The sequence below is a fragment of the Arachis stenosperma genome, chromosome 7 (genome assembly GCF_014773155.1).
Source record: "Arachis stenosperma cultivar V10309 chromosome 7, arast.V10309.gnm1.PFL2, whole genome shotgun sequence".
Taxonomy (NCBI): domain Eukaryota; kingdom Viridiplantae; phylum Streptophyta; class Magnoliopsida; order Fabales; family Fabaceae; genus Arachis; species Arachis stenosperma.
In genome coordinates, this window is record NC_080383.1 from 3,027,817 (window position 1) to 3,171,170 (window position 143,354).

General features: G+C 33.1%; 14 protein-coding genes and 2 pseudogenes across 18 annotated transcripts in view; 11 read left to right on the forward strand and 5 right to left on the reverse strand.

The window, feature by feature from the left end:
* The first annotated feature begins 2,506 nt into the window (after positions 1-2,506).
* LOC130939204 (NEP1-interacting protein-like 1) lies at positions 2,507-5,767 on the forward strand. The gene is made up of 5 exons (XM_057867326.1): positions 2,507-2,725; positions 2,828-2,979; positions 3,718-3,798; positions 4,109-4,273; positions 5,587-5,767. Exons 1-5 carry the CDS (start codon positions 2,629-2,631, stop codon positions 5,731-5,733), a joined length of 642 nt encoding a protein of 213 aa, XP_057723309.1. The 5' UTR covers positions 2,507-2,628; the 3' UTR covers positions 5,734-5,767.
* Positions 5,768-8,472: 2,705 nt separating this feature from the next.
* LOC130941358 (reactive Intermediate Deaminase A, chloroplastic) lies at positions 8,473-11,230 on the forward strand. The gene is made up of 6 exons (XM_057869835.1): positions 8,473-8,728; positions 8,891-9,006; positions 9,352-9,396; positions 9,824-9,897; positions 10,145-10,194; positions 10,821-11,230. The coding sequence occupies exons 1-6, from the start codon at positions 8,539-8,541 to the stop codon at positions 10,913-10,915; spliced, it is 570 nt and encodes a 189-aa protein (XP_057725818.1). The 5' UTR covers positions 8,473-8,538; the 3' UTR covers positions 10,916-11,230.
* Positions 11,231-13,241: 2,011 nt separating this feature from the next.
* LOC130940412 (OVARIAN TUMOR DOMAIN-containing deubiquitinating enzyme 2-like) lies at positions 13,242-17,494 on the forward strand. 3 transcript variants are annotated; one of them, XM_057868542.1, is made up of 9 exons: positions 13,242-13,347; positions 13,916-14,007; positions 14,123-14,168; positions 15,616-15,724; positions 16,018-16,109; positions 16,217-16,279; positions 16,683-16,801; positions 16,912-16,987; positions 17,243-17,494. In XM_057868542.1, exons 2-9 carry the CDS (start codon positions 13,943-13,945, stop codon positions 17,297-17,299), a joined length of 627 nt encoding a protein of 208 aa, XP_057724525.1. In that variant the 5' UTR covers positions 13,242-13,347; positions 13,916-13,942; the 3' UTR covers positions 17,300-17,494. The 3 variants fall into 3 exon arrangements, with proteins under 3 accessions (XP_057724525.1, XP_057724524.1, XP_057724527.1); XM_057868541.1 differs by having other exon boundaries at positions 13,308-13,477; XM_057868544.1 differs by having other exon boundaries at positions 13,332-13,347; positions 13,942-14,007.
* Positions 17,495-28,629: 11,135 nt separating this feature from the next.
* LOC130941591 (uncharacterized) lies at positions 28,630-29,347 on the reverse strand. Its single transcript, XM_057870151.1, has one exon. The coding sequence runs from the start codon at positions 29,286-29,288 to the stop codon at positions 28,983-28,985; it is 306 nt and encodes a 101-aa protein (XP_057726134.1). The 5' UTR covers positions 29,289-29,347; the 3' UTR covers positions 28,630-28,982.
* A 16,143-nt stretch (positions 29,348-45,490) lies between these two features.
* LOC130941458 (peptide methionine sulfoxide reductase-like) lies at positions 45,491-48,369 on the forward strand. 2 transcript variants are annotated; one of them, XM_057869966.1, is made up of 4 exons: positions 45,491-45,643; positions 45,865-45,892; positions 47,080-47,603; positions 47,901-48,369. In XM_057869966.1, the coding sequence occupies exons 2-4, from the start codon at positions 45,874-45,876 to the stop codon at positions 48,150-48,152; spliced, it is 795 nt and encodes a 264-aa protein (XP_057725949.1). In that variant the 5' UTR covers positions 45,491-45,643; positions 45,865-45,873; the 3' UTR covers positions 48,153-48,369. The 2 variants fall into 2 exon arrangements, with proteins under 2 accessions (XP_057725949.1, XP_057725950.1); XM_057869967.1 differs by lacking the exon at positions 45,865-45,892 and having other exon boundaries at positions 45,528-45,643.
* A 9,865-nt stretch (positions 48,370-58,234) lies between these two features.
* Positions 58,235-62,138, forward strand: LOC130941957 (uncharacterized). Its single transcript, XM_057870613.1, has 3 exons — positions 58,235-58,927; positions 59,456-59,584; positions 60,095-62,138. The coding sequence occupies exons 1-3, from the start codon at positions 58,535-58,537 to the stop codon at positions 61,655-61,657; spliced, it is 2,085 nt and encodes a 694-aa protein (XP_057726596.1). The 5' UTR covers positions 58,235-58,534; the 3' UTR covers positions 61,658-62,138.
* A 658-nt stretch (positions 62,139-62,796) lies between these two features.
* Positions 62,797-65,547, forward strand: LOC130941572 (uncharacterized). The gene is made up of 6 exons (XM_057870127.1): positions 62,797-63,399; positions 63,525-64,033; positions 64,147-64,406; positions 64,489-64,858; positions 64,927-64,989; positions 65,075-65,547. Exons 1-6 carry the CDS (start codon positions 63,036-63,038, stop codon positions 65,156-65,158), a joined length of 1,650 nt encoding a protein of 549 aa, XP_057726110.1. The 5' UTR covers positions 62,797-63,035; the 3' UTR covers positions 65,159-65,547.
* Positions 65,548-65,765: 218 nt separating this feature from the next.
* LOC130941216 (heat shock 70 kDa protein 16-like) lies at positions 65,766-73,239 on the reverse strand (annotated as a pseudogene).
* Positions 71,873-74,710, forward strand: LOC130940247 (MADS-box MEF2 type transcription factor MIG1-like). The gene is made up of 4 exons (XM_057868342.1): positions 71,873-72,090; positions 72,688-73,369; positions 73,473-73,554; positions 73,630-74,710. Exons 2-4 carry the CDS (start codon positions 73,260-73,262, stop codon positions 74,416-74,418), a joined length of 981 nt encoding a protein of 326 aa, XP_057724325.1. The 5' UTR covers positions 71,873-72,090; positions 72,688-73,259; the 3' UTR covers positions 74,419-74,710.
* A 934-nt stretch (positions 74,711-75,644) lies between these two features.
* Positions 75,645-80,765, reverse strand: LOC130941217 (uncharacterized). The gene is made up of 3 exons (XM_057869635.1): positions 80,430-80,765; positions 78,265-78,955; positions 75,645-75,841 (listed from the first exon to the last, which is right to left on the reverse strand). Exons 1-2 carry the CDS (start codon positions 80,763-80,765, stop codon positions 78,266-78,268), a joined length of 1,026 nt encoding a protein of 341 aa, XP_057725618.1. The 3' UTR covers positions 75,645-75,841; position 78,265.
* A 4,252-nt stretch (positions 80,766-85,017) lies between these two features.
* On the forward strand, positions 85,018-87,434 carry LOC130941218 (replication protein A 70 kDa DNA-binding subunit A-like). The gene is made up of 10 exons (XM_057869636.1): positions 85,018-85,167; positions 85,248-85,515; positions 85,570-85,654; positions 85,757-85,966; positions 86,090-86,225; positions 86,324-86,487; positions 86,561-86,675; positions 86,754-86,951; positions 87,054-87,134; positions 87,249-87,434. Exons 1-10 carry the CDS (start codon positions 85,018-85,020, stop codon positions 87,432-87,434), a joined length of 1,593 nt encoding a protein of 530 aa, XP_057725619.1.
* A 5,789-nt stretch (positions 87,435-93,223) lies between these two features.
* Positions 93,224-95,838, forward strand: LOC130941219 (uncharacterized). The gene is made up of 9 exons (XM_057869637.1): positions 93,224-93,404; positions 93,636-93,782; positions 93,910-94,050; positions 94,251-94,331; positions 94,413-94,559; positions 94,673-94,756; positions 94,982-95,426; positions 95,548-95,623; positions 95,794-95,838. The coding sequence occupies exons 1-9, from the start codon at positions 93,224-93,226 to the stop codon at positions 95,836-95,838; spliced, it is 1,347 nt and encodes a 448-aa protein (XP_057725620.1).
* Positions 95,839-95,968: 130 nt separating this feature from the next.
* On the forward strand, positions 95,969-100,244 carry LOC130940171 (uncharacterized; annotated as a pseudogene).
* A 22,058-nt stretch (positions 100,245-122,302) lies between these two features.
* Positions 122,303-125,752, reverse strand: LOC130941620 (1-acyl-sn-glycerol-3-phosphate acyltransferase-like). 2 transcript variants are annotated; one of them, XM_057870180.1, is made up of 6 exons: positions 125,457-125,752; positions 124,561-124,870; positions 124,108-124,257; positions 123,787-123,885; positions 123,619-123,711; positions 122,303-122,992 (listed from the first exon to the last, which is right to left on the reverse strand). In XM_057870180.1, exons 2-6 carry the CDS (start codon positions 124,735-124,737, stop codon positions 122,756-122,758), a joined length of 756 nt encoding a protein of 251 aa, XP_057726163.1. In that variant the 5' UTR covers positions 124,738-124,870; positions 125,457-125,752; the 3' UTR covers positions 122,303-122,755. The 2 variants fall into 2 exon arrangements, with proteins under 2 accessions (XP_057726163.1, XP_057726162.1); XM_057870179.1 differs by having other exon boundaries at positions 124,561-124,929.
* Positions 125,753-129,055: 3,303 nt separating this feature from the next.
* LOC130941402 (DEAD-box ATP-dependent RNA helicase 32) lies at positions 129,056-133,398 on the forward strand. The gene is made up of 8 exons (XM_057869886.1): positions 129,056-129,562; positions 130,052-130,327; positions 130,682-131,005; positions 131,294-131,485; positions 131,592-131,747; positions 131,946-132,364; positions 132,522-132,679; positions 132,821-133,398. Exons 1-8 carry the CDS (start codon positions 129,194-129,196, stop codon positions 133,171-133,173), a joined length of 2,247 nt encoding a protein of 748 aa, XP_057725869.1. The 5' UTR covers positions 129,056-129,193; the 3' UTR covers positions 133,174-133,398.
* Positions 133,399-133,733: 335 nt separating this feature from the next.
* Positions 133,734-143,354, reverse strand: part of LOC130941401 (uncharacterized protein At3g06530) — a 14,384-nt gene continuing 4,763 nt past the window's right edge. Inside the window, exons 14-39 of the mRNA XM_057869885.1 lie at positions 143,027-143,166; positions 142,791-142,880; positions 142,247-142,427; positions 141,929-142,023; positions 141,672-141,824; positions 141,394-141,550; positions 141,019-141,152; positions 140,736-140,817; positions 140,487-140,649; positions 140,166-140,241; positions 139,815-139,988; positions 139,658-139,723; positions 139,464-139,568; positions 139,199-139,288; positions 138,805-139,019; positions 138,531-138,684; positions 138,242-138,424; positions 137,816-137,911; positions 137,650-137,717; positions 137,217-137,562; positions 136,467-136,682; positions 135,522-136,184; positions 135,024-135,427; positions 134,522-134,777; positions 134,255-134,425; positions 133,734-134,114 (exon numbers count right to left, since the gene is read on the reverse strand). Of these exons, the coding sequence (XP_057725868.1) occupies positions 133,878-134,114; positions 134,255-134,425; positions 134,522-134,777; positions 135,024-135,427; positions 135,522-136,184; positions 136,467-136,682; positions 137,217-137,562; positions 137,650-137,717; positions 137,816-137,911; positions 138,242-138,424; positions 138,531-138,684; positions 138,805-139,019; positions 139,199-139,288; positions 139,464-139,568; positions 139,658-139,723; positions 139,815-139,988; positions 140,166-140,241; positions 140,487-140,649; positions 140,736-140,817; positions 141,019-141,152; positions 141,394-141,550; positions 141,672-141,824; positions 141,929-142,023; positions 142,247-142,427; positions 142,791-142,880; positions 143,027-143,166 (4,715 nt within the window). The 3' untranslated portion in view covers positions 133,734-133,877. The remainder of the gene's footprint in view (positions 134,115-134,254; positions 134,426-134,521; positions 134,778-135,023; positions 135,428-135,521; positions 136,185-136,466; positions 136,683-137,216; positions 137,563-137,649; positions 137,718-137,815; positions 137,912-138,241; positions 138,425-138,530; positions 138,685-138,804; positions 139,020-139,198; positions 139,289-139,463; positions 139,569-139,657; positions 139,724-139,814; positions 139,989-140,165; positions 140,242-140,486; positions 140,650-140,735; positions 140,818-141,018; positions 141,153-141,393; positions 141,551-141,671; positions 141,825-141,928; positions 142,024-142,246; positions 142,428-142,790; positions 142,881-143,026; positions 143,167-143,354) is intronic.

The following is a 143,354-nucleotide window of genomic DNA, read 5'->3' on the forward strand; positions in this document are numbered from 1 at the left end:
TGATCAAAATGTTCATTGAGATATATGTCCATAATTAAGTTGGTACACAAATTAACCTAATTAGCTTTTACTATCTGTGGATATATATATAATATTGTTTTATTTTAACTATAATAGCCACTAAATTAAATCTCACATTTTATCTATCAATAAAAAAAAAAGTTATATACATTATTGTATGCTTACAAATAATAACTTGATATATATATATATATATACTTCAAAGTAAAATATGATTTTCATCATTTTTTTAAATGGTCATACAATTAACTCTTATAAAAAATTAATTATATATCAAGATAATCTAATGATATTTTAGAAATATTACAAAGTTGGAAGTTTATACACCAAACTTTGTGTCACAATTCACTTACTTATGTGATTTGAATAGTGAAAGAATGAAATGTCCTTTAATTTATGGTTTAACTTGTAGTATTCAAATTTTTGTCTGATCTTTCCTTTCTAGTGCTAATTAACAAGCAAAGAATCTTGTTTCATTTCTTCATCATATCTTCTTACCAAAATCTTGTTGTCTAAAATAATTAATACATATTTTACAAGACATCATATTTAAAATGAATTCATTATTATACAATAATATATAATTGTTATTGCAAAATAAATTATATGGTCAAGAGATAAAATAACAAAGACTTTTCTCTCCTTTTTTTAATTGATATTAAGGATAAAATTTTGTGTTAAACAATTTAATATAAACATTGATTTATCAATAAGTAAAAACTAAAAAAAGCTAATGTAATCATTAAATTTATTAAAAATAAAACATTAGTTTTTTTTTCAATAAGTTATTTGAATATTTGTTATATATTAAAGGATAAAAAAATTTTCAAATATACTAAATACACCGATATTCTAATAATTTTAACGGTTGATTTTAATTATAAAAAATCTATAATATATATTAATTAATTAAAATTAATTATTAAAATTATTAATATTTTAGATACATTTAAAAACTTTGCTAAAGGATAAAAGGTGAAGATGGCGTGCTAAATATGAAAGGCATATCTACCATGAGTTAATGCAATTAATAAGACACCATAAATAAAAAATATATTATATTTATGAACCCACTAAACCCAATAAAATCTCAGCCCACAGAAGAAAATATATAACCAGGAACCACTTTTCCAGCACCTTGTTTTAGTTAGTTTCCTGTTTCTTCTCCCTTTGTGGCTGTTCAAAACTGCCTTTCATGTCACTCAAAAATTACTATCTAAATAAAAAGTTTATTTTTTCCTTTTTTGTGACCAAGAACAAGAAATATCAACTACAAAACAGTTGAATGGCCAATTCAACCACCATCACCACCATTATTACAGTTAATTTTATTTTCTTAAGTATTTGATAATTTTCTCAATATAAAATATGAAAATATATCAAAACAAATTTTGATAAAATTATTCTAATTTAAGATAAAATTCCCATATTTTTTATTTTTTTTGTTTTGAGATATTTACGGATAGCTGACAAAAATAGAAGAATTCCAAAATGAATTAATTCGTTGGTTTCATTATGAGATTCCATTATTTTGACCAATGAGAACAAGAAGAATCTCAGACAACAATAGTGAAGCATGATCACTTTGGTTTAACTTGTAGTGTAGTTTTTATCAATTAATAATTATTATGAAGTGATGTTACATTCTTTTTATAAAAAAATTAATTTATTTAAAATTAAAGTAACGAGAGTAAGTGTAATTTATTTAGATATAATTAAAAAATAATTCAATACTATATATGTATAGTAAAAAATTCATATTATTGAAAGATAAAATTAAATTAAAATTTATTTTTATATATCGTTTTTGTCCTAACGTTTTCGTCATATTTAAGTTACTAATGTTTCAAAATCGTCTCAATTTTGTCTCGCCGTCAATTCTGTTAACGAATCTCTAACAGCAGAACAATATTGAGTCAATTTTGAAACGTTAGGAACTTAAATAGGACGATTGAAACGTTAGAGCAACTTTGGGGCTTATCCCAAACATTGGGGACAAAAACGATACTTTACTCTTTTATTTTTTAATTATAATAAATCATAATAATGTTATATCTACATTTTGAGTTAACCACACTAAAATGGAAACAATTATATATATAACATTTTAGGTGACCAACAAAAAAAAAATTGGTGGCATAATTTAACCAAACCATGTGGCTTAGCTTCTTCTGGTTTTTTTTTTTTTTTTTTTTTTACTTTTAATTTTAACCATTCTAATAATTAAATAATCAATTAATTGTGAAAACCACAAAACAGTCTTCTTTTAATATATCTTATTTTGAAATAATAATTAAGTCATGTGATGTTTCAATTAATTCTATCTATCAACTTGACAAGAAGAGGTATTCACTTATTAATTAATGACCAAATTCAGCACTATATCTGACACTTCTAATTCCATTGATGTATATGAAGATATATACATTTATGATATGATACCATCTTTTAAGATATTTATTTAATCAACATGTATTGGTTTAATTTAATTTGTTTCCTCTTACCCTATATAATTCAAAAACTGTTACTTATTAAGACTATATATTTTCTTCTCTGATCTTCTCTCAATAACACTTGTTACTTCGTCTTCTTCTTCTTCTCTCAATAATGGTGGCAACAAGGTGCAAGGAGGTTTTCTTTGGAATATTCATGGAAGCCATGGAAACAATTCTTTATGCTGCATTCACTCTTATTCTAGCACTAGGTATGTATAAATTACTTGCATTATTATTGTATAATAATAAATGGAAATATATTATATATATAATAATGTTTGAGATTGATTATATATATATATATATATTAGGAGGATCAATAGTAGGAACAATAGCAGGAGGAATCAAAGGGCAAACAACAGAAGCTGGTTTTCTTGATGGAGCTGGAAAAGGAGCAGTTACAGGAGCCATTGCTGCCATTGAATTGTTGAACTTTAGAGCCATCGATGACCCTTTAACCAAGGTATGTATTTACTATTTACTGCTAATTAATAATAATAACAAACCAATATCATAATGCAAATCAAATTTAATTTCATCTTTTAAATATTTTTTTTCATTTGGCCATAGTATAGTGTGGCTAATTTTTTTGGATATGGAAAAAAAATTTAGGTTTAATTATTCTATTGGTTTTTATAGTTTTGTAAAATTTTTAATTAGGTTTCTGTACTTTTTTTTTAATTGAGTTTCTGCACTAAATTTTTTTAATTAGGTCCCTTTTAGTAGTAATTGACTTAATTGTATAGGAACTTAACTAAAAAAAAATTACTGTAGGAACTCAATTAAAAAAAATTTTGTGCAAAGATTTAATTAAAAAAATATATAGAAACTTAATTAAAAAATTTATAAAATTATAAAGACTAACAAAATAATTAAACCCAAAATTTATTTGGCATAATATTCAATTATTAGATTTTATGATATTTTTTAATAATTCTGCGCACAAATTTTTAAAAATACTGTAAAATTCAATAATTGAATGTTAGCACTAAAATTTTACTAATATTTAAAAGAAATAAACGGTATAATGTTTCCATCTCTTTCTAAGTTTAAAACAGTTATAGAATTTAATTTTTAAAAGATTTTTAGCTAGATAATTAATCAGATATTGTCACATGAGTAAAAATAAATAATTTTTAAATGTATTATTTAAATATTTGAATTGAATTGTATAACCCTATAATTGGAGTGGGAATTGTAGGCATTGATGAGCAGTTTATTAAATGGGAAAATCTTTATGGAATGGATATGTCCAGCTGTTGCTCAAGCCTATCACTTGCATGTAAGCATTAATATTTATACGGAAATGCTAAAAAAATAAAAAAAAATCAAATTTTATTTTATTTAATATTAAATAATATAATTTTTAACTGTTTTTGGTTAATTATTTTTTATTATTAAATGCTTTTTATATTTATATATTTACTATTTTCAAAATATCTGTTATTTTAAAATTTTGTCTTATTTAATATTTATTAATTATTATTAAAATTAATAAATTTTAAATAAGATATATTTTTTATTTTTCTAATATTACCGTACATTAATATTGTAAAATATCAAATAAAATTTTGGTCATGAATTTGTTTCAGATGAACACAGCAGAAACAAGTTCACAGAGAGAAGTATCATCAAATATTTATGAAAACAAAGGGATTACAGGGATGGCACAGAGTGTAATTCTGAAGCTTCCATTTCAGAAATTTAAATCCAATAAGAAACTAATGTACATGTCAAGCTGCTCAATTTGCTTCCAGGTGAGAGAAAATCTCTTTCAACAATTAATGCACTTGTTTCCCAAAATAGAATAGGACAACAAAAGTAGAGAAATTTTTTGCATTTCACAAATAAGAACTCAAAATTTCTATAACTAAAAATTATTCATTTATTTTTCTTGTTACTACACTTTGCACTTTAATGTGGAGTTTAATTGTTATGGTATTAAGCTTTGATTACCATAACAAAACTTATACAATAGGTTCATGCATGAGACATAAAAAATAAAGTTTTATTTTAATACTACGTCAAAAATTTTACATAATCATTCAATTAAATATTTTTTTAATCAAATTTATACGTTTAGATATTTTGTAAGTAATAAATTTAAAAATAATTATTTTTTATGTAACAATATGACGTAGCAATATACGTTGGTTATTCGTGTAAAATTCTTTTAAATTATAAACGTGTATAAAAGTTAAATTAAAAAATAATAATAATAGAGGAATCTAAGGTATATTATACCTATCCAAATAATAATTCTAAGAAATTATTCAAATAAAAATGTCAAAAATATTTTTTTAAGATATTTTATAATAATTAAAATTCAACACATATAATTGATTAAATTATGTTATTTTTATTAAAATTAGACTGGACAAATCAATTTAACTGAAAAACTAATAAATTATATTTTGAATTGGTCTAAATTAATATTTTTTTAAAAAAATAACTGCAATATCCCTATTATAAAAAATATAATAACTAAAATACCCTTATTACACACACATATATAATATTTTGAAAACTCTAAATACTAATCATATGACGACAGATAAGTAAAGGGTTGGAATTTATAATTCTCAAAATTAATATATATAACATGAATATTTTAATCATTTTCTATAATAAGAGTATTTTAGTTATTTTTTATAAAAAGTTATATTAATTTAGATCAGTTTAAAATTTGATTCACTATTTTTCAGTCAAATTAATTTATTTAGCCTAATTTTAATAAAAATAATATAATTTAATCGATTATATATGTTAAATTTTAATTACTAAAAAATATTTAAAAAAAAAGACGTTTTAGAGACTCTACACATGCCTTCTAATTATAGAGATAAAACATGATATATTAATATATCATTATGTATGTCTACCTCGTTGTATACGAGGAGAATGAACAAATGATTATAATATTTTAGAATTAAATTTCATTGTTGGATGATGATGAAACTTATGCATCATACATTCCATTATATATTTAATAATAATTACTAATTAATAAATATATCTGATCACCAAACTAAATTAGCTAATGCCTTTTCTTTTACATTTGGATTTGCAGGATTTTGAGGATGAAGAATTGATTAGGATACTTCCAAAATGTGGCCACATTTTTCATTTACAATGTATAGACAAATGGTTAATCCAACAAGGATCATGCCCTATCTGTAGAACTCATGTTTCTTCTTATCACATTCATGACTTGTAGTGGCTCATCCATTTTTCATACTCAAAAAGTTCGTGAATAATTTATTAATTACTACTTAATTAGTAGTGATGACAAATTAGTGCTTCTTCTTGACTTTACTCAAATTTTATCTCCTATACAAATTTTAACATTAATTTTCAAAATTGAGAGACTGAATGTTGAATTATTTATTTTTATTTATTTTAAATAATTAAGAAGTTGTATCTAGTTTATCTTTCTAATAAATCTTGAAGGCTTAAGATTTAGGTTATTCCAACTAACATTTTTAATTTTGTTTCATCCATAATTTTTTTTTAGGTAAGTAATAATGATATATCAACAACCTCAATTAACAGCTAATGAAAAAGAAAAGAGCAATATAGAGCAAATTATATGTATACAGATTGAGATGCATCAATCTCTTTTTTCCTTAGTTGTCAATTATAGTTATTGATATATATATATATATATATATATATATATATATATATATATATATATATATATATATATATATATATATATATATATATATATATATATAGTATTGTTAAGTGAATGGTCCAAAGTTATTATTATATGAGGATTATTGAAAAGTATAACCAAATTACTCAAAGGTTTTTTTTTTTTTTTTTTAGGATTTAAATGCAAACAAAGAAAATATCAAATTCCCTTTTATCTTCTTTCCTTAAATATCTTTATCTCTATAATACTAAGGTCATCATTATTAGTAGAGTGTTACTATTGATAAATATTTGTTAAGGTGTTAACTGTTAAAGGTTAAAATATACTAATTAGTAAGTATAGATTTTTTCAATTTCATTGAAAGAATTAGAATTTGTTACTTTTTTCTGGTAATAATTAGTAATTTATTTAATAATAATAATAATAATAATAATAATAATAATAATAATAATAATAATAATAATAATAATAATAATAATAATAATTTATTGCATATTATTTGTTATTCTTATTAATAAAAAATTGAGGTATTTTTTATTGATCTCTTACTTAAGTTTTATTCTTCTTTAATTATTATTTCACATATTAACAATAATTTAAATAAAATTAATACATTTAATCCATTGATAATCATTATTATTATGCAAAACTATCCGTATAAAGATATTTTTATATAAAATAATAATTTAAATATTAATGTATATTATATTAAATAATTTACTTAAATTATAATAATTTTTTGTCCATGTTATTTTCCAACCCGATAAATTAAAGACTAATCTGTCGCGGATCTGAGCTTTATTTAAGGGTTTGTTGCTGGCTAATAGGTTGCTGCATATAAAAGTCAGAAGTTGAACTAACAATACTTGTTTAAGCGGACGAGTGAGCTGACTACTCAATCAACTTCTATTGGTTATAAAGTATGATTAATTTCGCTAAAAATCCAAAACATATTCTTATAGCATCTCCAACGGGCAAAAGTTTGGAGCTCTCCTACTGTGTTGTCAGAGAGAAAAGAGAGATGGGCGGTTGAAGAGAAACTCACTTGAGTTTCTTCACGCAATTCAAAACGAAGGAGTCCCTCTAAATAGGGATTCCCATTAACCAATACACAATTGCCAAATGGCAAGTAAAATAAAAAATTATATAAAATATTAGTTAATTAAATAATTATATTATATAATTTAATAATAATTATAATGACTAATTATATTAAATATTTATATTTTTATTTAATTAATAATCTATATTAATTAATTAACTAATAATTAATTAAGTAATTAAATTATAATTAATTTATTAATAATTATAATAATTAAATAAATTAAATAATTAAATTTTTATTTAATTAATAATTTATATTAATTATTTATATCATAATTAATATTAAATATTATTTATATTTATATTATTATATTAATTTAGCCGTTGCAAAACTAGTCGTTCTAAAAATAGCCGTTAGATGTGGAACGAGCATTCAGAGTGTTGCAAGCACGCTTTGCAATTATAAGTGGTCCAACTCGTTTTTGGAAAAAGAAGAAGGTTGCCAACATAATGAGAGCTTGTATTATATTGCATAATATGATTGTTGAGGATGAAAGAGACACTTATGCAGGAAATTTTGCTCAAGGCTTAGAGTATGATAATGTTGAAAATGGCTTATCACAACCTCAGCTGGGAGAGGAAGATTTTGTACTATACCATCAATTTCTCTAAAGAAATGGCCAACTTCAAAATAGGCAGCAGCATAGACAATTGAAGGAGGACTTGATTGAACATATATGGCAATTTCACAATGCTTGTCGTCAATTGTAGAGTTTAATTATGTTTTTTTTTGTATTAAGTAATTTTACAAATTAGTGTAACCCCAAATTATCTATTGTGTATTATTGTTATATATGAATTTATTTAATATTAATATATTTTTAAATTTAAATATTTAAATTACATTATTAAAAAAATTAATTATATTAATTTTAAGTATTTTAATTAATTAATTAAGTGAAATTACAACAGGGACTAAAGTTAGTTCCTTTTAATGGAGAAGAGAGAGATGGTTTAAGTTTCTATTTACTGTTTATGACGCAAAAATTGATGTGGAGTTACTTTTTATCACAAGTGGGCCATAAACAAAAACTGGAATAAATTTCTATTAGAGATGGTATTAAGGCCTAAAAGGGCATCTAGTCAATTCAACCGGGCCGGCCCAGGAAACTTTCTCAAAAGAACCCAAATTGGTAAATTCATAGATCATATGGGGGCATTTCGGGAAACCAGAAAAACACCACCAACAAAATCACAGTCCACTGAAACTATTGTCTTGTTTGGAGCACTTTTCAGCTCAGAGACAGACACAAAGATATGGCTTCGTGGTGTGCTTCGAGGTGCTTTCAGATTCCGGCGATGGACGTCGCCGCACTCCGCAACCGCGCCTCCATCGCCGCCGCCGCCGGCGTAGGGTGCGCTTCCATTGCCGGCACCTCATTCCTCCGCTCAACAAAATCAAAGCGCGCTTTGCCATTCACCTGCTTAAGCATCTCAACTGATGCCAGTTAGTTACAACAAAACCCCTTAAAATTTTTCTCATCAAAATTCAAACTTTTCGTTAAAATTATACTCTTTTTCACATTTTGATGTGTTTCCAAATCCTGGGTCATCTTAACTTGCCCCCATTTTTTTTCTTTAATTTATTTTGACTGTGGTTTTTGTGTAGGTTTAAAGGAAGCTGTTAAAACTGAGAAGGCTCCAGCTGCATTGGGACCGTATTCTCAAGCAATCAAATCCAACAACCTTCTCTTTGTTTCAGGTGTTCTTGGCCTTGTTCCTGAGGTTAGTCAATTTTTCTTAGCAATGATGCGTTTGTTTCAGCTTACTATTTTGTTAGAAAAACCTTTTTTTTCTAACTTAAAAAAATGTTCAATTTTACCTGTGGTTGAATAAATATTAGAAATAATAAGGATAGTGTCAATTAGGCTTAATGTCTCCCAAAAGTTGTGAATATGTGCATTTATGATGAGCCTAATAGTAGCTTCTGAGATAAATTAGTTCTCATCTTCTTTGTCTTTTAGATGATTTTAGTTGTAGAATCACCTAGGCTTAGTGTTTCCCAACATTTGTATATATGTCCATTTGTGCTGTGTAATTGAGAATTTTTTGTGTTGGTCTTGAATGCAGACAGGGAAATTTGTCTCTGATAATGTTGAAGAGCAGACAGAGCAGGTACCAGAACTTTTGCACTTGCAACATTTCAATGTTATTATCATATAGGCATAATTTGTTTAGTACTTTTGTTGGTGATTTGTTACTTTTCTAATGGTTCGGTGTGTATGAACTTTAATTCTTCATTTGTATGTGTTCTCCCCCTTCCCTAAAAGGGCATACGTTTCTTGATTTCATGCGATTGTTGTGTTAAATGTGAATATAAACCCTGGATAGTGATTTAGCTTCAAATGAATGAAATGGTTTGTATTAGGACACAATGGTATTTGATTCATGTAGGTGGCTTTTATCGTATGAGAAAAGACTTTGATGATGTTGTTGTTGTTGCATTCTTGCAAACATTTACATTTTAGTTCAACACAAGTAATATTCTCAAGTGCATTGAACTGATTCACATACTTACCATTTAAATAATTTTGCATTGCAGATCCTTAAAAATATGGGGGAAATCCTTAAAGCCGGTGGTGCCAATTACTCATCGGTTGTTAAGACAACAATCATGTAAGAATCCCTTGCTCCACTATAGTTTGATTTTATGTTATGAGTCTCACGGGACTAATTCCTGAAAAAGAATCACACATCGGGGAAAAAGAGCCTTATAAATCCCATGGCTCTCCCACAATAATAGCTAGCTTTTGTGGTAATGAACTAATGATTCTCCCATGGTCTTGTAGCTCATTACAGATTGGATTGGTGATCGTGTGAGTCTTTGGCAAGATGACTAGTTTTAATGATTTATTTATTGCAGGTTGGCTGACTTGAAGGACTTTAAGAAAGTCAACGAGATCTATGCTAAATGTGAGTTCTTTTGTAGTGATTTTCAATGTTTGCTTGACGCAGTTTATGTTTGAGCGAATTCTAAGCTTGCAACAGCATGTCTAGGTGAAAAGACGAGTAGCTCCGTCCTAAGACTTTCCGTTTGGTTCACTAGTCTCTGTTGATGAAAATAACTAGCATTTCACTTTGCATTGCATGTTATGAAAATAAGTAGCTTTGAGGTTTAATGGCACTTAACTCTCCTAAACTTTGAAAATGTGCAAATTGACCCCCTAAACTTTCCTAATTATGCAACTTTATTACCTTAAATTTGTTGAAAGTGTGTGTGTTTTTTTTTTGTTTTCTCCGAAAAGCATCAACATGGTCAATCTCTACATAGTTGGGAAAGCTCAATTCACACATTTTAAAATTTCAAGAACTAAAGTACAAATTTTTGTGGTTTCTGTAATTTAAATTTGAAGATTCATCTATTATCTTGCCATAGTGAATGAATAGTACATCATCATATATGCTAAGAGTGGAAACTGGAAATTAAACTAAACTGATTTTGAAATAGTAAGGTTTTTTCAGTCTCCAACTCTCCATATTAATTTCAGATATTCAATAAATCTTCATTCATTGACTTTTGTGTTTTCAAATGGTTTCAGATTTTCCATCAACTCCCCCAGCTCGTTCAACATATCAGGTAGCTGCATTGCCATTGGATGCAAAGATTGAAATTGAGTGCATAGCAGCTCTATAAGCAAAATTGAAGCACCAGTTTCATAATAATAAACCTTGGCCCTTAAGCAAAGTTCAGTTAATTAATAATTCAAAAGGGTGCATATATATCCTAGTGTTGGAGTTTTATTTTGGATTTTTTTGCCACCTCTTTTGAGTTATCATGCTCTTGTCATTACAATTTGTTCTAGTTACTTGATTATGCGGCCATTAAAAGTGAAAGAAACTAAGCAAACATGTTGTTTGTTATGCAGCTTCTTGTAGAATTTTATCACATAAGAACGAACATGCAATGATGTATCACTTCTTAATAATAGTCTTAAACATTTTGTCTTAATGTTAAGTGAAGGAAAAAAAATGCAAGAGACAATCAATTTATTGGAATCTTAAAATTGTGCGCTTCAGCTAAGTAGCTAATATCTGGTTATTAAGAAAAATATGTTGCATGTATGAACAAAAATAAATAAATAAATAAAATAAAGTTTAATTACTCTATTAGTCTATATAGTTTCACTGAATTTTCAATTAGGTTTTTTTTTTCTTTTTCGATTGAGTTCTTATATCATATCACATTTTATAATTAAGTTTATGTCGTAACAAAAATGCTGGAATTAACAGAATATTTCGTTAAACAAAATAAATGTCTAAAATTAAATATTTTGTATAGTTTAACAGAATATTTTGTTAATTTTAATATTTTTGTCACGGTGGGAATTTAGTTACAAAATTTTATATGGTATAGAGACTTAATTGAAAAAAAATATAAAGATCTAATTAAAAATTTGGTAAAATTATAGAGACCGATAAAATAATTAAACTATAAAATAAACATCTATTCAACCAATGCAAATTGGCATAGACGAATATCCTGCACACCAAAAAATAAACATCTGTTCATCCTTATTTTATTGATTATGATGTTATCTACTTATCTCGAGTTAAAGTAATAAAATTATGGTACATGCTATGGTGTCTATATATACTTGTCTAATTTATTAAAAAGAGATAAAAATTAATATTTAAATTAAAAAATATAAAAATAAATAATTTTTTAATATTTAAAACTTACTATAAAAGGCAAGTTCGGTAATTCGACACCAAAATTATAGGTACCACCAATTTGCCTAAAATTATTGCAAAACCACATTTACCACGTTTTGTAACACATGATCATCATATCATACCTTATGTTAAGCAATTAATGAATTTCATGTAGTAAACATTGCAAGAGTAATGTCGGATGTTATATTCACACTAAATTTAATCTAAAATGAAAAAAGAGAATTAGGGTTGCAAATATATTTTTTGCTTAACTCCTGGCTCTTGAAGGAATAAAAGTAAAAGTTTGTTTGGGTGAGTTTATAAGGAAATATTTTTTTTGAGTTAATTTTTTAAAAAATTTTATGAAAATTTAAAAGTAATTTTATGTTTTGATATCTAACGTAAAAATTTTTTTTATTTATTAATTATGTTTAAGTATAATAATATAAAAATATTTATTTATTTATTTATTACATAAAAAATATTTTTTTTAAAGAAAAAAGATGTAAATTGTAACTTCTTAAAAAAGATATTTTTTAATTTTTTTAGTATTTTTACTTTTATTACTAAAAACTTGTCAAATACACTAAAAAATAAAAAAATATTTTTCATTAAAAAAATCTTTTTTTTATCAAAATAATAACATTCAAACAAACACTACACTTACTCTTTTAAAAAATTTTGCTAATGAATTATAAGTCATTATAAAAAAAAAAGTATAAAGTAATTCTTTAAAAAATTACAACTTTGATTATGTCACACTCAAACATAAAGATTCGTGATGATCTAATAAATTATAAGATATGATGCTATTGCTACTAGTAATTAGATAATTGTCACCTAAAAAATATGTTCAACTTATTGGCAGTCACCTCTTAAATTATTGAACCATAAGAAACAAAATAAGAAGCAATCAAAGAAATAGTAATAAAAAAAGAAGAAGATAAAACTCGTGGGATAAATTCTTAATAACAAAATATAATATCATGGTTAAGATTTGAATTCAAAACTATTAATTAAGATATCAAAATAATTATATTTTGACTAATATCACCTTTCTTAGAGCTTAATTAAAGTTCTAAATCCTAATCTAAAATTTAAATTCTCCAAAAAAATAAGGATTAAAAAAATAATTTTACAATAAAAATTGAGCTAATTAAAAGTGTATTCCTTTTACTTATTATTCTTATAATCTTATTATTTAAATTAAATAATAAAAAACAAGGGTCAATTAATAGATATATTTACTTGCTATTAAAAAATAAGATAATGAAAAAAAAAAAGAAGATAAAACACAGTTAGAAACACACGTTTCCTAGATTTTGAACTCATGTTTTTATTTTACAATGTTGATAAAGGCTTCTCTGTTTCAAATCAGATACCACTTGAGAAAGACGGTGGCATCCCCAAAAGGTAACCTTCAATAATCTAAATTCATTTATTCATTCATTCTTTTTTGAAATTTACATATATAAAAGCCATTCCTTTTTCCCCCACACTCCCAAATCCAATCCACAATTTGCAGCATCAGCAAAAAAGCAGAGTAAGATTTTTGTTGTTACTGCCCCAATTCTATATTCCATGTTCCTTGCGTAAAAAAGCTATCTTTGCTTTTAATTCTTGCCTTTGAAGCAATTCCCAGTTCCCATAGATCTGCAAATTCAATTGGGTGTTTGTTTTTCTATTATTCTTTGACAAGTTGTTTCATTGTCTTGTTTTGTTGCTGATTTGAGCTTCTCTAGCTTCTTACAATTCGTAAAGCTTTCATCTTTATGTGCTGTTCTATTTGGGTTCCTTTTTGTTCTTTGTATTGAATTTCAAAGTTTTGCTACAGCTAGCTGAAATTTTCATAATTTTCCATTGTTTTGTTAAGTTTGGTTCTGTGGCCATGTAATAAATTCTAGGATTTGTTCTTCTCTTAGGTTATTATTATGTAGTAGCACTTATAGAATTTGATCAAGGATTTGCTTTTTCTGTTTAGGGTTGATATTTATTTACAATCTACAGCATGGAAGGTATTGTTGTGAGAAGGGTCATTCCCTCGGATAACAGTTGCCTCTTTAATGCAGTTGGGTAAGCAATGAACATCAGTCTCTATTTTCATGTGATCTTGAAAGTATGGTTGCAATGATTCAACTTGTCATGTTATTTACCGATTTGTTGATTTGATTGTGTTTGCTTATTTCAGATATGTGATGGATCGTGATCAAACGAAAGCAGCTGAGCTGAGACAGGTGATTTGCTTATAGTTATACATTTATATTTATATATATGTTTTGGTTTTTTGGAGCCCCTAGGGGGGCTAAAGGGGAAGAATGGCGGGAATGTTCGATTGAAGGATTGAACTCGTGTCCGAAAGCCACGTCACCCTCGGACACCAAAGGAGACGCCATTTGAGCTATATGCGCTATTGGTTGCTTGCATTATATTTATTGATTTTAAATATGCGATACGATGTGTATACAATAATCCAATTAACCTTACCCAAACAAGGCCACAAGTGGAGTGGCTACTTCTAGGATTTGAATTTGTTACATTCAGATCACGAATAAGCAACCTTATAGTTACGCCGAGGCTCACCCTTATAAGCTGGGAAAAGTATCTTGAAAAGGAGGTTTGGAAATGCTTATAGATGTACTCTTAATTGAATTAACCTTTTCCTTCACATTACTTTGCTTGTATCGATTTGAATTTGTGGAACAACAAAAAATACTTCTGATATTTTCCATTCCCATTTTCGGCACAATTATTCCTTTCCAATACATAGTTCTATACAAATTTGTGAAACCTGAGAGGGCTTGTTTATTGCAAGATGAGAGAAAGCTCACATGGATTTTGGAGAGAAATCAACGGATGAGATTAAAACAACTAATTAAGTGTGTGGTTGAGTGACCTTTCCACATCCACTTTCATCCTTTTTGCAGACTCTCCCTGTTTCTTAGTTTCAAGGACCTCACTTTCTTACATCCATCTTTGCTCCTTGTCTTCCGCGCTGACTCTCATCTTCTTATTGAAACCTTACTCCAAGTGGACTCCAAGAATTACATTCCTTAGATTCCTTGTCTGTTTTCTGAACTTTCTTTTGTTTCTGTAGTTGTTTGCCGATCTTTTTCGTTTTCTTTTTGAAATTCAATGACTTGAATTATTTGAATCAAGGAGTTTAGGGTATCATGGATTTGTATATCATGTTTTGATAACCATAAAAAAAAATAATATCAAGTTTGAATGGGTGAGAAACAATCAAGTTCAATTAGAGTTGTACCATAATTGTTTAACTAGCTAATATTATGCAAGAAGCAATCAATTTCGCTATCGCAAACCTAAATTTCTCAGGCCATTATTTTGCGACAAGCAATCAATATTTAAAAACACGATATTTTGTAAACCAGAATGAACAGCCTAACTGAATTGAATGAAAGCCACTCACTAATATTCTCTTTGTTAAACCAAAAGCATGAAACCTATAAGGCGGCAAGCTGTCGGCACGATGCACAAAAGAGTGTAGGCACATGATAATTTGCATAACTTGCAATTAGTTGTTTTACTTTTCATTCCAAGATGGTAGTTTTCTACCAGTGTGTCCTGTATTATTGTCTAACATCTTATCACTTTCACCGTGTTATTGACATCTTTGATTTATTTATTTTATCTGAGTATTTTGTGGTGTTTGGTTTGCTACAGGTTATAGCTGCAACAGTAGCAAGTGATCCGCAGAAATATTCTGAAGCATTTCTTGGGAAGCCGAATGCAGAGTACTGTAACTGGATTCTTGACACAGAGAAATGGGGAGGTCAGTTGTGCTATGTGGTTCTAACCTTTGTTTTGTTACTTTGTTTCTGCAAAATACTAAGCGTACCTGAGCAAAAGGCGAGTTACCCTGAAAATTTTTAGTGGTAATAACTGCTAAAGATTAAATTAACGTGACAAATGCCACAACAGTTAGTAATTCTTTATATGGTTTTCTGGTCAAGATTTTTCCGGTCGGTTAGTTGATGAGTTCACCACTAGTTTCAAAGGGTATTTCCACCTATCTTGCATACTTAGGGGTAATGGTTATTAATTGACCTATGATCGTTTGTGAAGGTGCGATTGAACTTTCAATATTGGCGGATTATTATGGACGCGAGATTGCTGCATATGATATCCAAACATCAAGATGTGACTTGTATGGTCAGGTAAAGAGAATCTTTTATTTTTGCATTCTCACAAGGTCTTAAGTTTTCTTTTCAACCTCTTATAGCTTAACTTTTTCGCTCTCTTCATTTGTGGATAATGTCGACAGGAAAAGGGTTATTCGGAAAGGGTGATGCTTATTTATGATGGTCTCCACTATGATGCTTTAGCTGTATGTCATTTCTTAGGCCAGAAATTACTTTTCCTCTGCCACTATGATTGCATTGTATCTTCTCATGAACTCATCAAAATTTAAGGTTGCACTTGGTTTGCGTTTTCATTTTCAATATTTTCTGTTTTTAGAATTTTGTGAAGAAAAAAGAGAAAACAAGAGGCGAAAACGGAAAACAGGGTTTTATTATTTTCACTGTTTCCTCTTTTTCCTTCACAGAATCCTAGAAACATAAAATAAAAACGCAAACAAAACGCACTCTACTTTATTGTGATTGTGAAACTAATGGTATGTGGTAATTCCATTATTATCCAACAATCACATAGCTCTACAGAATTAAGGTTCATATGCATTTTCCATTCCATTTCCATGTAGCCTGGTGTTTACACCTTGTATGGTTCAGGTGTCGCCCTTTGAGGGTGCTCCCGAGGACTTCGATCAGACGATATTTGCCGTACAGAAAGACAGAAGCATTGGACCTGTTGAGGGGCTTGCTCTTAATTTTGTTAAGGACCAACAGAGGTAATCTTCAATATTTTGAAAACTTGAATGTTGAAAGTGTTTTAAAAAAAAAGAAAAGGAAACCAGATCAAAGTTGATGCAACATTTTATTTATGGCTGCACTTTAACAGGAAGAGGAGATTCACCGACACCGCCAACTTCACCTTGCGCTGTGGTGTATGTCAAATCGGAGTTGTTGGTCAGAAGGTCAGTCCTCATCTCCTTACGCTTCGCGATAAATATTTGCATCCTCGTATAACATATTTAATGCGCGCTCCAGAAACATGCAGAACAACTCATTCCTGATTTAGATATAACTTCTAACCATTGTAAATGAAAATAAGTGACTGTGATTAATATCACGAAGCACACAAATACCAACATTATGGATCAATCTCTTGTTATATAGTTCTTATGATTTTGAGTAATTTTGGTGTAATTTTTCTTTATGAACAAATTCAGGAAGCTGTGGAGCATGCACAAGCAACCGGTCATGTTAACTTCCAAGAGTATAGATGATGATCTAAGAAGCAGAAACTCACGTGAATTTTGTATCAAGAACAATGTTTAATTGGTGCAAACTTCTTCTTTTTCATTTTTATTATGAAGTGATTAAAGTAAAAACTAAATTGTTTATGCCTTGAAAATATTGTAGCAAGTTGTGTTGTAACTTGTACAATAATTATTTATAGCGACAGTTTCAATCCATTGTTATTTTATTGTAACAAAAATAATATTAGTTAGTATTTCTTCAGCAGCATAATAGAAAAAAAATCTGTTTTAGCCATAATCCCTTTTTTTTTCATTCTATTTTTCCCCTCTTTCAGGAAATGTTTGATAATGCCAAAAATGATATTACCACTTTTATTTTTGATAATTTCACTCTATACATGATTATATATAAAATATATTATTAAAATAGGAATACCATTCACAGAATAATTTAGCTAAAATATTTCATCATACCCATGAATCCCTTTATCAAGGAAATGTTTCATATATTAGTATCTAAAAGATTAATATATTAAAAATATTTTTTCCCCTCAAGAAAGAAAGATCATTATGTTAATCGTTTTGGGCGGTTAAATATGTAATTCTTATTTAAAAAAAAGAGAGGATATTTAACATATTTGGCAAAAAGTAATGAAATTATATAAATTTGAGTTTTTTTTTTCATATATATATATTGTCCTTGTTTTCATGTTGAAACAAAATTGGTTGGCATTATGAGACCATAATACAAAAAACAAGTCAAGAAAATCTGCTCTCATCTTTATTTTAAGCTGACTCATTAAAGATTGAGACTTGTTAACTTACATTATATATTATCTCTTTTCATTAATATTGTTATCAATTTCTTAAAAATTCATTACCATATATATAAAATAAAACTAATTAATACACGAATGACATTATTTTATCAGCTAAAAAATTTCTATATAGAATATAGATTAAATGAGAGTGAAATCCCCAAAAATAGAGATTATATGTGTTTTTTCAAAATATAGGCGAATGAATTCGAAAATAACAAAATGTTAAAGGCAAATTGATTTTTTTTTTATTTTCAAAAATTGAATTTGCCAAAAAAAATGTTTTTTTTTTTTAATTTTCAAAAAGTATTTTGCTGAAGGCAATTTGTGCTTTTTTTTATTTATTGAAATAAATTATCATAATATGGTAGAAAAAAAAATCGTCCCGATGAATTCTGAGATATATTATAACTTAATAAATCATGAATTGAAACAACAAAATTGCACCATTTTTTCAAAATTCGCCAAATACACAAATGATATGCAAATTAAATTTTGGGTTTTATCTTCACTTATTATATAAAATAAAAAGTAAGAAAGAAAAGATTAAATCTATAAATATATATAATGAAAGAACCTGTCAAAGGCATATATTAAAAAATTAACAAGAAACATATACAAATAAACACAATGTTACACCACCACCACAACAGTTTCTACATCATAATGTTATTTCTTTTTTTTTTCAGAATTTCTAATTAGGTTATATATAGAAGATTTGTTAATAGGTGTTAGTAATTTTCCTATATTAGCCTATTACTAATCGTTGGTAATTAATTATGGTAGAGGATACAATATATAAGACAAATGCATACAACATCAAATGAATTAATTAAGATGATGAACATTATTATTACACGTTTGAATCATCTTTATGTGAAAAAAAAAACCCTGCTTTTCAATCACAAAATGACTAATCTATATTAAGCCTACGTCATTATTCAAGTACGGTCACGTAAGTAATCATTTTATATTTTTAATACTAATTAAAGAGATATTATATTTAAAAGTAATTCAATTATATATATAAAATAATTAAAGTATTAGAAATAATTGTACACACACTACATCAATAAAAAATTGAGTAATCAACGCTTGAATTTTTCCTTTTTATTTATTTATTTATTATTATTATTATTATTATTATTATTATTATTATTATTATTATTATTATTATTATTATTATTATTATTAGTTGAAAATAAGGCCGGTAGATTGGAAGACACACATATATGTGGTTGGAGCAGCATTCTATTCTATGCATATAAGTCATTGAATAAATTAAATAACAAAATGTTCATAGGTTTCTTGTTTCTATTTTCTATGAAATATTAATTCATGATTGATCAACTACCAAATTTCGATAGTGACGATAGAGAGATTTAGTTGCCACATATTTTGCCCTATATGATTTTATTTTTTTAATTTAATTTCAGTATTTATATTATTATTAGTGGCACAAATTAAAGCTAAGAGAATAGTGAAAATTTACGTAATGTTTACTAGCTATAAAAAAAAAATGGTAGTTTGTACATCTTTGCATTCATACGGTACACTACGAGGGGAGGAGCGTTGAAGGCAATAACAGAGATGAATCGTATGAGATTGAGAGGTAAGGTCGTGTTTGTTGGAGAAGCAAAATACAGAAGACTGTCGGCTGCTAATGGCACAAAGAAGATACAGACAGCAGGTTTCACTCGAAAAGAAAGTGTCCGCCAGCCGCAAAGAGAACATGAGGATATCCCCGTCGTCCCAACTAGTAGTTCTAAGGAGGTGATAAAAGATAAGAAGACCCTACACCCAAATGGGGAAGGATCAACAAAAAAACTAGAAGTAGCTGTGTGTAAAGGAAACTTGAACTGGTTGCAGAAAAGCCTAATTGGTGGAACAACTAAGGCCATTGACTTTAGGTCATTGAAGGATATGGTTGCGAAGAACTTTCCGCAGGTCACTCAGGTACGAGAATTGGGAGCTTATAAGGCTCTGCTGACGTTCGACAGTGTTTTGAATGCTGAAGAAACATACACATTTAAAATGAATAGCCTGCTACAATTTTTTCATAGTGTATGGAGGTGGGATGAATCGGAAAAAAGTGAATCTCGAAGAGTTTGGCTAGAGTGTTTCGGGGTCCCATTACATATATGGACAGTGGATGCCTTCAAGAAGATCGGTGAACAATGGGGAGAGGTGGTTGGGTGTGATACAGGGACGGAATCGTGCGCCTCGTTTAGTGTCGGTCGTGTACTTATTGATACCTGTGTTATGGGTGTGATCAATGAATGGGTCCATATCAATGTTGGAACCAGTGGATTTGAAGTCTTGGTAAAAGAGGTGGGACAAGAAGTCTACAGTTCGCAATGTATTATGGAAAAACGGGCGGATAAAGAGGTAGCTTGCGTTTTCTTAAATAAAGCACCAATTACATCCCCTGGTGCTGAGGGTACAACGTCGGCTAATTCTACAAAATTGGTTGGCCACGAAGATCAGGCAGCGATGGTATGTACGGAAAGGTTAGGACAGGAGGTTGAAGATGAGGATAGAATAGTAATTCCAGAATCCATTTTAAACGAATGGAATTATGACAATTTAAATTTTAATCAACTAATTCCGGTAACGAATCAGCACATTTATGGACATATTGATGGCGGGGCAGATTTTGTGGGATTGGGAAACAATAATGAAGCAGAATCAGAGGTCACAATCTCGTGGAGCTATCCAGGCCAACATAATGGGCTGCCAAGAGCTACACCCATTAACGCATGTGTGGGTCCTTCAGAATGGAACAGCTGTGCTAACAAGGAAATAAGGAAGTTATTGGGCCAAGGAGGCCCGAATTCAATAACAGATGGGTTGGGGGAGACTGGAACACGCGCTTGCAGGCATGGGCTGGACCTGGTTGCTTCGGGTCGGGTCGGACTGGTGCAAGGGGTGAGAAGGGTTGCTGGTGATCCCTCTGCGCCGTCGGGGAATCCTGGAGTGTTGAAGCTCCATGCAAGGAACCACGGGAAGGGAGAAGATGAAGAGTGCCGAGCCTTGCATGATGAAAGGGATGAAGCCCAGCGTCAAGGGTGCAGATGGGAGGAAGTTGACTCAGAGCTGAGGAAGAATGCGGGCCGAGACGTGGAAGAAGGCAGCGCCGAATCCACCGGGGGCAAAAGCCTGCGATGGAGAAGGACCGAGGGCGCTGGAACCATGGCGCTCGCTGGCTATGCGAGGGGCATGGGGGAGACGGCCGGTGACAGGAAGGCGGCAAGGGAAGCTAGTGCGGTGATGACAGGGGCTGGTAGGTTCGAAAACTGGGCTGAAAGGGTGGAGGGGGCTGCTACACCGTTGGAGGAGATTCATGGGGCCAAGGACGTTGACGGAGACACACATGATGCATATCATCAAGCAATTGGTGATGGTCATGCGGTTTCAATGAAGGAAGATCTGGGGATTGCCTCGGATAATGCCAGAAACTCTCCGGTCCAGAGCGTGGATGAAGGAAACAGTGACAAAGTCAAAAATAAAAAGGAACAAGGACTTGCCAACGAGGACGACGAAGACAGCAGTAATGAGAATGGAAACCTGGATGAACAATTGCTGGAAAACCGGAAGACATGGGAGTTAGCGAAAGAATCCGGGGCAATGCTTCTCGATGAAGAAGATGACATCATGAGTATTCTCCAAGAACAGAATGAAGAGATTGCTCGGAAAAAGAGATTGGCTAAACAGAAAGCTAAAGCAAGACGAAGCAGACCCAAAAATTCCAAAAAGGTGTGTAATAATCTTTTAAAATGATTATTAGTTCATGGAATATTAGGGGGCTAGGTGGTGATGGAAAGCTGAGAATGGTGAAAGAACTTAAGAGGAAACATAGGTTGGATATGCTAGGTTTGGTTGAGACTAAAAGGCAGTCATTAACAAGGTTTGACGTTGTGAATTTATGGGGGAACGGTTGTGTGGGGTGGGAGTATGTGGAGTCTGTTGGTGCATCTGGTGGGTTGTTACTAATGTGGGATGATGGTTTTTTTAAACAAAGAAATTGCTATAAAGGTGAGCGATGGCTATGTGTTGAAGGGGAACTGTTACAGAATACTATTAACTGCGCATTTTTCTTGGTTTATGGTGCTCACACTAGAGATGAGAAACTTGTTGTGTGGGAGGAACTGAGTTACATGGCTGGTTTATGCCCAGACGCCTGTTGTTTTATTGGAGACTTTAACGAGATTGGACAAGTGGAAGAAAGGCGAGGATTAGAAACCTTACCTTTGTCGGCACAAGATTATCAGAATTGGGTACATGACATGGGTTTGGTGGATCTACCGATCTCTGATCGTAAGTTTACATGGTTCAGAGGACAGTCGTGCAGTCGAATTGACAGAGCTTTGGTTAGCTTGGAATGGCTTGAGGCATTTCCGGAGACTTTCCTGAGAGGTGCTCCACGGGGCTTGTCAGATCATTGCCCTATCATAGTGGTAGAGAAGAGGCTGCGAAACGAACCGAGGCCGTTCCGAAGTCTGGATTCATGGTTCACTCATGAAGGATTTTTAAGGATGGTCAAGGAGGAATGGAGAAGGTTGGGTGAGATACCATTCACTGATAAACTGAGGGCGTTGACGGTTCCTTTGGGGAGATGGCATAGAGACAACTTTGGTGATATGGACAAGAAAATTCTGAAGTTTGAGGAAGAGATCCAGAAGATTGATGACATGGTCAGTAATGGGAGCTATGATGGGACAGTGGAGGCAAGACGGAAGGCGCTAGTGGCTTGTTGCGAGAAATGGTATGTGAGGAAAGAATTACATTGGAAGCAGATGTCCAGGTCAAGGCATGCGAAGGACATGGATAAAAATACGAGGTATTTCCACAACCTAGCTTCTACCCGATGGAGAAATAATAGGATTGATACTTTAATCATTAATGGTAGATTGATAAGGAATCAAGCTAGGATTAAGATTGCCATAAGAGAGTTCTATAAAGACTTGTATCATCAAGAGAGGTCTCCTGAGATGGGGTTCAGAGATGGTCTAGTGGAAAGGATTAGCGAGGAGGATTCTAGTGCTCTAGAGATGCTACCGTCACCAGAGGAGGTTAAAGAGGCAGTGTGGGATTGTGAATCATCCAAGGCTCCAGGATGTGATGGTTACAACATGAACTTCATAAAGAAGTGCTGGGCTGATATAGGCTCGGATTTCACGGCAGCGGTACTTGGCTTCTTCCAATCTTCAAGGTTGCCGCATGATGCTAACATCACGTGGGTGGCGTTGGCCCCCAAGTTTACTGGTGCTAAGGAAATCAAAGATCTGCGTCCGATTAGCATGGTGGGGTGTGTATACAAGGTAATTTCGAAGATGCTGGTTAGGAGAATGAGAGGTGTCATGCCAGGGTTAGTAGGTGAAACACAGAGTGCTTTTGTTAAGGGTCGTAAGATTCATGACGGAGCTCTTATCGCTTGCGAAACAGTTCAGTGGATCAAACAGAGGAAGAAGAAAGCGGCGGTAATAAAGCTTGACTTTCAGAAAGCATATGACAGGGTCAAGTGGAGTTTTGTAGACCTTGTCTTACAGAAGATGGGATTTGGTCAAAGATGGAGGGGATGGGTTATGGAGTGTGTGAGCACGTCCTCTATGTCAGTGCTGATAAATGGCTCGCCGTCCAAACCGTTCAAGATGGAAAGGGGTTTGCGACAAGGGGATCCTCTATCTCCCTTTCTATTCGTCCTTGTTGTTGATGTTCTACATAGGATGATTGGAGAGGCTGTGAGGAACGGTCGCATATCGCCGTTGCTGGTTGGGAGAGATCATATTGAGCTATCACACCTACAGTTTGCAGATGATACTGTCTTATTCTGTCCTCCTGAGGAAGAGACAATCAGGAACTATAGGAGGCTGCTTCGTTGCTTTCAGTTGATGTCAGGTCTAAGTATAAACTTTGATAAATCTAGCTTAATCCCTGTTAACTGTGAGGAGCAGTGGGTACAACGCATGTGCAGTGTGTTGGGATGTAAGCAGGCCAATCTACCAGTTAGATATCTGGGCATATCGCTAGGAGCAAACCCAAGGATGGTCAAGACATGGAAGTCAGTAATAGATAAAGTGGAGGAGAAGCTTAGCCTCTGGAAGGCCAAGATCCTAAATAAGGCCGGTAAGTTGGTGCTTATCAAAGCTGTGTTAAATAGCTTGCCGGTTTATTATCTGAGCCTGTATAAGATGCCTAAGGCTGTTGCAGAGAAACTAATTTCCTTGCAGAGGAGATTTCTTTGGAGTAAAGAGGATGGTAAGAGCGGTATGGCTTTGGTAAAGTGGGAAGTGGTTCAGACTCCTAAAAAGCTAGGTGGATTGGGGGTTGGAGATGCCATGATACGAAATTCAGCTCTGCTGTTTAAATGGTGGTGGAGGTTCTCTAAAGAGGAGTGTCCATTGTGGAAGAAGGTTGTCTGTTCCTGTAACAACCTGAATCCAAACGAGCTCCTATCATCCCAAGAACTACCTATTCGAGGAGGACCGTGGAAGGATATTTGTCAGTTACAGTTTAAGAATCAAGAACTCAGGCAGAAGATGATTACTGGGCTGTCCATGGAGGTGGGTGATGGGAGAAGAACTCGTTTTTGGGAGGATGTCTGGATTCAGGGAGGTTCCTTGAAAGACCGGTTTCCGAGGCTCTTCTCAGTTTCAAACCAAACAGGGTCAATGATAGGGGATTGTGGGTTTTGGGATGGGTTCGCCTGGATATGGAATTTTCAGTGGAGGAGAGAATTATTCCAATGGGAGTTGGATTTAGTGAACCAGCTTCACAACACTCTGAGGCTGGTTAAACTGGATCTTGGGAGAGAGGATAGAGTTGTTTGGAAATATGATAAACAAGGAATTTTCTCTACTAACTCATTTGTGCAGGTGGTGCAGGTGGACATGGTTCCGGCGGATATATCAAGCTACAGTTTCACAAGGACTATTTGGAAAGGCCTGGTTCCCCCCAGAGTAGAGTTGTTTGTCTGGTTTGCCCTGATTGGAAGAGTCAATACAAAGGAAAGACTGAGTCGGCTTGGGGTCATTCACCAAGAAGATAATTTATGTGTGTTATGTAATAATGGTGTTGAATATGGTCACCATATCTTTCTTGGTTGTAGCTTTTCTTGGAAGGTTTGGTGTGCCTGGTTGTCATTTGTTAGAATGCAATGGGCTTGTCCAGGTACAGTGAAGGAACACTACCAAAGTTGGACTGAGAACTCAAAAACAAAGCAAGAGTGCAAGAGATGGATGGTGTGCTTCTGTGCAATCATTTGGAACATATGGTTGGAACGGAATCGGAGGATATTTCAGAACAAAGGGAAAGGGGTTGAGGAGATTATCAACTTGTCTTTTCTGAACTACAAGGAGTGGTTAGGTGCAGACCCCTTCTGTTGTTGATGGCAATGCCGGAGATGACAAAGGGATATCTACTTTCTACTTTTATTCTTTTTTGTTCTTAGCTTGTTCGTATTTTGCTACTGTCTTGCTCCACTTGTTGTGTTGAGCTCTTCGTTCAAAAAAAAAAATGTTTACTAGCTATCATTGCTTACCTACTCCAAACATTTGTATTAAAGTTGGAACAATGATTCAATAGAAATTAAAATGTTAGGCAGTAACACTATTTGATGTGTGATACTACTTTAATTTAATTTTCGCCCTACTTTATTTGATTTGGAAAATTAGCTTAAATTATATATAAAGATAAACTTATTTCAAGATTGGCAATGCACACTATTATTTTCAAGTATTCTCTATTCAAACTTCAAAGAACCGTTCATCCATTGTTAGAACTTGTCTTCAAGTTAATAATTAAAAGATAAACGTAACTATAAATATATGTGGATTATATTAAAGTGAAAAAGTATAGAGATTTAACTTTTTTTAATAGCTAAGTTTAATTTTTGTAAATATTTTTAATTTTGGATATTTTATTTTATTTTTGGATGCTTATTTTAATTAGTGGAATTTCGAATGTTCATCATTTGAATGTTAAACTCGATATGAGTGATAGATATTTTTTTTTAACATGAAAAAAGCGTGTCTCTTTAATTTGTAAAATCTTTAATAATAGAGTATATATCCATTTTAGTCCTCAAAAAATTTTGGATCAGACACTTTAGTTCCTAATTAAAACTAATTACTTGATTGGTTCTTAACAATTAATTCTGTCAGTCACTTAGGTCTTTTACTCCGTCAACTCTAATAAAAGATAAAATAGTCCTTAACAACTCTAACAGAGAACAAAATGGTCCCTGACAACCTATGTGCAGAAATAATACTATTCTCTCCCAATTTCCATCATATCTCGCATAACCTTAACAGTCTAACATTGCAACTTCAAGCTACATGTGCTAACAGTCTAATATTGCAACTTCAAGCTACATGTGCATACTCTGCAACTTCAATGTTAAAAATTCTCAACTTATTTTCAACCAATTCATACCGAGGAAACTAATGACTATATCTCTCCAGTACTTATCGTCTTCAATTAATTTCATGAATCTAGATAGCAAGTCCAATTTGTTAATACCCGTTGTTGTCGTCACCATCTTCCTCCTCCCCTGCCCTATTATTTTCATGGCCACATTGTCCACCACTCCAATCGCTTCCTTCATTTTTTTTTTCGAGTTAATGTTCAGTAATCGCTTCAGTTTCCATATGAGTGGTGACGATGACATTGCTTACTATACTGATAGCTTGGATGCAAGGTTGAAACTGTCTACTAGCTTAGACCCAGAGAGAGAAGGAATGAAGCACTTGGGGTCCATTCTAAATGAGAATTTGCATATGATGTCGAAAGAGAATCTTCTCGTGATGTCCTAGTGTCCAACAATCTATATTGCTTGGCAGATAGTGGAGAAAGACGTGCTCTTAACGTAGTTGTAGAACTTGATCTTGAGGATGTGGTGGACGTTATCGAGGTTGGAAGTGATGATGTTATCGAGGATGTTGAGGTGTATGTTTTTGGTGGGCGAAGTAAGGAGAAGGCGGGTATACTAGTCACAAATATTTAGAAAGTGTGGTTCATGATATGTTGAGGTAAGTGTGACACGCGTGGCAGTTACACCATGGCTTGATCTTGGAGTTGAAGAAGAAGAAGGAGAAGATGGTGAAGAAGGAGACTATGAATGTTAAAGTTATACGAGATATGATAGAAATTGGGAAAAAACAATGTCGTTTCCGAATAGAGGAGGTCAGAGATCATTTTGATCTCTGTATGTTAGAGTTGTCAGGGACTATTTTATCCTCTGTTAGAGTTGATGGAACGAAAGACTTAAGTGTCTGACGAAATTAATTGTTAGAGACCAATCGAATAATTAATTTTAATTAAAAATTAAAGTATCTAGTCTAAAATTCTTTAAAAAACAAAATGGGTATATACTCTTAATAATATCAAACATAAAATTGTATTTGTAGTTTCGACCAAAATATATATTAATAATTATAAATTCTTCGTTCATTTGAAGTAGCACCAATATACACTGATGATTGGTGTTAATAATAATAATAATAATAATAATAATAATAATAATAATAATAATAATAATAAAGGTTATGGGGCTAGCTTTAGTGTGGAGTGATTCGGAAACATGATAAAGCTAGGTCAATTATGATAGGGGAAAAATTTCTTTCATCATGTCATTTTCAAATTTTTCCAAGATCGATAACGAAATCTGATGATGCAGCAGTTCAAAAAAAAGTTCTGAAAATAATAAATATAGTAACTAAATTGAAATTGCTTTTATATTACAATAAGATGTGTCAACATGGCATCAATGTGTCGGTAGCCTCAACATGTCAACTTTAAAGAAATTATATACTTATAAAAATTACAAATTTGTATATATATATATATATATATATATATATATATATATATATATATATATATATATATATATATATATCGATAGAAATAATTTCACCTATATCTATATCTATGTTTTCAAAATACCATTATATATTTTGTGAATTTAATCACATTACATTGTGTCACATTAATAATAATATTTAATTATTTATCATTGTCTTATTAATTATAAGAGCCTTACAAAAAAAAAAAACGTTTTGTTTTGAGTTTTTTTTTTTTTTTTACTTATTTGTATTTTAGTTTGTTATATATATTCTTGCTCTTTATTGTTCTTCCACATTTTAGGTATAGTAAAACTTATGTACTTTAAAAAAATAAAAAATAAAAAATAACAAAATTTGCTGCATTAGGTGAATCTACTCTATGAATCGAACAATATTATTAAGTCATAATAATATTATGAATTATATAAAAATTTAATTCATACCATTAAACTTAACTTATTTTTATATTAAAATAGATTATAATAAATTAAATATTATTTAAATTACACTATTTAAAATTATTTTTAAAAAAATAATAATATTTAACTATTTATCATTATTTTATTAATTATAAGAGCCTTACAAAAAAAAAAACATCTCGTTTTGAGCCTTACTTTCTCCCAATAAAGCGATGAAAATGACAAAAACAAATTAAGATTCAAGTGGATAGAGAGAAAAAGAGAGATAAGCAACTCCATTCATAATAATTAGCATAAAATTAAGGGTAATTCATTAATTAACTTTTCTATTTTTTGTTTTCTTTTGAGCTTGGCTATATACAAGAAAACTAAAGCAAAAGCTTTAAGCACCCCCATATTCTATCTAAATTAAATTTTTCTACAACAAAATTTAAAAGTTTCAATTCATAACTCTTAACCCAAAATTCATACGAGATCATCAATTCGAAAATCTAACAACCATATTATAACCTATGTCAAAATAAATCTATCAATTAAGGATAGAATAACGACATGATTGACCTAATAACACAGGACCAATACGACGTCGTTATTTCGATCCTTAATTGATATAGACTAGTAGTGAGTATTATTCAGGAATGCTTTGAAGAGCAGGCCTCCAAGGAGAATAATAATGGTGAGTATGATGATGAGTACTATGATCCATCAAATGAGACAAAACTTGTTCAACTCTTAACTCCTTCACATCCATTTTACCAAGCAACTCAGCTAACTGCTTCTTTGTTATCTTTATCTTCACCTCTTTATGATGATGATTACTTTCCTTAACATTCTTGCTCTTTGATGGAGATGAAACAACATCCTCGTCCCATTCATCATCATCGGAGAACATGGTAGTGGAAGAGGAAGATTCATGTGCTATACAATTCCCCATTATGTCTTAGATTGTGTTTTGAAGAGAGAAAGAGAGAGAGGGAGGGGTTTGGGAGAAGGAAGAGAAGTGGGTGATATATAGGAGAGGAAAAATAAAAGTTGAATCAATTTAATTTAATTTAATTTAATAATGATAGGATTAGAATGAATAAATGAAATGACTATGTAATGGTCAAACCTAAAAATTTTCTGCCAGGTGGGATACCATACATTGTGGAGTGCGGTGGGTCCCACAATGTTGCATGCAATTGGACCATAGTCACTAACCCATCATGGAGTCAAAATAAGTGCAAATTATATAATTTTTAAAAAATTAATAATAATAAATTTAAAGAAAATTATTATATATTATAAAGTACTAACACTTTTCTGAGTTGTCATGTGTGTGTTGAACACATTTTGGACATAATATTCATGGATATTTGTTCAATACGCGTGTTTGCTGTATCCAATCGTATCTTAATAAAAAATTAAATTTTTTTTTTCAAAGACACGTTTGGATACACCTAAAAATACATCACGTGTCAACGTATTTAATCTTATTTTTAACATATATTTTTGAAATAAATTTAGATATAGTATATATTATTATTTATTAAAATAAAAAATATTTTAAATATTTAATATAATTGAAATAAAACATTAAAAATAATTTAAAAAATTTATTTATATTTTAATATTAATAAAATATTAAAATATTATTACGATTTATCTAAAAAATACTTTATATTTTATATGTATGTATGTATGTCCCTATATTTTATAAAATTTTAAAATTTTTATATCAGTTTATCCCATATCGTATCATGTCTCATATCGGTACATCGTATATCAACCTCAAGTAGGTCTAAGTTGTCCCATGCATGTCACCATTAGGTTGATCAAAGCAGGGCAAGAGTTTTATTTAGGAGTTGAAAAATAAAATATTATCAATTATTAAATGAGTTTAATTTCATAATAACAATAGTAAATAATGTCTTTATTTCTTAACAGATAGTAGATCCATATGTGACGATAGATTATTTGAGTTAGATGATTAATTATTTAGATAAAAAATCGGAAAATTTTTATTTTTTCATACTTATCAATTATATACGTGCTTTGAACCATTTTTGCATAATTGATGCGTCAACTATATATATAGTAGTTGGTAGTGATGATTACATTATCTTAAATTATTTAAGTTAATTAATTAATTAATTAATTAATTTGTATAAAAAGATTAATAAGGAGAATGATGATGATGATGTAAGTGTAACAACAACCGTAATATGAGGAAGCTAAGCACTTGGATAAGGAGTGCAACTACTACTTTAATTTGTATTACACACCAAAATTCAATTTTGATGAATAGTGTTATTAGAATATTAGTTTATTGTTTAGGTGTGAACGCGGATTAGTGGGAATCTACCATCAACTTTAGTAGTTCACAAGTAAATTATAGTAAGTGAATTTTATCATAATTATATGATCATGTTGATCATAAAAAAATTAGTTAAAAATTAAAGTCATATTTTTTATTGTTTGGCAATATTTAAATTAAAAAAATATTATCAAATAATAAAAATATGTAATTTTAATTTTAGCTATATTTTTTAAGTGTTCCAAAATTTATGTATTTTATAATAATTGCACCTATATATGATGAAATATAATGTTTTTTGTACTGAGTTTAACACATGATTATTCATTATATGTTTCTATAAAGTGGTAATAATAATAATAATAATAATAATAATAATAATAATATCTCATTTGCCTAGATGGTAAAATATATTTAATAGTTTAAATTTATTGAAAATTATATAACTTTCAGATCTCTCGTGGACAGTAAAAAGCTATAAAAGTTGCAAGTGCAATGAACTTAGATTAGTTTTATCATTCACTTACTAATTAACTTTGTGGTGCAAATTTAATTAACTTTTATCATGTATGACACATTATGTAGTGCTTCCATTTATTGCATAATTCCTAATATAATAGGATAATGTTAAGGAGAAAAAAAGGGGCAGAATTTGCTATGCTAGCTAAAATTTTGATTTAATTCTTAAATTTTTTTGATATTATAATTTTAAATAAGTATATCAAATTTATGAAATTTATATTAAACCTGACAATTTTACGATTTAAATTTTATTAAAATTTTACGTTTTATATTCTTAATTTATTTTTTTGATTTTACATAAAATCTTGATTTTTTCATCTTAAAATTTGTCTTATTAATAATTAATAAATATTAAATAAAATAAATTTTAACTTATTTCAGCTAAATTTTGTCTGTTACCAAATATTTCTGTTAATACAAGTGATGAAGATATAATTGATGAGAAATGATTTTTCAATCACCAAAAAAATATTTTTTGACATCACAACGGTAAAATAATCTATATAAACGTTATTCAAATTAGTCAATTTAAAAAATATGTCCTAATATAATTTTAATAGAATCATTTAATTTGTCCCAAACATATAATAAAAAAATTGTCAATAATAAAAAAAAAACTCAAGTGGGGTCATGAAAATTGGAAATTAGTAGTTGGGGTTTAGGTGTGAAAAGGGTAACCCCGGAATCTTAGGGCATCTTTCAAATTAAAGTAGCTAAGTGTGAACACAAATTTTTGAAAAGAATCTCATCAATACAATTGAGTGAGTAGTGAAGGTGCTGTATGGTTTATCATTTTATTTATTTTATTTTAATTTTTCACGTGCACTTAACTTGTTGATTCCACTGACCCAAACGCACTTTCTTCTCCACCATAATCATACTCCTAATTATATATCAAGCTTTTACATACTCTTATCTTTATCTATTTACCCATTTCTATCTCTCTTTTCCCTTCTTTGGAAAAATTATATGTTGGAAATCCTTGTCCTCACTTTTTCTATGCAACATAGAAAAAAAAAACAATGAAAAAAGGTTAACACGAGATTGGAATAATATCTATCGCTTTTCAAAAGATAAATTATTTTTCTAATAATATATACATACACTTTTAATTTTTTGTTTACAGTATCTTTTTAATCCTACAAATAAAAAAATAATTTAGAATTGTATTTAAAAGTTAACTGTTGACTAATAGATTATTACATATATAAGATAAGATTCGAACTTCTAACACTTATTTAATTAAACGAATGAATTTATCACTCGACTAATCTAAGTTGGTTAATATATATATATATATATATATATATATATATACCTTTATTAATTTAACTATAGTAATTAAATTATTTTTTTTTTAAATAACATATGGTTAATTATTTAAGGGTAAAATTATCTATTTATTACACGTTTGAGAATGTTAAAAAATTTAGATATAAAAAGGGAGATAAGTGATATATCTTAACATGATAATTTTTTGTGTTTTTTAAAATTGTGAGAAATACACAAATTAGATCCTCCGATTTGTATTTAAAAAATCAAACGGTCCGATTTTAGCTTCTAATACCACAATTGCTTAAACTACGTCTTACACCATTTTTTCTTTTGTATCTAAATTAAAAAGTGTCTGAGAACTGCTAAATTTTTTTTATATATATTTTCAACACTTAAAAAAAAAATTAAAGTAGTGTGCGTATATATATGTCACTAGCTACTAGACAACTTGAGATATTTTTTGTTCTTTTAAAAACCTTTTTACATTAGCTTTCAAACAATCCATGATGCAAAAACTGAAAAACGTTGATTCGTGTCATGTTAGCATTATTCATTTTTCCAATAACTTAAATGGTTTGTGGAATGTGAAATGGCAGTGAAAAGAATCTTTTAACACAAAAATCTTCTAAGTGCACGTTAATTTTTAGAATGAAGTAAGATCGTCACTTTTAGATAATAATAATATTAAGTATGCCATGCCACCATAATAATGTGTCAAAATATATGCTTTGAATTCTAGAGTAATAATAACATATACTGCTTAATAAAGTAATTTAGGGTTTAATTGCTTTTTTCAGAATTAGTTTTAAGTTTTTCATTTTTAATAACAAAAAGTGATGAATTTAATTAAGTTAGTTAATTAACTAAAAAATTATTAGAAAACTATTAAAAATTTTAATTTTACCGACATATATGCATGGAATTTGGGACCATCTAGATTATTCAAAAGTTGCATCGCTCATCAGTTGCCAATTTTTAACTGATTTCAAATAAGTACTATATATTTAAAAACTAGGTAAATTAAATGAAGAGGAGAGATAAATATAAAATATTTAAGTAGAAAGAGAGACATATATATAAGAAAAAAAACCAAAAAAATAAGAGAATAATTTTGTTCAGTGCAAGAATTTAATTTTATAACATATAAATGTTAGCGGGTTAATACTTTTTATTTATTTTATATTTGAGTTAATATTAATTAATTTTTTTTACTAACAATATTAAGTTATTAACTCCTAGTATTCTCCATATATATCAAAATATTTAGAATTCAAGAGCGTACTTGGATTTTATTGCTTGAATATAATTACTTTTCTAAATCCTTAATTAGTGTATAAATTTTCTCTTATTTTGTAAATTTTCTAAATCCTGCTAGCTACACATGTTAATCAAATTCATTTTTTAAACTATATAATATATGAGAAAAACTTAAAATAGCCCCTAACAATTACTTCAAAAGACAACGAGACTCTTAACAAAAAAAAAGTCAACTTTCAATTATCTCGAAAAGACAATGAGATCAGGCTCCTATGCCAAAAAAAATTAGTATTGTTTTTTTTGGCACAGAGGCTAATCGGTCTAAAAAAAATTTCAGGGGCCAGGTTGGATTTTTTTAGGAACCTCGTTATCATTTCGAGATAATTATCAAGGGCCAGATATATATATATAGCTAGAGATTGGATTATTAACATGCGTAGTGTAGTTGTTAACAAGTTATAATTCAAAATAATATAATCTTCTCATACTCTTTTAGAAATTATGGGTTCAAATCTCACTTCTAACTTTTAAAAAAATGTGGCATTTACAAAAAAAGGTAAGCTAGTTAGGACTTGTTTGGGTATCATTTTCGAAAAAAATATTTTTTTAAATGATATTTTTTTAAAAGATCTTTTATAAAAGTAAAAATAATTTTATATTTGAATATCTAATATAAAAATATATTTTTATCTATCAATTATGTTTGGATAAAATAAGATAAAAATATTTTTTGTTTATTTATTATGTGAAAAAATATAATTTTTTAAAAAATATTTTAAAAAATATAAATTATAATTTTTTTAAAAAATATTTTTTTAATATTTTTATTTTTATTATTAGAAATTAGTCAAACAAATTTAAAAAATATTTTTTTTTAAATATTTTTTTATTAATTTAATAACGCTCAAACAAGCATTTAGTACAATACACACGTACATATATTAACTATAAGAATGAGAAAATTTAATTAAAATGGTTGATACAACAACTCATTTTCCACTGTATGTTATGTTTAACAATGAAAGGCAGATATTACTTAATTGCACGCATGCTCACTTGCTCAGGAGTTAAAAGTTGTTCTTCCAAATTAATTATAATTAGTGAACATAAGTAGCACTTTTGCAAACTCCGAAAACTAAAGCTACACATCACACTTTTTCTGAAAAATGGTTGGTGAGTCTAACTAAGTTGGCTCCTTCACCCGACTATACTCTCACATTCTCAAATAATAGTAATCTATCCTTTTTGTTCTCACGTAATTAATTCGTATAAATATAACGAAAATATATTTTAATTAGTGATGATTAACATTAGTTAATTTTTTATTATAAATTTTCTTTTATAATCCTTACCTTTTGAAAAAATTAAGATTTAAAATTTAGAATCTATATTTTAAAATTTTAAAATTTAATAAGATAAAAAGATAATTTTAAAAAATTACAAATTAATATTAATTAAAAAATAGTTAATTCTTTAATTAAATCCATAATTTTTTATAATATGTCATTTGTGTTGAAATAAATTAATTTCAGTAACTCAGATCATCCATATTGAATCACCAAAATATTGTAATGCGGAAACGTACCTGAATTCATAAGAGTTAGAAATTGATGAAAGAATTTGGATATTGTGGTTCTTTCGATCTTCCTCAACCAAAGCCTTCTGTATTCCTAGGCGGCTGAACTATAACTCTTTTGATGGGAAAAGAGCAACAAATGCGGCTTTGGTATATTGGGGACCGAAACCCTGAATGTCTATTTATATTTGAGCATGACACCCATTAAACCCTAAAGCCCAAATAAAATAGTATCTAAAGCTCAAAAGATAATATATCTAAAAATCTAAAAGATAATTACCTAAGGAACAAAAGATAATATCCGGTTTTATTCTCATTTAATTCCAAATCAAAAGTAACAATGACTTATTCAATTAGCATTTATAACAATATTATATAGGTCATTTAATTTGAAAGAGCATCATTTGTGATTATAATTGATACATGTATTGCCTACAAATAAGTTAGGAAATTAAATAATTTCCTAACAATCTCCCACTTGGGCTATACATATATTCTTTCTTGACATAATCACATTTTATAAACTTTATGCGCGCATCTGAATGCTATTTCTTTCATTACTTTAACAATCTGGTCCGTCTCATACATTAGATATGGAACTATCGCAACTTTTATCACATTAAATGCCGTGACTAAACCACGCCAATCACCATCCTAATATACTTAACGACATAGATCAAATTTGGATGAGTAATATGGAAATTACATGCCAAGTGATCTCATGCATGTCTATTTTCAGCTGGTCCAACTTTATTGAGATCAAACATAATACAAATATTGCAAAATGAACATTTCACATAACATGAAATAAACTATCAACTTAATTCTGCAGAAAATAACTCAATATCTGTCATAGGACATATAGCATAAAATAAACTCCCACTAAACCAAGGCATCACTAATATTGACACCCATCCGAGCAGTGTACTCATGAAAGACTTTAAAGATCAATTCCTTGGTTATTGAGTTTGCTAGCATATACTTTGTTCCTATATGTCCTATGGAAATCAGTTTTCTTAAACTTTCTTCTTGACAACTAAGAACTTGATGTCTCTATGCTTCGATTTTGTCAAGCTCTTATTGTTATTGGAGTATAGTACTTGCTGACTTATTGTTGCAAAATATCTTTAATGACCGTTAAATGTCATTTACTATACGAAGCTCAGTGACAAAGTTTCGCAATCATATGCCATGAAATTGGAATCAGAGTACCTAATGATCTCCAAAATTTTCTGATCTCCGATAAATAAGCATGTAATCCTTTGTTCTTTTTAGATAACGCATTATGCGTTTAACAACTATCCAATGATCCATGATTGGATTGCTTAAGTATTTACCCAACACTCCCACTATAAATAATATATCGGGACGTGTGCAGACTTGAGCATACATTAATCTTCCTAGTCCTGATGCATAAGGTTTATCATGTATTGCTGTCCTCTCAAGATCATTTTTAGGGCATTGTTTGAGACTGAACTTGTCTCCTTTAGTTACGGGTGTGTCCATTGGTCTACAAATTTTCATGCCATATCTACTTAAAATCTTTTTGATATAGTTCTTTTGTGATAATCCAAGAATACCTTGAGAGCGATCTCTTAGTATCTCGATTCTTTAATACAAAAGAGGCATCACCAAGATCTTTCATTTCGAATTTATTCGATAGAAATTTCTTAATTTCATTCAACAAGCCTATATCGTTATTGGCAAGCAAAACGTCATCAAATTATAAGACCAAAAAAAGTATTTACTCCCACTGAACTTGCGGTATACACACTCATCTATGATATTTACCTCAAAATCATATGAGATAATGACTTGATTAAACTTGTGATACCATTAACAGGAAACTTGTTTGAGACCATAGATGGATTTTCTTCTTTCTCTATTGGATCTCCTTAATGACACTTCTTAAGGTTATTGAGCTTGTTGTATGGATTGGGATTGATGAGGATTCTCATTATTTTCCTGTACTGTAGTAGCATCTTGAGCAACAACGATATTCTCATTGTTTTTTTGTACTGTAACTGGATTTATAGTAGGATTTTTATTGTGCTCTTGTACTATAACTGTATCTTGAACAATAATAGATACAAAGACTTAATCATTGTCAGTTACAGAATCCTCATCAAAAGCAACATTTCTAATATCTCCTTCCCCCCCAAACTCAACATCCTCAAGAAATCTCGCATTTTTCGTTTCAAAAATAGACCTTGATGCAGGATTGTAAAACTTGTACCCCCGTGAACACTCAGCGTAACCAACAAAGTAGCAACTAATTGTCCTTGAGTCCAATTTTCTTTCATGCGGCCTATAAGGTCGCGCCTCAACTGGACATTCCCAAATATGCAAATGCTTTATACTGGGCCTTTTCTCAGTCTAAATTTCATATGGGGTTTTGTTAACTGCTTTGCTTGGCACCCTATTAAGGATGTACACTGCGGTCTTTAAGGCTTCTCCCCAGAGTGATTCAGGTAAGGAAGAATGACTAATCATACTTCTCACCATGTCCTTAAGAGTTCGGTTCCTTCGCTCTGCAACAGCATTCATGCTAGGTTTGCCTGGCATGGTGTATTGCGGAACAATACCACACTCCTTCAGGAAAATAACAAAAAGGCCCGGGACGTTGCTCACCTGAGCCGTCATATCTTCCGTAGTATTCACCACCACGATCAGATTTGACAGCTTTAATTTTCTTTCCAAGTTGAAGTTCAACTTCAGCTTTGAAAGACTTAAAAACATCTAAGGCTTGGGACTTTTCATGAATTAAATATAGGTACCCGTAACGAGAGTAATTATCTATGAACGTAATAAAGTACCGTTGTCCATTCCAAGAGACAGTAGGGAATGGGCCACATATATCGGTATGTATCAGTTCTAAGACATCTTTAGCTCTCTCAGCACCTAATTTCCTTTCGTTTGTCCTTTTTCCCTTTATGCACTCAATGTAAACTTCAAAGTCTGCCAAATTTAGGGGTCCAAAAATTCCATCCGACACGAGCCTCTGAATTCTCTGTTTAGAGATGTGGCCTAGGCGTTTGTGCCATAATGATGCCGAATTCTCATTCAGTTTTTGTTTTGTACCCGTTTGCAGTGTTTCATTATTATAGGAATTTAAGTTAAGCCTATATAGATTATCCACCAAATGACTAGAGCAAATATTATTCGAATTATAAAAGAGACTGGCTTTATTGTCTACGAATGAACAAAAATAACCTGATTTGTCCAAACGAGAAACAGAAACCAAATTTCGTCTAAATGACAGTACATAAAATGTCTCTAATAAATCCAAGTAAAATCCACTCGTGGAACATAATCTAAAGGTTCCTATAACTTCGACTGTAACTATATTGCCGTCTTCCACGTAGATGTATCTTTCAGCATCACTTGGCGGTTGGCTCCACAGTCAATCCTGCATAGTGACACTTACATGAGTAGTAGCAACAGAATCTACCCACCAAGTATCAACAGGTGCATAACTTAAACTAGCATCAGAACAAACGAAAGTGAGAATTATACCCTTCTTCACACGCCAAGTGGCATATTTGGTACAATCCTTCTTCATGTGTCCCACCTTCTTACAGAATAAATAGGTTGAAACTTGATCCTGTTTCTTAGCCTTTTTCTGCTGAGAAGGCACATCCGCAGTAGTATCACGCTTTCTTTTATACTGAAAAGATAAAGCCATGTGAGTACTGAATTTCTTAGTAAAGAATTTCTCAACATCCTTTAGGAACTGTTTGGCATTTTTATCCTCAGTAATTGAGCCCCGAAACGCCTCAGGAATTAAGCATTTCATGATCATAATGCTCATTCGATTGGATCTTTCACACTTCTCTATTTTAACCTCATTAAGGTTTTCTGGAGTGGAAGTGGGTTTCTCCTTTCGAAGAGCTATATATAGATCCATACAACCGAGGACAATCTCCATGGTATCCTTCCAAACTTTAAAGTTTGAACCATTCAGCATAGGAATACTACTAATTTGTGCAGAAACATTAGTAGCTGAAGCCATAGTTTCTAGATTAGAACAAAAAGAACATGCAGTAAATATTAGTTAAATAATGGGAAAAAATCCATATTGAGATATCTAGAACAACATTAATTTTCAATCTTTGGATAGAAAAATTAACTGTAAGTGATACTCTCATTGCAGTAATCAAATATTGTCAAAATTCATGTCACACATTAAGCCTTTCTTTGGACCGACTTAATGCACACATGAAGACTTAAATTTCGCAACCTATTTATTACCGCATATATTTTCTATTAATTGGCCAAACAATAACCTTCCTTTGGGCCGATTATTGACTGCATAATTAATAGAAAATAAACAAAAATGTGCAATACTTATTATTTGGCCAAACAACAAACTTTTAGGCTGATTGTTGTCCGCATAAATAATAAGCATTACTTTATTCTTAATTTGTTATCCAAACATGTATTTACTATCAATATGTGTATGTAATTCGGCTAAATATAGACCTTTTTTTGGGCCGACCAATATTCGCATGAATTAAATAACACCATATTCCTTATGTTTCGAATAAATTAATTTTCACAAAAAAACTATTTTGACAGCATAATGTTCAATCAATTTATTCCAAAATCAAATCTTTATAAAATTGGTGGGTACAATAATTTTTGTATCCTAAGAGGATAATCAATTTTTTTTACCAAATTAATGGCACACACAATTAAAATTAAAAAAATTATAATTCAATAATGCTCGGTTGATTTAACAATAGATGAAAACCGTATATAAATCATTAATTTACGAACATCATTCTATAAAAAAAAATTAACCAAAACATGCTTCGCTTACATTATAAGCACGCAACAGTATGTATACATATATGTATCCAAACCATCAATAATATATGTATGTATATGAGAGCACTATAACCCATACAAAATCCACAACTATACATATTATATATGTGCAACAATAATTAAACGGTACCGTAGAAGAATAGTGTTCCTCCATGATATATATAATTTTGCGTGTGATAATGCTAATGCAAGCCACGCAATATTTAACGTATACCGAAAAAAATAATAATAATAAAATTAAATATTTTTGATGTCCAAATTATGGATGGCTCTGATACCACTTGTTAAAATAAATTAATTTCAATAACCTAAATCATCTATATTGAATCACCAAAATATTATAATGTGAAAACATACCTGAATTCATAAGAGTCAGAAATTAATGGAAAAATTTGGATATTGTGGTTCTTTCGATCTTCCTCAACCAAAGCCTTCTGTATTCCTAGGTGACTGAACCGTAACTCTTTTGATGGGGAAAGAGCAACAAAGGCGGCTTTGGTATATTGGGGACCGAAACCTTGAAGGTTTATTTATATTTGAGCATGACACCCATTAAACCCTAAAACCCAAATAAAATAGTATCTAAAACCCAAAAGATAATATATCTAAAAATCCAAAAGATAATTTTCTAAGGAACAAAAAGTAATATCCGGTTTTATTCTCATTTAATTCCAAATCAAAAGTAACAATGACTTATTCAATTAGCATTTATAATAATAAATGAGATCATCATTATATAAGTCATTTAATTTGAAATAGCATCATTTGTGATTATAATTGATATATATATTACCCACAAATAAATTAAAAAATTAAATAATTTCCTAACAATTTGAACTATTGAAAATTTAAAAATAAGTGCCAATTTAAAACACTCAATGAATAAACACTACAAGAAATTATATTTTTTAGCAACTTTTTGCAACAAGAATATTTTGTTAGTAAAAAATAAGAAGAAGAAATAAAAATATATATGAAAATTTACACGTTGGACACGATTATATTTTAATCATTTAATGAGTCACGTGTACACACCATTTATACATTTCAATAAATAGAGTATTTTTTGTGTTTATTTTTTTAAGAAAAAAGAAACAAAAATACACTTAAAAATTTATATACTAGACACAATTACACTTCAATTATTTAAAGACATCACACGCCGATAGCCGAAAAGATAAATGCATTCGCGAGAGTATATAAATAGTGTACATGCATAACTCCATTAAATGATTGAAATATAATTGTGTCCAAAATTTTTAGACACTTTTATCCATTTTTCCGTAAAAACTATATCTCTTTATATATAGTAACGATTTTCTATGATCGATGTGTTATTTGAAGAGTAAATTACTAAAAAATAATTAAATTTAATAAAAATGATCATCCATCATTAAATCCTGTTTATGTGGATGAAAAGACTGACGCGACAAATTAAACATTTGTGATAAAACAACAAACATAATTATGACACGACATTAAATCTTATATAATTATAAAAGTTATTTCATATTTTTTTATTTTTATAATTTGAAAAGAACCTAACAATTAGAAAAGTACATCATCAGTTTAATATATTCAATCTTAAGCCCTTTTATCAACAATCAACTAGAAGAACAATCAAATTTTGTTGTTCGTGTTTTTCAATGTTAATTTTTGCCGACGATAAAATATTTCACATACTATTTTAGTAGTTTATTTATTTTTTAATTAGATTTATATTTATGTCTATAACAATATATATTTATGGTATAATTGAAATCTATTGCAATATTATTTTTAGCAACGAAATTACAAAACTAATGAATATATAATATAGAGTAGTTGTGGTAATACCCAATTAATGAGAGTTAAATAGAGATTAATTAAGTTTTGGGCGAGTTTTAATTTTTCTATAAAATTGTGTGTTCAAATCTTAGAAAACATTTAAACAAAAGTTGTGGTTGCATTATGCTTTGGTGTTGAACAAATCTCTCCCACTTTGTTGACCAGTTTAGCCACGTGGCACTAAGCTATTGGTTCATTAACTGTCAAGTCTGAAAATTATATCAAATGTTTACTTAAGACCGCCATGACATACGTGCAGCAATTTATGCATGCAAGTGTTGGGCGCCACGTCAGATTTTCTTTCTCTTTTGGTCCTAAAGCAAATTGTAAAAATCAAATCTAAGAAAATGTCTTTTCTTTTATGGCTCCTTTTGTTTTATTTTATTTTATAACTTTTAAATTTCATCACATGTATAGATTTGTTCAATGTTGACTACTATATCTTACAGTTGACTATTATAATCATGGGTCTTAATTTGAGCATTATATTGTGTTATATTATTACAGCTATATACATGGCAGCACTTCTTTACCTAAAACAATAACTTATATGATAACTTATATATGCTAATTAAAGTGTCATAAAATTATGTTTTTAAAAATTTAAACTAAAGCTATTGTGATAATGTTTCGTGATAAATAAAAGACACGTTCATTTATTTTTATTATGATTTAGTGTTTGTAGTCAAAATTTTGTAACTAAACTCCGTTTTTGTGGTAATGAAGAGAAAAATAAAATTTTTAGTTATACCATAACTATTTTACATTATTATATTATACTCCTATTTATAATATAATTTTTTAATTAAACTAGCCAAATACTAATCCTATCAATACACATGAGTATATTTTTAATATATTCTCATGCATATGCAAAATCTTTTTTTCTGGAGTTTATTTAAATTTTTTATATATATATTTAATTTTTTTTAATTTATTTTATGACAAATTCTCTTTTTTGGTATAAAAAAATTAAAATTTAGATTTTTAGATTATAAATTTTTTAATATTATATTATGAAATCAACTTAAAAAAATACATAAATAATTATATCTTTAACACCATTAGAATAAATTAGGTTCAGCCTTAATTTAGTCTTAATTGAATGTATGCCATCTTTTTTTTGTGTGTTTAATTTTTGGCTGAAAAATGAATACAATCAAAAGAAAATAACTAGAATAGGGGATCTTCTTTTTTTTCCAATTTTTTCCAATTAGATTTCTAATTATTACTTCATTAGTTATATCATGTCCAAATAGAATTTTATGCATGGTCTTACATATAAGAAGGCTCTACTTTATTTCAACTTTCCATTGTCAATAGGGTTAAGTTTATCAGTTGTAACTAACTTGAATTATATCAAAGTAATAAACGTACGGCTGATTATATTTTATGCATCGCTTGTTGATAATGTGAAATAAAAGCGTACAATAATAATAATATTTTTAATTTAATATCAACATTAATACTATATTATTAGACTATATTATATTATTATTTAGTGTGGTATATACTATGTTGGACTGCCAAAATAAATCATGTTTTTTTGAAGAAGCTCTAAATAATTCAACAATATGCAAGAACATTTTTTTTTTCGCATAAGGCGGCATATCCTAATAAGTTGTAGCAATACTATGAATTTGAAAAGTATATATTTTGTTACTTAGAAATTTGGTCATGTTTGTACTAGTCCATAATAAATTGTGTTCAAAATAAAACTGCTTTTAGTACCGCTCTTGACGAAAAAGATTTGAATCCTAATAAGATGTTCATCATATGTCACAATATGACGATGACAATACAGAAATTCAGAAGTATTATTCAAATATGGAGCTAGTAGCTAGCATATGTTATGGTTTAATTTTTTTTATAAATAATGTGAGAATAAAGTATTATTTTAACCCTATTCTAGAAGGGTGTCAATATATTATTTAGTATTATTTTGCCTTCTTTAATTTTAACTTCAGTATTGACACCCTTCTTTTTTTCTTTTTTTTTTCTTTTTTTTTTTCAATTGTTTGCGTACCCTCCAAAACTTAAAGAGTAATTTAGCCTCTATTAATATTATTGCATAATAAATTTAATTGTGTACGACATTTAACAGTATAAACAGTAATAAATACTTAAGCAATTTTATAGAGTATCTTCTAAAAACTTATTTTTGTCCAAACTTTAACTTTAGATTATTGGATTGATTAAAAACATAATCAGTTTATGTGTTAAATATACAAAAAATAACCTTATTATAAAATAATACATAATGGGTGGTTTTTCTTTTCTCTATGGAATCTCCCGTCTAATTTACTAATTACTAATTTGTCACGAATCTAAGCTTCGTTTAGGAGTTTGTCACTAGCCAATAGGTCACTGTATGCGCAAGACAGATTCGAACTCTCGACATTTATTTAAACGAACTAATAAATTAATTATTAGACCAACTCAAGTTAATTATAATAGAGTATTATTTATGCTCTAAGTTATTTTTTTTTAGATGTATTTATTTATTTATTTTTTGTTTATCCAAACGGTATCCCCCAACCCGACAGGTTAAGGACTAATCCGTCGCGGATCTGAGCTTCATTTAAGGGTCTGCTGTTGGTCAATGAATTACTGCATGCACAAGGTAGGATTTGAACTCCCAACACTTATTTAAGCGGACGAGTGAGCTGAACACTCGACCAACCCAAGTTGGTTGGATGTTTTTATTTTAGGCATGCTTTTTTGGGTGAAATTATATGGTGGACAAAGAAGATAGTAGTTTCTAAAGTTCATAGTTGTTTTTTATAACAAAAGCCCATAGATGGACAAAAATACCAATAGGTCATAGCTTAATATTAGTATGTGGGGGTGGGCTTTGTTTCTTAACATAATGGGCTTTAACAAAAAAGAAAGTGTCACTATATAGTTCATGTATTTATGAAGGCCCACAAAATTAATGTTATGCTAGGACATGGCAATGGATGGTTGTAATTTTCAGGTCAAATTCAATTCCTTAATCCAACAATAATATCCTTCAACAAATAATACTAGTGTCTCTTTCACCATTTATAGTGACTCATATAAAATTGTTGTTGTTATAAAGATATTTAGATTAGATTTCGACAAATTGTTATGTTATGACTGATGAGACTTAGTCTCATTAAAAGAATAATTTAATTCATCACATTTGAACATGTTATCAAATTTGTGTTCTTTGGACGATATTTGTGCCAAATAATAATTTCAATTTGATTATTTATGTTAGATTAATGCAACTTTTGATGATAATAAGATTATAGATTAGATTAGATTAGATAAACGTAATTACGTAAATGGTTAGGTTGAATCTTGAAAGAGTGGATAAATATCCATGATGACGTGTTTATCTTACATGCACTATTTTTGTAATGTTCTACACACTCCTATTACGTGCCAAATTTAATTTAATATTAATTATATGTGTTATTTTCAATCTGAATTTACCTTATTATCCTTCAGCTTTAAACAAATTCTTACTTCTGATACCTATTATTTTGGGGGCATTTTAGTCTTTTTGAACTTGTTGTCCAAAGCACAAAGAGCAAAACGTCATCGTTCTGCTACCAACGCAAAACTCAAACTTTATGTTGCAGTGAGAGAGAATTAGGATCCTCATCTTCTTCTCTTTCTTTCTCAGTCATTCATTCATCAAATTCAAGCATTTTCCTCATTCTTCACTCTCACTCAGGTATCTCTTTTCTTTATTCTGTTCGTTTTTCTCCATTATTCAGTTTCAATTTTGCCCCTTGTTAATTTGCTATCATTTTTTCAATTCAATTTAACATCTTTCCGATTACAATTTACCATTTAAGAGAAAGGGAATTGCGGGTTTTGTTCAAATTTTCATCTTTTTTTTTGTATGATTTTTGTTATTATTGTATGGTGATTGATTCAAATAATTTGTTGAAGGGTTGGAAGATGAAAATTTGTGGAGCAGGTATTGATATTTAATTTCTTTCCCTCTTTCATTTCATTTGGTTGAAACTTTCTTTTAACAATTCTCTGTCATGTGAGTTTCTATCAATTTCTTTTTGTATTCTTTTCTTATTTATTTATATGTATTTTGTTGATCCTAAATACTTTAAATGAGATTGTTAAATGTTAGTTGAGTGATTGAGTATCATCTAGCTGAATTTATAAACAATGCATTTTATTGATTTAAAAGTGATATACTTCTCATTTTGCCACTTCTAGAAGAGTTATGTTATATGAGTTGGCTCAATGTAAGAGAAAGAGTGAATTGAAAAAAAGAAACAAGAAAAAACAAAATTTTCCTTCTAGAAAAAAGGTTTAGTGCACATGCGTCTTCCACTCCCCAACATCTATAATAATCTATTTATAAAATCAATGAGGTATAGACCATGGAGATTGGATTAGTCCAGCTGCCTGAGTGACCAAATTTAACAAATAAATAAACTTTATTAGTACACAAATTTTGAGCAATTGATATGGATTTGTTATTACAGCTGGCCAGATGGGAAAATCTATGAACATAGAAGCTTATAATATATATGTCTTAGGTTTTTGTCTTTCACTGAGTGAATACTAATAGTCAAACCATAAGGCACTTTTTATATACATCATAATAACAAGGTTCTTTTGTCCATTTGTCTGATTATAAGCATAGAAGGGAAAACATTGGTTATACCTACATGTATTTTTAAAGAGAGGGTGGTTACATGAACAAAGGTATTGTAGCATCATCGAGTTTCAAATTAAGGTTGTGAATTGTGATAGTTAATCATTGTTGTATGTGATGATTTTGCAGCTTTTAGTCTATAGCTTTGGTACCTGCAAAGTGTTAACACACACATAGTGAAGATATCCAGTACAAGAGTGAATGCAATTTGTGTGTATGCATATATGTATGTACGTACGTATGAATGTGATTCTTCATTCATAATCATGTTAGACTATAAATGCTGTCCACTTAATTTTGCAAAAGTTCCATTTCTTTATAGCAATATATATAGTTCATTGGTAGTATAGAACTCTTCTTTACTGATAATTGGTGAATTTGAAATGTTTTTTTTTTTAAGCTGTGATGTTGTTATTTTCTTGGAAATTTTAGATTGTTAATTTCTTCGATAGGAGGACTCACATTTTACTTAAAATTCTGAGCAGCAAGCTGCAGCAGCATTGCTACAACATCCAATTCCATTTTAGTGTATATCTCTTCGTCTATTTCCAGCCCTTCCAAAACCAAGTTCCTTCCATCACTCTCTAGATTTTCTGTTGGACGCTCGTGCTTCTTCCCCCAAACTCGTTCACATATTACCGTCAAACCCTCCATGAACCTGTTGAACAGACTTGGATTTGGTAGCACAAGGGCACCAGAGAACATGGATTCGACAATTCCTCAGGGACCGGATGATGACCTCCCGGCACCAGGGCAGCAGTTTGCCCAGTTTGGCGCTGGCTGCTTCTGGGGTATCGAATTGGCCTTCCAAAGAGTGCCTGGGGTATCCAAGACTGAGGTTGGTTACACACAAGGGTTTTTGCATAACCCGACCTATGAGGATGTGTGTTCAGGGACCACAAACCACTCAGAGGTTGTAAGGGTCCAATATGATCCGAAAGAATGTAACTTCGACACACTGCTTGATGTGTTCTGGGATAAACATGATCCTACTACACCGAATCGACAGGTATATACGATTTTTTAAGCTAAGATGATATGTTAATTAGAAGTTAGAACTTTTATTCCCATCTAATAGGAGATAAGATCCAAGAAGGGAGACACATCAGTGTAGCTTCTTCTTTGATTGTTAGAGTTGAAGGATTTAATTCATATTACATCTATATAAGCGTCTTGTAATATGCTTCCTTTTGTTACATTTTTCTCCCTTTGCTCCTTGGTTTCTTGTCTTTAAATCTCTGGTTTCATTTGTTTCTTGAATTCCATCTTTTATTATTAATGACAGTTTGATCTTCCTTTGTGATAGGGAAATGATGTTGGAACACAGTACAGATCTGGAATATACTTCTACACTCCCGAACAAGAGAAGGCGGCCAAGGAATCTTTGGAGCAACGGCAGAAGCAGTTGAACAGGAAGATTGTTACCGAGATCCTTCCTGCCAAGAAGTTCTACCGCGCAGAAGAGTACCATCAGCAGTACCTTTCAAAAGGGGGTCGATTTGGTTTCAAGCAATCAGCTGCCAAAGGATGCAACGACCCGATTCGATGCTATGGTTAAAGTGTTGAGTGAATAACAGTCACAGTTTAATAGATGTTAAAAGCTCATAGTTTGTTTGGTTAAGTATTTTGTTAATATTATGTCAACATAGCTTGTTCACACTGTTTTTGTAAGTTGAAGATTGAGATAGCTATAATTTGAGCTTTAGAGTTGTATATCTTGATTTTATATTTATGATTTTGCTATGAAGTGGGAAGTATTACAGTGATAATTATAAGCATTGTATTTTTTTTTTTTTTGTATTAATATGGGGCTATAAGCCCAAAAAGAGAACCAGAGACCCTAAATACAAATAGAACAGGATAAGGTAGCCCCTCTTTCATCCTCCACAAGCTTTGTATCTATTCCAATGCATTCTATGCTGCTTGGCTTTTTTTGCTTTTTGATTAGTCTCAAACATGGAAAAGGTGAGGGCCAGCATGTATGGAAATTGACCTTACAAGCCAATAAAGTAAAAGTAGAGAATGTTATTTTTGAAATCATAGTATGTTTTGAATTGATTGATGAGCTAAATTTTCTCAGTTTGGATTCATGAAAAGTGATAAAATAATACAATTGTGAAAATTATCTCTATAAGGAAAAAAGGGTGCCTTAGGGAGCACCTTGTTTTGGGTTATTGAAGTCCAAATTTTCACTTTTGAAAAGTCCAAACCTCCGTAACCAACTCTAAAATATAAGCCTATATTAAGACCTCGGTCGATTTCAACCAATTCGGTGATTACTTATATGAAGATGTCTTTGTGTGAAAATAATAGTTAAGATGTTAACATCTATTATATTAAGTAATTTATAATACAATGTCAAATTGTTTGACCATTCTCAATTTTTATACGAAGATATCTTTATGTGAATAGTTATCTTAGTTAAATCAACATGCAACTATTATTATTGCTTTTAAGGAGTTGAATATGAAATTATGAATATGGTGAAGATGGTGCCTAACCTAACTTTGCATATAGTCAATTATTTAATGGATGGTGATTGTAGACATGAAAACCCCACACAACGTGGGCTCTTGTCATTTTCGAGCATGTAAACAGACAACATATGCTCTCGTCTATGATCCTTTGCCAACTAATTAGTAGTTACTATCTTATATCACATTTAATTTCTTAGTATAATTTATCATGAGCCTACTTAATTTTTAAACTCATGTCTAAATCTCAATATTGTACATGCAATAATTCATTGGCTGGCGATAAACCCTTTATAGAGTTCCAATCTACAACGGATTAGTTATTGACCTGTTGGATTGGGGGATACCGTTGGAAACTAAATGAAATATATATAGAAGCCAAAAATAACTCCATCAATTTGATAGTTGCCTTCTTGAGATTTATTTTTAAAAAGGAAAGAGATTGGGAAACACACTCTTCAAGAATCTCTAACACATGATAAGTGATAACCTAAAGCATTCTACAAATAGTTTAAAAATTAAAAGTATGGCAACAATGACAAATATGAGGTGTTTATTTCTTGCGGGGAAAAAATGGTCCTATTACCTTTGGGGAGAAGAATTCGTGACAACGATAGACAATAGTATGTCCAATTATTCAATTATTTGGGTGGGTCTAGTTATCTAAATGCTACATATTCTACGATAAATTATTGTTAAAAAATTCTATATTCACACAAAAAAAAACTATCATATATTTTTGTATATTTTTATTTATTATTTTATATATTTTTAATATGTATTCTACATTTTTTATATATTCTATACGAATAGCTAAATTTTTTGTGTGTATATAGTATGATGGATTATTGTGTCCTTCATATACAATATAATATATTGGATACAATTAATTACTGAATAATTAAGAACCTTTTTTTTAATGGTCAATATGAACTTGATGGCAAAGCTCATTTAGAAAGTTCAATTCAAAATGTGGTCATGCCTATAGGTAAGCCAAATAAAAATAAAGTAAAATTAAAAAGATATTATTATTATTATTATTGTGTGAAATATGGATTTAGTTCCCTTAAAACACACAGGATTAACCTCTAGGGTTACTATAATCCATCCAAAACTTATATACTATAATCTAAGGATATGCATGTTGTTAAAGTTTAAGGAAATGATTAATTAAGGACTTTATAGTGTACTTGAAGATAATAGTTTTTTGGTGCAACAAGTATGATGAGCGCTCCAAAGGGACTACCACATAAAATTAGGACCCATGATGGTGATGGTGATGGCCTGCTTGCTTAGCCAAGTGGGCCAACTAAGAACCTTATATTATATGGATTTATATGTAGGTGGATTCTATGGTGTAGAAATGAAATTGTTTCTACATGTGTAGAAGGATAGGTGTTAATGTATTAGTAGTTCATATTGATGACTCTTGGATGGAGAAAAATTAATTAGAGTACACAATTGTTGGTTCATTGGATCTACAAAAAAAAAGAGTGTGTGACATTGTATTGTGCCATAGAGATAATTTATTAGATTTTTTTATTTTAATAAATTGAATAAATATTTTATTTATTAAAATAAATAATTTAAAAAATTATTACCATGACGAGATATACGTATTTATAAATATAAAAATATATTTTATAAAAATAATTAAAATATTAATAATTTAAATTAGACCAAACTTTTAAATATAGAACATTTCAATTAATGTGGAAGGTGGACGATCTTAATCGTACTACTTCCACTGGCGTTTTTTTTATTAGAATTTATACTAAATCAATTCAAATAACAAGGCATATCAATTCAAATAATAACAAGGCGTATCAATTCAAATAATAACAAAGCGGGATTCGAACCCCCAACACTTGCTTAAGCAAACTAGTGAGCTAACCACTAGACTAAGTTCATTAATTAGTTAGTTAAAACAGCCTATTTCTTCTGTTATTTTGAAATTGCTCATCTTTTCTATTATTTGAAACTACTTATCTTTCTTATTATTTGAAATATTCTATTTTAAGAGTTTGATTTAATTTAAATTATTAATATTTTTTATTATTTTCAAAAATTATATTTTTATATTTACAAATACACATATCTCGTTTATAGTAAGGAGATATATGAAAATTAAAAAAATACACATATCTCGATACGAGTAAAATTATCTCGTTTACAGTATAAACAATATAAGAGATGCTGATGTATTTTTTTAATAATTTTTAAAATTATTTATTTCAAAAAATAAAACATTTATTTAATTTATTAAAATAAAAAATTTCCACATATTAGTTGATTTATTGTTAATAAATATGTGTATCACTAATTAAATTAGAATTAAGTCCATTAGATGAAAAAAATTTTGAAAAAAAAATAATATTTTTTTAATATTAACCAAAATATTTTTCATAGAATTTAAAAAAAAAAAGATCTGGAGACTAACTTACTTTCACTCTTAAAATTATTACTATTAAAAACAAAAGAATGTATAATTTAAGTAATAGGTAATTACTATTTTTTACTGTGGTTAACGAATTTTATTTATTTTTATATTTATAGGTCCTAAATATATTACTAATTATTTTTATATTTTTGATATTTTACATGTTTTAATTTATAAATTGAATTGATAATTTACTATTATTAAAGGTATCCCATTTTTCAGAAGAAAATATTTAACTTTAAACAAAAACTAAATTATAATGATATAAAATATTTTAGACAAAAATAAAATATTTCAAACATTAAGGATAAAATTAGAACTTAGTTTAAATATTATGGACCAAAATAATATTTTTTCAATTGTAAATTGTTATTTATCTTCAAATATTTAATAATAGGGTAAAAATATACTTTTGTCCTTAATGTCTTTAATGTTTTCGATTCATTTACAATTGAAAAAATATTTTATTTTTGTCTAAAACATTTTATATCGTTTTAATTTAGTCTTTTGTTCAAAGTTAAATATTTTCTTCTAAAAAATGGATACCTTTAATAGTAGTAAATTATCAATTCAATTTATAAATTAAAACATGTAAAATATTAAAAATATAAAAATAATTAGTAATACATTTAGGACATATAATTATAAAAACAAATTAAATTTGTTAACCACGGTAAATGAATAGTAATTACCTATTACTTAAATTATACATTCTTTCGTTTTTAATAGTAATAATTTTAAGAGTGAAAGTAAGTTAGTCTCCAAATTTTTTTCTTTTTTAAATTCTATGAAAAATATTTTGGTTAATATTAAAAAAATATTTTTTTTCAAAATTTTTTTCATCTCATGGACTTAATTCTAATTTAATTAGTGATACACATATTTATTAATAATAAATCAACTAATATGTGGAAATATTTTATTTTAATAAATTAAATAAATGTTTTATTTTCTGAAATAAATAATTTTAAAAATTATTAGAAAAATACATCAGCATCTCTTATCTTGTTTATACTGTAAACGAGATCATTTTACTCGTATCGAGATATGTGTATTTTTTTAATTTTCATATATTTCCTTACTGTAAACGAGATATGTGTATTTGTAAATTTAAAAATATAATTTTTGAAAATAATAAAAAATATTAATAATTTAAATTAAATCAAACTCTTAAAATAGAATATTTCAAATAATAAGAGAGATACGCAGTTTCAAATAATAGAAAAGATGAGTAATTTCAAAATAACAGAAGAAATAAGCAATTTTAACTAACTAATTAATGAACTTAGTCTAGTGGTTAGCTCACTAGTTTGCTTAAGCAAGTGTTGGAAGTTCGAATTCCGCCTTGTTATTATTTGAATTGATCCGCCTTGTTATTATTTGAATTGATTTAGTATAAATTCTAATAAAAAACGCCAGTGGATGAAAGTAGTACGGTTAAGATCGTCCACTTTTCACATTAATTGAAATTAATATTTTTAAGAGTTTGGTCTAATTTAAATTATTAATATTTTATTATTTTTATAAAATATATTTTTATATTTATAAATACATATATCTTGTCTACATGGTAATAATTTTTTAAATTATTTATTTTAATAAATAAAATATTTATTCAATTTATTAAAATAAAAAAAAACCTAATAAATTATCTTTATGGCACAAATATAATGTCACACACTCTTTTTTTTTTTTGTGGGTCCAATGAATCAACAATTGTGTACTCTAATTAATTTTTCTCCATCTAAGAGCCATTAATATGAACTACTAATACATTGACACATATCCTTCTACACATGTAGAAATAATTTTATTTCTACACCATAGAATTCACCTTATATGTATTGGGTGGGGGTGGGTCCTTGGCTTTTCATGCATTAATGTAATAAACTACATTAATATGATTTTATATTGAGATAAGAAAAAAAAAAAAAAAAGAGGGATGGGGGGAGGTTGGGAATTATGTACTTTATGTGAACCTTTATACTTTATAGGTTCTAAAAAATGATTTTTCTTAATTAAAAGAATCCAAAAAATTGGACATCTATTATAGTTTCTCAAGTATTTTTTTAACAAAAAAAAATAGTTAAAATCAATTTGTTACGAATCTGAATTTTATTTAAAAATTTATTATTGGTCAATAAATTTTTATATACATAATAAAAATTTTGAATTTTTGATAATTGTTTGACTAAATGAGTGAATTAATAATTCAATTAATTTAACTTAGTTATTAAATATTTATTATTAAATATAATAATTAAGTTTTTTTATATATCTATCATTTGAATTTGGTTCTTCTAAAGTAAAAAAGTTAATAAAGTGGTAAAATAAATAATTAATCACTATTAATTTCGTAACTTTCATAAAATATATGTCTCACTATCTTAATTTAAAAGTGATTAACTCATTATTTTACCATTTTATCAATTTTTCATTTTAGAAGATTTTGATTCCTACTATTCATATAAAAGATAGTTATAAAGTTTTTATTTTTTTTTATTTTTAAGGCAAAGTATTTTAAATTTTTAAGGCAAACTACCATGTTTTCTTTAACAAAAACAATATAGATGATGATATGATGTTGAGATTTTAACTTAATCCCATGTATAAATTTTTTAATTATTTTACTAGTATTCCATTTTTATTGGTTAAACTCACTGATTATCTACCTTATCATCTTAGAGTGCATGTAACATCCTGAAGGGATTTAGCACTGTTTATATTATAATTTTTTTCATATTAATTAATATATAAACAAATAAAATATATAATAAGTTGACCATCATAATGAATCTCTATCAAATTAAGATTAGTAGCCGTTAGCCAACTTTTCCATAGCTTAGGTCTTAGGATTATTATAAGGGTAACCAGATCTAAACCCGAGTTTAAAAGTGAAAAAACACCTAATAAATATAAAATTTGTTGCTTATTATATTACTTCATATGGTATGGTCCGAATAATTAAAATAAGTGATAATGTTATTAGAATGCCAAAACCATGTGATTGCAGTTCTTAAAAATTGGAGGACAAATTTTGGAGTTTATTCCACGTGGCAGATTCTGGTTAGGCCACGTGGAAGCTCCCTCGGATGCCTTTGTAGCTGGGATATTTAAAGTTTTAAACTGTGTAAGAAAACAAATAGGGAGGACATTCTTATGATGCCATGTGAGGCTGTGATTGTGAACACTGAACATAACCAGCGCGTGATATTACGCGCTTTGGTAGTGGCGCGTGGTCCTATTTTGCTAATTATATAATTTCTTTTTAGAAAAATAAAAATATTCTGATTCGAGTTTATCAAGTATGGAGAAATGGATACTCTCTCCTTTTTCCTTGATACTTGAGCAAATTTTAGTTTAAATTATTAACCCATGATAACTTTTTAAAAGGTAAAATATATTATTTGTTTTAAAATTTATTAAAAATTTTAAAAATATTTTTAAATTTTATTTTGTTTTAATTTTATTTTAAAAATTTGTTATTTGTATTAAATATATTCTTGAAAGCTGAATTTTTAAAAAATTTAAAATTAATTTAATAATAATAAATGACAATTATATCTAATTTATTTGTATTAAAAGTTATTCTTGTAAAATTTTGGCTAAATTGGTAATAAATTTTTATAAAATTTAACTGTCAATAATATATTTAATATAAATCGAAAATTTTAGAATAAAATTAAAAGAAAATAAAATTTAAAGATATTTTAAAATTTTTTTGACAAACTTGCGAAAAAAAATACTTTTACTTTTTTTTTTAAATAAAGTTCATAGCCTCATTGGTAGTGCATAGTAGCATGTTGTTATGTTCCAAATCTCAATTTTGTAGGGAGATGAGAAATGGAAAAGGAATGGAAGGAATATTGTTAATATTTGAGTATTGAATGAAATTTTCATATATTCAATTTTGTATAACACTTAATGCTACATCTTATTATCAAACTTAAAATGTTGGTTTAAGATTGTGCATCAAATTCTCTTTCAATGGTTTCTATTTTACTTTAGTTTGTGATTCCCGTAAATAAATTGTTTTAAATTTCAGATTTGGTAATAAATTATGATATTAGAAATTTAATAGTCAAACTACTAAATAATTTCATATTTTAAATCAAAGATTTTATCAATCATGATAATATATGTTAGAATATATAGCATATATTATAAATATATAAAACAATACATATAAATATACACAAATTTATAATGTTTAATTTTTTTATGTATGTGTAAATTTTTTAAGATATTTAACAACAATAATAATATTTGTTGTAACATTAATACATGATTGATTTAAGCACTTTACCAGTCACTTTAGTTGACAAAGATCTTGACTTTAATTAATAATCATATAATATATGTTTATCTAATCTAATTAGAGCCAGGACATTGTTAGCTGTATAAGGAAATTTGCCAAATAATTTAGACAATAGAATATATATTTCAATTGTTTCCATTTTTAAGTTTATAGTAATATAAGGGGTAACAAATGCTTATGGTATGTTTTGTTTTATTTGAATTTTCTCTTTCATATAATAAGTGTTTCCCATTAATCATACAAATAAACTGCTGGCATTTTAATGGTTATCGCAAATTATTAATGCCGCTTTTGCTTACTATTTATACACATTCAAATCTACAGTTATTAAAACTAATTATTAATATAAAATATATTAAAATATAAAATATACATTAAATATAAATTAAATAATATATATATATATTTATACACAAATATATAATAATTAATTTTAATAATTATTTTTAATATATAAATAATATTTTTGATTTAGTATTTACTTATTTAGCCATGATTTTTGAGGTGATGACAATGGGGTAAAAATGGGGGTGGGAAGATAATGTGTTACTTCCTTTGTTTTTTGGTCAAATAAAAAGAAAAAGAAGTCTCACCAAGACACCAATTCAATAATTGAGTTTGGTTTAAATTTTCATACAAACTTTGTACCCCAAAAACAGGACATTCAATTATTCTAGCAGTATAAAAAATAAACAGAGATCCATAGCGATTATTTATAAAACAAAATTAGTGTCTTGGAATTAAAATTTAGCTCCGAACCATTTTAAAAAAAATATATTTATTCATTTTAGTTCAACAACAGTAAATTAAACCACAATAATTGTCACTTAGCTAATAGTGAAAACACGTAGAATACGTTGGAAGATTCATAAAAAAAATATAAAAAATTTCGAATGCCACAGCAAACAAACACTGCATTGATTTTTTTTTCTTTGGAAAGAGTAAATTGCATTTTGGAGCATCTATTTTATTTTATTTTATTTTTCTTGGGGTTCATGTGCATGCTTGTGTAGTTTTAATTACATGCACTTCCTATTTTAATATCTCAATATTATATTTTTATTTTTAATTTAGTTTAGTTTCTTACACTGCAACAACTAAGGGTGTGTTTGGCAAACACGTTGGGGAGGAGAGAAGCCCGTTTGAACTTCTTGAAAGTTTCACTTTGATGTTTGGCAATTTTTATTTTTGTGAACGCAGAATTGATTCTGCCTCTGAACCCACGTTTAGGAGAAGCTCAAATTTGTAGCTTCTGCGTTTCACGTTTCACGTTTCATGTTTAGGAGAAGCTAAAATATTTCTTTTTTACCAACCCTACCCTTCATTTTCTTCTATAAGAATGATACTAATAACTATTATCTTCACAGTCATTCTTTGTAATTCTTCCTACTTCTTCATAATTTTTTAGTTCCATTTTTTTCATCAAAATCGTTCAGATTTATTTCAATCACTAACAAATTGAAATTTTTTTATTTTTATTTGATTTTATTCATATGAATTTTATTTACGTTTTATGGTTTTTTTGTTCACATGATATATGTTGTTGGTTTTATGGAATTTTTATTATTTCTTATCTGTATAATTTTTTTCTATTCTTTAATGTACTCTATTTTTGTTTTGTATTAATTTTTTTTATTTTTTATTCTGAATTTGTAAAATTTGTAATTGTAATTGTAATTATTATATACTACGTTTATTATCAAAATTTTGAATAATATAAATTATGATCCTATAAAAAAGGATAAAATAAATAAAAAATTAATTATAAGTAACAATAGAGTCATAAATAATAAAAATTTATAGTCTAAAATAATACTAAATTAAAGAGTACTGACGATACTAAAAAAATTATAGAATATTTTCTTTTTGTGTGACATTATAAAATTTATAGTACTCTCTTTTATATTTTTATTTTTTATTGTATTTATTTATTTATATGATAAATATTTTTTATATTATTTTTTATAGTATTCTGATTTTGCAGGTATATAAAATTGATGTCTATTTTAGTAATTTTTCATCTAAAAGTGATTTTGAGTAGTATAATCCAAACAACATTTATTTTACTATAATCAATTTTGATATAAAGATTACCAAACATAAATCACATTAACCCAAACTAACTTATCATCAAAATCAATTTTACAAAATCAATTTTGTGCAAACTCTGGTTTGCAAACTGTAATCCAAACACACACTAACAAGTAACCCAAAATCCCAACGTCTCTCTGTCACAAACCAGTGAAAAACGACGTCGTATAAGTGTATAACTGGTCCACCGCCCCTGAGGAATACGTTGACCGTATAATAATACCGAATACGTAACAAATACGTACATACGAGTTCGTATGTCTGCATTTGTATCACGCTGTGTTCGTCGTTTTCTTTCATCATCAAAATCTCTGAAACTCTCACTCTCTCTCTCTAAACTTTCTCTCTCTACTGTACGTTCCTCGTGTTCTTCTCTCACAAGCCCTCACTTTTCACACACACTTCACGAACTTCATCACAATCACACACTCTCTTTTTCTATCTCTCTCTTTCATTTTCTCTCTCTATCTTTTAAGCATTTGTTTTATTGGTTCATTGTTCTCACGGTCAAAACTGAGCTCACTCTGTGTGTGTGTGAGAGAGCGAGAGAGAGAGAGTGAGTGAGTGAGTGTGTTGATGTGTACCTGAATGGCTCTCGCTTGTGTTCGCCGGAGACGATGAAGATTTCCGGCAAGTCACTTCACGCACCGCCGAACCCTACGCCGGACTCAGATCTCCAACCGCCGAAGTTGTTTCACCGGAAGAAGCCGAGGACGCCGGGGAAGAGGTTGAGGAAAATAGGAGCTCCGAACGGGAGGCGGAGCAGGCCGGAAACGCCGCTGCTGAAGTGGAAGATCCACGAGAGGAACGACGGCGGCGACGTTGGCGGAGTTGGAGACGATGATCCGGTCGAGGAGGACCAGAAGTCGGTCGTCGGAGCTGGCCGTAGAAGTTGCCGGAGGAAGAGTGAGACGGTGTCGGCTAGGAAGCTCGCTGCCGGACTGTGGCGGCTGCACCTGCCGGAGATGCCAATGGTGGTACGGAGGAGCGAGGATCGGTTGAGGCTTCAGGTAGAAAACAGTTCTTCGATTTGGATTTCGATTTTTTTCTGCTTCGTTTTTTCAATGTGTAGTCGCTTTGACGTGTTAGTTCTTCTTTCTGGTTTTGGAAACTTGATTTTATTTTTTATTTTTTTTCTCAGCTGAGAGTTACTGCTTCGTTTACTGTTTTCTAGAGTCCTTCATTGTGCAGTAAAATGTGTAGTATATTGTTGTTGTTTAATGCTATTATTGCTTGATTCTGGAGTAATGTTGACTTGTGTGAGATTCCGCTCTTTATCATCATTGTGCAGGATTCTAGCCTATAAAGTTTTTGTGTAGCTTACTCGTGAATACTGATGTAGTTTTACTCGGCACCTTTTCGTTTTGTTCTTTCTAATGATTGATTTTATATAAGTTGATTAGGTTTTCTTCTGTGTACATTGGCAACTGTGGATTCATTTCTTTGATTTATTGTTTGTATGTTACTGCATCGTAATTTTTGTCCATGTGGTTGGCATTGTTTTTGGTTCTTGGTCCTGATGTGCCACTCATCTGCAGCATGGAATCGGCCACGTAGGCCTCCCATTCCCCGGCCGTCCAAATGCCATGGCTCATGCTTCTGATCTGAAGAATCTATCCCAAAGTCCTCGTTCCATCTCTGGGCCAAAGAGCGGGCACTTCTGTGAGGTATGATTTTTGCTCCCCATTTTAATACGAACTATTAGAAGTGCTAGTAGCCTTTTGCAATTGAAGAATAGTGTGGGGAGCTTATGTACATGCATTGTGATCTTGTTACCTGGTTGTACTTGTGGTTAGTCATGCACATGCCTGTTTTAATCATACGTCTATGCTATGTGTGGAAGGAAGCAAATTCATTTTGGCTATAAATAGCAACAAACTATAAGCATCTCAACCTACAATACAATCATAGCAACACTGTAGTTCATGATTGTTGCATAGATCCGTCATCCATGCTGTGTACAATGTTAGAGGCTTTTTTAGAATGGCTTGGACAAAACACTTTTTACATTTTTCATTTACACTTACATGGTGAAAGTAGCTCTTAAAATATCAGGAACAGGAGGAATTTTTTTCCTTGCCGAGGAAAGGTTTTAAAAGCATATTGCTTTTACTTCTAAGAAGAGAGTAAGCAATTGAAGTGCTAATTGACTAATTCTAATCCTTCGTTTTCTTCAGCTTGAACCTTCTTTCCAGTTTTCCAACACTGAAATGGAGGGTGCAACAAAGTGGGATCCTTTATGTTTAAAAACATCTGATGAGGCACAACATATCTACAACCACATGAAATTTCTTGATCAAAAGGTAAGTGCTGTATCTGTGGTATCTGCCCTTGAAGCTGAATTAGAGCAAGCTCGCACACGAATTCAGGAGCTTGAGACTGAACGCCGCTCCTCCAAAAAGAAACTTGAGCATTTCTTGAAGAAAGTCAGTGAGGAAAGGGCCCAATGGCGAAGCAGAGAGCATGAGAAAATCCGTGCATACATTGATGACATTAAAGCCGAGTTGAGTCGTGAAAGGAAAAGTCGGCAAAGGTTTGAAATTGTCAATTCAAAGCTGGTTAATGAGTTAGCAGATGTCAAACTAGCAGCAAAGCGTTACATGCAGGAATATGAGAAGGAGAAGAAGGAAAGAAAATTGATTGAGGAAGTGTGTGATGAGCTTGCCAAGGAAATTGGAGATGACAAGGCTGAGGTTGAAGCGTTAAAGAGGGAGTCTATGAAACTTAGAGAAGAGGTCGAAGAGGAGAGAAAGATGTTACAGATGGCTGAAGTATGGCGTGAAGAACGTGTTCAAATGAAACTGATAGATGCAAAAGTTGCACTTGAAGATAAGTATTCACAGATGAATATACTTGTAGCTGAATTGGAAGCACTTCTTAAGTCAAAAGGTGTGAGCATAACTCCAAAGGAGATGAAAGAGGCACAGTCACTGCAACAGGCTGCAGCTGCAATGAACATTCAAGACATCAAAGGATTCTCATACGAGCCACCCAATTCAGAAGATATTTTTGCCATCTTTGAGGATATGAATTTCGGTGAACCCAATGAGAGGGAGATTGAGCCTTGTGTTTCTCACAGCCCCGGTAGTCATGCCTCGAAGATCCATAGAGTGAGTCCTGAAGCCAAAGTACTCAGTAAGAACAACATTCAGAGACATTCAGATGTATTCATGGATGATAATGGTGATATGGATGAAGATGAAAGTGGATGGGAGACTGTGAGTCATGTTGAAGATCAAGGCTCAAGTTATTCGCCAGAAGGGAGTGTCCAGTCTTTCAAGAAGAATCATCGACAGAGTAATGTCTCGGGGAGGAGTGTGCTCGAATGGGAAGAAAATGCAGGCCAGGAGACACCAATCACTGAAATCAGTGAAGTGTGCTCTATACCCGCTAAGCAATCAAAGAAGGTATCATCTATAGCAAGGCTTTGGAAGTCGGGCCCAACCAACGGCGATAATTACAAAATAATCTCTTTGGAGGGAATTCATGGAAGGCTTTCAAATGGAAGGTTATCTAATGTGGGAATCATGTCCCCAGATCATGGTTCAGGTAAAGGAGGTTTAAGCCCCCAAGACATTCTATACCAGTTGAGTCCTCCTGATTCGGGAAATCTGCATCGAGGCATGAAAGGATGCATTCCGCGCACTGGACAGAAGCATAGCTTGAAAACCAAACTTTTGGAAGCTAGGATGGAAAGCCAGAAGGTTCAGTTGCGCCATGTTCTTAAACAGAAGATTTAGGTGCAACCAAGGCACATGTTGGCATGAAGAAATCCGCCAGGTACAAATATGGAAAAACTGCTCAGAAGATGATGAGGGGCCTTTGATCAATTGCACAAGTTACGCTTCAGACTTATAGTTCATGTCTCAGTTCTTCGTTACATCATTCTTACTAAGCATTGAGCAGAAAATGTATCTCAAAAGAAGATGGAATAATCGTCTTTGGAAAATAGCTTTGTAATATGTAGGATCTTGAGGGAGATTATGAGAAGCATGTATCTTTTGTTGTATCAATTTTAGTCGAGGGAAGAAAAATACAGATGATAAAATATAGATGTTGGCAATATCTTTTTTTATTTTTTATTTTCCGGATTTTGATTTTCTATTGTTGCAGATGTCGCTTAGGAGTTGTTGTAGATTGTACTATTGTAGTAAGAGATAATAATAAAGATAATTTCTGGACTCGGTAAAGTAAAAGAGAACTTCATAGTTCATACTTGAATGCTGGGACCATTTCCTCATTCCATTTGTTTATGTTCATTCTGATAGCGAGTGTCGTTATAACATCTGGGTTACAAGTAGCGAAACTGAAATTATTAGAAGCATATTATTTTTTTATATTTTAAAATAATTTTAGAGTTTAATTTCGATATATTGTAAGTATTATATGTGTATCTAATCATGTATTATAAATGCTCATATAAAATGGATGTGAATGTATAAAATATTTTATACTATCACAATTAAACATATTAAAATTCTAAAAATATTATTTACAAATTAAAATTAGTTATTAAAATTAATTATTGTGTATTTATGTATAAATATATGTATAATTTAACTTATTTTTAATATGTATTTTTATGTTAATATATATTTTATACTAGTAACTAATTTTAATGGCATCTAAAATTGTAAAATTTTTAGTTTTCATTTTTATTTTCTAATTACAAAATGGGTAGAAACTCGAGTCCTTGACTGATTTGACTAAATTTTTATGTAACGACTTTTAATTTTCAACTTCACATGAATTGGATTGTTGAGTTTTCACCTACAAAATGCTATTTAGGTCTATATTATTTGAAATTGTTTAGTGTTAGCAAATAATAATTAAAAGAAATAAAAACAAGTGAGAAACAATTACAAGGGAAGGGGAAGGTGTAGCTTTCCGGAGAATCCTCGCCGTCACTTTTAGAGTTCTAGTGTCTAGAATGGCACTGAAAAATAATGTCTTTGAATCAATAACCCGCCAAAATTATCACAAATTTTCTCAGCTACTACACTGCAATTTCAATTCCCTCCATTTTCCCCAAATTCAAAAACCCTCTAAACCCTAATATCCAATCCTCTTTCTTTCTCAATCACTCTCTCGTTCTCCCTCAATCTCTCTCTGCAACTCATGGAAGCTCCATCCTTCTCTCTGGGCCTCGATTTCACTTTGGATTCCCAGCCACCTGAACCTGAACCTGAACCAGAACCAGAACCACATTCTCCAATCCATCTTCCTCAAATCAACGATGGCAACGATTTGAATCAAGAGGAAGTACCCGATTCCGACCCGGATGCCGCACCCGATCCACCTCGCCGCATCCTCAAGCGCCTCCGCCGTGGCCTCCCCCCGCCCCCGCAGCCGCCCCTGCAGCCGCAGCCCCCGCAACCGCAGCCGCCGCAGCAGCAGCAGCAGCAGGAACCTGTTTTCAATTTCGATGACGAAGACATCGAAGAGTTCTCCTCACAAGACAATGACCACGATCGCCTTCGAGGTTATAAATTGCACTTCTCAACTAAAAAAAAGGCTAATCTTGAAGTTCAACACATAAAATACATCATCTCAGTTAATTACAAGTTTTCAATTCTAAATTTTGTATATTTTTTTTTGTGGCAATAGTAAATGAACATTCATCAACAAGGAGCCATCCAGTGTGTAGCAGCTCCAAGGTCTCATTGAGTGGTTCTGGATTTTTGACTCCTCATTCGTCATCTAGGGTTACAAAACGGAAGGAACCTTGTCCTGATGATGTTCCGGTTTCTGCTAAAATGGAAACTGGTCATCGTGGGTTGATGTTTCCCAAATTAACAACTAGCCCTCTCCGAAGGTTTAAGTTGCTCTCTGATTCTGATTCCGATTCTGATTCGGATGTAGAGGAAATTGTGGCGAGTAAAGAAAACAAGAATGCAGCTGCTCCTGTTCAGCAAAGTACAACGAAATTGAAGTGTAGTGTGGACCAAGATCCTGACCTGTGGAAGGATTTTTCTCCTGTAAAGAAATTTTCGATTCCCACACCAGCTTTTGATGAGTTTTGTGAGGAGTACTATCAGTCTGTGAAGAACAAGGGAGTGGCAAATTCGGGGATTGATGTGGCTGGAAGTTGCTCCAAGAGGTCTCTTGGGGTTAATGTGAGTGACAATTTCTAACATCTTAAATTCAGAAAATTTCCTTTTAACACCATTCATTTATGATTTTCTCAAATGGGAATAAGTAGAATTACTAACATCGATTCTTAGTATAGATGGCAAAAAACAAGGAGTCTGAGAGCTCAGGGATTCATGTGGCTGGAAGTTGCGGAACAGGGCATACGGGGGTTAATTCTAGCTGCCAAGGTGATCAGCAGCATTGGGAGTCTGAAGGGCCTCTTCCTCCTTCTCACCGGTACTTTTTCCATGCTGATCCGAGGATTCAGCAATTGGTCCGCAGCAGACTCTGTAATTTTTCTCCGCTAGGCATCAACAAAGTGAATCAACAAGCTAATGCATCAAATATTGATTACATGTAATACCTTTTATGCTTGCTGATGGCTAAAGAAGAAACACTTTGCCAGTTATGTTGAATTGTTTGTAATTTTCGGTTTCAGGGGACAATTTGGCAATGGGGGAGCTTCTGCCCAGAAAGGTCCTGTTAAGAGCTCGACAAGGGGGAATAACAGATCAAGAAATTTTTCTGCTGAGGAAAACTTAGGTGCTTCCGAAGGCTGGGTGGATCCTAGAGCCAGAGGTGTTTCGCAGTTCAGCAATGGAGAATCTTCTAGAAAGAAAGCAACAAAGAGGAATGGCTCTAAGAAGAACCAGACAAACAAATCAAGTTCTTCGAATGTTTCGCATACTACTACAAACTGGGTGGAACCCAAGAGTCGCACCAGTATGCCAAAAGATGCGGGCAAACGGCGTGTTCAAGCAAGTGGTCAATCCGTTGGTCATTGGTTTACATCACCTGAAGGAAGAAAGGTATGTGTGCTTGTAGTAGTTCAAACATGAACATTTCAGAATCTGATTCTCGTATCTTGGAACCGCAGGTTTATGTCAACAAAAGTGGACAGGAGCTAACAGGCCAAGCTGCATATAGACAGTATCGGAGGGTACATCTGCTTACATACTATTTTCACATTGAATTGTCATTTTGGATGTTACATGGCTTTGAAATAATGCTTTTGAATCTTGCAGGAGAGTGGTGCAGGATCCAGGAAGTCAAAAAAGAAAACTAGTGTCAAAAGGGAAAATTCCAAGAAGAGAAACCGAAACAATTGATAGCGGAATATGTTTCTTCCCAACATGGTTCACATCCTGTATATTACTTTGTAGATCCAATTAGCATTACCCAATTATAGGTTTGGTTGTGTTAAATTTTCTATAAGCTTCTCGTGTCATGTTTTCAAATGGTGGCAAGAGAACTAGCAATCTAGAATGCAGCATCACCCTTCATTCTTGTGTTGCTTCTGAAGTTTCAATGCAAAATAATCATCACAAGTGATCAATGTGTTGAGCTGATATCAATTGCTCCCATGAAATGAAGTCAACTTGAGATATTGTTTCAAGTGGTCCAAATTGATGCTTTGGTTCCTTTTCCGTTCGATTCATTGTTTATGTTAATGTTAGATTTGCATTTTTTTTTATCTCCATTTGGAAAGAAATTAATACCCTGTGAGCTAGTTGATTTTCCAACATTTTCTTCTTCGGGAATGTTTGTCTGGACTTGAAATGTAATACAAGATAAAAGATTAAAAAATAAAAATAAAAAACTAGGTTCAAGTGAATGATCATTAACTGATACCTTCCATTCCCAATAAATAGATAATCAAAGGTTTAGGGTTGGTTCAACTTTATATCAAGTAGTAAGAGGTGAAGCTACCAAATTAACATGATTATATGTATGGACAAATCTTATACGAAAATTGGGAAGACCTTAATATACGTTTCTATAAGAACCAGCAAGTACACAGTGCATAAAGTATATGCCAAAAAAGGTGGATGGAGGCTCGGGAAATAAAACGAAAAACAAATAAATGATTGGGCATTTTTCTTACTATTAACCTTCATTTTAACTAAAAAATACAAAGATTTGCATCCTTCACATGCTACCTATGTCTACCTGAAATAATCTACATTTATGAGAATTGTTCATGGAGATTAGAAGTGTTTTGATTGTTGTCACTCTTGTCAAATGGAACTTAAGTACCTTTGGATCCCAATATCCGCTGACACACACTGAAACAACAAAGCCATAAAATTCGACTCTTCAGATAAAATCAAGGGATAACAAATAAAAAAGGTGTACACTTCTGCAAAGAAAAATGGATAGGGAAGATCATACAATTTCAACTCCTCTGCCTTGCTCTTTATATCACTTGACCAAAATACTGGATCAGAGGTCTTAGGCAAGGTATCTTGTTGCTGCATCTTTTCTCTTAGCCACTGTTCTGCTTTATTGCACTCATTGATGATCTGAAACAAGAAAGTAGTAATCACTTGAAACTTTATGTTAAAGGAAGAACCCCAATACTTCTGCAACTATTGTTATTGTACCTGTTCTTTATGATCAGGTGGAAGAGAATCTACAGACATGCGGTACTCAACAATGTAACTTAACAAATCTCTTGTAGATTCCACTCTGTCTGCTTCGTCTTTGTACTGATTCTCAACTGGATTAACAAGCTACATGAAGATGAAGAATGTAAACAAGTATGGTGTCAGAAACATGGAGGTCCTGGAAGCGAAAAATAGCCTGTCTTAGATCTTCCAGTATAGCAGAATAAGCATGTATGGTTTCATCGTCACCATCACCGTAAAGCCACTCTTCACTCTCTCGCAGGCTTCTAGATATGCCATCCCTCCTCCTTGGTTGCAAAGCTCCGATATGTGTTGAAAAGCTATTCAACAAACAGAGATAAATTTGTGCCAATCAACAAAGAAAGCGAGCGCCTTTGTCCTAAAAATTTGTGGCTGTATAAACAAAGTACATGAATCACAGAAAAACCCACTTGCATCTTCTCAGAACAAATAATACAGACACTAAAACAATGGAGACAGAGACAGTTGTGTTTCTTTCCATGTCCTAACTATTCCTAATTTTAGCGGATAGAAAATTAAGCAAATTTTTTCCCAAGACGGATATTTTGCCTTTGTCTCTTTCTCCAAACATGTTTGTCTTTCAATGTGTTTGTATTTCTGTCCTAGCACAGCTACCAAACAGGACCTAAGATATAAGACACTTACCTTAGTCCTCGTTTCATAGATGTAATGACTCCAAGGCATTCCTCTTGTCTTTAGTTAGCTCCATTCTAGTGTCCTGCTGCGCCAATCGGATTTCTTTTTCTTCAGCTTCTGATATCTCGGCCTTGTACTCACTAGTACATGAAACTTGTTAGCGTTATCTTTTCCCGCACCACCAGCCTGTAAAAAAGCATGATAGTAACATTTTCATTCACTCAAATCACCAACATGAATCATATCTGCAATCAAAACAATCTCCACAATATAAAAATGTACAGATCCAATGTCATAGATCATGAAAACAAATTTCAACAGACATTTTACAAAATTCAATGGCAGAAATGATTGGATAATCGATTTTAGCTATAAAAATTTTATCTTCAAGGTAAGATTGCAAGCAATATCTAACAACTAATATCTTCGGTGTGTGAGAGAGAGAGAGAGATATGGAGAGGAATAATACTTCATGTCTATGCTCTGAGTTTCTGCAATGATCGGCTGTCCAAGAAATGTGTTCAACATCCATTGCTTCGGAATCTGAACGATGATTAGTTTTTAGCTGTTGTAACTGAATTATCCACATGACTCTCGATCAAGTAAAGACATTAAATTACTTTTAAAAAAGAAAAAGAAAGGAACAAAGGTTAATATGCATGGCAATCTCTCAGAAAATTAATAGTGTGAAGTAGGGAGGTAAACAATGAGTGTTCTTACTTACTCTAGCTGATTTGATACTGACGATTCCATGCAAGTTGAGTTGAACTCTAACTTTAACTCGTGCCATACTATAATGAAGGGATCCATGGAAAGGACCAATCTGAAATTAGACATTACTATATAAGAATCGCTCAGTACCAAACAGAAAAGCTAAGAAGATCATGTCATAAGGATATACTTGATGCTATTCATAGAAACATACACGCGCACGCGCACACACAAATAGCAAAAAATCACTTTCAAATCAAAACAGGGTTGTAGAGAAGACATACTGTGAATCTGCTAATTTTAGGAGATATCCCAGGTTGTATGTCACGGTAAATTTTAGAAGGTTAGATTTAACAGTATTTGTATAATTATTTGGAGTGTTTGAGAATGTTCTAGATGGTTCCGGAACGTTCTAGAAGGTCCCGGCATACTCTAGAAGGTTCTAGAAGACTCTGGAAAGTCATAGAGTATTCTAGAAGAGTGTGGATGTATATAGGAGTATAAAGAGTAGTATGAAAAAATTTAGAAGTATTTAGAAAATTGTGGTATGATAGATATTTGTAATGAAGGTTCTAGATGATTAATTTAGACCGTTGATTAGATTTAATCCTAACCATCCATTGAGGAGGTAGATGGCTATAAATAGGAGGTGAGAGTTAGTGTGAGTTGTGTGTAAATCATTTGTAACAAACACTTGAGTAATAAAGTATTCTTCCACCAAAGCTTCTTTTTTCTTGTGTTCTTAGCTTTCTTGCTAAGTATTTGAGGGATAGGCTGACTTGGTCTTAGCTCAAGAGGTTGAGTAAGTTCGAGTGTCGGCACGGTAGCGTTGGAGTGTGTCCAAGGCCGTGACAATTTGGTATCAGAGAAGGTTCGAGAGGGAGCACACGTGGCTTGTGGGTATGACTTCTAGTATCACCATGGAGCATGTTGAGTTTCAAAGAAGAGGAATACTATTCCTTCTCAATGGGGAGGCAAGAAGATCCGTTCTTCAAGTGAGCCTAGAGGTAAGGACTCTAACTTCTTAGAAGAGAGAGTTTCTGTGTTAGAGAATGTTCTATCCTCTATGGATGAGTGTTTTCAAAGGATAGAACATGATAAGGAGACCCTCGAAGCTCACGTGTTAGGAGAACTAGATGCTTTTAAAGAAAGCATGCTCCAGATCGAAGAGAAGCTTGAGAATTCCTTAAAGCTATTTGAGGAAGTTCGAGTTTGGTTCGAGGAGGCAAATTCTCGACCAACCATTATAAGGGAGACGACAAAGATTGATCTCCCCAAACCAAAGGAGTTCAAGGGCGTAAGGGACGCTAACGAGGTGGAGAACTTTCTATGGCAAATGAAGAGGTACTTCGAAAGCCAAGGGGTGGTCGAAGAAGCAATAAAGATACGCACTGTAGCTCTCTACCTTTCTGATAATGCTACTTTGTGGTGGAGAAGAAAGTGCGTAGATATGGAAAAGGAAACTTGCAACATAGCCACATAGGAAGATTTCAAAAGAGAGTTAAAAAGACAATTCTTCTCTGAGAATGTAGTTTATGAAGCAAGGAAGAAGTTGAGGGAATTGAAGTGTGAGAGTAGTGAACTCCTTTACGTAGTTGCTAATCGTACTCTTGTGGGAAGATCAATCTTTGTCGTCTCCCTTATAATGGTTGGTCGAGAATTTGCCTCCTCGAACCAAACTTGAACTTCCTCAAATAACTTTAAGAAATTCTCAAGCTTCTCTTCGATTTGGAGCATACTTTCTTTAAAAGCATCTAGTTCTCCTAACACGTGAGCCTCGATGGTCTCCTTATCATGTTCTATCCTTTGAAAACACTCATCCATAGAGATAGAACATTCTCCAACACAGAAACTCTCTCTTCTAAGAAGTTAGAGTCCTTACCTCTAGGCTCACTTGAAGAACGGATCTTCTTGCCTCCCCATTGAGAAGGAATAGCATTCCTTCCTCTTTAAAACTCAACATGTTCCATGGTGATACTAGAAGTCATATCCACAATCCACATGTGCTCCCTCTCGAACCTTCTCTGATACCAAATTGTCACGGCCTTGGACACACTCCAATGCTACCATGCCGGCACTCGAACTTACTCAACCTCTTGAGCTATGACTAAGTCAGCCTAACCCTCAAATACTTAGCAAGAAAGCTAAGAACACAAGAGAAAGAAAGCTTTGGTGGAAGAACACTTTATTGCTCAAGTGTTTGTTACAAATGATTTACACACAACTCACACTAACTCTCACCTCTTATTTATAGCCATCCACCTCCTCAATGGATTGTTAGGATTAAATCTAATCAACGTTCTAGATTAATCATCTAGAACCTTCATTACAAATATCCATCATACCACAATTTTCTAAATACTTCTAGATTTTTTCATACTACTCTTTATACTCCTATATACATCCACATTCTTTTAGAATACTCTATGACTTTCCAGAGTCTTCTAGAACCTTCTAGAGTATGCCGGGACCTTCTAGGACATTCTAGAATGTTCCAGAATCATCTAGAACATTCTCAAACACTCCAGAAAATTATACAAATACTGTTAAATCTAACCTTCTAAAATTTACCGTGACTCGGATTAGCATAGAATGCTTCCAAACGTAGCAAGTTACTGAAACAAAATGTAAGGGTTTTAACACTTGGAATAGGTTGGCCTTTAGGGAAAATCACATCCTTTGGTTCTGCAGAAATTGGACCTTCCTCTGATGAAATTCCGATTGAAAAAAGGCATAGAATCCTGGACCTAAAACAAGCATGAAAATTTTACATTCATTTAATTTCATAGAGAATGATACAAGATATCAAGCAATAATAACCAAAAAAAAAAGTCCAAATTAGACAGAAAAATAAAGCTAGGTAACCACTTGAACTCAGCTCATTTGTTATTACCACTGTATTGTTTGCAACATACTAACCTTGTATTCCTTGAAACGCAAAGCAGGACTCAGCATTGCACACTGAAGAGCACAACCTCGAGCTACACACTCGCTAGCATTCAGCGTTCGGCCGGGTTCTCTTTTGAACAGAGAAGTTAATAATCTAGTTATAGCTGGAATCCTCGAACCAGAGCCAACTAGCTCAACAGAATGAATCTTTTCTACACTTAAGCCTGCATCAGCCAATGCTTTGTTGCAAGGAACACAAATTCTCTCCAATAGTCCTGATGCCAAATTCTCGAATTCTTCCATCTTGATAAGTCCCTTAACATCCTTTTCATCCATCAAGCACTCAATGTTCAGAGGAGCCTCTGCATTTGCACTCAAAACCTTCTTCAATTTCTCGCATGGTGACCGCAGCCTGATACACGCCCTGGCATTAGAATACACATCAGTGCTGTATTGTTCCCTAAATTACACTAAGCTCCAGTCGAAAACATGCGAAAGCATCTTCATTTTCCCATCCTGAAATGCTGCAATAGAGACCTGGGTATCACAATGACCAACATCAACAAATGCAACATAAATTGGGGCTGCAATGGAAAAATCCGTTTTGTAAATTCCATAACCAATACCCGTTGCAGTACAATCATGAATCAATCTCAAAGGCTTCAACCCAACAATTGGTGCTACATTTAGATAGGCCCGTCTCTGCAAGTCAGAGAAGTATGAAGGAACCCCTATAACACAACCCTAAACAGAGATCCCCAAAATTTTCAGCTATAATCTTGAAGTGAGCAAAAAGCATTGCTAATATCTGAACCAGTGAAAATCTATGATTCTCCTTCAAGTATTTCAAATGAATCAGAACACCAACATCCGGGCCTTCAGAAGTTTCAACAGCAAGCATTTTCATCTCCTTTTGAACATCAGGGTCCGAAACTTTCCTCCCTATCAATCTCTTCACTTGAGACACTCTGGATTTGGGGTGCCCTAACACGCACCCTGTGTTTTGAGCATCCGTCGCCACGTGGACAACATGCACCCTGCGTGTTGAGCATCCGTCGCCACGTGGCAACACGCACCCTGCGTGTTCCCAGCGGCACAACGAGCTGGTGCCTTGCCTTTAAAGGAGAGGAGGGCAGGGAGCTTAAACATAGTGGAGCTCATTCTCCATATGCAGTGGTGAAAGTGATTGAGAGAGATTGAGAGTGAGAGTGAGAGTGAGAGCGAGGGTGAGTAGCGTGGAGGAAGAGGCTCTGGTCTGGTTGAAGAAGATAAGTGTTAGTGACTAGTGAGAGGAAGGAGTGTGTTTAGCAATTATGGTTCGTGATTATGCTAATCCAGCAGAACATGTTACTAATTATTTGAGACAGCCTAATGTGGTAAGTTTAAAATCTTTGTTGATTTAATCTTTACTATTAAGAAGGTATTATATTTAGTGTGGTTAGTTGAGTTGATGTTATTATTAGTAGTAAGTTAAATAATTTTCTGTGATAATATTAACAATTTTAATAATCTTAATTACTATCGTTTGCATATTATTATTAGTAGTAAGTTAAATAATTTTCTGTGATATTATTATTAGAAATAAGTTAAATAATTTTAATTACTTCCGTTATGATATTTTTATATTTTTTATATTAAACATTATTTTTCTTCAACTCAGTAAGTAACATAATTTATAATGTAATTGTTAAAATTAATAAATAATATAAATGAAAATGATTTTTTTGGTATTTTTGTAATTTTGTGTTACTTTATTTTATGTTGTAATATTTATATTTTGTACTAGTTGTTAGTTATTAATATTAATAAATATAGAAAATAAAAAAATGTAATTTTTAGAGTTTTATATAATTATTTTGAATTTCTGTTTTAATTTTTTATAATTTTATTATAATTTATATTATATTTTATGAAAATAATTTTGAGTTTAAATTTTGGACGACTATGAAATTGTTTTTTATTTTCTGTATCAGGCTAACAGGAATTTGCTGCCTCGTAAGCTTGATCCGCCAGAATTGTGGCACCCGACGGTTGATCAGGCTTTACGAACAACGGGATTCTACCATGTATCAAGAGTGGGACAGATTAGAGGGCATTCCGCCTTACTGTCTGCTCTTGTAGAAAGATGGAGGCCGGAGACTCATTCTTTCGTATTGCCAGTCGGCGAGGTTACAGTAACCCTAGAGGACGTGTTACACATATTTGGCCTACCGATTGAGGGAGAGGTTGTGACTGGTTGGACCGATAGTAGTCAGGACTTCTTGGTCAACCACAGCATGGTGATTTTTGGCAGCGAACCCATTGTGAGTAGTTCATCTAAAAGTTACATAAAGCTAGCCTGGGTTCGCCATATCAGAGATACACAGCCTCTAGATACTTTGGAGTCTGTTCAACGATACGTTAGGTGTCAACAACATATGCCCACGCAAAGTACCTACCACTGCTTCAAAACTTTGAGCATATCAGCACTTACAGTTGGGGGTCAGCAACTCTCGCACATCTTTATAGGTCACTGTGTCGTGCATCGCGGTACGATTGCAAGGAGATGGATGGCCCGCTTGATTTGTTGTTCGTTTGGGCGTGGGAGCGAATGCCCTTTCTTGCCCCCATTCCAAGACAGCAGCTTGCACTCGCTGATATACCAGTTGCACGCAGGTAACACCGTATAGTACTAATTTATTGGAGTTTGACTCATATTTTATTTATGTTTTACTAACAAAATGTAATTTAAACTCTGTTATAACGTTGTGTATTGCAGGTGGAGTCATCATCCACGAACCAGGGCGTGGATATCGAAGAGCGTGGCGTCTATTAGGCATGACATAGACTACATGGAAGAGGTCAGTATCGGCATTAATTTACAAGAATAATTTATGGAATTAATAATCTAACTTAGCCCACGCAACATTTTGCAGTTTGTCTGGCGGCCATACCTCGACATTATCATTCCAGCCGAACTACATCACCACCTTGATGTGTGTGACACGATAGGGCCATTGATTTCATTCGAGTGTGTCGAATGGCATCCTGTAGACCGAGTGGTTCGTCAGTATGGGTATGCACAGTCTCCCCCTCTGCCGGCACAGGCCATCCCTCTTGACCATCATTGTTACACTCTTCGGGGAGTACAGTGCCATGATTGGAGCACAATACTCAATGAATGGATTCAACAGTGGGGGAACCGCCGCAGCAGTCGGTTGCGAGATAGGAATCTGCAACCAATTGTTGACTTTAGCCCGTCTACCGAGTACCGTAGTTGGTACGGTGGATTATTCTGGATGTACCTAAGGTTGTCGAAGTTGATTCAGCAGCCACCCCATTATCCACCCCAGCAGCCATATGCAGTGTTTCATCCATTTCCTTATCATCGCCCACTTCTACCTCAGCCATCACAGCAGTTGCCACAACCACCCCATTATCCACCGCAACAGCCACCCCATTTTCCACCCCAACAGCCACCCCAGCAGCCATATGCAGTGTTTCAGCCATTTCCTTATCATCGCCCGCTTCTACCTCAGCCATCACAACAGTCGCCGCAGTCACACCGAGCATTGGTGGACGGATCGGCTCGTCGGAGCCATCGTACCCCCACACCCGATAGCCGAGCGAGTGGTTCCATCGATCCGCATGTTGGGATGAATACAGGACGTCAGAATGTGCTAGCAGCAGCTCCGAGCGATCTGGACTTGAATGCGTCGACATAGCAGAAGGTTGTTGCTGAGTATATCCCTGGTCCTTCCGCTCCAGTAGAAGCAGGTGGGTCAGGTCCAGTCGATGGATAGGCAGTTGGTCATCAGTACAACCTAGGGACAGATGTCCGTCCATCGAACAAGTTTACTCCGTCAAGTGTTAACAAGATAGTGAACAAGACGATAGGATTTTTTAAGAAGAAACCGTGAGCTGATTAGTCGAACTTAGTCTATTTACTGTTTGTTTTAGTTGCACTCATCTTCAATTTAGTCGAACTTAGTTTATTTAATCTTTGTATTAGTTGTATGCGGCTTCAGTTGACTCGAACTAAATATCATTTAATCTCTGTATTAGTTGCAATCATCTTTAGTTGATTCAAACTCAATATTATTTCATCTTTGTATTAGTTGTAATTAACATTCAATAAGCAAACTTAGAAATATATAAACTTGAAAATACATTAACTTAAAAAATACATAAACTTGAAAATTCAGAATCCAACCACAACGAACAATTGACCTCTATAACTGAAAATAATCCCTATGAACCACCATTGTCACCAACCCCACTAGGTCTAGCATGTTGCGGATATCTACTACGACTATGACCCTGTCTCCCGCAAAGACCATACCTGTGGACCACGAATTTCCCATGAATCTATTTCATTTAGATAGCAAGTCGACTTGGGACGACCTTTTGATGTTCGTCTCAAGGCAGGATTCGCAACCATCATCAGTCACGGGTAATTAGGTCATGTCTCCGTGTCGCCCAATGGGACAAACTCAATTCTGTAGACCTTATGATCGAGGTACTGGTTAGCGCAGCATGCAATAACATGGCGACATGGAAGTCGCTCCACCTGAGAACGCCCCCATTTGCATCTCCATCTCGCAAGATCAACTACTACCACTCGTCTGCTTGGAATTTTGCGCACCTAAAACACCTCGTTTCTTCTATCAAACCGATGCACGACTATGTTTCCTGCACACGGCATATTTGACTTTATTCGCTGAGTGGCAAACTCAGAGTAAGTAAATCCAGCGCGCTTGCACTGATAAGCCTTGTAACGACCCAACTTCCAGTACGTCATGATCGTACCAAAAGTAAGGCGTTACTAACCTGTTCTCCATATTAACTATTTAATATTGAGTCTTTAGTTCGATATCGCGTTTCAAATTTTAAGAAAATACCAAAAAATTTTGTTTTCATTAATTAAAATCATATATCAAAGATCACCAAGTAATAATAATCACATAATTATTAATAATAATAAATATTATACAAAAGAATTCAAATGAAACTCAGATACAACTCCTATCCCTCTGCATAAAATAAAATCTTAATCAACAAAAGCGAGAGAACCCTGAAAACAACTTAACTCATAAATAAGTCTAATAACCGTCTGCGGCTTCAAACCGAGTCTCCAAACCTGTGTAACTGAAAGGGTAAAAAATTTATGGGGTGAAAACAAACCACACGTTCTCAGTAGGGAATGAAAATGCCGTAAAAGTGATGAAATAAAATGCAAATAATTAATTTTACTCAAAAAAACTATTTTTTATCGAATTCCTGAAAATACTTTTAGTTTTACTTTAGATGATTAATTACTTTTTTTTAAGTTTCTAAACTCAAAACAAGTTTTAATCACAAAATTAGTCATATTAACCATCTCTCAGCCACATAATCATTTCTCAACCACAACATTTCACCTCAATACATCCGTCAACTAATAGCACAAGTAAGAGATCCAAACCAACACACAAACAAGTCAAACAACACAATCACAGAGAAGTAATACAAGCAAACAACCAAATGCAAATGCACAAACAATATGATGCATGTCTGTCCTAAGCAGACCATGAGCTCACGTGTCGGTTTACACCCTGCAGCCCGACATTACCTAGGAACAAGTCCCAGATATGGTTTTCCTTTGTGTCCTTAGTGCATACGTGTCGGTGGTAAGAATACCACTCCTTTGTGACTACCGGCAGTTGGCGCAAAGCTCGACCCCATAATATACGCACAAGGGAAAACAATGATCCTCAATTCGTGGTGTTTCCCCGAGATCAACATACAAACAAAACAGAGATCTTCAGTTCGTGGGTTTCCCCAAGATCAACATGCAATAAAACAGAGATCCTCAGTTCGTGGATTTCCCCGAGATAAATACACAACAAAACAGAGATCCTCAATTCGTGGGTTATCCCCGAGATCAACAAAACAAACAACGATCCTCATTTCGTGGATGTCCCCGAGATCAAAGATTATCAACAGTTCATGAGTTATTCCCGTAATCAATTATTATCAATTCGTGGGTTTTTCCTGTATTAACCATTACTTAAAACCAAATCCTCTTTCCATTCTTTAAACTTTCCTTAACTTTCTAAGACATTGTTTCCCAAAAACCTCAACCACTAAATCATTTCATAATCTCTACCTTTGAAATTTTGAATCAAATATGTTTCAAGCACTTAGGTCTACCCTTAATACTTTTAAAAGGATACTCACTTTTTAATTTCATAAAGAATTTTTTTTCTTAAATAAATTAAAATCGAAACATAATTCTTTTCTATATAAATCAAACTCAAAATAGTATAATTCTTTTCTTAATAAATTGAACTCAAAATATGATAAATAAAACCCAAAACAAAATATGTTCTTTTCAATAAATTCAAAGTCAAACAGTATAGTTTCCCAAATCCAAGTTTTTATAAATTAACATTTCAAACAAAACCTCGAATTTTATAAAATTTCGGCAGCACCTCCCCTAAAACTCGGACTTAAACAACTTTACGGGTTCCCTTTTTCTCAACAATTCACCAGCCCTTTTCTCAACAATTATCACAACAGATTCTCAATCAATCAGAAATTTAACAATTCGCAATAATTAATAATTCAATCATAATCCGCAATTCCCACATAATCCATCAATCCAACTTCAATTTGATCAATTCATAAATTATTTTAACCAAAGGACTAACAGTTTTTCAGTTTCCAAATACCCAAAACACATTATCACAACTTTACCAAAATCTTAGCAATATTGATACCAAAACACACAAAGTATGTATTATTCACAAAATCCCACTTCTCTTACAACCAACTACTATGTTCACCCAAAAATTCAGCTCCATATAGTTTCCAATTATCACAAGTTATCCTTATACTTTTTAGAGTTACGGTTTTTATCTTTAAATTCAGATTTCATAAAAAGGTCAATTTAATAATCAAACTTTAATCTTTTAACAGTTCTCAAACTTATTTCTAATTAATCATAAATCAACATTAACAACTACCAAAACCAATTCCAACCAGTCACAAGTCAATTTCACAGCCATTCCGATATTTCAGATAACTAAAAACAACAACAAGCACTTATTCTCAATAATCAGAATACAGCCATAACTCAACCAATTCAACATAATCTCATAAAATCAGAATTTTCAATAATTCCATCAAAATCAGAAAACCACTATCTGTCACAGCCTCAAACCAAAATTGATCTTAACAGTTAATCACTCACAACAACAAAACCAGTCATAATCACAGCCATAACCCAAAGTCAATTCATCAATTATCAAAACAACAGTTCTTCAATAATTAACTTATCATATTTTAATTTAATAAACAATATCAAATTAATCACCATTTACAGCCACAATTCAACCAATTTAATAATTAACACAAAATTAATCGCAATTTCATCACATTCAATTATATTCACAATCACCCACAATCTCAATGTTTTCAATTTTCATCAATTAATCAAACAAGACATTTATAAAATTATTTGCAGTTAGTAACTAAACTTCAATGGCATTCATAATTTAAAGCGATTAATTTTAAAATAAATCTCCTACCTCAAGTATTGAAATTGCAGAGTTTAAACGCGACAACCCAGTATTCCGAATCCACCACCAGCAGCGACAGGTTTGGCATCTCCGATCGACGGCAGCGGTGCTCTGTCAGATTCCAGAAACCAGAAGCAGAGGCGGAACATCGTCTTCTTCCCTTGATTCTCACGACGCTACTCTTCTCTATACACACAGTAGCAGCGGCTTCCTCTGCTGGCAGCTCGGACGGTGGACTCCACCCACGGCGTCGGCGATGTTCTCCTCCACAAACCCTGGCAACAGCGGCGATGGAAAGGCAGCGCTGCTTCCTCTTCTTAGCACACAGCGGTAAGGTTCCCTTCATTGATGGATTGGACGGCGGCAACAACGCACGGCGACGGCAACCACCACGACGACGTTCACGGCACGACAACGGCGGGAACGGTCCCCCTCCCTCTCTCGTCGCGTTCTGTCTCTTCTCTCTGCGATAAGCCCACACACCACGACGATGACGGCGACGCTCCTCGCGACTCCATGGACGGCGATGGGCTTGAACGGTGGCGCAGGTAGGACACAGCGGCGGTGGCTCAGTAGCGACTTCGCGGGCTTCCTCTCTCTTCGCGAACGGCGGTAACAACAACGTGGAGCTTCGACGGTGAGGCGTGGCGGCGGCAGCTCTTCCCTCCAGTTCAACGACGACGCGACGGCAGCTCAATCCCTACCGGCGATGCGCCTCCCTCTCGGTCTCATTCTCTCTGTTTCTCGTTTCGTGTATGCTGCTGGGTTTGGGGAAGGGGTTTCGGTGGCTTGGTTAAGGGTTTCAGGGTTAGGGTTCCAAATTTTGTGAGTTTGATTTGGGAATTGGGGTTAGAAATTAAGAATTTTATAAAAAAAAAATAAAGATAAATATTAGTAGATATTTTAATAAAATAATTAATTATAATAAAAATTGTATATAAATATTAATTGACATAAATGTAAAGTATTTATAAATATCAATTTAATTATTTTTAATAAATTAATTTTTAAGAATTTAAATTTATAACATAATTTATTCATAATAAAATTTATTTAAATTAAATTATATACTTTTTTATTTTTTAATTATCAAAATTATAATTTTAATTATACTAAATATTTAATAAAGATGATATAAAACCTTTAATTAATTTAAACTTCAATTATCATGAAACTCTATTTAATTATTCTCAGTAAAATCATTTTTTTTAAATAAAATTTTCAACAATTAAATAAATTATAAATAACTCATTATTTAATTTTCTGAAAATTTGGGTTGTTACAAGTCTCAGTATTTTTTTGCATAAATAGCTCGTTTAACTGATAATATGTTGTTCGGACAAGCGTCAAGATAGGTAGATTTCGGGCATACTTCAACATTGAATTAATGCATTCGACAAGGTTTGTCGTCATGTGACCCCATCGATGTCCCTCGTTGAATCCCAATACCCACTGAGATAATTCGATGTTGTCGCACCAACATGCATATCCCTCACCTCGTTCTTGCAACCTCTTGTAGTTGACGTTGTACTCCTTTACCGTTCTTTAATACCCAATCTTGACCACAAGCTTTTGCAAATACGGGACCTTGAACTCCCTTAAGAAGTTGCTACCAATGTGCCGAATACAAAACATTCACCGTGCTTTCGGAGGTTTTCAATTACTTCCGCTACGATTTACTGCTACCCGGATTGACTCATGACGATCGGAGATTATACCCACGCCGTCTCTTCTTACAACATGCCTTCGTAAATTACTAAGAAAAAGTGTCACGCATCAGCGGTCTCACCCTCTATGATGGCAAAAGCAATCGGCACAATGTTCTGATTCCCGTCTTGCGTAACTGCAACCAAAAGGCAACTTTATATTTTCCGTATAGGTGGGTGTCATCAACTTGAACTAGCGGCTTGCAATATTTGAAAGCTCTAATACATGGATTGAAACTCCAGAATATTCAATGAAGTATTCTAACACCCGCCACCTCTTCACTCCTGTTATACAGGGGTCGTGTTTCTATTTGGACTTGCGAACCAGGCATCTTTTGAACCATTGCGGAGAACCACCTATAATGGCAAAGCTCCGTAAGATTCTTCCTATCCACCGAAAATTTTCATTATCGACTTCTGCTTCGCCAACAAAGCCTTTCGATAACTAATAGTGTAGTTGAATCTTGCCTGGACTTTTGCAATTATAGATTTCACCTTTATGGATGGGTCGAATTCAACCAATGACTTCATAGGCTCAGCAATCGTGTTCGAGTCCAACTTGGAGTGATCCTGTGAGATCGTTCTCATGGAACACGTGTGCCTCCCGTTATATCTCTGAATCTCCCAGCAAGCTTTCTTCTGTATCAAGTTGGCTCGAACAAGCCAATCGCACCCACGTCTATAACTCTTGCATTTTGCATAGAACGTCCATGGCTCAGATTCGTAAACAACGTAATCGACTCCTCTAGAGATAATATAACTTCGAATTGTCGCAACGACTAATTTTCTAGAACCGTATTCCATTTCGATCCTCAACTCCCCGTCCTTAGGGTCAACAACAAAATTAATGAAACATACTAACCACTACTCACGTACCTATGTTCGTATATTAGGAAAACTTCAATGCATGCATGGCGTCAAGATCCAAGCTACGCATAAAAGGTGGAACGTCCATCGGTTTACTAACTGCAAGTAGAACCCCTAAGGTTTTCGAGACTGCCTCATCTCCCACATCGTCATCCTCCTCCTCGTCACCAACTTCATACGTAGCTTTAAACTCCTCGTTGTCATCATTGTTCATTCCTTCGCACGCTTCAATTCTGTCATCTTGCACATCTGGGTCATGTTAAACTTTATCCCTAGTTATATATTCAAACTCCACATACAACTCAATCTTTAGATGTTGTACCTGAATTTGTTAGTGAATATGAATCATCTGCTGAATACTTGTTTCGTCAACGATCGACATAACCTCAAACTGTATCAGATCACCAAATATGACAACCGTACTATGATAGAAAATGTTGCTCACCCTCTTTAAAATATCACTCTCTATGCTTTGACAGAGCCTGTGCTGTAGTTTTGCGAATGTTATAGTACATGGAACCACAAACGAAAATGTACTCTCACAAGTAAAGCTCACATCATCATATGTATTACGTATAATCTCACCGTCGTGGTAAACCACTATATTTACAGTGCCCTCCATAACATCAGTAATAGAGGAAACACCTCTCTCGCAATGTAAAAAAATAGTAACGAGCTCCGATTTTTATAGACAAAGGACTTAACTAAACATATTTAAATGTATATTTTATATATTTAAAATTAAATTAAACATATTTAATACAATATGTTAATATGTATTGTTTACATATATTATTTACATGTATATAAAATATAAGATTTGATGTCATGTATTGTTTAAATATGTTGAATATATTTTATTTAATGTATTATTAAAATTTATATTGAATATATAGTAAAGTAGGTATGTTGTTTATTTCAAACAGAATCGAAAATTTTAATATATTTAAATATATTTAGGGCAATTTATCTAAATAAAATGGATGAGAAAAATCTTTACTCAAATGCAACAATTGAGAGATTTACCTAAATAAAATGGATGGAAGAAATCTTTGCTCTTTTTTATTCTTCGGTAATTACTTATTGACTATCATGATATTTATACTTATCTTCACATAATATTTTATGTACATATTGATTCACATAACATTTTTGAATGTTTTTTAGTTATTTTTAAAGTGTTATTTACTTTTAAGTTTAACTAAAATTAATAATTTAATATAAATTAATAAATTATTTTATTTTATTAATTAAAATTATGATGTCATTGTTATTATTTCTCCGTTCAACTAATTATAATAATACAAAAAAATTTATTCTTTTAAAATTTTAAAAAAATATGAATACAATGATCTTTGAATTACATGACTTAGGATTCAAAGATAATTTTTTAAATGCTTATTGATTGGAACTAAAAAAAATATTGTAAAAATATTGCATAAATTTTCACCGTGTGTATATAGAGTTTTCTTCCTCATAAACAGTGGCAAGTAACAAAGGTTTATGCATACAAATATCTCTTCATAAACCGTGTACAATGATCAAACAACTATCTCCATAAACCGTGGTAACTTGCCACGGTTTATGTGTAATCCTCTAAAACGTGTTATGTTACCACGGATTACATAAAACAATAACAGGACATGCAAGTAAATGAATCTCAATTGTTGCATTTGAGTAAAGATTTATCCCATCCATTTCATTTAGGTAAATTGTCCATATATTTAAGTATATATTTTATATGTAATATTACAAGTATTTAAAATATTTTAATTTTGAACATATATTTAAATATCTTTAAATTTTAGTAATTTGTAATATTATTTGATGTGTTATTTAATATATTATTATTTAAATAATAATTTTTAATATGTAAATAATATATATGTAATATTATTTAAATATTTATTTATTTATTTATTTAATGTTAGAGAAATATTGGATATATATATTAAATGTAGATTATATAATATAATATTTTTTTCTGGATGCCACCGCGTGAAAGATAGAAGGTATGAGTTTCTGGAGGCTACCATTCAATTAAGGCATTTATAAATGCGTTGTGTAAAGTAAATTTTTCAATCTGAGATATATGATAGAATTTACTATTCTATAATTTGATTTCAATTTGAATCACAATGGAGATGTTTTGATTCTGTATTTTTTGAACTCTGAAATAAATCGAAAAACATAATTAATAATAATAAATAAATAAACAAAAAATTTAATTACATATGATCGACGCTCAAAGATATTTAACAATCTTATTTGATAATAAAAATTTTGGTAAATAAACTAATAAATTAAAGACAATTTTATACGGTTGGATTTTATCTTGTATAGTTAATTTTATCAATATTTTTATTTATTGTAAATATGTTTAGTAGTTTAGTCATTTTATGAGAGATAATTTCATAATATATTAAATTTGTATGATTAAAAAAATAAAATACAATTTTATAGTGTTTATTCTTTTAACTAAATGTTTGAATATTAGCTTAATTTATTTATAAATTCGTGCATTATCAAAGAATTTGTATAAAAAATATATTAAATATAAAATTATTTATTTGAGTAAAAGAGTAATAATTATAGACACTCTTAAATATTTTTTTCTTTTCTTTTCTTTTCTTTTTCTAGTCAAACATCTCACACACACTACGATAGGAAGGATTTTTAAACTACCTCCTAACTAAGTTTGGGTATGGAGCAACCCAATTTGAAGCAAGACATTATTGTGATTATTGCTATCTATAAAGTTGGTCCATATGCTAAAAAACACTAACTTTTATTGCTTGTTGTGACTTGTGAACTCTTCTTCAGTGAATAACTATAAAATAATAAAACCCACTCAAAGTCCAAGAGAATATACCCTAATCATAATGGAATAATGGAAAGCTAAATTCACTAGAATTTGATGTATAGAAGTGTATATAATTGTACTCTCTGTCTCTCTATTTTGTTCCTTTTTTGTAATTTTGGTTCACTACAAAGGGGTTCTTTTTCTTGAGGTCTTTGTACCAAAAGAAAATTGTGTCATGCCTCTCTAATTTATGGCTAATTTTTTTTGTTACGGAAGTAGAAGTGGTGATATATTTTAATATTATAATTTTTGGTATTTTTTTAAATTGTGAAAAGTATACAAATTGGAGGGTTCGATTTCTGTATTTTAAATTTTTTAATTTTTTTTAACATCGGACGGTCCGATTTCTGTACCTCTAGAAATCAGACGGTCCGATTTTTGTACCTCTAATAAATCGGACGGTCCGATTTCTGCCTCTTTAATTAAACGATTCCACATTTGAGTATGACACCCCAGCAATCCACATTTTAAAAAAATACCACTACCACTCCAATATTAAAAATAAAAAGTTCTAATTTATTGTTCAAGGAAATTATGATCTTTGTGATAAGTCCATTTTTTTATGAGAATGCTAAAGGTTTTTCTTTTTTAAAAATTATATTTTTAAAGAAAAGAAAATAATTTGATGTAATTAATAAATAAAGTGTGTATTTTTTAATAATATAATAGTCAAAATTTTGATTTAACTTTTAAAATATTTTAATTTTACGATTTAAATTTTATTAGAATTTAATATTTCATATTTATTTTTTTAATTTCATATAAATCTTAATTTTTCCACCTTAAGATCAATCTCAAGTAATCTAGAGTTCTATACAAATTAATTACTGTTAATTAACTCTCAAATAAACTAATTTATAAGACTATATATACTATTAATGTTACTCAATTTGCTCATTCTTCTTCACAAATGCATAAGTTCTAATCTATCGAAAGATTTGAGGACTTCATTTGTTGTAAAAAATTCTGAAAGAATAAAATTTCACAGAATAATACTCTATCTTATTCAACAATTATTTCTATGTTTATTATTTTTTAAATTTATGTGGCATTAGAATCTTCCTATATATAATAGGAGAGTAGTGGTTGATTTGGTGCTCGACAAGTGGTGGATCTATTCACCCGACACGTGTTGAGTCATATGATAAAGAAAAAAAATAATATTTACTAACAAATTTCAACAAAAAATAAAAGACAAGGATCCAGTAAAGATCTTCATTTTTCTCTTTTTGTACTCTCTTTCCATCTGTATCATATAAAATCCCATCTGAAAGAAGAATTACATGCACAAATCATTCTCACAAGTAAACAAAAAAAGAAGGGAAAATGTCTCAAACCTTTGATTACCTGGCTGATTTAAATGCAAGAAAACTGCAATGGAATTTCAAAGTATATGTAATACGTGTGTGGGAACTCCCTAACAGATACAATGAAGGAGAAGTTGGCACCATTGAAGTGATTATTGAAGATAGTCAGGTAAATATATTTACTCTATTCAAAAGTTTCAAAATTTTGCGTGATATAAGCAAGTTCTAAATATATTCAAATAACTGCAGGGCACAAGGTTGCAAGTCTCGATCCCTAAATCCCTGGTGAGCAAGTGGCGGGGTGTCTTGGTTCAGTTTCAAATGTACATTATGACCAACTTCATTGTTGTTGACAACCAAAAGGGTAACATATCAAGGGGAAAGTATTTATTATTCTTCAGTCATAGGACAATCGTCAGTCATGTTGAGAATCCCAGTTTTCCGCTAAATGCTTTTCGATTTAGAACCATCCGTGAGTTACTAAATGCTGAGAAGATCGATGACTCTGCATTGTTTGGTAAGTTGGTTTTATTAAATAGTTGTTCAACTTCTTTCATATTCAAATGCAAAGGAGTTGGTAAAGAAGATCCAAAAGAGTTGATCACCAGCAAAGGAAAGGAGACTAAACGACTGGCTGTTATCTTGGAGGACCTAGAGTATGTACATTCAACACTATAACAACTATATTTCTGTGCGTATGTAGAAATTTCTATTTTCAAAGAGTTAATGTGATGTCTTTTATATTTATAATGTTTCAGAAACAATAGGATTGGGTGCACTATATTTGGTGAAATGGTTGACCAGCTACTTCGTCACATGCAAGATGGAAGGGTTGAGCCACTAATAGTTGTGGTCCAGTATTTTAAGGCAACCAGATGGAATGGCAAGACATTTGTCCAAAGCCATTTTGACATTTCACAGCTGCACATAGACTCCAACCTTAAAGATGTTGCTGAATTTAGGAGCAGGTTAGTTGAGTCTATCTTATATAATCACTAAAGTGGCTTGCTTTTATACTTTGTATGAAAAATTCTGTGGTCTATATGTATATTTGTTGATGAAGTTGATGATCCTTTTGAACTAATGTGTAGGCTGCTTGGCGGTGAACCATCATCCTCTGTGAGGATTAGTCAAGTTCCATCAAAAACAGCTTGGTCAGGGGTTGAGGAGCTTAAACAAGGTGCTGTGTCAGTGAAAACAATTGAAGAAGTCCTTATCCAACATGAGGTAATCACAACTATGTTTTTTCAAATTTTTGTTGCCCAATGTCTATTTAGATTGGTTGCTGATGCAAAAATACTTGACATTTTAATATGGCTTAATAGGAAGGTCCAGCTTGGATTGCTGCAAGTATTGTTGCGATTAATGTTACGAAGGATGATTGGTTCTATAAATCATGTAGAAAATGTCCAAAGAAAGTAGAAACTCCTATTGGAAACAGATATGAATGTGGGAAGTGTGGCCATACACATGGATCTGCAGCCCTAAGGTTCTTTTGTATAATATTTGTATGAAACTTTTTAAATAAATACATGTTCATTTGTATTTTGTTTGTATCATAGGTTCAAAGTCGAGGTGATGGTTTTTGATGGAACCGGTAGCATCCGATTGCTACTATGGGACAAGGAAACAAGTATGCTATGTGGGAAGAGAGCTGAACAGATTATGGAGGACGATGTAAGCACCTATTGTTATTCTCAAGAATTGCTATCTATAAGCTATATAGCAAGAGTGAAGTGTTTTATTTGTGTACAGGTTATAGTGGGAGATGAATATCCCAAAACACTTGATAACATGATGGAAAAAAGAGTCCTTTTCAAGATAAATATCAAAGAAGCCAACATTAATCAATTTGATCATGTGTACACGATTATGAAAATCTGTGATGATGAGGATATCATTGACAAAAATCTTCCCAAAGAGTTGTCTACTAATCTTCCGAGTAATGTCAGTGTAAGTTCTTTAAACAATTTAGTGCTACCGATAAGCGTATATTCTTATACATGGTCAATTCACTGTAACATCTAAGCAGACCAATTCATTCCCTAAACACAGGAAGATGGCTGCAACAACTATTTGGAAATTTCAGAAAATGTGGCTAATCTTAAAACTGATTGTGATACTGAGTCTTCTATGGTATGTTCAAAATATCTATTTTCTTTTATATTGTTACAAACAAGTGCAGATTTCTTGACAGCTTTTAAGATGAATTGTTTAACCTGATAGTTTTCTGTTATTTATGTGTTATAGGATGTTGTGGAGGAGTGCATCTCATCCCTCAAGTACAAAACACCATCCAAAAATATTACCAATGGATTGAAGAATTCTCCTCTAAGTCTGAATGAAGATGAGGAAGAAGGCCAGCTATCAACCAACAGGTTCAGTAGGAAGATGGGAAAGAGACAGAAATGTGTTAACCTTGATGCAGATATATGAGTAATTGAAAATTTGATTTATATTTTGAGTAGTAAAAAAAACTCTATTGCAGTCACCTAATTATGTGTTTTGTAATTGTATGACTTTCTTATTATCTTTTTATCATGTAAGACTTGGTTAGTCAGGTGGCATTCAATTTATGATGAACTTACCTAATTATGTGTTTTGTAATTGTATGACTTTCTTATTATCTTTTTATCATGTAAGACTTGGTTAGTCAGGTGGCATTCAATTTATGATGAACTTACCTTAGAAACTTGATTGATTCCTAATTTTATTTCTAAATACTTTGCTTTGTTTTGACATGGTCAGTAAGTACCTGCATATACACCTTAAAAGAATTGTTTTTAGTAAGAATTCTTCTGAATGAATTTAATCATCTAATGTATACTATGGCTAATTTCGGTATGTACACCAACTAAAATTGTTTCACATGGTTAGAAATAAACTATGTACACATCAGAGTAAAAAGAAGTATGCATTCACTATGAAATTTTGATATGGCCCGTACAACTACTTAGATAATAGTGTGAAATATGTATGAAATGCTAGATGTATTTTACACGTGATATTAGAAAAGATGGTCAGGTAGAATATAAAGCAATATCCAGCTGAAATACATAAACTATCTATTTATGATGGACTATGTTACGCAAATTTTTATAGGTGAAAGGATACATATAATTCAGTTTCATATTAAATTTCTAACTTATATGTATCTTTACTAAAGTGGGTTCACTAAATATGGTTTGAGTTGTACCCAAGTGATTAAATATGTTTTTTGTTTAATAGATATATTAAATGAAATAAATATGCCATAAATTGGAACATAGTGAAATGTGACCTTTATGAACTTATTTGTTAGGGATATTGACAAATAATTAATCTGATTTAAGCTATTTAATATACTAACTTTGGCAATAGAGGTAAAATTTTTGAAATGAGAACTATCTATATGTTAAATTTAACCCAATTTCAAAACAATGAATATAAATATTTAAAATGTAACTATCAGAGTTTTATTATCAATGAAGAAATTCGTTGGTCACATGATCAATTTTAATTTATAGTATAAGAGATATTACGTAAAGTATAGACCCTAAAGCTTTTTCTGAAATATAGCCACAGTATACAATAAAAAAAGCTAACTTTATTTCAAGTAATCCCTGTGTACATTACGTGAAAAAGAAAGGTCAAAACATGTAAAAACATGTTAAACAAGATACAATGAAAAAAAGCATGATGGATACTCTGATAATTTTTCTAGGCTATAGACACAATATAGATAGTAAAAGATAAATTTATTAATTGTTATTATAATCAAGTCCTCCCTATGTACATTGCGTAAAGAAGAAGCGTCTTCAATATGTAAAAAAACTTAACAAAGCAGTGTTAAATGAGGTTATCGATGTACATGTTTTTAATATACATTACCATATATTGCTAACAAATAACACCACGGATTAAAGTAATATTGTTGATACCACTTTTGGCATTTATAAAATGTCAACTAAGACAGTCTACCGCTGAACCTATGGTCAATAATCGGATAGCTTTTAATGAGCTATGATAGTTGTGTAAAGTGCTATTGATTTTACATAGTAATATATATTATTCGAAATTTTCAAAGCTTGGAGTTTATCTAAAAGGATGAAAGTTAAATAAAGCCAACCCCTATTAACTGCATATCTTAGGTTCAGGAGGACATCACGCGATGCTATATGACCCAGTAGTTAATTTATTTTTGTTAAAATAACCTTCTCAGACTAATATAAAATGTTACACATTAAATAAGTTTTGTGTTTACAAATTTTGTGTTTATCATTTATCTATCATCCATTACAACTTACAAGGACCAACTAAATAAAGACTTAGCTTAGATAGGTATGGTCAGAATCGTAGGAATTTATATACTCTTTTTAATCCCAAGTCTCTTCAAAATCACAGCAAAATGGGTATTTTCAAATTTGGCTTTTTCAATCGTTGCATTGCAAATAAAAACATTAAATATATTAGGAAATTACAATCATGATTGTGATAAGGAAGAATTGAAAAAAAGATTTAATAAGTACATGACAATTTTAATCATCCTAATTCAACCATTAAATGCATTAGCATAGCACGTACTAAGTAGAGTTATTAACATAGAAATTTAAATTAAATCTAAATGTAATTTGACGGAAGAAAGAATTGTAAAAATTTATTGTAAGTCATTCTCACTAATAATTTACAATAGCTGAAATACTTGCAGTTAAAGCAGATATAATTTTTACATAAAAAAGTGAATAAGATTGATAAGACAAAAGTCTCTCAGGAGTAGAATATTTCAAATGTATCTCATAGGAACTACATCCAAGATGAATTAGTTATTCACAAAATGGGAAAATATATATATAAATAGCAAAGATATCTAGCAATGGGCCACATTATGTCTTATATCCACTAAAGCAACTCCATGGAATATTAATACAGCATCACATCAGTCAATATAGGATGAATGCATTCTAAATCATTTTTTGAAGTTGTATATATTTAAAATAAATTGTCAATTGTATAATGTTCCGGTAAAATTCATGATATAGCTACACGAGTATATAGTCATGTATTTGCCCATTTCATAAATTATTTTATTATACAGATGGGAAAATGTCAGATATTTTGTTTTTAAAAATTTAAACTACTATAAAATCAAAACTTATAAAAATATTATGTGTGATTCCAAATGGCTCTACTGAATACTTTTTGACCGTTGAACATGGCTTGAAAATATTATTTCCTATAAAAAATTGCTTTAAAAGTTGATCTCCTAATATAGTTGCAGAGTATGTATTTGATAATGTCTTACTTTTATGGTTTGCATAAAGTTATGAATAATATTGAAAAGTGATACTTATACTCGGAAGGAATATCAACCATAAGGATGATATAGGCACTACATTCAAGGTGCACCAATCAATCACAAAATTTGTATAGATATCTATAGTAGACCGATATATTATTACTGAAAAAAATGATTAAAATATAATATAAAGTTATAAGTAATATACTCATATATGCCTTCTAACTACTTCGTTCATACTAAGAAGGTACTGTTCGACATATACTATAAGTCATGGCAGTTAATAAAAAAATGTCCATATTTAGCGTTAATAAAAAAATTATGGTTAGGAGATTAAACTAAGAATAGAATGTGGTAATTTCTATAAAGCTTATATCCATAATAAAAATCACATATTTTCAAAGGATAAAATATTAGATTTTATGTATTATATTTGTCTTTGTAATGTTGGTAAAAAATAAGTTCAGGTACAAAAATTTAGATATTTTAAAAGATGAATGAAACACTTCTATAAGAATCATCAGTTATTATGTATATAGGTGCATGTGCCACCTTTTATTGAGGTTTAAATATAACTTATAAAAGAGAACAGCACAACGCCATAATTTCTTCTTAATTAGGATATTCATTTATAAATGTCATTTACGGCCTTATGGATGAATCCACCAAAAAATCTATTACTAATCATTTGTCTAACCTAGCTAAAAGCCTTTTCAAAATCATTTCTAATATGAGTGACATTACACACAAGAGAGTCCCCCTTCCCCATATCAACGATGAATTGTTGTGGAAGATTTTCAGCAAGTCTCATCATAAAACTGTTGGGAAGTGCAGAATGCTGAGCAAAAAATGGAGGCACAAGCTATCGAGCCCATACTTTGTCAAACAACATTTCATGGAGAACAAGCTCAGGGATAAGCGAATGATCATTGGGGTTGGTTATCTTCCTTTTGATGAAAAATCTAAGTGGTTTCTGTGCGTTGATGTTGCAAGCGGACAACAGTTCGATTTCAACATTCCTATACCCATAGACAACTTTGGCTATTATGTTCTCATTGGTTCTGACCAGGGCAACATTTGTCTGAAGTTTTCACAAGGTGGCTTCAACTCTACACTTATGATATTGAATCCTCTCACCAGGAGGATGGCTTTTGTTACTGACAAGGCTAGGAAGCATTGCTCACATGCGGTCTCTCTATATGCTTTTGGTTATGTGCTTGATACCATTAAGTATCGCATAGTGCATGTTTACAAGAAGCACTACAAAGACAAAGTACTCTCATGGACTCTCTATAATTCTTACGAAGCAGAGTGGACCTACTCCGGTAATTTCCAAACCAAGACTCAAAAACTTGGCCCAAAGAATATTGTAGACAAAGGTGTTGTCTATTGGATAGGTTGGGAAGGGGTTAGATTTGAAGAACCAACCTCTATAATCACTTTCTCTCTGTAGAGCAGATTATTTTCTGAAGTTAATGTTCCACATGAAGTGAGATCATCAAATAATTCACTCACAAACTTCAATAATGGCGTTGGTTTCATATCATATAACAATATTGGATTCACAAGGGAGGTTGTTGTCTGGGAAATCACTCCCAAAGCTAATGATAAACTTGGGTGGGAGAAAATGATCAAGGTATCGGGAATTGGTATCCCATACAACCCAACTATCTTTGTGGGAAAGGACATTATTTCTGTTATGGAGTTTCGGGGTAGCTTTGGGAGTGCGAATGACTCTGAGAGCACAGATCTTCTTATATCAAGATTTAAGTTCATGACTGCCCGCAGGAAGCATCTTCTCCATAGGAACTGGAACGAGAATGTTTATGTTAAGTCTATTTCTATGCACTTGCAAGGACTCTATCCAGTTTGAATCACTTCCAGAAACCTCCTCCATATATTAGTGTGTTCTACTCTACTATTCTATGTGTGTGTAATTTGGAGTTAAATGTTTATGGCAATGTTTTTAATTTTTATTATGGTTGTCAATTTCATGTTTTGAGCCAGCTTTGTTTTACAGTTTGTTCACGTAAGAGTAATGCTTCACCAATATTAAGTAAACTGCTACCTTTTGTTAGTAATCCAGCCTTATAAAAGGGTTAATGAAGTCTGCCAAACAATGTGCAGCATGTGTTGATGGAATATATGCATGTGTATACTACAACTAAAAAATTATGCAAACAAGTTTTCATTCTCATTGGGACTTTAGAAAAGTATTTCTGTATTCTGGACCTTAATATGTTGTCAAAAGTTAAATTAACATCATGAAGAGATAACTATCTCTTAATCAGCCTCACATCCCAAACAGTTGACGATGTCTTTATATATAAAAACCAATTAAAATAGCAAAATAAACTTCATAAAATTGATATAACAAATCCATTACATAGATTATAAAAAATATAGAATGAACCTCTGTTAATTTAAAGGAATTCAGGCCATCAGATGTGCAATATATATACTTAGAAAAAGTAGGTTAATAACCTATAGGATTTATGAGGATAAACCATTCTCAACAGGCATCTATATGGTTTTCCATAATATGGATTCGCATCCTACCATTAAAACTCTATGCAATACTTATAAAACCTTTAAACATCTTTTAAATATATAAACAAATTAGTAATGTCAATTATAATTTGACTCGAGCAAAAAGTAAAATTTCATTTGATTATCTAAATTAGCTTATTAAGGAGTATCATACTTTATGTCACCGAACGGTTTTTTATTCCTACCAATAGCTATTACCAATACTCAATAATAAGTTAGTGGTATCAATTAAAATCACCTATGCCATCAGGTGATAGAACTTGGTCACTTGAAGCAAAAAATCTCACAAATACCAAGAAAGTTCCATCATATTATCTGCCCGATTACCCCTCATGTAATACTAACAAAAAAAAGTTTGTGAACATTGGTTGTTTAAGTCAATCATCAACACTGGCTTAACATGGAGAATATACAAAAGATGGAAAAAGCAAATGCTTCCATAGCAAGAAGAGAAAGGAGAGCTATTATTGAAGAGAAGAGGAAGAAGGCAAGGATATCAAACGAAGTTCACACTGGTTCTCAAAAGGAGTGCAGAAATCCTCTTCAAACAATAAACTTAAACTCAGACACATCCTCTTCAGGTATCATATTTATGCATAAGCATATGGGTTATTAATGTCATTTATTTTAAAATATACTATGAACAAAACTCAGATTATAGAAGAATGAATACAGAATGCAAAATAATGTTTATTGGTTTAAAAATCGTTAAATCTTTAGGTTCATTACATGGCCAGCTGACAAAGTACATATTGTGTTCGGATATGTCAAACTTTCTAAGAGGATAATATAATTTGTATATTTGGTTTCAGGAGAAATACATACATATTTAAAGAACAAGAGGAAAGTTGATGTGTCGAATCTGTATGATAATATTAGGACACCAACAAAGAAGATAATGGGACCGACAATATCTCGAGATAGTGAACTAAATCATATGATGGGAACTCCTTTGTCAAGTGATAACTAATACTCTTACTAAATAATAACTTTATACTTTGACACCATGGAAATTGCTAATACATTTAAGCCATGCGCGTCCGATTCAATCAGGTTCCATACAACTATATAAAAATTACCTTGCAGGAAAAGAGAATAATATTTATTGGAAAAATGGTGACACAAGCATACAAACTTCCATAAGGTTAGAAGGCACGGTCAACAACGAACCTAATTTGGGTTTTCCTGTAGAAAGAAATCTAGCAAGGAAGACACCTGACTCGAGAGGTATTTTATATTAGCAAAAATAATAGTCAGGTTGTTTTGATAAATCTACTTCTATGATACAAAGACCATCATTAACTCATGGTGGTTGTTGTAGTTACAATCATTTATATCTTGACAATATTTTTCATACATTATAACTGAAAATGCAATTACTGTACATTATCATTAAGCAAAGTAGTTAATACTTCAAATCTACACAGATGATGCCAAGAATGCCAGACGAGAGAGAGCTTTGAAACTAGCTGGAAAAAGGCAAACCATTCATAAAAAATCTGCGGGAGGTATTCCACTATTGTTATCAAAGCTTAATAGACAAGTGTATTTGCAAATAAGAGGGCGATAATAAATATCTGTATTTTTAGGCAGAAGAGATTCTAGCATTATTGAACTAGACTTGAGCTCAATAACAAGTACACAAGAAGTTAGTCTCGATCAAAGTACAAATCCAGACATAGGTAAAATGAACAATATGGAGGTTAATTCATTTCGGTGCAGCAATGAGTTTTCAGGCAATTCAATTTTTTTAATATATGTTTAGTGGTTTTATATTATATATATGATCCTTGATTAAATTGTACTTAGTCTAGAATTTGAATAATATACTATATTTATATTGACCCAGTAGAGCAAAAGAAGTTTATTAGGGGACCAACGACATCGCCACCAGCTGTAGGATCCAACACACGAACACTACAAGCTGGAAAAGGTATTAGAAGTTTTTCAACATGAGTAAAATTAAAAGTTTTGTTATGTTTATATCTCACTTTATATAGCATTGCTAAACAGATACAAGTATTATAAGACTGTTGAAAAACAAGCCCAAAACAACACATAACAATGCAAGCTCAGGTGCAGTGACTTTGGCTATTTTAGTATAAGATAGTGAATTTTGTCTAGAATACTATGTAATATGTTAATTATTTGTTTATAGGTCCTGAATACTTGAGCATTGGAGATCCAATGCATCAATGTGAGTATTGTAATGCACTCTTTTGGTATGATGAACGCACAAACAAGCACTACAAAGCAACTGAACCTAAATACACAAATTGTTGCAAAGGAGGCCAAGTTCAAATACCCCATTTACAAGATGCTCCAAAGGAACTATACAATTTGTTGTATGAAGATAGTCCTAAAAGCAAGCACTTTCGTGACAACATTAGAGCTTATAATAACATGTTCCAATTCACTTCAATGGGTGCAAAGATAGACCGAAGCATCAATCGCAGCAAAGGACCGGCTACCTTCATTCTTTGTGGAGAAAATTATCACTTGATGGGTAGCCTCATACCACCAGAAGGCAATGTCGCCAAGTTTGCTCAGCTATATGTGTATGATACACAGAATGAAATCCAGAATCGTATGAACATTTTCAGGTTTGTAACAAAATACTAAAATTTAACGACAAATTCCTGTTAGGATTCTATAATGGAGAGTATAGAGACTTCTTATTTAGAAAATGTTAAATATCTTATGTACATTGTTGTTGGTGTACAGCAGAGCAGAAAACCAGTTAATTCATGAAGATATTGTAAAGGATTTAAAGAAGATGCTAGACGAGCACAATGTCCTGGTAAAGGCCTTTCGTATGGTTAGGGAGTCGATGAGAGTTGACTTACGTAATTCTGTGAAGCTTAGGCTCTTGGGTAAAAGGGGTAAGGATGGTAGACGCTATAATCTTCCGTCAACAAATGAGATTGCTGCATTAATAGTGGGTGATTTTGATATTGATAAGAATGACAGAGACATTGTCGTAGAGACACAGACTGGGAAATTACAACGGATTAATCAACTTAATCCAGCTTATCTTGGATTACAATACCCTCTTTTATTTCCTTATGGTGAGGATGGTTTCAAGGAAGATATCTCTCTCAGCAAACCTACATCTAATGATGGAAAAGGGAGACAACACATGTCTATGAGAGATTTTTTTGCTTTTAGAATACAAGAGAGACTAGCAGATGGATCTCCATTGTTGTATTCAAGGAGGCTCTTCCAACAGTTCTTGGTGGATGCTTATTCAATGATTGAATCATCTAGATTGAATTATATACGTCATAATCAAGACAAATTTAGATGTGAAATGTACAAACGAATAAAAGATGCTGTTTTGAATGGTGAAACTACACCCTCATGTAAAGGGAAGCGAATTATACTACCTTCTTCATTTACTGGTGGTCCTAGGTATATGATACAGAATTATCAAGATGCAATGGCAATTTGCAAAGTTGTGGGTTATCCAGACCTATTTATTACATTTACATGTAATCCTAAATGGCCAGAGCTTGAAGATTTTTTGACAATAGAGAACTACGTGCAGAAGATAGACCAGACATGGTTTGCAGGGCTTTTAAGGTGAAGTTGGATTGTCTTATCAAGGACATCAAAGCAAATCGCATTTTGGGAGGGTTAGTGCAGGTGACTCACTGACTATACTCCAAATTATATTTTTTTAGCAACTTTATTTTACACCTGTTTATAAATATAGGGTTAATTTTGATATGCAGAACCTGAAAAATAGAGATATTTTTCTATGAATATAAACCTTTTATTTGAGCAAGTTATATGTCTTTTGCATTAAAATGTGATCATATTGAAAGTGAATAGAGTGCTTTAGAGCAGTTTAGATGCAGTCACATGTTAATTTATTAATGAGTGATGATTTTTATCCATTTCATAGCTTATAATAATGAGTCATTAGCTATTAGATAAACAATCATTATACCAAGTAAAGGCTGACATAATAAATTTTTATATTTTTAGTGGTGTACACGATTGAATTCCAAAAACGCGGATTGCCTCATGCCCACATACTAATTTTCCTACACCCAGATGATAAGTATCCCACTGGAGAAGAGATAGACCAGATTATTTCAGCTGAGATTCCAGATAGAGAAAAAGATCCTGTTTATTTTGATGCCGTTGAAAAACATATGATGCATGGTCCATGTGGCAATTTTAGAAAACAATCACCGTGCATGGAAAATGGAAAATGCATAAGGCACTTTCCAAAAAGATTTGTTGATGAGACAACAGTTGATGAAGATGGCTATCCATTATACAGGCGCAGAGATGATGGGAGGATTATTAATAAAAGTGGTGTTGATCTCGATAACCGTTACGTAGTCCCACATAATAGGTTTTTGCTGCTGAGGTATGGTGCACACATTAATGTTGAGTGGTGTAATCAATCGAGATCAATTAAATATTTGTTTAAGTATGTGAATAAAGGGAATGATCATGTAACTACTACATTTTACAAAAGTGTTGGTGAAGACGTAGAAAGTGATGAAATCGATGAGATTAGTATGTACTATGATTGTAGATACATATCTCCATGTGAAGCAGTTTGGAGGATTTTCGGTTATAGCATTCACTATAGAGATCCTTCAGTCGTTAGGTTGGGGTTTCATTTGCCGGATGAGCAAAATGTGATATTCAAAGACCATGACAACTTAGATGAGGTAGCTAGAGAGGCTTTGGTAAAGGAATCTATGTTTCTTGGTTGGTTTGAAGCAAATAAAGAATATCGAGAGGCTAGGTCCCTAACATTTGCTGAGCTTCCTACTAAGTTTGTATGGAAAGCCCAAGAACGGATATGGGTTCCACGAAAATCGCATGCAGTCATTGGAAGAATTTTTTTTGTGCCTCCTGGATCTGGTGAAATTTACTATTTAAGACTACTGTTGAATTTAGTCAAAGGCCCTACTTGCTATGAAGATATCAGAACTGTTGACGGAACTGTGTACTCAACTTTCAGAGATGCATGTTATGCACGTGGCCTTTTAGATGATGACAGAGAATATATTGATGCAATACAAGAAGCAAATAATTGGGGTTCCGGAGAATATTTGAGAAAATTGTTTGCAACACTTTTGTTTTCAAATTCTATGACAAGGCCAGAATATGTATGGGACAACACGTGGCATATTTTATCTGATGATATTCTACATAGGCAAAAGAGAATTCTTGACAATCCAGGTATTCTAAAGTTGATTTACCCCTAAGTTATCTGACATACTATTAATTTGTACATAATACAACTGGCCAATACATATTAATAGGTCGGATTAGGTTTATAATGTTGTTTTGGTTGTTTTATTACATTAGTGTTTGGTTAAGAAAATGTATTATAGAATAAAAGAGTGGTAATAGAGAATAAAAAGTTCTCATGATATAAAAATTTAGTTGAACAAAGTCTAATTTTTTTTGTAAATTAGGCATTAACAATGACTACTTCATACGAGACAGTAAGATTTTATGATCGAAAAGAAATTATTATCAACAATGTTTGTTCATATTTAGAATGTATACAATCAATATTAATGTAAAGAAATAGAAGGAAAAAGATATTTTACTCTGTATAACTACTCAAAAAGTTAAATTACCATTTAATGTGTTTATGAATATGAAATCATGTATATTGTAAAATGATAATAATTTGAAAAGTGATCTTGATAGTAGTTTCTTCTATGTGTTTTTACACATTTAACTCTCTCCATTACGTTGGTGTCTTTCACAGATTTAAGTTTAACAGAGCAGGAATTGAAGGATCTAACTCTTATAGATATTGAGAATAAATTGAAGACTTACAACAAGAGTCTAAAAGAGTTCTCTTCCATGCCATTTCCAGATATGGAAATGTGTTCCTCTCATTTGGTTTCAAGCGGCATCAATCGGTTAATTTCTGATGAGCAACAATATGATAGACACAGATTAGCTGATGAACATAGCCTTTATTTACAACAGCTGACAGATGAACAACACCATGTTTATGATAGGATTATGCAATCTGTCAATGATGGAGTAGGTGGTGTTTACTTTTTATATGGATATGGTGGAACAGGAAAAACTTTGTTTGGAAGACATTGGCATCAGGGTTAAGATCAAGAGGTCAAATTGTCTTGACGGTGGCTTCAAGTGGCATAGCTGCTTTGTTATTACCGGGTGGTAGAACAGCTCATTCAAGATTTGCAATACCACTTAATGTTGATGAGTTTTCCACTTGCAATATAAAACAGGGCACTGCATTGGCAGAATTGATCATAAAAACAAAACTTATTATTTGGGATGAAGCTCCCATGGTCAATAAGCATTGTATAGAAGCACTTGATAGGACAATGCGAGATTTATTGAGATTCAAGAATGTTCATAGTGAAGAGCAACCTTTTGGAGGGAAAACAATTGTGTTTGGTGGTGACTTTAGACAGATACTCCCTGTTATACCCAAAGGAAGCAGGCAGGATATTGTGAATGCGACTATCAATTCATCCTACATTTGGAATAGTTGCAACATGTTGAAACTAACAAGAAATATGCGGCTACAAGCGGATGATGCTAATGTACATTCGTCTGAGTTAAAGGATTTTGCAGAATGGATACTAAGCATTGGCGATGGTAAATGCGGGGAGTCTAAAGATGGAATTGATACAATTCAAATTCCCAATGACATTCTGATAAAAGAATGGGAGGATCCTATAGCTGCTATATGTAGAGCAATTTATCCCGAGATGTTTTGGCCTTCAAATTCTGTCTATGAAGTCGAAGATCGAGCTATCCTTGCCCCAACATTGCAAATAGTAGATGAGATTAACCGATACATGATGAGTTTAAATCCACGTGAATCACAAACATACTATAGTTCTGACAAAGCATGTCCAACAGAGCCATCTAATGAGTTAATCGCATCAATACACACTCCAGAATTTCTAAACACAATTAGGTGTTCGGGGATTCCAAACCATGAGTTGACAGTCAAGGTAGGAACACCTATCATGTTACTACGGAATATTGATCACTCGGCTGGATTATGCAATGGAACCCGATTGGTGATAACAAAGCTAGGAAAACACATTATTGAAGCTAAAAGCATGACAGGAAAGAATGCTGGTCAGAAAGTTTTTATTCCAAGGATGACCCTTAGTCCATCTGACCATAGAATACCATTCAAGTTTCAACGCAGACAGTTCCCTATAATGGTATCCTATGCCATGACAATTAATAAGAGTCAAGGACAATCCTTATCAAAAGTTGGATTGATTTTAAAGAAGCCTGTTTTTACCCACGGACAATTGTATGTGGCTATTTCGAGAGTTACAAATAAAAAAGGTCTTAAGATACTCTTATGTCATGAAGAAGAAAGGAGCAATGAGACAGATAATGTTGTTTTCAAAGAAGTGTTTAGGAATGTTTGACAAAGGCTATATGTCTGCCACATTTTATATCAAAGTTCATCTCAGGTAATTTATAGATTTGAAGAGTTTTATTTAAGCATTCTATATTATTTTGGATAGACTCGCCCAAATCACCACAAATTTCATATTGAACCACGCTATCTTTATATATTCAATTATTGATGTGCACTAATGAACATTTTTATCTTTAGGTGCCTGGTGTAAACAAATTAATTGAATTCACTTACTATTGTGTCAGGAGACAATTCAAAAAAGAGAGACGGAGAATGTTATGTCACGAGAGGTATTCTCCATTAGTTTCTAGAGATTGCAGTGGATAATTCTCAACATATTTTTGCTCTCAGCTTATATTTTAATAAGCTGAAAGATCAATTATTTTTTCATTATTTAAAAATTTCTGGAATTCGACATATTTTTTTGTTCTAATCATGATTATGATTTTCATGTTATTTGTAGCAAGTTTTTATTTGAATAGTGCATATACATATATACTAAAACAGTAACAATGTGATCAACTATAACAAGAAAAACACTACTCACAAATCAATTATTAGTCAGACTAAAACAAAATTATCACCTAAATCTGAAATCAATTATTAGTCAGACTAAAACAAAATTATCACCTAAATCTGAACTAATATATACATAACTAATAAAACACATAATTATTGTCCACAACACACAACAAAGATAACCCAATCCAATGCTCAAATAATATTATGAAACATCAAGGCATGAAAAATACAAGTTAAAAGATGAATATTATGAATCAGTAACATACCTGGTGTGCCAGTATAGTTCTCACCATGAGAGAAATGTAGTTAATGACAGCACCTTCTATCAAAATAACAATGTATTCCCACTGTTCCTCTTAATTATGTTGTAAAACAACACTATACACGCAAAGAAAATTTCAATTAGGCCTAAAAAATACACTCACACATGGATGTAACAACATTTAAAGAGAATTAGCAATAGAATCGTTATCCAGCGAGTTGCATTGATTAGTTGGCTGAAATCAATTTATTTAAAAATCATCTACCTTAAAACAAGCAATGACTATTTAAATATCAACATTTATAAATATGATAAATAAACATTTCAAATTTAAAAGTGATTATTTACACTTCAAAGTTACAATAAATTTATCCAGATGATAAGTTTTGGCAAAATATCATTACAAAACCATCTCTATGTAAAATTGTATTATTTTACATGGAAGCAATATCTCTAAAAAATCTCTTACATTATCAGTTGTTTGAACATATGAGATTTCACAAATTGGATGAAGCTAAATAGAAACATAGAAGCATATAAAAAGGCAAATAGATAAAAGTATGCAAAACAATTAAGCCAACTGCCATTATCATGTATAACAGATAAAAAGGCAAATCAATAAACATATAATCATACAATTGTAATAAAAACTATCAACTATACTCACGAAAAAACATCATGTTCTTATATTGTTTACTTTTTAATTACCTCATAGTATGAAGCTTCTGTCATGAGTGGTCACCACTTTGTTAACAAAACTTTATCTACAATCTTGCCAATTTTCATCTAAATATCATCCTATCCACCATTGTCAGGAGCAGGACTCTCCACACAAATTAAGAGGGAAACACGTAATAAAAGTAAAAAAAAAATTATATAAAATTTACAGAAACATTAACAATAAATTTAATTTAATTTGTTAAATTTAAAGATGGAGGCATAATCTATTAATTTAAACAGATCAAGTTATGCAGGCACATTTTGAGAATCTCACTAACTTACTTATAATCTGGTGAAGAAGTAGATCGACGCAAATCCCATAACCAACCCGTCAAATTCATCAGTATGATCTATAAATCTGCAATATCTCTGCATCAGATAAACTATGTTAGTGAAAACCAACATGTGTAAAACTAAATCTATTCAACAGAAACCCAATTTGAAAAATCAAAAACAAAAATAATATAATTTGGTGATCTTCGAAAAAAAGATACACCTGTTATTATTAGAAATAGAACGCTCTTATAATCGGAGACTCTCAAATCAGATCTCATAAGTACCTTTATATTTCAGATGGCTACTCATGGGGTAAGCTACAAATCTCCTGTGGAATTATGGCGGATGGCATGGTAAAAAAATTGCAGAAATTGCATCATCAGCTGCACCGTTATTAGCACCGTCAACACCATCAACGATAATCCTTTCCTTGACAAGGTCAACAACTCCAAGAAGGAGAAGACCACTGGTGACAAGAAAGTGATCTATTTCTCTTGATTTTTCTTAATGCGTGTAATTAGTGAGGAGAACTTCTGATCTAAATCCACTAAGACTCAAGAACTATAGTTCCTGATCTGATCCAGCTTTCTAACTCTTGAGCATTCCAAATTCCCAACTCTCCTGACTGTTTAATATTCTAACCTATTAAAAGTTGCATCTTTTTTTTGATTGGTGAAAAGTTAGGTGCCAATTTAAATTTGAATGGTAGTAATAGTAAATGTGTGTATATCTGTATATACAAGTGGGAGTGGAAGAGAGAAAGATACGTTTTTTTATTATTATTAAAATGTTTTATTCATGACAATAAGTTTGAAAATGATTTTTAAGCGGGAGTTATGATCTTCTCTAATTCAATTAGTATATATAGTATTATAATAAATTTAAATATTTAGTTCACCAATTATTAGAAAGTTATAATATAGTTATCAAACAAAAAAAATAAATTAAAAAAATTAAAATATATTTTTTATTTTTAAAATATGTAAATTTTTTTAAAAAGATTTTATTTTATTTTAATTTATTTTTATCTCAACAATTTTTAATTAACATTAAATATATTCTTAATTACTATTTTTTTATTAAATTTTGAACTAATTTAACAAAAAATTAACAAAAATAATTCTTAACACAAGTTAATCAAATATGGTTGTTGTTTATACCCTGACCCAATGTTAAGGGCCCAGGTCCAATCGAAAGGCCTGATCCAATAGATTAAGCCTAGCAAAGCGCCCACCTCCACTTAAGAAGTCGGTGTCAACCACGACTTAGTATGAAGAAGTCGGTTATGAGATCAGCTGGCAGATAATCACTCATTCAAATGAGTAACCGACCCTAAAATCTCTCTAACCACTTCATAAAGCCATATCTTAACCTCCCTAAGATAATGGGACGGTTACTATCCTAAAGATACGGCACTACTCCAACGGTGGTTATTGGCTCACCACTATAAATACACTGACACCCCTCAGGTATCTCTAAGTCCAATACTCTCTAAGACCTGCTTACATCCTTGCTAACTTAGGCATCGGAGTGTCCTTGCAGGTACCACCCCCCATTCACACGCGAGCACAAGTCGGACGGAGCCTCCCGAGTTGCGGACCTACCCGGAGTTCTCCTCCATTATACACTTGGGCCGCCAAACGCCATTCGTCGTATTAATCTCCGGTTACCTACCGTAACATTGGCGCCGTTGCCGGGGACCCGCGAGATCATCCCTCGATGGCAGATAGATCCCACGAAGAAGGCCATGTCGAAACAGATTCTGAGCAAGAGAATCTAGACATGGGCAATGACAATGAAGACACAGCCCAACATCAAGACAATGATCAACACAGAGAGGGTACCTCCGGAGTAAAGAATCCGAAGGTAAATTCCTCAGATGGGCGTGAATCAGAAAAAGGCGGACCAGCTCACCTAGCTGAACTAATGGGATTGGTCCATAGCCGCCTGGAGCAATTGGAACAAGAGCGGGAGAGGCAAAAGGAAACCGAAAGGTACCTTAAAGAAGAGATGGAACGGCGAAAAGAGTTAGAAAGAAAACTCTTGCAGCTAGAATCCTCCCTCAAGAACTCCCGCGATGAAGGAGAAGATCAACTCCCAGGTGGAGAAGATCCTTTCAGCGAGGACATAATGAGGGCAAAAGTTCCAAGGAACTTCAAAAGCCCTGATATGGACCTCTATGATGGAACTACGGATCCAAAGCATCATCTTAGCAACTTCAAAAGTCGGATGTATCTAGCTGACGCCTCCGACGCTACGAGATGCAAGGCTTTCCCGACCACTTTATCGAAAGCAGCGATGAAGTGGTTCGATAGCCTTCCCCCAAGATCCATCACTAGTTTTGAAGACCTCTCAAGGAAATTCTTGATGAGGTTCTCAATCCAAAAAGATAAGGTAAAACATGCACCGAGCCTCCTGGGAATAAAACAGGAGGTCGGAGAGTCTTTACGAGCCTATATGGAAAGGTTCAACAAGGCATGTTTAGAGATCCAAGACCTGCCCACAGAGGCAGTAATAATGGGGTTAGTCAACGGACTTAGAGAAGGCCCCTTCTCACAGTCCATATCTAAAAGACACCCCGTTTCTCTAAGTGATGTACAAGAAAGGGCCGAAAAGTACATCAACATGGAAGAGAATGCAAAGCTAAGAGACCTGAGTTCGCGACCTGGACCCACTTCCTCCTCTAGGGAGAGAGAAAGGGAAGTCAAGAAGAAGGAAGAGCTCGGTCTCGAGAGGCCCAGGAAGTACCACTCTTATACTCCTCTAAAGACTTCTATAGTGGACGTATACAGAGAGATTTGCAACACTGAAGGCTGCCACCCCCAAGACCTATTAAAAATAAAAAGGGGAAGTCGCAGCGAGTATTGCGAGTACCATAAAATATATGGTCACTCCACCAACGACTGTTACGACCTCAAAAATGTGATAGAAAAGCTGGCTAGAGAAGGTCGGCTTGACAGATATCTCATGGAGAGGTCGGACACCCATGGAAAGAGAAAGCGAGATGATATGGACAGGAGAGATCCTCCACCACAGACCCCTGAGAGACACATCCACATGATCTCAGGAGGATTTGCGGGAGGCGGAATCACCAAATCTTCTCGCAAAAGACATCTGAAAAGAGTCTACCAGGTCGGGGATGAGACGCCCGACCTCCCCACTATATCATTCACAAAAGAAGATGGGCAAGGGATAATCCCCGGGCATGATGATCCCGTGGTGATAACTATGATCCTAGCCAACGCCCATCTCCACAGAACCCTAGTAGACCAAGGAAGCTCGGCGGACATCCTTTTCAAGCCCGCCTTCGACAAGCTAGGGTTAGATGAAAAAGAGTTGAGAGCTTACCCCGACACCCTATATGGGTTAGGGGATACGCCAATAAAGCCACTGGGATTTTTACCCCTTCACACCACCTTTGGAAAAGGGGAAAAATCAAGGACTCTGAGCATAGACTTTATAGTCGTCAATGAAGGGTCAGCCTACAATGCCTTAATCGGCAGAACTACCCTTAATCGCCTTGGAGCAGTGGTATCAACTCCTCACCTCTGCATGAAATTCCCGACTCCAGGGGGAATAGCCACGGTGAGGGGAGATCAGAAATTGGCTAGGAAGTGCTATAACGAAAGCCTAAATCTGAGAGGAAAGGGCAAAGAAGTCCACACCATAGAGCTAGGCGGTGCAAGGACCAGAGAAGAGCTGCGACCTCAACCGGGAGGAAAAACCGAGGAAATACAAGTCGGAGAGGAGAAAGGAAAAAACACTTATATAGGAGCCTGATGCGCTATAAACTGAGTATAGCTACGATTAAGGAAATTGCACGATCGGCAAAATTCCTTCCGGCAAGTGCACCGGTTATCGTCAAGTAAAAACTCACAATAGAGTGAGGTCGAATCCCACAAGGATTGGTTGAATGAGCAATTCGAATTAGAAGTTTGGTTAGTTGAGCGAAATCAAGAATTGGATGTGAATTGCATAAAGTAAATTGGCGGGAAATGTAAATTGCAAGGAAATGAAATTTGCAGAATCTTAAATTGCGAGAAATTAAGTGCTAAAAGTTAAATTGCTGAAAGTAAAGGGAATTGGGGGTGATTGCATGAATTGAAATTGCAGAATGTAAATAGAAAGTGTAGATCAGAAATGGGGAGTTCATTGGGTCAGGAGATATTGAAATCTCCGAATCAAAACATTTTCATCTCTTCCTCAACCAATGCATTCATTGAATCTTGCTTGGCAATCTTATATGATTGGATCCCAATTCCTTGGCTCACCAATTCTCTCTAAAACAAACAAATTTCCAATCCCTTGGTTTAAATGTTCATAAGAAGAGATGATGCTCGATCACTGATTATACCACAGTTTCATGAACCACAATTTGGTAGGATTACATGTCACAATATCCATCCAAACCCCAATTCAATTCACTGTGAGAAAGCTTCTCTAGCATGAATCCATCATTCCTTTCCCAAGGTTCCGAAGGATTCCAATTATGGGTAGTTTCTTTCCCAAGACAACTACCCAATGGAATTAGATCGAGAAGCTTTCTAACAAAATTCAAGAGAAAAGATTGAAGAAGATAAAAACTATTATTGATTCATTGAATTACAATAGAGCTCCCTAACCCAATGAAAGGGTTTAGTGAGTCATAGCTCTGAATTCAATTCCAAAGAGTGAAAACTAGCAAAAATGATAAAAGTTGCAGAGTGTAAAAAGTCCCCCTCAGGGGCTGGATTCCCCTTCAATCCCCTCTAATTCCTCCCTCAAATGCAGAAACTAAGGCCTTTTAAATAGGCTCCCTAAATTACAAATGAATTGAAATTAAAAGCAAATTACATTCAAATGAAATAAACTATTCTAGATGATTCTTGTGGCCTTGATTTGGTGTTGTTGATGGGCCTTGCTTGCTTGAAGGGTAGAGTGACATAATTGATCCAAAAGGATAATGATCCATTAAACTACACTCAAACGAAGCAACCCAGGAGTGTACATAGTCGAACACGTTTAACCTCCAGTTTAAGGTTAAACTGGAGGTTAAACTTGGAAATGAAGAAAGCACACCCTGGAGGCAATTTGGGTCGACCACGTTTAACCTCCAGTTTGAGGTCAAACTGGAGGTTAAACTTGGAATTGAAGAACACACCCTGGAGGAGAAAAACCATCGAACACGTTTTAACCTCCCTTTCTTGAGTCGTCACTTTGTTCTCTTGTCAACCTTGCCAATTTGATGCCAAATATAGACTATTATACATCGTTGGAAAGCTCTGGATGTCTACTTTCCAATGAAACTAGAAGCGCATCATTTGGAGTCCTACAACTCGAGTTATACTCCATGGAAGGTGAAGAGGTCAGCTGGCCTGATTGCATGTTGGTACTATGCTCTTCTATGCACATTACGGGGCTGTTTTCTCCCTCAATTTTTAGTATCCACCATGCATGCCATATATGCTTGGAAAGCTCTAGATGTCTTCTTTCCAATGAATTTTGAATCACCTCATTTGGAGTTTTGTAGCTCAAGTTATTTATGTTTGAAGAAGGCATGGTCAAGCTGTTCCATATAACACGTTTAAGCTCCTGGTGCCTTTCCTACTTCTGGCGTTTAACCTCCAGTTTGAGGTCAAACTGGAGGTTAAACGTGGAATGCTTCTTGGTGAGAAAAGAAAGTGTCGAACACGTTTAACCTCCAGTTTGAGGTCAAACTGGAGGTTAAACGTGGAAATGCTTTTGTGCCTCCCTTAGTTCAATTCATCATTCTGGCGTTTAACCTCCAGTTTGAGGTCAAACTGGAGGTTAAACGTGGAATGCTCCTTAGTGCCCTTTTCTCATTCTGGCGTTTAACTTCCAGTTTGAGGTCAAACTGGAGGTTAAACGCCAGTTACAGCATTTCCTCTCTTCTCATAATTTTGGCGTTTAAGCTCCAGTTTAACCTTAAACTAGAGCTTAAACGTCCCATTTGATATTCAAGCTTCCTTTATTCAATTTGTTGCTTCCTTGCCTAGCCTCTTCTTCCCTGAAATCATCCAAACAATTGCATCAAAGTCTTGCAAAATTTCATGAGAATTCATCCATTCATAGCATTCAAGTAATATAACTAAAAACTCATGAAATTTGCATCAAAATCTTCATGTTTGAATGATTTAAGACAAGCATGACTATTTGGCCCAAATGATTACTTAAGGCTCAAGAAAATGCATAAAACAACTAAAAATAAAAGAAAAAGGCTAGTGAAACTAGCCTAAGATGCCTTGGCATCACAACACCAAACTTAATCCTTGCTTGTCCCCAAGCAAGTTCTGAATTATTGAGAAGAAAGAATGAAACAGAAAGTAAATTCATTAGCCATATCAGTAAGTAATTGACATTGATTAATGGGATGTTCATGCAGAAAGTTGTTGCAGCATCACTTTATTGTTTCTTAGGTAAGAATGTCACTTTTTATGTTTCCACTTAAAACACTGCTATGGCCTCTTGTTATTCTCATGTCCTTGGCACTTTTTCTTTCTTTGTTTTTCTTTTTCTTAGAGCTCTTTTGCTCCTTGTTTGCTCAGTGTCATGTGTTGCACAAGCCTTTGGCATTTTCTTTTTCTTATCAGTGCATTACACATATCCACTACAGGCATTTTAGTTCACATTTCTTCTTGAGACATTGGTGCCCAGCACCTCTTTGTGTGACTAAATGTTTTGTAGCTAGGTTGCTCTTGATAATGGACTTTTGGTTGATAATCCCGGGTTAGTTAACCCAAGTTACCAAGTGTTGAAACACTCCACCGAACCTATTCATCCAAGCAGATCCTAGTACATAAACACCACAGGCATATGTCTCAAAAGTTCAAACCATTGGTGCCTAGCTTTATTTTCTTAATTCTTTTGCTTTTTGGTTGCCCTTTTCAGTGGCTTTTCTTCTTCTTTTTCTTTCTTTTTCATGGCCAAAGACATTTATTCATCAAGATCCATAGACAGCATCCTAATTTCCACTAAAAGTGACAATTCTAACTTTATTTCTTAGTGAGCTGACTATTCAATCAAACATGCATACCACCACTTAATCTTATTTGATTTCTTACCAAATGGAATTGAGTTACTTTTGTTCAAACATTTCTTTTATTTTTGGAAACAGAACAAGCAGGGCAAGCATACATTTAAGCAAGTGAAGTTTATCCAGACACTTAGACTATCACTTATTTGGAAATTAAACAAACAGACAAACAAAAACTGCAATGACCCAAACTTAAAGTAGGGGTGCATGCAAACTTCCAATATCAGCAATTCACAGTACAAGCAATTAAGTGACAATACAACCTTTTAGCATCTTCTTTGTTGTTCATCATCCTTCCTAGCCTTGGTGTTCTCTTTGATGATGATGTATATTCCTTCCATGAGATTGATTGTCTTCCTGCAAAGCTATTAGAAGTTGCTTGTTCCCCAAGCACTTTGAGAATTGGTTAACATGCATGTATGTTTGTAGGCCTCTGAACTTAGATTGGTGTGTGAACACCAAACTTAGTTCCTTGCCATATGCAGCAATTTGGATCATATGCAGAAAACCTCATGTGCTTTTATTAAGAAAATAACTATGAACTAGAAAAAGAAACTATGAACTAGAAATTAAACTATTGTTTAAGTAGTTTCCCTGATTGGTTGGAGCTAGTGACTAGTCATGCTGAGGTAGAAATGTGCTTTTAATGAAGTTTTTGGTGGAACACCAAACTTAGAATCTCACATTCACCCTTGAATTGTTTTGGTGTGCAACACCAAACTTAGCTCCTTGCAATACAGATAAATCTACTTAACTCTTTTATTGAAATAACTAGAAAAGAAAAACTACCTTTGGTTGGGTTGCCTCCCAACAAGCGCTCGTTTACTGTCATTAGCTTGACATGCTGTTCCTGACTTTCTTCCTCTTCCTCCAGTTTGTTAAGAGGAATGACTTCAAGTGGATAAAGGAGCTAGTTAGTGCCCCTTGTTGTGAATGCCTCTTTCCAGCAAGCTTTCTCTTGTGATTGGCTTGAGTGAACTTGCTTGTTGGCTCAGGAGTTGGATTGTTCTTCGACCTTCTCTTCTTCATGGATATGGTCCTTTGTTTCTCGGTCACAATCCTCATTTTAGTGCTTGTTTCTACTGCCTTCACATCCTTGATCTCAGAACTTGGTTGTTGTTGGACAGTTGGAGTATCCTGTTCATCAAAAGCTTCCTGAATTTGTGGTTCAATGAACCCTTCCTCTTTGCAACTCTCTGTTTCATTGGAGTGTGATCTCCCTTGATTGACTTTCTCCCTTTCTTGTTCTTCTGATTCCTCCCTTGGGTTTGCCATGGTATCACTAGAAGAATTGTGAGTAGGGAATTGCTTTGATAGATATCCAATTTGTGCTTCTAGCTTTTGAATGGCAGCACCTTGATTTTGTAAGTTGGATATCACTTCTTCCTTAAAGCCTTTCAAATCGGCCACATCTCTGCCCATAGTTGCAATCATTCCTTCTATCCTGTTTAATTGAGTTTGCTTAGACAAGTACTCAATTTGATTTTCTAATTTCTGGATGGCAGCTCCTTGGTTTTGCAAGTTGGAATTTACTTCTTCCTTAAAGGCTTTCAATTCGGTTATGTCTTGACTCATGGTTGCAAGCATTCTTTCTATCCTGTTTAATTGATCTTGAAATTGTTGGTTCGGATTGGGTTGATGAGGTTGATTTTCTTGGCTGTGATATGGTGGCTGGGAGTATGTGTTTTGTGTGGGCTGATAGAGTCCTTGGTTGGAGTGTTGGTAGTGGTATGACTCTTGTGTGTAGTGGAATGAGTCTTGTGGATAGTGAAATGATTTGTATGAATTTGAGAAGGAATTTTGTGCTGAGAAATGCTCAAGTGATGAAGAATTTGGATATGTAAAACTAGGAGGTGAGGTTGGATAATTCAGAGGTGATGGCTCTTGATGAATGGGGTGTGAATAAGTGAAATCTCTTTTGTTTTGATCTTCCCAGCCACAACTTGAGTAGTGATCAAATTCACCAAAACATGGACCATTTTGTGGCTCTGGGAAGTACCCCGTTTCCTGTTCCCGATACTCCCACCCACCATGAGCATAATAACATGAATCATTCTGTGGTGGTCGAGAGTTTCTCATGAATTTTGATTGACCAAAAGATGATGGATACTCCTTTCTTTTTTGCAATGTGCTCCGTCTCAAACAATACTCATCCAAAGATAGTAAAAATTCCATAGTGAGGCAATATCACAAACAGCTAGTGGTTAGTATGCTAACAAGTGAATAAGCAAAGAAAACAAATTAAAATTTGCAGAAATTAGCAGTAATAAACAGAAACAAAAACTATTAACAAAAGAAAAGAAAAATTGCTCAATCTAGTTAACTTCCAATTGGAGAATTGTCAATCGAAAACCAATCCCCGGCAACGGCGCCATAAACTTGATGCGCTATAAACTGAGTATAGCTACGATTAAGGAAATTGCACGATCGGCAAAATTCCTTCCGGCAAGTGCACCGGTTATCGTCAAGTAAAAACTCACAATAGAGTGAGGTCGAATCCCACAAGGATTGGTTGAATGAGCAATTCGAATTAGAAGTTTGGTTAGTTGAGCGAAATCAAGAATTGGATGTGAATTGCATAAAGTAAATTGGCGGGAAATGTAAATTGCAAGGAAATGAAATTTGCAGAATCTTAAATTGCGAGAAATTAAGTGCTAAAAGTTAAATTGCTGAAAGTAAAGGGAATTGGGGGTGATTGCATGAATTGAAATTGCAGAATGTAAATAGAAAGTGTAGATCAGAAATGGGGAGTTCATTGGGGTCAGGAGATATTGAAATCTCCGAATCAAAACATTTTCATCTCTTCCTCAACCAATGCATTCATTGAATCTTGCTTGGCAATCTTATATGATTGGATCCCAATTCCTTGGCTCACCAATTCTCTCTAAAAACAAACAAATTTCCAATCCCTTGGTTTAAATGTTCATAAGAAGAGATGATGCTCGATCACTGATTATACCACACAGTTTCATGAACCACAATTTGGTAGGATTACATGTCACAATATCCATCCAAACCCCAATTCAATTCACTGTGAGAAAGCTTCTCTAGCATGAATCCATCATTCCTTTCCCAAGGTTCCGAAGGATTCCAATTATGGGTAGTTTCTTTCCCAAGACAACTACCCAATGGAATTAGATCGAGAAGCTTTCTAACAAAATTCAAGAGAAAAGATTGAAGAAGAAGATAAAAACTATTATTGATTCATTGAATTACAATAGAGCTCCCTAACCCAATGAAAGGGGTTTAGTGAGTCATAGCTCTGAATTCAATTCCAAAGAGTGAAAACTAGCAAAAATGATAAAAAGTTGCAGAGTGTAAAAAAGTCCCCCTCAGGGGCTGGATTCCCCTTCAATCCCCTCTAATTCCTCCCTCAAATGCAGAAACTAAGGCCTTTTAAATAGGCTCCCTAAATTACAAATGAAATTGAAATTAAAAGCAAATTACATTCAAATGAAAATAAACTATTCTAGATGATTCTTGTGGCCTTGATTTGGTGTTGTTGATGGGCCTTGCTTGCTTGAAGGGTAGAGTGACATAATTGATCCAAAAGGATAATGATCCATTAAACTACACTCAAACGAAGCAACCCAGGAGTGTACATAGTCGAACACGTTTAACCTCCAGTTTAAGGTTAAACTGGAGGTTAAACTTGGAAATGAAGAAAGCACACCCTGGAGGCAATTTGGGTCGACCACGTTTAACCTCCAGTTTGAGGTCAAACTGGAGGTTAAACTTGGAATTGAAGAACACACCCTGGAGGAGAAAAACCATCGAACACGTTTTAACCTCCCTTTCTTGAGTCGTCACTTTGTTCTCTTGTCAACCTTGCCAATTTGATGCCAAATATAGACTATTATACATCGTTGGAAAGCTCTGGATGTCTACTTTCCAATGCAACTGGAAGCGCATCATTTGGAGTTCTACAACTCGAGTTATACTCCATGGAAGGTGAAGAGGTCAGCTGGCCTGATTGCATGTTGGTACTATGCTCTTCTATGCACATTACGGGGCTGTTTTCTCCCTCAATTTTTAGTATCCACCATGCATGCCATATATGCTTGGAAAGCTCTAGATGTCTTCTTTCCAATGCATTTTGAATCACCTCATTTGGAGTTTTGTAACTCAAGTTATTTATGTTTGAAGAAGGCATGGTCAAGCTGTTCCATATAACACGTTTAAGCTCCTGGTGCCTTTCCTACTTCTGGCGTTTAACCTCCAGTTTGAGGTCAAACTGGAGGTTAAACGTGGAATGCTTCTTGGTGAGAAAAGAAAGTGTCGAACACGTTTAACCTCCAGTTTGAGGTCAAACTGGAGGTTAAACGTGGAAATGCTTTTGTGCCTCCCTTAGTTCAATTCATCATTCTGGCGTTTAACCTCCAGTTTGAGGTCAAACTGGAGGTTAAACGTGGAATGCTCCTTAGTGCCCTTTTCTCATTCTGGCGTTTAACTTCCAGTTTGAGGTCAAACTGGAGGTTAAACGCCAGTTACAGCATTTCCTCTCTTCTCATAATTTTGGCGTTTAAGCTCCAGTTTAACCTTAAACTAGAGCTTAAACGTCCCATTTGATATTCAAGCTTCCTTTATTCAATTTGTTGCTTCCTTGCCTAGCCTCTTCTTCCCTGAAATCATCCAAACAATTGCATCAAAGTCTTGCAAAATTTCATGAGAATTCATCCATTCATAGCATTCAAGTAATATAACTAAAAACTCATGAAATTTGCATCAAAATCTTCATGTTTGAATGATTTAAGACAAGCATGACTATTTGGCCCAAATGATTACTTAAGGCTCAAGAAAATGCATAAAACAACTAAAAATAAATGAAAAAGGCTAGTGAAACTAGCCTAAGATGCCTTGGCATCAGAGCCAACCTAGGGGAAGCCCTAAAACAAAGGTTGGGAGAACTCCTAAGAGCTAATTCCGACCTCTTTGCATGGAAGGCTTCCGACATACTCGGGATTGATCCCGAGCTCATGTCCCACAAGCTCTCGGTTTTCCCAGGATCCTGACCTGTACAGCAAAGAAGACGCAAGCTCGGCCCAGAACGAGCCTCAATAGTAGAAGAACAAGTACAGGCGCTCCTGGAAGCCGGCTTTATCAGAGAGGTCAAATACCCAACGTGGCTAGCCAATGTAGTGCTAGTCAAAAAACAAAATGGTAAATGGAGAATGTGCGTCGACTATACCGACTTGAATAAGGCATGTCCTAAGGACCCTTATCCTCTACCAAGTATTGATACCCTGGTGGACTCCAGCTCGGGGTACCAATACCTATCATTCATGGATGCCTACTCGGGATATAACCAAATCCCGATGCATGAACCCGATCAGGAGAAAACATCGTTCATCACACCAAAAGCCAACTATTGCTACGTGGTCATGCCATTCGGACTAAAGAATGCAGGAGCCACGTATCAAAGGCTGATGAACAAAGTGTTTTCCCCCCATATTGGGAGCCTAATGGAGGTATACGTCGACGACATGTTAGTAAAAACCAAGCAAAAAAACGACCTCTTAACCGACCTCTCACAAGTCTTCAACACTATAAGGTTGCATGAGATGAGGCTAAATCCCGCAAAATGCGCCTTCGCAGTAGAAGCGGGGAAGTTTCTAGGCTTCATGCTAACACAAAGAGGGATTGAGGCCAATCCCGACAAATGCAGGGCCATCCTAGAAATGAAAAGCCCGACTTGTTTGAGAGAGGTTCAACAGCTCAATGGCCGACTTGCAGCCCTCTCCAGATTTTTGGCAGGATCGGCACTAAAATCCCTTCCATTATTTTCCCTATTAAGGAAGGGATGCCGGTTTGAATGGACTCCGGAATGTGAGGAGGCATTCCAAGAGTTCAAAAAATTCTTAAGCCAACCTCCTATATTAACTCGACCAATACCGGGGAAAGACCTCGTCCTATACCTATCCGTCGCAAACAGGGCTGTCTCATCAGCCCTGATTAGAGAAGACGAGGTCGGGCAACACCCGGTCTATTTCACCAGTAAGGTTCTACAAGGTCCTGAGCTAAGGTACCACAAACTAGAGAAGTTTGCTTACTCCTTAGTGATAGCCTCACGAAGGCTACGACCTTACTTTCAGGCTCACACAATAAGAGTCCGTACGAACCAACCCATGAAGCAAATCCTCCAAAAGACGGATGTTGCAGGGAGAATGGTTCAATGGGCAATAGAGCTCTCCGAGTTTGATTTGAGATATGAAACTCGGACAGCAATTAAAGCCCAATGCCTCGCCGACTTCGTTGCAGAATATACAGGTGAACAAGAGGAAAAGACGACTACATGGGAACTCTATGTAGACGGATCCTCCAACAAAACAGGGAGCGGCGCGGGCATAATACTGGTAGATGAAAAAGGAACCCAAATAGAGGTCTCCTTAAAATTTGAATTTCCGGCTTCAAACAATCAGGCAGAATATGAAGCCTTGATAGCCGGATTAAAGTTAGCAGAAGAAGTCAGTGCCACAAAGGTGATGATATACAGCGACTCGCAAGTGGTGACCTCCCAAATAAGTGGAGAATATCAGGCAAAGGACCCGAATATGAAAAGGTACTTGGAGAAAACCTTGGAGCACCTTGGGCACTTTGCGGAAACCGAAGTTAACCATATAACTCGGGATCTAAATAGCAGAGCTGACGCCCTATCCAAGTTAGCAAGCACCAAACCCGGAGGGAACAACAGAAGCCTGATCCAAGAAACCCTCCAAGAGCCCTCGGTATCAAAAACAGAGGAACAAGAGGTACTTGAGGTAGCCGGCCTAAACCTCGGATGGATGAATCCCCTAGTCGAATACCTGAAATTCGACATCCTCCCTAAGGAGGAAAAGGAAGCCAAAAGAATCCGAAGGGAAGCACAACATTATACTCTGGTGAGAAATGTCCTTTACAGAAGAGGGATATCAACACCATTGCTGAAGTGCGTACCGACCTCAAGAACAACCGAGGTGTTGGAGGAAGTACATAGTGGGATCTGCGGAAACCATCTCGGAGCAAGGTCGCTGGCCAGGAAAGTAATCCGAGCAGGATTCTATTGGCCGACCTTGCAGAAAGAGGCCACAGACTTTGTGAAAAAATGCCAACCATGCCAGATGCATGCAAATTTCCACGTGGCTCCACCAGAAGAGCTCATCAGTATAACTTCCCCCTGGCCTTTCGCAAAATGGGGAATGGACTTGTTAGGTCCTTTTCCCCAAGCACCAGGGCAGGTCAAATACTTGATCGTGGGAATAGATTACTTCACAAAGTGGATAGAAGCGGAACCACTAGCCACTATCACCGCCCAAAGAAGTCGCAGGTTCCTCTACAAAAACATCATCACAAGGTATGGAATACCTTATTCCATCACCACAGACAATGGAACCCAATTCACCGACTCCACCTTTAGAAATCTGGTAGCCAGTATGAAAATCAAGCATCAATTCACCTCGGTGGAACACCCACAAGCCAATGGGCAAGCCGAGGCAGCTAACAAAGTCATACTGGCAGGATTGAAGAAGAGATTACAGGAAGCAAAGGGAGCTTGGGCTGAAGAGCTCCCTCAAGTATTGTGGGCTTATAGGACGACCCCCCAATCCGCCACAGGAGAAACACCCTTCCGACTAGTCTATGGTGTAGAAGCCATGATTCCCATAGAAATCAATGAGCAAAGCCCAAGGGTAATTCTCCATGATGAGGTCGGAAATATACAGGGGTATAAAGAGGAGCTCGACTTGCTCCCCGAAGTCCGAGAAAATGCCCAGATAAGAGAAGCGGCACTAAAGCAAAGGATGACTACCAAATACAACAAGAAAGTCATTCGAAGAACATTTGCCTTAGATGACTTGGTCCTAATCAGAAACGACATTGGATTCAACAAATCAGGAGATGGAAAGCTCGCCGCAAATTGGAAAGGGCCATACAAAATCAAGGAAGTGTTAGGGAAAGGTTATTATAAAGTAACCGACCTGGACGGCACTGAGCTACCAAGGTCGTGGCATGCTTGTAATATGAAAAGGTACTACAGTTAAAAGCGAACTCTACTCCCTGATGTACTCTTTTCCCAGCTTCATGATTTTTTCCCAAAAAAGGGTTTTTTCTGGAGAGGGGTTTTTAACGAGGCATCATAGTAGAGGCTAAGGGAAAACATGCTGTCAAAGACCCTTAGTAGCAAAAAGGTACCTTCCCAATTAATAAAGATCTTTTTTATTACTATGTCTCTATTAAATATCCTCCTTTATTTTATATAAGTCTTTCTACGAAACGCACCGACTTAAGCTCGACAAAACGTGAAAATCCCATAAACCGACCTAGATGGTCGTCAGGATAAAACGACGAGGTACAAGTCGGCGTAAAGAGGTTATATGAGTTGATCGTAAGAACTCAGGAATCATCCGACTCTCAAGTCGAAATGAAAATCCGAGTAAAACGAACTCGAAAGAGCTCCGAGTAAAAGAAAACCGAGCTCCGAGTAAAAGAAAAACGCATCACAAAAATAACCTAAGTCATAGAAGCTCACTAAAGAAAAGTCGAGCATAAAGGATAACAAAAGAGATAGGAAAACCTGGAAAAAGTTTAAAGGCTGCATAAAAGCCCTTGAACGAAAAAGGCTCGAGAAAAACGCAAGCCAACAAAGAGGTTTCTTCGAAAAAAGATCAAAAAATATCAAAAACAGAAAAGCATGCACGCACGAGGTAACTCAGCCAAAAGAGGGCATTTATTTTTCTACGCCCTTGTCCAGTAAAGGGCAATCGCCATAAATATTTTTGTTTACGGCCTTAAAAGGCCAAAAAGCAATTGTTCACAACCACCAAACAAAGAAATAAAGTTTAAAAAAGAGGGGACCCACAGGCCGGGCCCCCATATAGCCATAAAAAATAAAGAGTCATTTCTTCAAGGGAGTAGAGGAATCACCACCAGATTCAGGAGGGGCACCACCAGGACCGGTCGGAGGAACGGAGGAAGAACTCGGAGACTCCTTAGGACGAGGAGGAGACTCAATAATCCTCTGCCCCCGAGTCTTCAGGTCTGACTCGGAAATGACCTCGGGGACAGGAGGATCCACGATGGCGCCGTCAATAACTACCTTGTCGGGATGTAAAGGAGAAAGGTCCAAGTCGGGAGCAATAACTCTGACTTGTTCCAAGAAAATTCTCCAGGACTCCTCGGCACCATCAGCGATAGAGTCCTCCAACTCGGCGTATGCGTTCCGAGAGTTCAGCAAGTCCTTCCTCACGGCCACAATATCTTGAAATAAGCTGTGGTAGCTGTCTTGCGCTGTCTTCCTCAGGTTAGCCTCCAAAGTGCACTGAGCCCGCAGCTTACCTACCTCCTCCCTAAGGTGATCCCTCTCCCTCCTCAATTTATCTCTCTCCTCCTTCAACTCCTTCTCATGTTTTTCAAAAAGAAGAAGCCTCCCCTCCAACTCCTCAACTTTTGAGGTTGCCCCCAAGGAGCTGAGAGGAGCCTTCTCGAAAATGTCCAAAAGTTTGCCACAAACACCCGCTGCCCTAAAACTCTCCTCAGCCATGGTAGTGAGGTGGTTTCGAACAGAAACATCATCCATACTGATGAAAGGATAGATGTTCTTTCGGACGAATGCCATAGCATCCGCCTTAACCCCACCATCAAAAGAAGAAGAGCCAGACTCTGACGTCTTACGCTTCTTCTTCTCGGGCTCAGAGAGAATTTGGGTAGAAGGGGGTGGTCGGGGCAAACTGGAGGAAGAAATGACAAGGGGCTGAGAAGGAGTGCCAGTATTCTTAGGAGGAGGAGGAGGAGGAGGAGGAGGAGAGGTGATCGCCCTGGCACCACCGGACCTAGCCCGGGACTTCGCCTTGGCCTCCTGGACCCTTTGGTAGGCCTCCTGAGCGTTCTTTTTTGCCATATCTACAAAAGAAACAACCAAGTTACAAGTCGGTAAAATGTAAGTCGGCGGAAACAACTCGGAAATAAAGAATGCTCATCCAGAAAAAAGGGGTGGTGACCCTCTACGGCTTGAAGTTTGAAAAAGAAGTTTTTGAAGTCATGGAAAGATTCGTCAAAAAGGGTGAAAATCCTCCGACCTTGTATGGCTCGGAAGGATACCCATTGCTGTTTGTTGTTCAGCCCACTAAAGGGCTTAGTCATATGGAAGAGAAAGAAGAAAATCTTTAGGGAGGTCGAAAAGTCCAGAGCATGGCTTATAAACTGATAAATCTTCAAAAAACCCCAAGAATTGGGGTGAAGTTGAGTAGGGGCAACATTACAATGATGCAAAACAGATGTCTCGAAATCTGAGAAAGGAAGAAAAACACCCAAACGGGTGATCATGCACTCATACATAAAGAAAAAATGAGGGGCCTCCTCATTTTCTCTCCCAAAACAGACCCGGTCTTCAGGACCCGGGATTATCAGTTCATATTTGGGCTCGTCCTCCTCTGAAGTACAGAGCCTGTGATGAGTACGAAGATGAGTGATGAACTCAGTGTCGACCAACGGTTCCTCCCCAAGGACCGTAACATCTACCCACTGAGAAAGAACGTCTACGGAAGCCATTTTTTATAAAGAAAAGTGGCAGAAACCTACAAAAGGGAAAAAAGAAAAGGAAAAATCAAAAAACACGGCCTCTAAGGAGAAAGATTCGAAACTAGAATCTACAGGTCAACCTATCTACTTGCAAAACAAAACATGCAAACATAAGGCATGACATGGAAAAAGCAAAACTAACCTTTATCCGAAAATGAAGGTTGGAGAAGAACAGAAATCTTCGAACACAAGGATGCAGCACGAACAAGATAAGGAGAAGTTTGAAAGATTGCAGAAACGGAAAATGGAAAGAGAGGGAAAGTATTTATAAATAGGCTAAGGGGCATAATGGTAAAAAAACGAGGCAGTCATTAATGAGACTGCACCGTTACCAAAGTCCTCAATCCCTAAATGATCCCTCAACGGACACGACGCTTGAATTGACGTAACTGTCAGAAACTAAAAGTCGCGAAAATCACGTCGGTTTCCCAGACCCGTGCTCTTTCAAACAAGTCGACTACGTATCCGAGTTAAATACTTGAACCCAAGCCTTAAAAGGATCTTAGGCTCAAGTAGGGGCACTGTTCATACCCTGGCCCAATGTTAAGGGCCCAGGTCCAATCGAAAGGCCTGATCCAATAGATTAAGCCTAGCAAAGCGCCCACCTCCACTTAAGAAGTCGGTGTCAACCACGACTTAGTATGAAGAAGTCGGTTATGAGATCAGCTGGCAGATAATCACTCATTCAAATGAGTAACCGCCCCTAAAATCTCTCTAACCACTTCATAAAGCCATATCTTAACCTCCCTAAGATAATGGGACGGTTACTATCCTAAAGATACGGCACTACTCCAACGGTGGTTATTGGCTCACCACTATAAATACACTGACACCCCTCAGGTATCTCTAAGTCCAATACTCTCTAAGACCTGCTTACATCCTTGCTAACTTAGGCATCGGAGTGTCCTTGCAGGTACCACCCCCCATTCACACGCGAGCACAAGTCGGACGGAGCCTCCCGAGTTGCGGACCTACCTGGAGTTCTCCTCCATTATACACTTGGGCCGCCAAACGCCATTCGTCGTATTAATCTCCGGTTACCTACCGTAACAGTTGTCATATATTATTATTGGATAGATCATAATTTTTTTAAAAATTTTAATTGTCAAGTCTATACTTTTAAGATAAAATTAAAATAAATTAAAATTTTAAATATTTGATTAACTTTTAAAAAAATTTAAAAATCAAAAAATACATTTTACTCTTATTAAAATATATCAACTTAAAAATTATTTTTTTTAGTTGACGTAACAAAAAGCTTATAATTCTTTTGAATAATTATTTCTTATTAAATATTAAAATTATTTCAAATACAAAAATCTACTGTCCTTTAATTTTTTTTCAAATGATACATGTGCAATAACGTTAACTAATATTTTCAAATTGTTAATTATTTTATTAATATACTTTATATAAATTAGACCATTTACTTGAATGAATTTTCTATGAATCGAAATCATCGATCTAACGAATATTTTAATGTATACATTATACCAATTATTAACTTATACGAAATAATATTTAATTTGGAGTCAATTTTGAGTTATTGTTTTTAAAATTTATTCTTATTAAATCATATCATTCCATTTCACAATTTATTTATATATTTATATATATAATAATTCAATTATATAATACGATAAATAGTTAAATACACAAACCGCGCATAGCGCGGGCACTAAACTAGTAAATCCTTATACTAATTAAGTTGTACACTAAGGTACATAGGTGTTGCCCCACACATAGATAGTATCTATCAAACTTGAAAATCTAGTAGGTTTTTTCTCAATGCTGACGTTTGATTAATATCTTATCATGTTTGAAGTTCGAACCAATCACTTTCAATGATTTATTTATTAATCACTACTCATTTTATGTATATACATGATACCGTATATTCTCCTTTTTCCCATTTTTGTGCTCTTAGCATCCCACGTGTTCCTCACATCATTTTGTTTTGTTTTACAAAACACATCAAAATCAAGTACCAAAAAAGATCAATATCATTCACTCCTTTTCTATGGATCCCAATCCATCACCCAAGTTCACAATTCATTTTAATATTTATTATATCTTCTGCATTTAAGGAAATAATAATCAAACTTTTTCGCCAATGAAATATATTTTAAATAATATAATTTTTTCATATTCAATTAAAAAGTTGCGGTTTCAAATCTCCTATTTTAGAGAAAAAAATTTAAACCTTTTCCTAACAAATAATAATTGTATCACAAGGCATTTTTTTTATGAAATTATGATATTTATTCCCTAAATTTTCATTTGGCTTAGCCAGTTCAAGTGGTCTTTTTATGAAATATAATATAAATTTAAATTTTTACGTATATTTACACAGATATGTCACTACGTTATAAAAAATAATTAATTTTTAAATTTATTATTTAAAAACTATATAAATATAAAAAATTAATTAGATGATCTTGTAAATTTATTTATACAATTACATTAAAATTAAATTCATATAATTATACATGATGTCTTAAGTTTTTTTTCTTTTCTTCAAAAAAAATGAATAATTTTAAATCTAGAAAAATAATTTGATTGAGACAGATAAATAAAGTGATGGACTCACTTGATTTTACAAACAAATATTCATTCTATGATGAATTAGGCCAGAATTAAAAAAATAAATAAAAAATGAGAGAAAACCATGATAAATACACACTCATGAAAGGAGATGAATCTTGTATTGCATGATTTGAACATATGGAATCTGGTTGAACAAGCGTTATACAATATACAAGAATCAACACATGGACCAAATTGCTCAAAAACATTTAATTAATTTACATGTGAAGATGAATCCTAAGATTAAGGATTTCTATCTAAGCTTATTGTAAAAGATATTATAGCTATAAATCATAACTTCTTATAATTTAGAGGAACACATTCATGCTTTTATGAAAAGAGGTACCTCACCTAAGAATTTACGCGAGAAATATTTGTATGTTCTTACATAATATTTAATGCGCGCTCCAGTAACATTTACACTCGCTTATTCTAAATACTTTGTTTAACTCTAAACTATGTTAGATGAAAATAAGCAAGTGCAAATATTACTGGAGCGCGCAATAAATCTTCTTTAGAAACATGCAATCATTTCTAGATTTGGTGTGGACTATGACTATGAACCTTTTTAGGCCAAAGGCCTCTGAGTCTCAGGAAGTTGTGCAGCATACAAGTCATGAACCATTTTTACATAGTCATCGATCTTCTCGGCCTTCCAATTTTCAGTGCTTATAGGAGGAAGATACTTGACGGCGAGAGGTGTCGGCCGGACATGTAAACTGCCTTTCCTCCACGCCTGATGAGTGCCGGTGAGGACCATCGGAACGATAGGAAGGCGCGTTTGTAGGGCCAAATGGACAAAACCCTGCAAAAGATTTCAAGGAAAAATGAGTCTGAACTCTAAAGAACAAGTACATAACCACAAAGGTGGAAACTCAGGTGCAGTCAACTTCAGGCGAAATTTATAACTGAAAGCCGTTAGATGATTTGACTGATTTGACTAAATTTTCATCTAACCACTATCACTATCAACTTCACGTGAAGTCGACTGCAGAGTTTTCACCAACCACAAATCATTGCAGCATCAAATTCTCCAAATCATTGTTTATCAAAATGCAGCAATAGATGATAACCTTCTCATGAATCAACTTCTAGATGAGAAAACAACATTTTAAGATTGACAAACTCTATAATATATTGAAGTCTCTTTCTTGAGAATAAATTATGTAAGACTATACCTTCTAGTGCATAAAAGGACAACATGGGTAATGATAATCATAACCATAATCTTCATCCAACTCATTGATAGCAACTACTACAATACCATAATCTATATCCCTATCTGAAGAAAAATTGATTTTTAAAAGTTGACATACCAAGTCAAGTTTAAGAAGAACAAACCTCCAATTAAATATAAGTGAGGCCAAAAGTAGCACCAAAATTGGCTATTAGAATGAAAAGAAAGTGAGGTTAGAGTAGTTAGTTATTTACTTTTTTGAAAGGAAGTAGTCGTCCATTCTTCGACCTGGTACCCTCCGGAAAGATTATCAGGGACAGATTGTTTCTTACAACTGCACGAGCCGCCTGAAAATCACAACGATTCGAAATTGAAACCTTATATAAATGTGGGGAAAATGATGCAGGGTAACTTATACTTACCTCTTTCATGGACTCAATAGCTGAGGTTGGATTGGATCGGTCTATTCGAAGATGATTGGCCAAAACATAAAGTTGCCCAAATAGAGGATACCATACTATCTGCATATATTTTCTGAAACTTTGAATGCAATTTTTTTAATAGAAAACTTAATTTAGATGACAACAGTTTCATTTTTCAAATGCTGCATAGTGTCTTAATGCACATCTAATATGACAAATTCTAAGTGATGCACTGCAAGATGCCACTTATCTTAGCTATTTTCGACCATACATTCATCGATCCGAAGGAACATTCTTGAACCTTAAGCATAAAAAACATACCTCTTTCTTGGCAATACCAACAGTGCCTGTAGGAGTCAACCACATTATAAGAAAAATGTCAATTGGAGATGCATGGTTACTGATATAAATCGCCCTTTCGTTATTGTACTCAGCACCTTCAATCTTTATAGGATTACCAAGAATCCACATCTGCAATCAAAATCTGAAATATCAGTCATATTTTCCACATCTATTACTATTTACTAGTAATTCGACTAATCCGACAAGAAACTGTTGTTGCCTCTCCTAGCATGGGGTTTTTGTTCGTCCCTAGGACTCGAAACAAGACTACTAGGAAGGCAACAAGTTTTCTTACGACTCGACCAACCCAATATTGGTGCAAAATTATGAACAAACATAACTATGCTACTTCAAAATATATACTATGAGAATCAATCAACAAAATGAACAACATAGAAATTTTTAGCAGCTATGCACAACATTGAAACTTACCAGCATTCTACCAGTGACATGGCCATAAATATTGCCTTGCCGAATCCTCTCATAAGGCCATGGTATAAGCACAACCATGATCAATGCCCATATGAATGTTGTGACCATCATAGACACAAAACATGTCACAATCCTGATCCAAGAAATGATTGACGAAACCCACCCGTTGTCATCCATATATACATCCTTCTTAAGCCGGAGTTCCGGTTTTTCTTTAACCAAAATTTTTGGAGCTTCTTCCACTCTTGGACCAGAGCTTGTATCTAAGAAGCTCTCCAACCTTCTATTCCTCAAAAGGGCACCACCACCACTATTTTCCATCACAAAAAAAACAAAATCTCTGAAAATTTTGGTACTAATTGAATCCACCTGAACAGGGCAAAAACAGGAACAATTCAGAAAATAGTTTCTCTTCAAAAATTCAATTTCAGTGTGCTGGTTGGAGAAACCAGACACTTCACATAGAACACACTTCATTGGCTACAATCTATTATTCTATTACCAAACATCCTTTGACTTGAAAAGTTCCTGAATATTCCACAAGTCTTCGGAAAAGACCATAAAATAATTTGATAAAAAAAAAGTTCAATGCGAAGACTCTGTTAATTAAAAGTAAACCAAAAGCTCTGTTCCTTTATCATGAAACTGAATGGATAGAAGTTAAAACCAAAAACATAAAATTTCCCATCAGTTCCTGAAAAATAATAAACTTCAAAAGACTCAAACTTTACCATGAACATGAAAAATGAACAAATGGGGTGTCTTTATTTTTCTCTATTATGTCACCAACACATTGTTTTTCAGATTTTTTTTGCCATTTTCTCAGTTGCCAAACAAAACCCATTCAATAAGAACATTGATAAGAGTAAGAGGCACCAAACAAAACCCATTCTCACCAAGTAAATAAATGAGTTCACTTCCTTCTCTCTAATCCCAAAAGCTGCAGCAGAGAGAAAAGCTCAGAAGGGAAAACATGAAGCAAAGCCAGCACAAGCCATTCTCTTTCAATTCAAAGTGTTTGTTGTGAACAGAAAAAGTGTGTCAAGAAAATAAAACGTATAGTATAACGCTATCAAGGAAACTGAAATTTGTGTCTCATAACTGAGATGAGATGATGAATCACTATATATAGTATGTATAATTTATTTATAAATATATATTGTTGAAGGAATGGAACAAAACAAAGCAAACATACACAACTCATCAGTCATCACGAGCCTTAAAAGTTGAAACGCTTGGCTTCTGATTTTCGGTCACTTTTTTTTTATTAATTAATTATCAATTCATTATATTTAATTTTTTTATTGTAAGTTTGTTTAATGCAATGTGGGGTTTGTGTTGGATTGGGACTGGATCATTGGATTGTACTTGAAACTAAGATGAGATGAGATTTGTGTTATTGTTTTTGACTTGTTTTTGTTATGAGAATTTGGTTTTTGTTTTTGAGCCACATGCATTTGGACGACATCAATTGAAAATTGAACATCATGTGTCAATTCTTCTTTGTTTACTTTTGTGTTTCGCTTTCCAACTCATTTGACAATTTATTATTTATTCACAAATTCAACCCTTAAGAAGTAGTAATACTCTATTCTTGGAAAATTTTAATGAGAATATTTATTTCTAAATTTTTTTTAGATTTTAATTTTGATACATTGGAAATATAAATGATTGATATAGTCGTACAATTATATTTGTCTTTTTACTATTCACGTAGTCAATTAAAAAAAATTATTTTTTATGATGTAATATTACATAATTAAATATATGTATAAAATTATTTTATACTGACAATGCATTAAACTAAATTCTTTTTATTAAAGGTTTTAGGCCGAACAAAATATACCTTCAACTAATTACTTTTATTTAAAATTTGATCCTTTATATTAATATGTTTTTATTTACGAATCATTTTCTCTTTACAATTTCCAACTAATCTTACTTTAGTTTGATGGAGCAAATAATTTTTCATTATAAAATAATGAGTGGTTTAGACCAAATTATTGCAATTGTTATAGTGTAATAGATGATAGTATTATGGATACACAAAAAGTTAACTATTAATTAGTTATTGTATATAGAAATATCGGTTTTGCTATGTTACCAACAGCATATCTGCCAACTTCTGTCAACTCTTATTTATAATTGTGTTTTATAGAAGTGTATTCATGGATGTGTCTAATAAAAATGTTTTTTTTTTATAACTGTGTTTAATAGAAGTGTCTTTATAGATATATTTTCTGGATGTGTCTCTTTATATATGTATTTAAAATATATTAATTATTAGACACATCTACAAACACACTTCCATGAAACACAAATATAAATAAGAGTTGGCAAAAATTGACAGATAATATGTTGGTAACCTATATTTTTCCTAGAAATATATACTTAATATTTTATATAAAAAAATAACTACTATAAATAAGTCTAATTATTCATTTATTACAGATTTAATTACTTTATTATGATAGATTTGATTATGTTTTTTATGGTAAATTATTTAGTTAAAAAGTAAGAATTCAATTAATATATATCTGATTTGTTGACTAATGTAGATAAAACATTGTTGTATAATATATAAAGATGAATACCCTTTAAAATATTTTAGTGTTGATAATTTTATTGAAAATATTTTGTCTACTATCCTAAATAGGCGAGATTTAATGCTTTAAAATTTTTAAATTTTTCTTTGCCAATAAATCAAATGCCATAGCAAGTCATATAGTAGTATTAAATTCTCATTAATCAATTGGGTTAATTAGTCAAACTGGGAATAAATTCTCTCAATTTTTTTTTAATAATTAAAAGAGTAAAATTTAATCTTTTATTATTATTTTTATAAATGGAATAAAAAATAAATATAAGAGAGCGTAATAAAAAATTACGGATTATACTTTACACTCTTAATTTTTTTTAATAACTAAAAAAATCAATTTACAGTGAATCTCGATTATGAGTTTTCGATCCTTCGCAATATAAAAATTGCAACAGTACTTTTTAGGTATTCAAAATTGATATTATTGCTATACAGGTTACAAAAATCAAGTCTTAATTCCATTATTTTGAGATATTTATGATATTCTTCTCTGACTATTACTATATGATTTGCTACATTTATAGAATTAACTTTATTTTTACCCATTAGTTTATTAATAAATATAATTAGAGTCTTACAAATACGTGGCACATAACTTTACATTTTAAAAATATTATAAAAAATGTTTTACTAAAAATATATATATATTTTTATTTTTAATGCATTGAATATATTAAAAAATTTCAAAAAATTATTATTATACTATGAAAATATGTCTTTAAGACACAAAATTGCTAAATTTATATAATTAACAAAAATAATGCAATTGAGACATGTTTAAAAGTTACTTAAGAAATAAAACATTTCAATAATTCTTGTGTTAATGACCACGATTATTGAATGTTCAAATAATTTTTTTTGTTGTCTAGTGTTCAAATATCTTAATATGGATTATTGATGACATTCACTTAATTATAAAAAGAATTTAGAAGTAATTTTTTGTAAAGATTAAAGATATAAAAGGAATGAAGATCAAGTATTAAAAACACCGACCTTATTACTCCTGCATAATATAATAGACTCATGTATTCTTAGTTTTATTCTATGCCCACCTTCAATAATTGAGAATGATTAAATAATTTGATTGATTTGATTAAATTTTTATCTAACGATTCTCAATTATTAATTTTATGTAAAATTAACTGTACTTAAATTTTTACCTATTTTAAGTCCAATATTACAAAAAAATGTTGATCCTAATCATTTGAGTAGTTATCGGTTAAATATTCGAGCTTCATTTAAGATTTAAGTCTATACATTTTTTAAGATAAAAACTCATATATAATTATCTTCATATAAAATTAATATTTAAAAATAATTAAATAATTTGATAAATTTAACTAAATAATTATCTAACCATTTTTAATTCTTCACTTCACATAAAAATAATTCACCTTTTTTCATCTGCATCTCAGAGATGAAATTTATTTGCGCATTCAATCAAGTGATTTGATTATTGGACAATTGGTTTATGGATTTGTTGACGGAGAAGATTATGATGGCTAATAAATACGCTTATTACAAACAATCTATTAACTTTATAGATTCAAAATTCATCTAAAGATAATGTCATTCGAAAAGCAATATCGTTACATTTACACTTTTTATAATAAATAGTTTTGATACTAATATTTTCTTAACTAAATACACATTTTTTTTGTTTTATTAATTAAAAAATAATTTAAATACATAATTAATTAATAATAACTGTATTTTTATACTAATAACTAAAAATATTTGGTGTATAGATAATAATTTTTTTTTGAAATAAAAAAAGCTCCTAAAAAAATTGGGTCAAGCCCATTAACACTAGTAGATACCCAACATAATTAACTAATTTAGCCCATTATATACTTAAAAAAAAATGCTAAATTATCAAAGCTGAATTCGCCGCCATTTGCAGCGGAAAAACTGTCACAAAATCACAACGTAACCTTCAACGTCACTTCAACCTTAAACCCTAAAACCCCTTTTTTTTCACTCTCTATCGTCAAGCTTCAAGCTTCAACCTTCAAGCTTCAACCTTCGTTAACAATGCGGAGACCCAAATCAAAAGATTTCCGGAAGCAACAGCGAATTTCCGAGGAGAGCGAGATTGAGCTTCTAAAATCATGGATCGAGAGCCAGAAACCAGAGTCGGGTTCCAACCCAATGTCCCTTCCTCCTCTTCCCAAAAACGCGCCAGTGGGGCGCGTAGACGACACCGCGTTTTCGCGGTACGCTGGTGTTGGTAGGTTCCAGCAGTTGCCGCTTTCGAAGAAGACGAAGGATGGGTTGAGAGCGGCGAAGTTCGTGTCGATGACGGAGATTCAGAGGGCTTCGCTGCCGCACGCTCTTTGTGGCCGCGATATTCTAGGCGCCGCCAAAACGGGTTCCGGAAAAACTCTTGCTTTCATCATCCCTGTGAGTTTTCTGCTTCAGCTTAATGCTGAGGTTTATGGAATTAATTTAAGATTTTAGGGTTCCCATTGATTTTTAATAAAAACAATATTAATAACTTACGTTTAGCTACATTAGTTCTCTTTAAGCAAAGTCTTCTCTTTTGTTTTTTTTTTTTAATTAGAGCCATGTCTAATTACATAACAAACTTAACTGAATGCCAGCTGAGCTATAACTAACAAAACTAGCACTTCATCGCTATCATAGTAGGGCTGGTTCAGACAGAACTAAAAATGTAGCATGTTTTGTATGTGATGAAGTTCTTGGTTTTGTTTAGTTTTCGGTTTCCTTTATATTGTTAAAGGGCAATTTAATAGGAATTAATTATCTGTTTTCCTATTGATGCTTGAGTTTTGGTGATACCAGTGTAAAGAGTTATTTTTTCTTTATTTTTTTATTTGTTGGATTTTGGAGCTTTCTTTGATGGTTGAATTTGGTGTGAATGGATGGTAGGTGTTGGAAACGTTGTATAGAGAGAGATGGGGACCTGAGGATGGTGTCGGGAGTATTATAATATCTCCTACAAGGGAACTAGCTGGTCAGTTGTTTGATGTGTTGAAGTCTGTTGGCAAGTTCCATAATTTCAGTGCTGGTCTTCTCATTGGTGGTCGCAAGGATGTTGACATGGAGAAGGAACGAGTCAATGAGCTCAACATATTGATTTGCACTCCCGGTCGCCTATTGCAACACATGGATGAGACTCCCAATTTTGAATGTTCGCAGATGCAGGTCAATATATTCTTTTGTCTGCCCCCTTCTATGTGGAAACTTCCAACTTAATAATTAGTATAAGTTTTTGTATTATCTTTAGATCTGTTTCTTGTGTTTTAAATTAAATTGCAACAATTTGGTATGCCAAGATGCCTGCTCTAAGCTTCAGAAGATTCTGCTTTGTTTTGAGAAGCTACCTAAGTGATTGAGTAACAATGATCGAAAAAAGGTTTAATTTTTAGCATGTCTCTTTAAAGTCTTAGATACTGACTTTGACTTTATCTTCCAAAACATTGAAGCTTTTTGGGGACATACTTGATCTGTCATTAGCATCTATCGATATATGCTAATGCTTAGGTGGCTTGGATACAGGTTTTGGTACTAGATGAGGCTGATCGTATTCTCGACAGTGGGTTCAAGAAGGAACTAAATGCAATCATTTCACAACTACCAAAGCGTAGACAAACCTTGCTTTTCTCAGCAACCCAGACAAAGTCAATTCAAGATCTTGCAAGACTAAGTTTGAAGGACCCAGAGTATCTGAGTGTGCATGAGGAGTCTGTGACTGCCACTCCTACACTTTTGAAGCAAATTGTGATGGAGGTTGCACTTGACCAAAAGTTAAACATGCTGTGGAGTTTCATAAAGACTCACCTTCAGTCGAAAATACTTGTTTTTCTTTCAAGTTGTAAACAGGTATCACTACTTCTCTTGAGTCAAGCAATTCTTTCTCTTGGTGGGAATGTTATATTTTAGGATTTCATATTACTTTTTTGTTATGCCACCTTAAATGTTACTGGGTCTATTGTTGCTTAGCTAGTGCTTGGCATGTCATTATTGTGGTCACTGTAATGAGTAAGCTTTTAAAGGATTTTAGTTGCATGTGCTTTACATTCTTACACCTAACTAGCCGAAACTTATTTCAATTTGAGTGAATGTGTTGATTTTAACACAATTTCATCCATCTACATCCCTTTTTCATAGGTAAAATTCGTGTTTGAAGCATTTAAAAAACTACACCCTGGCATTCCGTTGAAGTGTCTACATGGGAGGATGAAGCAGGAAAGAAGAATGGCAATCTATTCCGAGTTTTGTGAGAAGCGCTCTGTGCTCTTTTCGACTGACGTGGCAGCAAGAGGCCTTGATTTTAATAAAGCAGTTGACTGGGTTGTTCAGGTAAATCTCTTGCAGGCCTTGGAGCGGCACTAAAGGGGTGTTGAACTTATGTGCGAAAAATGTTTGTCCTTACGGTGAGGGCCTCACTTTTATCTTTTATCTGCAGGTGGATTGTCCTGAAAATGTAGCATCATACATACACAGAGTTGGCCGTACTGCTCGTTATAAATCTGTTGGAAAGTCAGTTTTATTTCTGTTGCCTTCAGAAATGCAAATGTTTGAGAAGTTAAAAGCAGCAAAAGTTCCTGTTCACTTTAATAAGGTACTCTTCTTCGAATAAATAAGAAGTTAGAAATAATTTCCAATTTGTGTTTGAACATCATGCTTGCTTGAAAGATGCCATTTTCTTAATGCGCTGTATATGTATATGCACTATATTATATAATGACAATACTTTTCTTTTTAAACCAAGAAAAGTATAGGCTTACAATACTTCCATGTTTGTTGTTTTTTTTTTCAGCCAAAGAAAGAATTAGTACAACCAGTTTCGACTTTGTTGGCATCTTTACTGGTCAAGTATCCAGATCTGCAGCATCGGGCTCAAAGGGCCTTTGTCACATATTTGAGATCCATACATATACAGAAGGATAAAGAGATATTTGATGTTATGAAACTACCTATTGATGAATATTCAGCATCATTAGGCTTACCAATGACCCCCAAAATCCGTTTCCTGAACCAAAAAATTAAATCTAAGGGTGCATTGGCAAAAACAATTTTAGATGAACCACAACATCAAAAAGAGGAAAATGAATTGAAGATATCCATAAAGGAGCTAGACTCAAGTGATTCTGAGGGTGAGGAAACAGAAAATGATCTTCTTTTGGCAGCTGATAACCCGAAAGAAGAAGGAAAGGCATCTGAAGATGCAGAAATCATGTATGTTATCTATTAATATGATTTTGGTAGTACTTAAAAAGTTCATGATAGTGTTGTTTCTAGGCAGTTCTATTTGTGTCAAGTCTTGGGGAGTTTCTTTCTCCATTGTTGTCCTTACTGAAACCACTGTAATTTTAATTGGTTTATTCTGGTGCAGGCCTGCAACTCGTATATTGAAGAAAAAGAAGCTCAAAATCAATGTACATCGGCCACTGGGGACTAGGGTTGTATTTGATGATGAAGGTCACACACTTCCTCCTCTAGCCAGGATTGCTGATACGCAAAGCGGCAAGGAATCATTGCTGCTTGACCCAGGTATGTCACCGCTTTAACCTAGAAGTGATAGGAACTATGTTTCACTTTTCATGTATGTGTATGAATTATGAATTGCTTTTCTGGTTTGACATCTCTCTTGAATCTAATATATTCTGCTATCTCAATTTGCATCCTTTGTAGAACAAAAAGCTGAATACTATAGAAAGATGCGCGAGGATTTGAAGAAGGCAGACAAGGAAGACAAGCTTCTGGAGCGACAACGACGTAGAGAAAAAAGAATCAAACAGAAGATGAAGTGGAAGGAAGGAAACATGGATAAAGATGGAGATGAAGATGATGATGTTTCTGGGTCCGAATCAGATAAAGCCACGGCAAGACCGAATAAAAAGAGTAAAGTATATTTTGACAGTGACAGTGATGATGGTGAAAGAAATGAAGCCACAGGGAAGGGAGCCATTGGTGCTGGTTCTGTTAGTTTGGAGGAGCAAGAAGCTCTAGCTTTGAAATTATTGAATTCCATGCACTCATCATAATCACAAGGATATGCATTAGTACACATTTTCTTTCATATCAGAAACGGGTGAAAAATAGAGCAGTTTTGTGGAACTTTGTGAATAGCATTTTTGTGAGCATAGGTTCTTGCGGCTTTTTTATTTGTAACAGCTAATTAATTCAACCAGTTCGTATTTATGAAAGTTTATTTTTACAAATCTATTGCATTGAATTTATATAAAAATTTTATAAGACAATGTAAATTGATTCATCTTTTTGGGCTTTAAATCCCAAATAAATTTATGATAGGTGTTTTAAAAACCCGGACGAAGATGAATATGTATAAAACCTTAAAGCTTATGTTTCTTTTTTACTACTTTATATAGTGTTCAGTGTGCTTCCAAATAATTTTCTGGTAGGGCTTAAAATCCTAAACATATTATTTTCTGGGGTTTAGAACCATAAGTTTGCTAGATGATGAATTTTTTAAAGGGTAAAAGAATAAATATTCTTTATTACCTAGACTTGCATCTCAAATATCGTGAACTATTACAAATGTTTCAGACTTCATTCCAAGAAGAGAAAAATTCATTTTCGACGATTAAACAAACAAATAAATGTTACTTTTCCTTTCACAATCATATAATATACATTGGACTGGTGATCAAAATTGCATACACGAGGATCATACATGTCTATGCCATAATGCTATCCTCCTAAGTGTACAAAACTGGTATATTGATGATTAAGAGCGGAGATACTCAGCAAGACTTTCACCACTCAAAGACTCCATATCCTGCAGAATTTCCTGAGCAAGTGTCTTAACTGAAAGCTCCACATCCTCAAGAAGTTCACCAAGGAATGGGATTGTTTCAGCCAAGAATACCAAATATTCTTCTTTCAACTTATCCACAAGATATTTCACAGTTTTGAGTCCCAAAATTCTGGCTCTCAGTTTTTCGCTCCGCGTCTGCATCAAGACCTGCACAAGAACCAAAAAAAATATAAACAGATATTTAGCTTAATGTTATGTTTATCACTGAAATGAATGCGAAAAAGATGGTCAGAGAAATTTATCTTATATTTCTAAAATAGGTATATATAGAAGAACAAGAACCATACCTCATGGTTCAAGGGTTTCCACAGAAGGTCGGATCCGGCAGTGACGGCCATTTGACCTATACAATTAACTAATAGTTCATCAACCTCCTTTACACTTGGTATATTCATGTTGTCGTCCAGAGAAGTCGGTGGATCTACAACAAGTTGCAAGACAATAGGTTTCAACAGCATCTGCATCAAGGATAGCACTTAAGTTGGTCAATACGCAAAAAGAAAAATGTTCTGAAAATAAAGTGGCCAAATACTCAAATGGTATGATTCACTAACCTGAAAATTTGAGGAATCTAGGAACTTCAAGGTCCCATTATCATAAAGGAAACACTTGTGTAAGGAGGATAAGACCAATGCCCGGAGATGCCAGACCTTGATGGACACACTATCCCTGTCTTCTACATCCCCATCATCCTGAATCTTCGCCTTCTTTTTCTTCCGACTGAAATTAGACACCTTCCTATCTCCACCATTAGTGAGATGATGAACACAGCTACCAAGCAAGTGTTTGAAGTAAGGAACAAATAATGACCTACAACAAAGAATACATCAGTGTTCGCTTTAGGTGGTTGTCCTTCAATATTTCACAAAAGCATAAGTAACATCACAATAACTAATTATATTGCTGTATTTATTGGTGGTGAATATAAAATATAAATTAACAAAATCTCGTTGGAACTTATTTTTAATTTATGCTATCACCACACTAATTTGTCAGAATACCATATAAAAATAATTATTAAGTAATTCAACCGGGTACATAGAGAAGATGACTCACCGATGGTTCTCAGTGAGCTTATTTACCATGCCATAGAAAGATATGGCCCTATCAATGCTTCCTCCAGATGCAGTTTCATCCACCTCAAATTCGGCCCACTCAATACTTTTTATGAAGAGAGGCTTGAACATGCTCTCTGTAAGTTTTAGGGTCAAAGCTACCATTGCATTCATCACTCCTTTCTCTACCACATCAATGTTTTTAACTGAAGGGGGACCTTGACGGCGAAGATCAAGAGCAACCAAACAAAGGTCAAAAATCTTTACATGGAATGCCGCAATAGTTGATCTGTCCATCGTGCCAACCAAGGTTGCAAACATATCAAACACAATTGTTAAGCTTTTCTCCCCAGCCTCAACGGCAGCAGGGTATAACTTTAACAAAGGTGGCAGAACAAGTCGAGCCTGTAACAAAATTAAAATGCATATTAAGTAAATAAAATTCAGAAATATTCATTAGCTGCCATAGTATTATAATTCATATTATAACAAGCCTTACAGGAATTTTCACTGCAAGAAGCTTTCGTACTGCATTAGCTCTAGTCTCAATCTTTGCATCTATTCCCGATACGTATTCAGGATTAAGCACGAGAAGCTCCATGATATTTGTAAGATATGGATTTAGAAACCCGCCAAGCTTGTCAATAACTGCCTCCAGAGCGAAGAAAATAGCAAACAAATAGGATTCATGCGAGGCTGATGAAGCTTCATTGGTTTTGGGTTTATTATCCACATCAGACAATACTTGCTGTGATGACTTAAAAACACCATCCATAACTTTAGGAAGTTCTGGCAGTGCCTTTGGGCCTAGAACATTGATCAAGGCAGCAGTTGTCCGAAGGCAACTAGAAGTGAAAGTCAAGTTGCAAGACATAATGCATCTCGTAACAGATCCAAGGCATACATTGAAGATGGAATTATCAGATGGGATGCTTTCAGCCAAAACTTCTAATGCTGAAACTGCTGCAACTTTCAGGGAGTTGTTTGATGAATCATCAAGTACACGGACAATTTCTGAACACATCTTATCCATTGATTCTTGAGAACTTCTATTCATATGAAGCCAAGAGAAACTTGGTGTTGACCTTGAACCTTTAGTGTCTTTAACCTTCACCAAGTCCTTTTTATTATTTCTTATGGTCTCACTTAACAGCCCGAGAGCCTGCAGGCAAGTACTACAGTATCAAACAACAGTTCTAGGTCTCTCCAGTTAATGAAAGACAGTCAAGGAACAAACAGAAAAAAATAAATAAAAATAAAGTAGCCATAGGACCAATCGTATATGAGTGACATATTTCAGAAATAAATGTCCTTTTAGAAATGTCCTACTCATGAGAAAACTTGATGAACAATAATGCGAGTTTTCGGCACTAAATAATTAGTTGTAATATGCAAGATCATGATTGAACTTTCTTATCTTACACAAACACATGAAAAACAATACCTTTTTCCCCACACTTTTATCTGCATGGTGGAGCAAGTTAATTATGCTGTTAAAATAAGATGAAGGCATCATGGCCATGGTTATATTTCTCAGAACAGCACGCATACTTTCCTTCAACTCTTTCCTCATAACAACAGGTAAATTCAGTTGCTTTTTACTTGCATCTACAAGTTGCACAAGGAAAACAACATGCTCCAAAAGCTCGCTCAATGCCCTCTGCAATATAAAAGAAAGTATCATGACTGTCGTAAAGCGAATTTTTTTTTTTCAGCAAGAAATGGCAGCAACCACAGACTACTCAAGTATTAGGCAATCTGCCAAATATACGTGTACAACACCAGTTATATTATACACAACAAAGTAAAAAGGATCTGAAACGAAAGCAACAAAAAAACACATACATGCTCTCTTAAGTTCACAATGGTAAATTTCACTTTAGCTTTGACATAAGCCCGAGATATCCCAAAACTTTTAGATTTATATTAAGCAAACAATTTCATCCATTTAATGTAGCAATGAAGTAGCACAAAAAATGAGATCATCAATCCCGCCCTTACATATATGTTGAAATACAAACCGTTACAGATTGTTGGGCTGTTGGTCATTGGTTTTGCAAAAAATTGATGTTCTTTGGAAGAATTACGATATAAGGTGATGTTGAGAACTTGCCTAACCTTTTTGAATAACGTGAGAAATTAAAAAAGGCATGCAAAAATCAATGCATCTCTTATCCAATCTGTGAACTTATACCTGAATGACAACTGTATTTTCTCCAGATTCCAGTGCGAACACAAATTCAGGATCTTGCAATTTTTGCAAAGTAAATTGCATTGCAAGAAACAACTCCAGAAACCATTCCTGATCAATATTACTATGTCCTTCCTGCTGCTCAAGCAGCAAAACCAGAGAAGGAAGCCAAGTCTTACTTGTGAATTGTTCACAGATTTGCACTGCAAATTTATATTCCCACTCCCTCGTATAAGATGTTAAAGCATCTGGAGTCTCACTGTCAAGGAAACATGCTTCTTTCCTTGAAACCAATGAATGGAAAAGCAGGGTAAGCAATGAGGACAAGCTTTTACCCTCACCTAGGGTTCTGCAAAATGGGAAACCATCATTGGATGTGGATCACAAACCAAAGGTGAAAAAAGTTTAAAGGCAATAACAAGCATAACAAAAATACCTTAACAGATATAAAACAATAGATAACCTTCTATGCTCAACAATTTCAGGCAAGATAGCCAGGAAAATCTGAAGAAAAATCACATCAGAATGTTGATCTGCAAAGAGTGACTTGCAATGCAATAATATAGAAGGTATGAAAGACAAAAACATCATACAAAACCAACCTTCAGCAATTTCTCCACATCATCTGTCTTAGACAACCAACAAGGTACAATTGCAGATATAAGATCCTCAAACACATGCTTCGAGTGACTGTCAATCTACAGGTATATAAACACAAATGATCACATCCCTAATAAAGTTTTTTTTTAAAAAAAAAATAATAAATAAGTAACTAGAAGTCACCAATAATAATCATGAAGAATTCAAACACTTGTAACTCAATGTATAAAAGTTGCAGTGTGTTAACATAAAACTAAGCATGCAGGACAGTTCCTCAAAACTTTCAAAATCAACTCAAAAAGTGTGACCTCAAAAAACAATGATTGAAAACAAGTAGGGAAACAACATTCAACGCTGACAAGAAACTGATTTAATAAACTATCCTACTCATAGGGTGCCCAATAAAAAGAAACCTTATCCTTACAAACCTGTGTCACAGCTGATTCTCCAATGACTGCAAGAATATCAAGTATATATCCCAAAACTTCTTCTGGGAAGATTCGGGTAATAGCAGAAAGCACAGAAAATACATGGTTGCGGGTGACTACATCGTCGGATGTGCGGGCACACTCTATCAACAGCTTAATGCTAATTTCTTTTGTAATTTGTTTCTGTCGAAGATAGTGAAACTGAACATTATTAATCAGCCAAAATAGCAAAGAGGTAGACAATAAAACTGGTATTAAGTAAATCAAAACTATCATGATTAGGACATACATTTGGCAGAGCCATGCTTTTGAGAGACATGATTATATCGTCCAGGATTATCAACAGTGTGTGTTGAATATGACATATTATGGTATTTGCTTCTGAGGGACTTGATGAAAATAACTTGCAAAGGAGCTTAAATAAGGGACCTAAAAACAAATGCCTGAACAAATAAAAACTGAATTTAGCACAATAAAATACTTGGTCTTATCTTTTAACATGATAAAAGATATTATCTTCTTCCGCGCAGTTATACGATTAATTAGTTAGAGCAATCATTCACCTGTTTGTTATTTCCTTCTTCAACAGCAAAACATCAAGAAGAGAACTAAGGATGTAGACTGGATTTTCTCTTCTACAGATGTCATTAGTGAGAACCTCCTCCTCATGTATTTTCAATTTCTGCTTCTTTGTGGTCTTTTCATGTGATGAACTAATTATCCAACTTTCCTGCTTAAGTATGAGATCAAGTATGTGGCCAATTGTGTCGAAACTAATCTGCAATTCCATGAGAACCACCAATGATTTTCAATTTCATTTCTTCCTTTTCTTCTATGGAATAAAAACTTGACCCACAGCATGATAAAATAAACAGAGCAGAATCTATACAACCACACACCAAGTACAATTATTGAAAGAACAAATAGATAACATTTACTCAACAGCAAGGAACTTACATCTATGCGCATCAAGGCCTCTTTGGTTGCATTTTGTATGTCCCCATTAGCATTATGACACAAAAGCACAAGCTCACAAAATAAATGCTCCTGATGGACCAAAAAAGGTATTTTCAGGCTATAAAGTAAGTATTAGGTAGGTGACAATGTTCCTATTTAAAATACACAAAATAATCTTTCTAGTACACCATGTTAAGAGAATAAACAGATCTAGTTATCATGAATGACAAAAACTGTTAAGAATCATGTATATTGTTATTAGGACCTTCACTTCATTCTTCAACCCTGTGTAGAATTGATTGTTAAGTTTGTCCAAAACAGTGATACAAGGCTTTACATAGGCAGGATCATCTGATGACACAGCATCCAACTGAAAAAGGAAATGGCCCATTGCAGTAAGTCAGTTAATTTAAATAGAATGATGATATGGCATAAGAGAAGCATGACCTAGTAGCTGACCTGCAAAGCCTTCAGTAAGAGATCCTGGTGATCATTCCCACCAGAAGGTGATGACATAACAAAGCTCTAAAAAAAAAAAAAAACCGAAAGAAGGTTCACACCAAACATGAGACCGAAGGTTCTATCAACTAAATCAAGCACAGCATAATAGGCATACCTCCAGCAGAAGGCAGATTAGTTGAATTTCAGTATTTGAGACTTTCGGGCAACACTTCCCGAGCTCATTAGAATATTGCCTCCGCCTCATAATAAGAGAGGACAATAATGACATCACTCCTTCAAATTGCACAATTAGATTCCCGATTCCTTTGAGCAAGGATAAAATCATTAGCTGCCAGGGGTAACAATGTCCAAAAGTAAGTTAATATCTCCATCATAGCTTTGGATATATATATTAAAAATAGAGTAAATATGAAACTGACCATTCAAAAACGAATTTTTATCACCATTTTGCATCTAAAGTATTAGGAAAGCAAAATAGAAGAAATCTAGGGTGAAGATAACAAACCTTTCCATAATTAGAGAATTTCATAGAAGAACCCAAAATCACGCCAAGAATATTTTCTTTTGTGGACTGATCAAACCTGAAAAGATGTTTGTGGGAACAAAGTAGAATAAGAAGGGTTCAATAAGGACAATTGAAACTAATATTCTTAAATTTTCAATAAAGATAATGAACCCCACTCCAGACATAGTGAAAAAACTATCAAAAATGAGGAACAGAAAATCAGATTAATAAGGAGAAAGCTACAAGATGCACGTGAACAAATATATTATGCAGTTCTGTGGAGATGAAAACAGTGCCATTGAATTTGAGAAATGAAGATACCTGTTTCCTATATTCTGAGGTACTAAGATGTTTTGAAAAGTTGAACTCAGCATGGATGCAAACAATGAAGGAAGGAATTTCTTGTCAGATAATATAAGTGCTTTTTGCTGATCCATCAACGATAAAAGTTCACCTAGAAAATGGATCGACGTTGCATTGCTTCCTGTTACCAGTTTAGAAAATCTTAATATCAAGGTAATATTAATTAGGAAGTAATGGCCAAGTCCAATTATTCTGATAGTTAAGTACCATTTTTCTTGCCAGAACGTGCAATTCGACCCCACAATGCATATAGCCCATCAATACAGTTCATGGCAGCAACCCTTATAGCCTGAAAAGAAATTCAAAAGATACAAAAAATGTTTGACCCAACGGCATTTCCTTGAAGTCAAGAAAACAGAACATACACAATGAAAAGCAGTATCCGCTCCGTGAGCAATATCATTTGTTAATATTCAAAAATTTGCTATATGAAAATTAAGTATGAAAAATATATACACCAGGTCAAGGGGGGTTAAGCAAAAGAACATGCCTGATTGTCACCAGCCAATGGAACAAGAATAGACGGAAATTCAGCTAAAAGTTCAACTTGCCATCTCTCTTGCGATAGATTACAAAGAAATGCGTAACACTGAAGACTTTCAACCTGCACTGCAGCAGGAACACCTGCAGAATGCAAGACCCAACAGAAAGTCAAGGTCAAGCAAATTTAAACTTGAGCTTATAGGAATTGGAAGCATGTGAATGGTAAAGAGATGTTAATATAGTCATTAGAAAATAATAATAGGAAAAGAAAAAGGTTTGGAAGTCAGTTACAAGTGAATTTATTTGATATACAATATGTGAAAAGGAATCAAATATTGACATATGGAGCAAATAAAAGAATAGGGATTCAAGTGAAAAGTACCTTCCTCGGTGAAAAACTTCGATAGGAGGCATGCAGGTGATATACTACACTGTGCTGCTAAGTAATGGAGGTGTTCATGGAAAGCATGCTTGTATTGCGAGGCAGCGAAAAAGACAAACAGGTCCTTTATCCTACAGACCCACTTATTGTTATCATCCTGCAATTGGTAGAATGTTAATCCAACCAACAGTGATAACCGACAAATTATACGAAGCCAAGCAGATTTTTGTAACAATCTTACAGGATTACAATACTCAAATACTGAAGGAATTACTCACCAATGGCAGATCTGAAGGCATTGCAGATATTAGTGCTTTTAGCAGCCTCCAAAACAAGCAAACTATAATTTTGCCATTTAGAGGTTTCAGATGGGTAACCAAAAAGTGATCAAAGAATGCACTGCAATCCCAGTCTAACACTTCAGAATTGAACTGTACAATGAAACCGAAGATAAAAGAGAAAGTGGAATATAAGTTTCTCCTCAATAAAACATTAACAAACATAAAAGCACTCATATACTATCAAATCCTTGTACCTCTTCCAAACGAACATCACCAGCAGTCACTAAGGATTCCCATTCAGCCTTTAGCACAGGAAATACAATATCGAAAAGTGTAGAACAGTCATCACCTTTGAGCAAAAAGAAGCCCACAATCAGTATTGCTTAATCTGCTTTAACAAATCCCGACAAAGAACTATAATATAAAAAAGGGAAGTGCAAATAGTGTGTGGGGATGATATTCTCCAAATAAAAAGTTCTCAAGTATTGGGTCATGCTTCAGTCGTGAAAAAAGTAATATATAGAAGAACTGTATCACAGAAAAAAAGAAATTAACAAAAGACAGAGACAAACCTTTTAGTTTTGTCAAAAAAGACTGCAATAGCACAAAAAAGAAGAGTGTTTTTGACAGTTCCAAATCACTGCAGCTGTCAACAAACCAAGCAATATGATCTTCAGGGTGGGACATGAAATTATCAGCCAAATTGTTGATCGTCTTCAAGTTAATTGAAGATAAACGCCCAGTTATTGATGCCTGCAATTGTATTTTATCCTTAAAGAATCAGAAAGGTGATGGATCTTCATTTGGCAAAAAATATTAGCTAGTTACTGGGATTAATATTTCAGAAATACTATGAAACCGAAAGATAAGTAATCCCCAACCCATTCCACGTATTCTATTCAAATTTGAATACATTCAAGTGGTAGGATAGGCTTATTAGCTATGTCCACTTTACTTCGCAATTTTTGCTTTTCCCAATGGTGGTAAAACCTTATGATGCATTCAGTATAGTAAACCTTGGATAAACCTCTGTAGTTTGACAGCCTTGCCTTGTTAAACAACAGACTGAAGTTTCTTCATATTATAAGTGGGCAATAAATTTAAACAGATATTTACCGCTTCTATAGAAGAGGAAGTGATATTCTGATAAAGTGGCCAATTTACTTTGTTGAGTGATCCCAGAGCCTTTAAATTCAAGCTTTGTGTCTGTAAGTGGAAGAAAGGTGGTTATGTAATGCTAATCAGAAAAGAGAATTTAAATGCTGAGGTAAAAAGACACCATGTCAGAATAAAGTCGATAAACAAAAAAGATAAATACTAAATCCAAAGTCAGGGAAGAGGTGCAAAGCAACCTGTGGTAGTACAAGGAGTAATGGGAAGATCATGCCAGCAAGTCTCTTCAAGTAATCAGTATGATCATGAAAGTATGATATAGCATTATTTAGACAAGAGACAGCAACTTCATTTGTTAGACGAACATTATCAATTGAACCTACAGAAAATAGAGAACAAGGCAACAGACGTCACAATTTATTCCAGTTACACAATTATTTATTACCTGCCATGTATTCTCCCTGAACAAGTTCTCAATGAAAAAGGCCCCAAGCAAAGAGCATTTATTTAAATAAATCCAAAACACAAACATACGGAGGAAGCTAAATTTATCCCTATCCAAAGGTG

Bases quoted from the DNA above. Each gene is read 5' to 3' on its own strand.
- LOC130939204 (XM_057867326.1), top strand. From the start codon at position 2,629: ATGGTGGCAACAAGGTGCAAGGAGGTTTTCTTTGGAATATTCATGGAA. The intron at 2,726-2,827 runs GTATGTATAAAT...TATATATATTAG, and splicing joins CACTCTTATTCTAGCACTAG to GAGGATCAATAGTAGGAACA. The intron at 4,274-5,586 runs GTGAGAGAAAAT...TTGGATTTGCAG, and splicing joins GCTGCTCAATTTGCTTCCAG to GATTTTGAGGATGAAGAATT.
- LOC130941358 (XM_057869835.1), top strand. From the start codon at position 8,539: ATGGCTTCGTGGTGTGCTTCGAGGTGCTTTCAGATTCCGGCGATGGAC. The intron at 9,007-9,351 runs GTTAGTCAATTT...TCTTGAATGCAG, and splicing joins TTCTTGGCCTTGTTCCTGAG to ACAGGGAAATTTGTCTCTGA. The intron at 9,397-9,823 runs GTACCAGAACTT...TTTGCATTGCAG, and splicing joins TTGAAGAGCAGACAGAGCAG to ATCCTTAAAAATATGGGGGA.
- LOC130940412 (XM_057868542.1), top strand. From the start codon at position 13,943: ATGGAAGGTATTGTTGTGAGAAGGGTCATTCCCTCGGATAACAGTTGC. The intron at 14,169-15,615 runs GTGATTTGCTTA...GGTTTGCTACAG, and splicing joins AAGCAGCTGAGCTGAGACAG to GTTATAGCTGCAACAGTAGC. The intron at 16,802-16,911 runs GTAATCTTCAAT...GCACTTTAACAG, and splicing joins TTTGTTAAGGACCAACAGAG to GAAGAGGAGATTCACCGACA.
- LOC130941591 (XM_057870151.1), bottom strand. From the start codon at position 29,288: ATGGGGAATTGTATAGCACATGAATCTTCCTCTTCCACTACCATGTTC.
- LOC130941458 (XM_057869966.1), top strand. The intron at 47,604-47,900 runs GTATATACGATT...CCTTTGTGATAG, and splicing joins CTACTACACCGAATCGACAG to GGAAATGATGTTGGAACACA.
- LOC130941957 (XM_057870613.1), top strand. From the start codon at position 58,535: ATGAAGATTTCCGGCAAGTCACTTCACGCACCGCCGAACCCTACGCCG. The intron at 58,928-59,455 runs GTAGAAAACAGT...ACTCATCTGCAG, and splicing joins AGGATCGGTTGAGGCTTCAG to CATGGAATCGGCCACGTAGG. The intron at 59,585-60,094 runs GTATGATTTTTG...CGTTTTCTTCAG, and splicing joins AGAGCGGGCACTTCTGTGAG to CTTGAACCTTCTTTCCAGTT.
- LOC130941572 (XM_057870127.1), top strand. From the start codon at position 63,036: ATGGAAGCTCCATCCTTCTCTCTGGGCCTCGATTTCACTTTGGATTCC. The intron at 64,034-64,146 runs GTGAGTGACAAT...TTCTTAGTATAG, and splicing joins AGAGGTCTCTTGGGGTTAAT to ATGGCAAAAAACAAGGAGTC. The intron at 64,407-64,488 runs GTAATACCTTTT...TTTCGGTTTCAG, and splicing joins GCATCAAATATTGATTACAT to GGGACAATTTGGCAATGGGG.
- LOC130940247 (XM_057868342.1), top strand. From the start codon at position 73,260: ATGGATGGCCCGCTTGATTTGTTGTTCGTTTGGGCGTGGGAGCGAATG. The intron at 73,370-73,472 runs GTAACACCGTAT...TGTGTATTGCAG, and splicing joins GATATACCAGTTGCACGCAG to GTGGAGTCATCATCCACGAA. The intron at 73,555-73,629 runs GTCAGTATCGGC...AACATTTTGCAG, and splicing joins ACATAGACTACATGGAAGAG to TTTGTCTGGCGGCCATACCT.
- LOC130941217 (XM_057869635.1), bottom strand. From the start codon at position 80,765: ATGGAATACGGTTCTAGAAAATTAGTCGTTGCGACAATTCGAAGTTAT. The intron at 78,956-80,429 runs GCAAGATTCAAC...CATCGCCGGTAG, and splicing joins CTATAATTGCAAAAGTCCAG to GGATTGAGCTGCCGTCGCGT.
- LOC130941218 (XM_057869636.1), top strand. From the start codon at position 85,018: ATGTCTCAAACCTTTGATTACCTGGCTGATTTAAATGCAAGAAAACTG. The intron at 85,168-85,247 runs GTAAATATATTT...AAATAACTGCAG, and splicing joins TGATTATTGAAGATAGTCAG to GGCACAAGGTTGCAAGTCTC. The intron at 86,226-86,323 runs GTAATCACAACT...ATGGCTTAATAG, and splicing joins AAGTCCTTATCCAACATGAG to GAAGGTCCAGCTTGGATTGC.
- LOC130941219 (XM_057869637.1), top strand. From the start codon at position 93,224: ATGGAGAATATACAAAAGATGGAAAAAGCAAATGCTTCCATAGCAAGA. The intron at 94,051-94,250 runs GTATTTTATATT...AAATCTACACAG, and splicing joins GAAGACACCTGACTCGAGAG to ATGATGCCAAGAATGCCAGA. The intron at 95,427-95,547 runs GTTTGTAACAAA...GTTGGTGTACAG, and splicing joins AATCGTATGAACATTTTCAG to CAGAGCAGAAAACCAGTTAA.
- LOC130941620 (XM_057870179.1), bottom strand. From the start codon at position 124,881: ATGGAAAATAGTGGTGGTGGTGCCCTTTTGAGGAATAGAAGGTTGGAG. The intron at 124,258-124,560 runs GTAAGTTTCAAT...TTTTGATTGCAG, and splicing joins ATGTCACTGGTAGAATGCTG to ATGTGGATTCTTGGTAATCC. The intron at 122,993-123,618 runs GTAAATAACTAA...AATCTTTTGCAG, and splicing joins GACTACTTCCTTTCAAAAAA to GGTTTTGTCCATTTGGCCCT.
- LOC130941402 (XM_057869886.1), top strand. From the start codon at position 129,194: ATGCGGAGACCCAAATCAAAAGATTTCCGGAAGCAACAGCGAATTTCC. The intron at 129,563-130,051 runs GTGAGTTTTCTG...AATGGATGGTAG, and splicing joins CTCTTGCTTTCATCATCCCT to GTGTTGGAAACGTTGTATAG. The intron at 131,486-131,591 runs GTAAATCTCTTG...TTTTATCTGCAG, and splicing joins CAGTTGACTGGGTTGTTCAG to GTGGATTGTCCTGAAAATGT.